Below are 144,179 nucleotides of genomic sequence, written 5' to 3' on the forward strand. Positions count from 1 at the left end.
AGCTTTTCACACTGTTATAGAAAATGCTGACTGATTGAAGATGCTTCTTCAAATGAGAAATGATACAATCTCCTCTGGTAACCTGGCTGCTTGTTGTTTGTGTGATAAATGTTTGGAATGGTGGGGAAGCACTCAAATTTTGAAAAGATTAAAGGTTCAAGATTAATTTGTTTGTCATTCCACCACACTGGGTTGCACAACGACACCCAATTGTAGTCCCTTTTCATACTAGGAAAAACAAAACTATTTTATACGGTGGAGGGGGGGAGGATGAGTTGAGGAGTCTCAGCGCCTGAGGAAAGAAGCTGCTCTGGAATCTGGTGGTTCGGCAGCAGGGTGAACAGGCTGTGGCCTAATGGGTTGATGATACCATGGTGACGTCAACTCGGACTGCGAGGAATCTGGGTGTGACCCTGGATGACCAACTGTCGTTCTCAGCAAACATCTCATCGGTTACACGCTCCTGCAGATTCCTGCTCTCCAACATCAGGAGGGTTCACCCCTTCCTCACTGACGAGACGGCGCAGGTGCTCATCCAGGCTCTGGTCATCTCCCGCCTGGACTACTGCAACGCTCTACTTGCCAGAGCCCCGGCGTCGGCCATCAGACCTCTGGAGCTTGTCCAGAAAGCTGCAGCTAGTCTGGTGTTCAATCGCCCCAAGTTCTCCCACACAACTTCCCTTCTCCGTTCTCTACACTGGCTCCCTGTCAGAGCTCGCATCCAGTTTAAAACCTCTTGCGAAGAGTACACACATGTAGTACAAATCACTTCTGAGAACGAATGAAATGATATTTTAAAATATTTTAAAAACCTACATGACGAAGAGATTCTGATAAAATGGACCATGTAACCTATTTTAATCACTCAAAAACATATATATAGTCAAAGTACTTAAAGGTACTACAAGTACTACCACAATTTCACCTATTTCTCACCAGGAGAAGGCGAGCAATGTTCACCGTTATCGATCCCAGCCGCGATCTACGGCACTTTCACACACACACTTCATATCCAGGAGGACGAGCAGAACATACTGCATCGAACTATAGCCTCCAAATTATTCTACTTTAAACCATTAGAAAGTTACTATTGATCTGCCACAGATATCAACTCAGCCCATCATCATAAACATTGAAACGCTCCGTACCTTTTAGATGTTTCCTGGATGAAAATTGGCAAAAAATAATAATTAATCCGTGCAACCAATTTGTAGCAGTCTCTCTCCTTGTGCTGTGAAAAAAACTGTGTCTCTAACCAGCTTCTATGACGAATGAGTAATAATTTCAGTTTTGGCCAATGGGGGTGGATCACAGTTTTTGATTATTTTATTGGCTTAAAATTCTGTAAACAACTCAAAGACCCTATCATTACACTGCCCAGACTCTTCCGGGTTCAGATCTGTGAGAAATGCGCAAATCGGCCAATCACAGGCTGTGTGAGGTTCAATTGCATCACGTAAAACTGAAACTCTGACGAAGATGAGCCATGTTTTACAGGTTATTATGGGGCCCAGGCTCTCAAAATAAAGCCAAACTGCTGTATTAGATAGATTGAACACTATTAGTGATAAAAGAAGTGAAATATATAGTTATATATATAGTATATAAAAGTACAATAAGTCAGCGATATGTGCTCCTTCCAAAATCAGAATTGAAGTTGGCTGACCTCAGCTGACCTGTACACCGGCCTTGATTTCTCAGGCATACTTCACTCTATCAAAGCCAATTTTTTTTTTAAAGGACTGCTGACATGTTGTGATATGATTTGGGAGAGTTTAGGCCTGCGTGTGCATCATTTCAAATCAATAAAAGTGCTTTTTAGGCACAAAAAAAAAAGGTGAACCTGAACATTTTCAATTTGAGCTGTGTGTAACATTCGTTTCAGCATTTACCAGTAACATATACAATAATATGTACACATATTAATAAAGCTCACATTTATTTGTGTTATTTTGCCATTTAAATTATTCAAATAGACCTTGTAGTTAGAGATTTACACTCTCTAGAGTTTGGGTATGACATTTTCGAAGAAGGAGAGGTCTCAAAATAGGTCCCAAAATAGGCCTAGGGTTTAAGATGTTAAGACTCTGGTGCTAGCCCAGTGAAAGGAACAGCTCCTTCCTATCTCCAGGCCATGATCAAGCCTTACACCCCCGCCCGACGACTTCGCTCTGCTGCCTCGTGGGCGATTGGTTGCCCCGTCACTCAGAGGTCCCTGCGGCCGATCGACCCGGTCACGGCTGTTTTCTGTCCCCGCAATGGTGGAATGAAGTCCCCACTGATGTCAGGACAGCAGAGTCACATCTTTCATCAGGCTGAAAACTCACCTCTTCAAGAAATACTACCCTGAGCCTTCCACTTACCACTTGTTGTATTCGTATTCGTTTGTTTCTGCACTGTATGTTTGCTCTGGTTTTATGCTCTTAGATGCTTGTTTAAAAAAGGAGATGCACTTATGACTTCTGGTGACTAGTAGTTCTCTTGAATACCGATGTTGAATACACTTATTGTAAGTCGCTTTGGATAAAAGCGTCTGCTAAATGACTGTAATGTAATGGGTTTTGTCCTTTGGGCTCTTCGCAGGCACCTCTTATCATCAATATCGCCCATGTTTGGTAGATGGGTAACATTGATGTTCCTTGCGGTTTTTATCGCCCGCTGTAGAGCTCTCCTGTCCTGGGCCGGGCACCATTTCCAGTCAGGACGCTTTGTATTGCTCTTCTTTAAAAGTGAACAAGAGCTTAGTAAAGGAATATTGTTTTTAACATTCCCTTGTGTCCCTAAATTTCCTGTTAGAAATTCAAGAATAACATATCATTTAAAAACATTCCAATCAACCAACCTGACATAAGTCTCCACATACTCAACTTTCCTTTAGGAAATGGAACAATAATCCATATTAGAATGTGGGGGTTCACACTGACACAGAGTTGGAGTAGGTGATCACTAAAAGCTGCTTCGGCACACTGAAGCTGATTGGATGGATGGAGAACACGCGCCCCCCCCCCCCCCTCCCACACACAGAGACACAGACACATACCTGCTGGGTTGCTCTCCCTCTCTAATCGAACGGACATGTCGAGCTGCTCTCTGGGGCCTTCTGAGGCCCGGACTCTCTCTCTATAGAACATCAGACAGACAGACAGACAGACAGACAGACAGACGGTCTTCTGGGAACTCCGAGACACAACAGACACTTTCCTCCCATCTTCACTCGATGTAATTCGCATCCTTTTAAACGAGCCCAAACTAATGTAACAAATGAAAATATCTATCCTTGTAATGGGGATTATTGTCGGTGTTATTGGAGCATTTCGATCATATTATTAATTTTTCCCAGAAATATACAGTTTACCTGAAACATATTGAAAACCGTATTCATCATGCAGTAAATACACATTTACCTTCCCCATCTCCAAAACTGTCCATCTACTGACCTGCTAGTGCTACCCAAAAGGAACAAATAGAGTTAGTACCCAAACTATACATACAGTACATATGTTTTTCTCCAACATCTACATACACACATTCCTACTGTATTTATAGACATACACAGACAAAAACACCCCAAAATGAACTTGTAGTTGCACAAAACACATCCAAAAAAAACCTGTATATCTAAATTCGCAATATCTGCATATATTGTGCATTCCAACCCACAAAACTGTACTTGTACATATGTTTTAACACCACTCGTGTATTTGCACAGCCGAGGGCACTTTTTTCTCTTCATCTGTATTCGGTTCACACTTTTCTAAATGTTCTAATGTGCTTTTCTCTTGCTTCTTTTCTCTACTCAGACCTGCTCTGTTGACTCATGTTAGTCGTGTTTCTCTACAGCAAATGTTTTTTATGTATGCTAATACATTTAACACTGAGTGCTTCAGTCTGCTTTCAGTTACATGCCCTCTCCTTTTGCACCTTTTTCTGAAGTGCACACTGAAAGAGAATCTACTGAACAGTAAAAAGAGGAGACGGGTGATCAAACATGAGTATTTGAGCGGGAATGATGTATTTTAGTCACGTTATAATAAACAATCTGTAAATCTACGATGGTCAGAACCGGATTAAACGTTTGCATCTTAACAACATCAGATGTGTTCCATTCAAATCATTTGGATTAAAAAGTAATCTCGGATGTGTGCCGTCTCCTGAATTCAACAACTTTCCCCCATCTCAAGTCAAGAAAACAATATTCCTTTGTGCTGCAAGTGCTGTGTAATGAACCCAAATGCGTTTTCTAGTGGCTGAACCTACTGAGAGGAAAGAGATGAATAAAAGATGAAGCTGCAAAATACAAACCGCAGCGAATAAGAAGCGGTAAGAAAAGAAAAAGAACTTTGAATACACCAAAAGTTTGCATGAAAGAGTCTTGCATTAAAAAGACATGAAAACTCCTGTTGTTTGCTTGAAGAAAATGGGCTTCTCTTTTTTTTGATCGCAGCTTTGATCAGAGTGACACGAACGGATCCAGAGAGAGAGACAGAAAAACAACAACAACAAGAAAAAAAGAAACTGATTGACAGCTTTAATTAACAAAAGCAGCGCGGGCTCTGTGCATTTCCTCTTGTGGCCTCTGGGGGCCCGAGCAGCGGTAACGGGGAAAACAATACCTGACTTTTAAAACACATTATCTATTCTCCGAGCGGTTGCATTTGTGTATGTTTATGTCGGATTTTTTTTTAATGAGGACTTTAAATTTGCTGAGTTAAATCAAACTGGAATCCATGCTGCTTGATAGTGTGGAGACCGTACCTAAAACACTGTATTCTCTTAAGGAAATTAGTGAGATACCATATGTTTCTCTCACAGTTTCACCGTGATATCTGTATAGAGAATGTTCACCGTCAATACACGTGTGATATGATAGCAACAAGTTGACAATTATTTCTCTCATTCGGAGGGGTGAATGTGTCAGCAGCTCCATTTGAATCATTTCATTCTACAAATAAGGGATGTGTGAGTAAGAGACCATTATACATTACAATCTAGTGGTGTGATTACAGAATCTGTTATTCTCCTCCCCGGCTTTGAAACAGACCTTCATGCCGAGGAATGAAATGAACAGATAATCACCCTTCAATTGAATAAATACAAAATATTTAGGCTCTTTCTTTGTGGTGTCTGGCTGTACTCCACCGATTTTACACAGGTCCATCTGTTTATTTGTTACATTTGTCAGATAAAAAGAAAAGGCTTTTACATACTGGAGATGAATAGTTTAAAAGACATGCATTTACCAGGCAAGAAGGGAAAGATGCAGGAAAGATGCAACTGAATAGCATTATGGGATATGTAGGATCCATTATTTTTGGAATAAAGGGAAGATATCTCAGCCTACGCTCCTTTAATCTGTTTCTTAGGGTTCTACGGCCTTTGTATAAGAGCAGAACAAAATTGCTCAAGTTCCCTTTTTAATATTTGTCATTTGTCCAACTTTCTGCCTAATATGGACATGAAATCGTGAGCATTTCACAAGGAGCTTTCATTCAACATAAAGCTTTTCATTTTCATGAGCCTTTCTACAAGAGAATATTTTTTTAAATCAGAGAATTTGATGGTCTGCCGCTTATTTTGAGGCATAACATGACATCTTCATATTAACTGATGCCAACGGATCGGATTGTATATTTTTGGGATTCTAAAACATTTGTTCTCATTTGAAGGTTAAATAGCTTATAAAACAGTCGTGTGTTTCATTTAAAACACATCACATTCATCATGAACAGGACTGTTTGTAACTTTAGAGTATTACCTGTGAGGAGCGGGGTTGGTCAGCGTTCTCATTGCTGCAGACATTTCTCTGAACGGTAACCTTTAAACAGCAGGGAGTCATCACAAGAAACAAGACTAGAGAGGACCAGCAAGTGTCCTTACACAAGCGGCAAAGAGTGGCACAAGTACCAGGCACCAGCACGATGGAAACACGGTGACAATGGACTCCTGTATGTACTTTCAGTGCAGCATTCCCTCCATCCAGATCATTACGTGCAGCTCTGGGGGGGGGTCGGGGGAACAGTCACTGATTATGGTGTAAGGGAGCGGAAATGGCAAGCAGGCATTAGCCCACAGCGACATTAGGGTCGTCCCAGACAGCCTGTTAGCTGAAGTGGGTTTTAATTAGCTATTTTCCAGTTAGTAAATGGTGGAATTATCAGTGGCCCCAAAAACAAGATTGAAAAGTGGGTTTGCAGCCAACACACGCAGCACAAAAACACACAGTCACTCACATGCGTTCACCTACTTGCATGTGCACGCATGAGCCCAGTCACACACACACTACCTGACGCACACACACACACACGTATACAAAGGCTGCGGAGTACAAAGGCAAACACTCCAAGTAAATGACAGATACAGGCGTATCATATTAGCATAATGCGTGGCTCACAAATGGAAAAACCTATTATCTAGTTTTAGGGACAAAACATTTTCACCTGCCTCCAAACAAATCAGAGACAATTCTATGCTTACTGTAAGTGTTTATAAATGCAAGATTGCTTTCAATTTCAGCCCATTCAGCCGGTGAACGGCAGGCACTCCTGGGTTTCTTCTCCTCCTTTATGGACCTGCTCCGAGACGTCATGGCCGAGGCCGTCGCATCAGGATGATAACAGAATGCGGAGGTTATTAGCCAGCTTTTTAATTAGATTCTGCTCTTCCAACCCAGTCTTGTCCCCTCTTTCTTTTTATATGTGGGCGCACCGTGGCGGCATTATTAATATTTAGATGAGAAGCCCCTGCCTCTTGCCTCGGAGCGGGCTGTCTCTAGAAGCATGCAGCCTCCCCCCAATAGCGTCGGATGGATGGATGGTTGGATGGAAGGAGGGATGAATTCCCCTGATGGCCCTTCATCTCTGCTGCTGCCACGGCCGTGCAGCTTCTCTAATAGGGGAGACGTGGATTCGGGCTGTTTGTAGTGCAGCTATACCATGTGGTGCCGTGCAGGAATTCTACTACAATACTGTTAAAATGAACTCTGTATTTATGGGATTACTATGCTGTGTGGGTGGATGTTTTTGTGGTTTTTTATTCCTCTGGATCACCGGCCCACATGACATCACACCATGTTGAGATATTTTTAACACTGCTAATGTTTGATGGCAGACAAATTACATGGATTTTTGAACAATCACAAATATTTGCATGAAAAAAAAGTCATATATATTATATAATCCGTTATAATTTGAGTGTTTTCTTTTATATTAATGATATATTATTGTCTTATTATGATTTCCACCAGAAGATTGTGTTTTTGGATGTTTGTGTGTGTGCATCTCTGTGTCTGTCTGTCTGTCCACGGCTAATCTCGCATACACTCAGAAAAATGAATCATGGCATAGTTTATCATTAAGTATTTGCAACCATTTCATTTTATTTAAATACTTCTATTTTTTAAATATAACTATTCAAATTCCTTAAAATCAGCATAAATCATTTAATTGTGAAAACAATTAAATTGAAACAGTTAAAACGTATGTATATGGTTTGAATATGCTTTGCTGGGAAACAAGCAAGTTCAAATGTATGAGATTGGTTTATGTATACATTTCGGGAAATGGAATGATTCAGAAGCGGAAGTGACTCAGGACTTCTGTCGGCCATCTTACCTCAGAGCAACCTGCAGCCTGGATTGTAACAGGTAAATTACATCTGCTCTCATCTGATACAATCTGCCCGTTATCAGTGTATGTACATGTTTTATGAGTGCAGTTGATATTGTGTCACACCATTATTGATACATTGACTGTCAAATCCATTAATTCTAAGGTTGCAAACATTTTAGTCCCGTCAGCTAGCTAGCTTATTTGCACGTGTTGTAATAAATATCAACTAACTTTAGCTAATTAGCATTTTTTTCCGACTTATTACTAATTAAAACGAGTCCGTAATTAAAATTAGGTGACGGACTTTTGCGCAAACGGGGCTATAACGTTAAAAGGCACTTTATTAAAACGGACACTTAACGTTAAATGTTAACGGCTAACTGTTAGGTTAACACCAATTACAGCCCACAGTTACTCTGAAATGGAGACAAAGAAATACTTTGTGTGTCGCCGAAATTGGTAACGGAGCTAACTTGTAGACTGATATTAGAGTGATAACGTGTTTTATGTCTCCTGCTGTACATCTTGTCTGACTTTCGCTCAGGTTGAGGTTTTTAGTGTTTAATAACGGTCAGTTGGTGACAGGTTTTAACGTGTGTAACGTAAGGGTAAGTAATAACTGTAACGTTATATTACTCTTTCTGACGGGACGTAACTTCTAGATTTTGCTTTTAGTTACCATCATTACAAATATTTTTAGCCCATTTTATTGCAGTGTCACCTAATATAAAGTGCTTGCGGGTTCATTAGTTGCAATTTGATGAACACACGATGGCGTTAACCGTCTTATTCTAGTAAGTACGCACACGCACAGTAGAGCAGAGCTGAGCTGCTTTTTAGCGGAGGAGAGGAGGCAGAGCCAGGAGGACAGATTGCAAACTGTTAATAGGGTTGTGAAGGAGGTAAAATGCTGTGTCCTGTACTTTACCCAGATTAAGGGAACTGGTTGCAGCGTACCTTCTTGTACAGACAAGAAGTTATTCAGGAGCCAATGGTTACAGAGGTCCGAAACAGATGGCCAGCACTGTTTGAAGTTGGTGAAGTAAGTGTAGTAACCCATTTGTTTCAAATGTAGATGCAAATCTTGCTCAGGATATACTTTTGACAAGATGTTTGATACTGTCTTTTCTCCTCTCTTTCAGGTCAACTTGGAGTTCATGTGTATAACAACTGTTCCTCTGATGTCAAAATTCATTGGACAACTGGACAGATACACCGATGACCTGTTGAAGGTTTTCCGTGCCAAAGGTGGATCTGCAGGAAAGAAAATCCGCACTATAATAGCACTGACATCTCAAGTAAGTGTGTATTTGTTGTTGTTTTCTTTCCTTTTTTGGGGGGGGGGGGGTGTTGCGGAAAGTACAGCCCTGGCTGCTGTAGTCTTTAAATACTACTTAATACAGTATATTAAAAGGTAAAATTAAGCATTACTTACACTGTAAAAACAATACACTGGCTAATGTAATTTATTGTGGGGGGATCTTGTTGGTATGCTTGTTTCAGAATGAAGACATCAACGTCAAGCGCGACTGTATCCTGAGGAGCCTAAGTGTCTACCTCACTGAAGACATGGAGACACTCGTCAAAGAATACGTGGTAAGTGTATGTCAACCTAGTGTTACATTATAAATTGGTTGTGAATATACATTGATAGTTAACGTTAATTGTCTCAGACATCGCCATCTAGCTCTGACCACGTGTGTGTAGTCTGCACTCTTAAGGTTAAACTATGCGGCTATCAGTGTGGAGTATGATTTAATTTTATGAGCCAAATAAGAAACTTGCCAGCTGTAAATTACCCTGGTAAAGTATGAAATGGTAAGCAGTACAAAGTATGGAAATTATGGAACATAATCATGAAACACTCCACACCATTATGCTGATCTCATATTCGGTGTAGACAGGGAAGTAATGAGTTACTTCTGACAAATTAAAACCGTAACACCTACAGTACACTTAAACATTATGAAGTGAAAGTTTGGATTCTTGTCCATATAGTTACATTTACTGCTCCATGTGAGTGTAATAGATCCTCCCAAGTTCGACCAGTCAGCTCATGATTGTAAACGATTATGTGGGAGTGTGTTTCTCCAAAATGAATGAAGTGGATCTGGACCGGCAAACAATTTTCAGTTGCAACTCAAAGCAAATGAAAATATTTTTAAGAATGCACAACAAAACTCTTTCCAAGCCCTCTTGCTTCCAAAATGGCGGGACTACTTTCTTTCCTAAAACTGCCACTGTGTAACCATGCAGCTGAAATGAGTACTGTAGATTTGGTAATACACCTGTTAGATGAATGAATATGACACCATAGTGTCGCTGCATGGTGATACAGTGGCAGTTCTAGAACAAAAGTACTTCCACCATTTTTGGAAGGGAGCTGTAAAGGACGTCTAATGATTCAGTGACAGTGTGTCGAGAATCCTTCAAAACATTCTTCCAGCACTTAATTCATTTCGGATGAGAGCAATCCCGGTGAAGTTGTTGTGATAGGCAAGAGGTTGACGGGCCACATTGGTGGATTTATTACACTCATACCATGGATAAGAACCCCAACAACCACTTTAATTACTTTACTGCAGCAATATGAAAGAAACATTCTACAGCAAAAGACAACTGAGAAACACTTGTAACTTGATGTGCACAAATTTCACTCAAATATTGAAATTTCCAGCAGTTCATTCACTTAGATATCAGGTATCAGGCCAGTTAATCACAACCACTCGAACATAACTTTCAGTGCTTGCACCTTATTTAAAGCATGTTTGTGTCCTATTATAGCTGGATTTTCTTCTTTACCTTTGCTAGTTTTGAGTTCAAAATCAGTCAAACCTATTTAAATTCAATTGGACTTATTTTTAATTATGATTATAGTGAAAGTAATTAACAGTTGACTGTGGAGGAGTATTTGTAACTCTTGAAGGATTACAATCCATGTAGATTGGTTTGATGGCTTGCAGGTTTACAAAAGTAGCCTACTAAAGAGGCAAACTTACTAGGCATCGATGATCAGTTGAGGTCATTTTATGAAAACTGTCCCACCTATGCATAAGGGCTGGCTGGTCATTTTTCTAAACTGATGAGTGATTTATTTATTTTATTTTTTTCAAAACTGGTTGGTTAGACAGAAATGGATGGTCAGTTTTCTGGTCTTCCTGTTCATTTATTTTTTTGGAAAGTTTAAAAAAACCAATCTATTATTTTACATGTACCAACATTGTTCTCTTTGTTTATCCTCCAGGATGGCGAACCTACAGAGGCTGTGTCGAGGATTTTACAAACAACAATGGGAATATACGTCATTCGGAGGAAGGGTGCCGGTCCTGAAGAAGAGCCTGCAGATGTTGGGGTTGTACTAGAAGGCGTGCAACTTCTGGAAAACCTGCCTTGTGTCACCCTTGGCTGTGTGATGCTGTTCGGACTGATATATGCGCTTAACCTAAGCTACCCAAAGGACCTCAAGTGCACTTTCGAAGTGTTCCAGAAAATCCTGATGGAACTGGACTCCAACAAACTCTCACCGAAAGTGCAAGGACTGAAAATTAGGATGCTCCAGTAAACTGATATTTCCCTCAGGAAACTGTTTTTCAGTTTGGACTGTTTTGTTGCAAAGTACTCCTTTTCGATTGTTAGGTTGGTCAACATTTATAAAATGTACGCATTAGTACACTAACATTTTACCATGGCTGTTCAGCAAAGTTCTGAAAGGAGTCTGTTTTTGCTGCTAGGACTGTTTACAAATCTTTACAATTTTAAAATTACAAGTTATTGAAGTTTTTGCAATGCCCACACTTGGCACACACAAATACAGTTGTGTTTAAAATAATAGCAGTGTGTTTAAAAAAGAGAGTAAAGCCCAAAATTCTTATAATAGCTTTTATTCCCATGGGAACACTGCACAGTCTATTCCAAATCAAAACGTGAAGAAACATTGTGCCAGAAGTTGGTTGACTCCATGCAACAGACACTGCTATTTTTTTGGAACAGCCTAATATTCTTTTTTCTTCACTTTCTGTGAAGTAATACATTTCAGAAATGTTTCTTCATGTTTTGATTTGGAATAGAATGCAGCTATTATAAGGATTTGGGGCTTTACTCTCTTTTTTTAAACACTGCTATTATTTTAAACACAACTGTACATAGTAACATGTTTTTTTTTATTTTTATGTATTAGATATTGTGAGTGGGGAGAATGGAAACACATTTGAAATGTTTAGATACAAATTTGAAAAAATAAACCTGATATAATATCAAGCAAATTGGATTTATCTATGGTAAAGTAATTAACTTATTTATTGTATATTCAAAACACATTGCGTTTATTAGTATTACATACATTTTACGTGTTTCATTTATCTTTGACTAGCAAATATACATCACATTAAGTTTATTAGTTTATTTATGTTAAAACTATGTAATCCAAATGGATGGAAATTTTATATGCAATTAAAATACATAAATCTTAATTATTAGGCCTAAATATTTATTGTATATTCAAAACACATTGCGTTTATTAGTATTATTACATACATTTTACGTGTTTCATTTATCTTTGACTAGCAAATATACATCACATTAAGTTTATTAGTTTATTTATGTTAAAACTATGTAATCCAAATGGATGGAAATTTTATATGCAATTAAAATACATAAATCTTAATTATTAGGCCTAAATATTTCTGTGAGTGTACTGGACCCATCAGCCCAATCATTTCTGTGCTCATTTATGACGGAATGCTCACGGACCGAGGTGATTCACATTTAAAAAAAAAATATTTTATTGACTGTTTAATACTGTCATTGATTCCTGACTCCTCACTACTCTTATCCGGCCGATAGGGGCTGTTGATCAACAACTGCTTCCCTTGATTTGCACGATAACTATCGCTCAGCAAATGAAACAACTGAACCGAGCGCTGACTACAAAGGAGCACGTCTTCTTGTCTTGGTTGTAAATAGCACTTGCACTATTACTTACAGATTTCTTAATTTTTTTCAGTATTCAATAATTGACGCAAAATACTTTACAAAATAAATTAAAAAATCTGTGTAAACACTGTAAAATCAGTAGCTGTAAAATAATGCAGTCTCGAAAAATACAATATTTCCCTCTGAAAAGGAAACAAAGAGGAAGTAGAATAATATGGAAGTACAAATACATCAAAATTGCAGTACCTTATTTGGGTAAATATAGTTGTAAGTCACTTTCCAGCACTGCTTAGGGCTGGGCAATATAACTGAAATCAATATCAGATTGTAAATAGAAAAGAATAGAATATGTTCAAATGTTGACATATATCTCATGACATTGAGGATCAGTTGTGTTTTTGTAATGCAGACAAAGTAACACCTAAAGCAACAACTTTGATAATGCCTTTTGTTGGTTTTCATGTACAATATTATGATTCTGTGCTCACATGTAAAAACAGCTGCATGTATTAATAAAGAGAAGAGGTCTAAATATTCATAAATACTCATAACATTCATAAATGCGTCAGCCCGACAACCCAAGGACATTTCGATCACATTAACACTGAAGTGTGCTAATCGTGCAAACAAACACTGTGTGTGAGTTCAAAGGGAAAAAGTTTGCAACAGACAGCAGAAAGTCCCGAGGCTTTGTTTAACTGTTGAGCAGACTTATTGGAGTGAAAGTAGTTTTAGGGAACCGAAGCTGAACAAACATCTGAAGCCTTTTCAAAATGAATAACAATTAGGTGATTCAAAAAGAAAAAGTGTCCCAGTCCAAATGGTGTGTAGGAGAGACATCTGTTTCTGCAGGTTAGCTGAGGTGAATCCAGCGGGATGGAGACAAACTCCCTGTTGTTCCAATGGAGCTGTCGACTTTCTTGTTCCACGACTTTCCCAGAGCCCGGCTGCGTGCATCAGGTTGCTTTTACACTTATTCCAGTTTTAAAAGTGATAACAGTATAACAATAAACAGACACTCGGGTGATCAGTGATGCCCAATGGCTGCCAGATGTTTGATTCCTTTTCAATAACTGAACTTTGTAGACAAATATCCAATAAACAAAAAAAACGATGTCATGTTCTGCAGTTTAATAACATACAGCGTGTCAATGTACAGCAGGTCAAGGCTCACCGCTGGAGGGTGGGGATAAATGAATAAGCGCAGTCTGCAACACCGTCGCTACGGTTACCAATAGACGCCTTGCTCGCCAAGCTTTTTCCATAGTGAAATGATAGCAATTCGACTAGGTTTGGACCCAAACAGGATGTAGTATCCAGACGTTAAAACGTCAAAGTTACAGCACACTGAATGAATAAACTCACCTCTTCAAGAAGTACCCTGAGCCTTCCACTCAGCACTTACTGTATTCATACTAGTGTGTTTCTGTAGGTTTGCTCTGGTTTATGCTCTTAGATGCTTGTTTAACACCGGAGATGCACTTATGACTTCTGGTGACTAGTAGTTCTCTTGAATACTATGTTGAATACACTTACTTTTGTCGCTTTGGATAAAAGTGTCTGCTAAATGACTGTAATGTAATGTAACTATGAAAACAAATGTTTTGGTCTCAAAGTGGTTGGGGCATTAATGTATAAAGAGAACAGGATGCAGTGTCTGAGGCCCTTTTCATTTCTGTGAATGTTGCTCAGTGGCGCATGAAACAAAAGAAAAGTTTGACTTCCGAGTGTAGAATTCATATAAAAGTACCCGGATCTTCCACATTATGGGGCCCATAGAACAAGAGCACTTTCTTTAACCCGCCTCCCAGCCCTCGGTCCTGCCTCGTTTTCGGACTCATTCACATGAACGGAGGAAGGGAAATAACTCTGGATTCGGCTATTAGTGCATCTCTTTCCCTTTTCCTATGGGGCCCCTTGGCATCACACAACGGACCAGGAAATTGTAATTCTAAAGATGCGTTAGCAAAATATTATTGAAAAGTTGCTATCCTCGATGAGCAATGGATCAAATAACGTGTAATGTGAAAAGAGTGTTTTCAGTTGGGACTGAAAAATTGGAGCATAGACCGTATAAAACCTGGACGTAAGTGTCCATGTTCAGAAAGTGGTTTCTGAAGAGCTGCAAAAAACCAAGATGGCGATCGCCAAAATGAAAATGTTGAGGCTTCAAAAAGGCAGTCCGCAAACCGATTGGGTGACGTCACAGGACTGACTCACTTTTGGAGCCCACATCAAGTGTAACAACATTGGAAAAAAACTAAATCTGATCTGCCCTTTAATCTTAATGTGTCACTCACAATGTTTAGTGGCCTATAAGATAGCTCTCTGGTCTGAAAAACAAATCACTAAAGTAAAATAAATCCTGAGCTACAGTTTATAGAAGTTTGAAAGCTCTGATCCTTTGAATCAAACAGTAACTTGCTGCATAAATTAGACCTTCTCCCTCGTGAGCAGCAACCATGTAAACATTCCCCCGTCTTTCCCAAGTCGCAGCAGTCTTGAAAAAGTCATGTGGCGGAGTCACGGTGAATTCTCATCGACTGTGACATCTCTGTGATTTAAATGGAAGACCTGTGTACCTCCGAAGTTTACCACCATCAAATATAAAACAAAACAAAACCTCCCCATTCCAGCGAGACCGCTTCGCTGCTAAATATTTCAAAAAGCTTCCCCCTTTTTCCTCTTGCCGGCAATCAGGAAACAATCTTTCCTTGTCTCTCTCCGGCATCTTCGGGGACTCTGGGTACAGAGTGTGAGGGAAGACGTCTGAATGCGAGATGACTGCTCCAGATCCGATGGCGGATGGGTGTAGCCGGTTGGAGGGAACTTTAATTGGAGATGCGGCTGGCTCCTGCTCCAGCGGAGGGAGAACAGGAGCACGAGTGGCTCCCAGTGGCTCGGCACATCGCATAACCAGTGACCTAGAAAAAGCAACGCCGATCACTCCCCGGAGTTGACTGGGAAGGAGCCGCACCTCTAACGAATGCACGAGTCTGATCAGGGCAAACAGAAGCATTGTGGGTATGCGGGACAGGCAGCGGCGAACGTGTGACCCCAAAGTGCTGAGGAGGAAGAGATGCAGTGAGTTACTGTGGACTGCTTTGTTCAGATAAAGGATGCTTTTTACTTTACTTTGTACTTTTATTTAGCAACGATACAAACACTTTATAGAACATTATAATTTAGTTGTAAGCAGTTATAAGCATTCAGTAATGTACAGTCTCAATGATTATAACTTCCCTATAGGGATAAGGATTTTATTTGATTACAGTAATTACTCTATTGTCATTCAATATATATTCATGATTTACATCAGCTTACAACTATCTAATAGTGGGCTATGCACCATTTATTGAACGTCTGCCTATAATTGATCAATGGAGGGTTGAAGTGCTCTTGTCTCATCATCCCTGGGTTCTCCATTCAACTGCACTTTTTACTTCCTGCCACAACAGTACACTATAATACCTCCATGGTCCCAGACTTTCAGTCTCCTTTACCGTTTCATTATCTAAACAAAGTTTAATGTTATCTAATCAATTCATTTGACACAGCACAATGACTAAACCAGACTGCTGAAATGAACATTTGAAAAAGTAAAGGCCATTTACATTTGTTTTGATGATTTAGCATTTTGACCACTTAAAGCTTGGATTAGTAATCTTGAGAAACTAGCAAAAGTATGCTAGATATTCAGTGAAATATATAATGACATCGGCATTCATGCTGTTCTAGTCACCGATCCCTCATACTGTTACAATGCAAACAAGCAATCTGTGTTTAAATGACAGGAGAAGAGCTAGTAACGTTAGCAGCATGCTAACTGCTACCAAACGGAGGTTACACTCAGTTACATTATGATGCGTTCGAGCTCTGTTCATTAGAAATGAGGATTGGGTGAAAGTAAATTATTATAAATTATTAGATGATAATATTATATATTAAGCAGCTTATATAATACCTCATTAAAACTACAAATGACCAGATTTAGATCTATAGATGACTATAACAAAGTGAAAGGATAACATTTAGAATGTTTGATGGTTTACTCTGACAAAGAAGCCTGGAGCCTTGTAGACCAGCTGCTATGATCAAACAACAATAGGGATTTGTATCTGCCAATTTGGATCATCAATGATCGGTAATTAATATTGCGTGATCAGGGATCTCTAAAAGTGATATGATCTGTGATCTGATCCGTGACTCTGATCCGTGATACGATCCAAACCATAAGTTTTATGATCCTCGACACCACTACTTAAAACCCGGCCCAGTGTTGCCAACTCTTTTTCTATGAATGCCAAGTGGGCAACTCTGACAGCCCCTCCCTCCTCCCCCAAAATGTTATCATGACGAACGTAAATGAGGAACATGGCGATTGTTACTCACAGTTGTCAAGCTAGCAGCTTGTGGAAGACCCCGTGAGGCACAATGAGTGCACATGCAGAGTGTGTATTAGTAGACAGGCAGGTAGCCGTCCAATCACTTTATTCAGGGACAAATTAAATGATTGGACAGGCTTATTAGCTCTTATTTATTTATTAGATTTATTGATTGCTGTGACGGGGCGTAATGAGAATTTCAACAAATACAAGATAAAAATCTTTATGAGGAAGATTACCCAGTTTAAGCTTAAAATGCAGCAGAATACTCCCCGTCTCTCGACATGTCAGGTCACGTTGGACTGTACTACGTTGGGGAAGGGCCGTGCATTTACTCCCCTACTGCAGACTGGCCTGCAGCGTAAGCAGTGTGTTTGAATATGGAGAAAGACTGGAAATGCGAGCACACTGCATAGTCAGCTCAGTCCACAGAATGGTACCAGCCCAATGGAGGTGTTTCTTAGACCTACCAATTGCCACCCAGCCACTGGGATATAATGCTACAACATGGGGCTGAGCAGTTATCAGTGCATATGTCATTTACAAATGACCAACGTGACAATATCTACTATATAAAGAAATGTCTCAAAAGGCTGCATCTCGAGCTTACGTTTCCCCATCTAAAAGCGAATAGTTTAGGTACCGTGTGTGAACATTTCCTTTATAATGAGGTGAATCTGACAGAGAAAGAGAGAGAGACTCCCATTAGTGGTGGGGTTGGGGGGGGGGGGGGGGGGGGGGGGGACTCCTGCGTTTTCTTCCATCAATTAGCACTGCAGCCAAACCAGAGCAGCAGCGCCGCTGATCGCTGAAGGAGCTGCAGCCAGCCAGCAAGACCTGCAGCTTGGTTACTGGATGACTTCTGATTCAGAGGGCCCAGATGGGGCAATGACAATCCCAGGTTGGAAATCACTCACACGCCTAACCATGAGGTTAGCTCCCAACGCAGCCAGCTAGTCCGTTAGCCATGCCATCAGCCAGACTGGAGATGGTCAGCCAGTCCTGTGACGCAGATCCTAACGCCGATATTCAGCCTCTCCCCACACACTCTGGATGTTTCTGTGCTGTATAGTGAACGTATATATGAATAAATCAGACAACAACAAAAAGCAATATGTCGTGATTGGGTTTCCTGGTTTGCAGGATGCTGTTAGCTGCAAAGTACATCATGCAGTTTGGAAGAGAGGTTCCCAATTTGAATCTCCTAGTGGTCACAAGAAGAAGAAAAAAGAGAGTATTCATAAGATGAATAAAAGGAAAGAAAATAATATTGCACAAAATCAATGTCTATTTTATGTGCCTGTAGTCTTTTATTATTCTACATTTTCAGGCCTCTAAGGATTATACAGATAACTTAAGGGGCTAAATATGACCTGGACGTAACACATCTGTAACCCATGACAAAGGGCCACAGGTAGCCTGTTCTGTCAGGGTCACAAGCCCACAAAGGTCGGGATAACATAGGCGACCGCGTTATTCACCGCCATTTGTCCAGATTTGAAAAGCAAATGTTGGACCGCGTCCTCGTTTCCCTCCTCAAAGAAAAAAGCTCTCCCCTTCCTTTCATTTGTCTCCCCGTCGACGTGCATCACAGCCTTCACATTAATCACCAGTCTGTCGCTCCGCTCTCTCCTCCTCCTGGTCTCAATTTATTCACATTCCTCTCTTTTCCCCTTCCTTTACCGTGAATCACGCCTAATTAGGCGCTCTCTAGATCTGATTTTCATAAAAGGCCTGGGGGGAGGGGGAGTGGGGGTGTTTGGGGGGGCGAGATTTGGTTATGACAATTATTTTTCATATGTGGAACGGGGACAAAGGATAAATGGTTATTAGTATTCCGCACCTAACGAAAATCACAGAAAGATCCCGCTCTTGATTCTGCAATTACAAAGGGACACTGCTGTTTTTTTTGTTTTTTTTATATGCGAGGAGATGAGACGTGCAGATAACGGTCAGTAACGATCACGAAATTAAACATTAGATTCGATAAGAAAACAATCACGTTATAATACAAATATAAATACAAATTCTTGTAGAATTTCAACAGTAAGGGACTCGCTAAATATCCGCCAAGCCACATTGGACGGAGTGTTTTTCCATGTAGAGCTGATTGAGTCTGCGTCTGGCTCTCCTCAACACTGGTCTCCTGCAGTCGGCTTCTTTTTGTCCCAATTAGTGGCTACCATGGTTGCAAGTGCAGCCCTCTTCAGCGGATCCGTAACAAGATGTAGAAACAGAAGGCAGCAGAGAAAGTGACCGACTTAAAGGGTGAAATGATGCCATGATGTGCATATTCCACACACACACACACACACACATTGTCCAGTTTTTCTTATGCATCGAATAAGTGAGTCTCTACATTATTCAGAATGTATTAAGAGCAGCAGCACCTAACAGCCTCGGGGCAGATGCAGGGGGTGAGAAAACATTGGTTTAGGTGGGGAAGATCCGGTGACGTCCCCTGTTATATTAACAACACACACACACACACACACACACACACACACACACACACACACACACACACACACACACATATATTTATGTACACTGATGATGCCATATTGAGTGGGCTCTATTGTTTACGGCCCCCTGGACAGGGTCTCCAGATGGCAGGGTGCCTATTACTGCGGCCCCTACTGTGAGGGCCCCACTGTGTGTGTGTGTGTGTGTGTGTGGTTGCATGTGTTCTATAAATGTGTGTAGATACAAATACAGAGAGATGTTCACCTCAATATTTGTGTGCATTTCTGTCTATATGTCTGCAGGGCAGGTCGTGTGTGTGCGTGTGTGTGTGTGTGCGGGGTGAGGGTGAGGGTGAGCCAGAGGCGACATACAGTGAGGAACCGGTGTGACATTCCTTCAAAGGCCTCATCAGAGCTTTTTCGCCCACAAAGGAGAGCGCAGCGCATGTTCCTCCGGGGGGATTAGCTCGGGCATCGGTCATTAAGGCCTCAGCCAAATGGCTCAGAGGAGACGCTGATCTATAGCATGAAACACACACACACACACACACTCAGGGCCGTATGGTGGGCCCAGCTCATGAATATCATTTCATAGTAATGGAGGATGCAGGGATAAAGCCCGGTGTGCATCACACCATGTTTCACTGTGCAGTTGGGACTCAAGACATACAGTAAGTGTGGACATTAAATTAAAAGTCTGTATTTTCTTTTCTTTTTTAAGATTCTTGTCTTTTTGATTTGGGTGAAATGCATGGAGAAAGTTTATGATGTGATGTTTGAAATTGAACATAAGTATGTTACGTCCTCTTCTGGTGGGAAACTGAAGAAGAAGAAAAGAAGAGAAAACATGTCAACTCAAGATGGGGGGGGTTCGTCTCCATCAGCTCTCATTGACGTCTATCATCCACCTCTGACCTTTTATCGCCGATCGACAATACAACACATTGATCAGCAGAGAAGAGCCGTGGCGTCAATTTCTCAATCAATCTCTAAAGGTCACTGAGGTTGGCCAGAAACAGATTGCATGTGATAGGATTATGACAAATTGGATTAAAATAGATTGGGGCTTTGTTAGCGTTACTGAAATGAAGGAGGTTCAATGGTTCTAGTAATGGAAACGGTGAGATTATGCACAAGGTACGGTCATTTTATTGCACTTGTGTACTTGATAATATTTGAATCTTGAGTACGTCAGAAGGAAATTAAAGTTATGGTTTGGTTTAGAGCTGAAAATTATATAGCAACAGTTGAGGTGCAATTTAATTTTTTATGTAAAAATGGCAAAATGAATCATCAGTTCCACGTTCCCCTCCTATATTTGCTTGTTTTTTATGGTCTTCTAGTCAATACTAGCATTTGATAATTGGGTTTGGACTGGTCCAATAAAACATTTATTTTATTTTTTCTGACATTTTAAGAAATTTAAAGAATGATCAATACATCTGGAAAATAATGAGCAGATGATTCAATTAAGAGAATAATCAGTAGTAACTAGTCTTTTTTAAAGTTTCTATCGTAATCGGTTGTTGAGTTGTTTCTAGATTCTTTCTATATCTGCATGTTTTTTTATTTATTTATACCAAGTTTAATTTGTCCATGTCTCTCTTTCACTATGTAATGTACAGACCACCATGGCATCATCAAAAATGGTACATTTCCTGCCTGGACCACACCCTGACGGTCACTTTTGACTTTTTGAGTAAGGACATCTGAGATCTAGCAAGTCGGTCAGATTGTTATTTGGTTTGTATGTAATATAAAAATTAAAATAAAGCCCCCCCCCCCAAGTAAAATGTAAAAATATCTGTCAACAAGTGACATAAGAGGACAGACTGACAGGAGAACATAAACATCTAGAGAAGCTCCATGGATCAGTATTAATATATATCTCCTGCCACCCCAGTGACATATCTGAACTGTAGACAATTCATTACCTGCGAGGAAAGCTGACAGGACGTGATGCGATGCTTCCTTTTGTATAAGGCACAGAGACACGCTGACATTTCAACATAATGGTGCCAATAATGCATTCATCTGTTCACCGTTTACGGACCAGCAGTCAGGAGTGATGTGATGTCATGATATGTACCTCAAGCTGCTGCCGCATCTTTTAGATTGGGGAGCGTTTGACTTTTACCATTTGGATAAACAGTGAATCGAAGAAGGTAAATGGAGACAATGTGGGTTTTATAGTTTAGAGTTCTGTTATTGGAGACTGTATTAGTGTTCATGACACATTTTCATCACCAATAATAATCTTCCTATCCTGGCCGTCTACTCTCTTCCGTCTCCATCATCGGCATTCTTTGCACAGCATTGCTGTTCCCCCTTTTTTCAGTGGGTGATTAATTATTTACACAGTGGTATAGATCTACGAGCTCTCAGTGCGTTGCGGTTGCTGAGCCACATGGCCCAGGGGCGGAGGAAAGGGGTTGGTTGAGACGGGTGGCCCGGTGCATTTTTTTTTACGAAAGAGCGAGCAAGCGAAGCGAAAATGCAGCGCTCTACGAAAGGTCATCGCCACCCACCGGGTCTGCTGTGATATTTTCATTATTGAGGTGAAAGAAAAAAAAAAGGCCCGCTCTGCCACACTCAGCTCTCTGTGTATGTGCACCACCTTCAGGCCTGCCGCAGTAATCCCCAGTGGGCCACACTACGCGATGGAAGGGAAAGGATGAGGGATGTTTGGTTGGTGTGTGTGCGTTCATTTGTGTGTGTGTGCGTGTGTGTGTGAGTGTGTGTGTGTGTGTGTGAGAGCGTGTGTGCATGCGTGTGGAGAGAAAAAGTAAAGGAGAAAATGCAAGCAGAGGAGAAAGGAAAGGAAACAATTTGGAAACGGAAGAAGAGGAAGGAAAGCAATTGAGAGAAAAAGGAGTAAGAGACCAAAAAGGAACAGAAAAAGGACAGAGAGAGAAAAACAGAAAGAAAAAATAAGTAAGGAAAGGAGGGAGAAAGATGGAGGTGTGAGGAGATAAAGGAAGGAAGAGAGACTTCATTACATAGACGTCTCTCCGGCTAAAGCTGGGAATCAGATAGGCTCTGATTGTTTTTCTCAGATACACTGTAATCTGGCTGATCTCCAAACAGTGCTGTAATTGGATTCTTCTGGGATGATCAGAAAAAAAATGTCCTATTAACTGTCTCCAAACAACAGGACCCAGAGAAGTAACGACGATGACCTCAATGATGGTTAAAGGTTTGGATTTTGGATTTTTTGATAATTAGATTATTTTGTAATAATTAGGCTTTGAGATGTTTGATACAGCGTCACATGTTTCAATGCTGAAATATATATTTATTACGATATTATAATTACTGTCAGACATACTGTATGTGATCAGGTACGTATCAGGAGATCTGCTGATATTTTTAAACATATATGCTTCCTTAAGAAGTAGGACGTGCCCGTACTGATGATATTAAATGTTCAAACACAGCGCTGGTGGGTCTCTCCATTAAATACGAAGCTAGAGCAGGCCCCCAGTTAGCTTAGCTTAGCACACTTAGCAGCACCGCCTAATTAACAAGTTATATCTTGTTTGTTTAATACGTTCAAAAACAAAAAGGAAAAACCACAATAACTTTGTGATAGGTTATCTTGTCGTTTTCACGCTTGCTAAGTGTTTCCTCCGGTTCCCAGTGTTTGAGCTAAGCTATGCTAATTCCGATGTCGTCGCATAATTAGAGGTTCTTAATGCGAAATTGAGAACATACCAATTGCCTCTCAACGACTTTCAACATGGCGATGGCTGAGCCGGCGGCTCGCAGCTAACCATGCTAACAGCGGCAACAGCTGAAAGAGCTAACAGAGTTAACCTGAGGAAGAAACGTCTGCCGAAACGGTATTATCAGCTGTAACCGTCATATAAAAGCAGTGCAGAGCGGCACCCGTGAGCAAACCAGTGGGGCACACTCACAGGCACTAACATGCACTAAATCAACCCTATCTCTGAAAAAAATCTGTTCCCATACAAGTAAACTGCACTTTCAATTACGTTTTGAGGGAAACATGTTCTCCACAGGAGCTAACCGTCGCAGTTTAAAACTATTTGAAACACGTGGTTATGAATTGAAACAAAAATAGAACAATGTGACAACAATCAAGTTTGTTCCAATTCAGTTAGAATTACTTGCAAGAACCGACCCGTGCAAACGCCTTCAGTGTATTTTATATTTTAGGATCTCTTACAGTAAATCATAAATGACTGTATGTTATCTATGTGCATGTTTAAAGAAAACGACAAGATGAATAAAAAAGGGATGGGACCTCTGTAGCAGAGGTCAGTGCTTTTTCCACCACACACACACACACACATACACACAAATAAATACATGGAACAACATCTGCCACAAATACTGTTTGCATACAAGAATACAAAAATACAACTCCTTTATTAATTATGACGAGATATTGTTCTTTGAACATTTCTCGTATAACCCCGAAGCAATTACTGTCACTGAAGGTGTGTGAAATTGGTGTAAAAACGCCGAAGCTGACTGTTAATTAAATCGTCCTTTGAAATGGCATTAAAACTCCCCTGAAAATATAAAGACCTAATTGCCGTAGTAAACTCTTCCAGGGATGCTGAGGAGGATATAAACCGGGCCAAAGCAAAACAACTTTGCCGTAACAGGTTCATTTGAAAGCTTTCTTCCATTAAGGTTGTTTTTTTCTGATTTCTTCCTCTCTGCCACGGGGTGGGGAAGAAGGCGGAAACACTTTTAAATTTCCCTTTCCTCAACAATCCCAGCTTTTTAAAATTCTTCCTTTCTCTTAACTCTACTGCTCCTTTCCTCTCCATCTATTTCTGTCCCGTCTCTCTCTTTCCCCCATCGGCCCCTCCTTTATTCTGGAGCCAAATCCTTTTAAGGGTTCCATTACAGGTTCAAATCAACTGATGCTCCTCTGATGCCAGCGCCTGTTGGAACTTATTTTGAGGGCATCTATTGATCTTCTGGGCTTGACCCTCACCTTGATGTACTTGATGCTGTCTCAGTCTCTGTCCCTCCAAATATTTCATATACTGCTTTTCCTGCTTTTCTCTTCTATTTCCTTTTCTTTCATCCTATTCGTCTTTTCCTCCTCTCCCTTTCTTTCTTTATTCCTCTTTCACAGTCTCAATCGCTCCCCTCTGCTGCTTCACAGCTTTCTCTCCCCCTCCTGATCTCTCTCTCCGCTTTCTTTTGATTGACCACCGTTTTCAATAGCGGCGGCCAAGGTTATTTGGCAGCCGCCACAGAGCACATTTGTTTGTCCCTCTCTGCGACTGAAGAAGACACTCTGCTATTCTAATGGACTCCAGAAGAGAGAGTCCTTTTGAATTGGTTCAAAAAGAAAGGCCAGCAGAGTCCCTCTTTCCCTCTCTCCTTCTCTGCCTTTGTGGACGCTGACAAAGGAGTCTCTCTGTGCTTGCCATGGGACCAGATGCACCCAGGCAGTAGACAGGATGCTAACCCCGAGAAGTCCTTATGGTCCTCCTGTTATAGGACATTAAAGCTACACGGGGCAGCTTTGCATATTGGCAGCTCCGAAAAGCAATGTGAGGTGGCGAGAGACCTGATCCTCAGTGAGCATTGAGGACGTAAGGTGACCAAATTGCGCCTCACTTCAGTTTCCGACAACCAAAAGGCACCGTTATAAATCGCTGTTGGTGTATCGATCCGTTGCGTGATGGGACAACGTTGTGTAAGAGGTCTGGTTAGTTTAAGGCACAAAAAAGCTGCTTGGTTAGGTTGAAGGAAACATCGTGGTTTGGGGGGAAATGATGACTTCCTGAAGGAAAGAGGAGCTCCGTCGCCATGGCTAAACTAATAAACACGTGGTCATGGTTAGGGAACAATAGTGGTCGTGTTTCAAAGGAGAAAAGAAGTTGACTGTAAACAATGAAACACAGCATATCCTGTGTTTAACCAAGCGTCTCACTCTAAAAAAGTACATCAAATGGACAAAAGTGATACATTTAAATAATTTTCCCCAACTTCAGTGCTGATCATAACTTCCAAATATTTATTAATTTTCAGAATTGTAACCCTGTTTTAACCTTTTGCCAGTTTCTTTACGTAACGCCACTGTTGTTATGAATAAAAAGAAAGAAAAAGAAAAATTGAGTATGTTTTGTTTTTTTCACAATCTGACGTTGATTTTGACTTTTTTTTTTCTTTCTTTTTTTTAAACAAAGGAGAAACTCACACTTGTTACATTAGAGGACAAAGATGTTGTCTCCCTAAAACTGCTACAAAATATGATATATTAATATCATTTTCCATTTTCATTTAGATTCAGATTTTGTAACCAACACAAGTCCTGATCATAACTTCCAAATATTCATTTATTTTTTCTAATTCAAACCTTAGAGTCTGTTTCCATAACACCACCAGAAAAAGATTTATTTTCGGTATACATAATGCTATGGGGATTCTTTTTCTATCAATGATTAGCAACAATGCTGATTTTGATGCATTGCATAAAACACATAATGCAGCAGCAATGCTCCTCGTGGTGACCAGTAAAATATCTCGTATTTGCCCCTTTGGGCAAACATGAGAAAATGACTCAATGTGGTGGAAAATGGTAAAAAGCATTTTGAAGGCAGGGCTCTGGATTGAATGATATGATAGAATGCATGATTTTATGCTGGAATAGCCTTGGGATCAAAACTTGAGGTTTTAATGGGGACATATTCTCCTTAACGGGTCTGATTGTCTGTATTTCTCCGACACAGTTTATTATGAACTTACTATCACACCCTTGCTTCTATTTATGCCGTATGCAATTACACGGGCAAAATAATGGAAAAATTCAAAAGCCAAAATGTCTCTAGTGATGCACAAGGGTTAAATATGATGTTTTGTTGACCCTCCATTCACCCTGACCCCTTCCCTTTGTTGCTCATGACTTCCTCCTTTGCTCCCATTATAGTTACTACGGCCGCTACAGGTTTTATGCTTAAACAGATGTTTTTCACTTGCTGAAACCACACCCAAATGTAAATGGACTGAACCTCAATTACTGAAACGTATGGGTGATGAGATCGAGCTTCTCGGTTTGGTTCCTCTGCTGTTCCTGTGCTTTCTATCTCCAGACCTGATTGAGTTTAATCGGCAGCATGGGACACACATGGCACGCTCTGAAAAAGCCTGAGCAGCAGCAGCAGTGCCGGGTTAGCAGAGCGCCTCACACTCCATATCTCTGTGTCACCACTTTGTGTTACCTTTTCTACCTTTTACAACACAACATCCATGCTGCCCATTCTTACGCATCCACTACAAGCACTCCGGAATCTATACAGATTGGTTTGACTTATGTTTTGGTTGTTAAATCATTTTATTTTGTTAAGCAAACCTGCGTCACTGCTGTTTTTGTCACAGTTTCAGAGCTGGTTAATGTAAAAGTCTTAATTGTGAAAACCTAAGTTGTGATTTAGAAGCATCGGTTGTAGCTGACCGCTGAGTTTGTGCTTGAAACCAGAGACATTAGAAAAAGAACTCATGTCCACTATTTGAGGTATCAGACACATTTATTGCAGGGCTCTGTCACAGTGTCAGGAATACACGGTCTAATTAACACCCTCACACGTTTCCTTCTTCCATAATTCTACATTGTTTTAAAAAAATTAAACTATTCATATAACCTGCAAAAAAAAGCACATAATCAGCGGTAATTGCCAAATTCAGTGAGGGGGAGATAAAAGACATGGAATAATCCCACAAAATGTGTTCCACCATAGAATCACTTCCCTCCTCACTTGTCGCACGCAGCATATTCCAGCTCAGTGTTAAAGGCCTGACAGTGCAGCCCAATATCCCCGCTGCTCGAGGCACACGATGCAACACAACCCGGAGCTGGATTGAAGTCGTGCAGGGGTCAGCAGCTCCCTCGTGAGAGGAGTGGGGATGTGTTTTTTCTCTGGCCTACGAGGGGGAGGGGGGGGGGAGCAGAACCCGATGACGGGTTTTTATTTGATAAAGATACGATAGCAGCACAGAGAACTTCAGCTTTTCTCTGAGCGACAATCACATGCAATGGTGGTTTTGTTTGTGAGTGATGTTCTTTTAGGTCCATATAAATCGAGGTAATCAAACGACTGCACACCGAGGGGTCATTTTCACATCACCTATTTCTCTATGAAGCATTCCCCTTATTTCACTGATCTGTGTAGTTTGATGTCTGTCCTTTGGGTATGCATTACGAATTTATTTAGTTAGTATTTAATTGCTCTATTTAGGATTTTTTTCATTAAATGACGCTTCTTTGGCTTCTTGTTTGCTTTGATTTCTAATATGTTGACAATCTGGACCGTACCAAGTGGTACGGTTGGAGGGGGGGGAAGCAATGGGTGGACATTTAAAACTAAATTTATTGACAACTTCAATCGATTCTTTTATGTCACCCTTGCTGTTAGCCATTAGCTAGGCGGTTTGACCAGGGAGATTTTAAAACTGTTTCTTTCAGTAGATATTTTACGTATGGACCAGGAAATCTTCTCTTTATTTGTTTTTTGTTCACGTGATTATGGCTTAGCTGTAGTCAGAATGAAGATCAGTTAGAAACATCAAAATATTAGTGGCCCTCTCAAGAGCCAGTGTCTGGTTTGTCCACTCTGGGCTACTGTAGAAACATGGATGTGCAACCATACACTGTAAGTGGACATAGCCATCGTCACGTCACCCATTGTTTTGTGGACTGCTGTTTTAAAGCCACGAGTTTGGTGATTTCGCCGTCGCCATGTTTGTTTTTTTACCATATTTGGAATGCGAAGGAGTGGCGTAGCGGCGCCGTATATGGCTCTGGTAGCGGCAGTGACCTGTCACTTACAGTAAGCCCTAAAGACTACCATACTTTATTTACTCTATTCAAATCTAAATCATGCTGTATTGAAGAAGACTTGAAACTAGAGATTGAGACCATAAACTCATGTTTACAATGTTTACTGAGGTAATAAATCAAGAGAGAAGTAGAGTCATCTTCTCATAGACTTCTATATAATAACATTTATTTTTGGGGCGACTGTTGCTCAGAAGGTAGAGCGGGTCAATCAGAGGATCAGCAGTTCCCCGGCTCCTCCAGTCCATGTCAGTTTGTGTTGGCAAGACACTTAACCCCAAATTGCTCCCAAAGTTTTAAACACTTCCACATTGGCTACACTCTGGGTGCAACATTGTGGACTCCGTAAAGAGGACCCACTTGGCTCCCTATGCAGAAATGAAGGGCTCGTTCTAAGCTAACGAAAACGTAGCTTAATGTAAAGGTGATTATACACTAATGATAATTATGAATATTATATTACATTTTCGTTAATAGATTCCCTGAAATATTACACTTTTAAGGGTTCCCGGCTAAATAACATTACTGGCTTTTAAATCCATAACCAACAGACAAACAGACACTTTTCCCACCTAGATGTCCTTCCGGTCCAGGGATTGAACGTGCAACCTTTTGGTCACAAGCCTTCTTCGAGTTCTTTGCTTGGATATATCAGCTTTTTTAAAAGATGAATACATTGAATTCCATTTGAATCTAAATAAACCAGTCAGCCTGTGGGAAGATCATGTGTTCGGACGTGTGTGTGTGTGTGTGTGTGTGTGTGTATGTGTGTGTGCCTGCATGCATCAGTCTGTCTGTCCACGGCTTATCTCTCAGTTTCTGGGCTCATTTATGACTGTATGCTCAAGGAGCTCTCGAAGTTGCAGTGATACTCCATCTTGACTGTAAAGAAAGCCGGGAGGGACAATTAAGTGAGATTCAACTTTTCTTTGACGGGCAATTCTTGTTCCACAAAAATAAAGTTTTCCTCAGTGACAATAAAGTCAGTTTATCAAATGATTTTGAACCATTGTGTGGGGCTGCCCTCCATTATTCTCTAAAATGAAAGAGTTTGAATATGAAACGTATAGCAAACGTTGTCCTTTGTACACTCATGTCCCACAGTTGCAGGACATCACACCACTGCCGCTTCGTTCATCAAGTTGACATCAACGCTGAGGGGAGGATGGGGAGGCGGGTCAAGGACGCCGTTGCCGTATTCTCTCGCATCGAACAACAAGCTCATTAAACTGCAATGCAAACTGACATTTCACCCTAACTTCTCTCTCTCTCTCTCTCTCTCTCTCTCTCTCTCTCTCTCTCTCTCTCTCTCTCTCTCTCTCTCTCTCTGTTGTTTCACATCATTACATGTCGATGCCGGGCTCAAAGGTAGCCGGGCAAACTCTTTGAGGAAAAGCAACATTTTTGATGAGCTTGTCTCTCCCTCACCCCAAACACGCCTCATTAGCAGTTCAGTCGAAACACCTATCTGCACCCCCCCCCCCCCACCCCCATCCTCCCATCACACACACACAAACAGTTTCTGTCTCTCGCTCCGTCTCCCATCTCCCTCTCTGCCCCCCCTCCTGTTTTTCGCAGCACTAATTAGCTGGCTTCTCCCTCTTCTGTGCTTCCCCCAGTCACAATCTCAAAGGGAGACGGATATGATTTTTCTTTAACCCAAAGGCCAACTTAATCAGCTGAATTAATGACTTTATTACCCGTTAGGCTCCGGGCCATGCAACACATTTCCCCTCCAATGCCCGACGCTGTCTCCCTCTGCCGCCCGCCCCCCACCCCCCCCCCCCCCCCCCCACAGGAATTTTTTACATTTCAAAAAAAGAATTAGACGAGAGAAAGAGCGTGAGCGTGACGAGGAGGTGGGTGGCGGGAAGATATATATATACACTGTAACAAATTTCCCCGTTAAATTACAGTAAAGAGCTGGCAGCTACAGGCTCCAGCTTCTAACTGTAATTCTACAGCATACCTACTGTAATGTACAACAACGGTTTCATACTGTAAAAAAGTATGACAGTACAGTGCTGTATAGAAAATGCATGAACAGTTCATTACCGTAGAATGTATTTACAGTATGACACTGCTAGAAGCTAATGATTTAAAATGTTACATTTCAAAATAAAACCCCTGAAAATTGCGAGCATAGAAACGACTCAAACAAGAGATGGCCTTACATTAAAAAGCTTTTATTAAAGCCAATGCAGTGTCAAACACATTCAATAACTGACAATTTTACAGTGATCACATTTTTGCAAAATACAAATATTAAAAGCACCATATAAAATTGTATTCATTAAAGTAAATTAGAACAAAAAACATTGTCAGTAATTACGTTATTGTACAATACAATCAGACCAGAACACTGCATCATGTTAAACAGATTCGCAACAATCTATATACAACTCTTATAGTTTACTAAATGTACCCCGCCTTCAGTATCACTTTTTTATTTAGTTATGGTCATTAGTGTAATAGAAAGCAAGTAAAAGAACAAATCTGGAACTGCACGTTTGAGACAACTCGATAGAACTGAACAGAATGCAATTTTGAAACGTGTTACCTTAAAAGGAAAAAAGAACACCAGCAGTGTGGGCTACCTCTCCTTCCTCCTATGTGGAGATGTGCTGTGGACTACATGAAGCCACACTCAAAGTCCAGGAGGTTTTTTATGAGGGTGGCCACATGGGGATTGACAGCTCCTGCCTTCTTCTGGACCAGCTTCCCTGTCTTTCTGGACACCACCTTCCCCTGGTTGGCCTTTGTCCCTCTTTCCAGGTTGAGACCAATGAAGCGCCTAAATAACAGAGAAAGCATATATATATATTAGGTGTGGTATGTAAAGAGTATTCACACTTAATACTGAACCCCATTGGAATAAACAAATACAAATTACAAGTATTCTGACCTCTGTGTCTACTAACAATGTGAGAATAATCTTATTTTCATCTAACATATGTGTGAATATTTCATATAAGCAAAAAATGTGAACATACAAGGTCTGATTTTTGTTCTACACGTTCTCACATCAAGGCTACAAGCTCAATCATGTTGCAACATATTAACCTTCAGAAAAATATCCAAATAATATTTAAGACTGCAGAAGATTTACCTTTGAACAAACTCCAGTGTCCTTGCAGCTTCCTCTTGGTATTGCAAGTTGAACACATCGTAGCTGGAGAAAACCGCAGCAGCAACGTGATGAAGCTTGGCTGGATGCCTTCACAGACGACGTGGCTTCAATGCTTATCAAGCAGCGTCACCAGCAACTAATGCAGACAACAATTATAGTTAATGTTCAGAAACCATATCAAATATATATATATTAACTCAGCTTGTTGATTCAATTGCTGAGAAATTCAATCAGGTATCTATGAAAATGAAATAACTCTCGCTGGTAACGCGGTACAACAAAAAAAAATAACGATATGTTGTCAATCAAGAGCAGGGGTGCCCAATACGTCGATCGCGATCGACCGGCAGTGCCGGTAGATCGCATGCCATTCTTTTCTAACACACGGGTCACCACGTATGCACAGTGAACCGCGTGAGCTACTGCAGCAGTCGCTGTCCTGCAAGCACCGCTCGTTAGCATGTTAGCATGCAACAAGTCACGTTATCGGCAAAAAATCAGTACAATACAATGTAGATTCAACACAAAATGACTGAACACGGTCATGCTAACTTTGATAACATCTAAATTACCTTGTTCAGTGAGCCACAGGGGCAGGATGGACGGTGTCCGCTGCGTGTTTGTAGGCGAGCTGAAGCAGCAGGTGGTGCTCGGTCTGCTTCGGTGCTTCGGTCACAGTCCGTTGAAAATCGTCTTCTCAAATTCCCTCTTATTATTATTCTTCCATCCTGAATAAAATCACCGGTCTATGATATCTAAAGCTTTCTGTTCATTTTCTTTAGGTTGACTATGTGCTAACTAAGCAGTAGATACTTGATGCCGTGTGCTGTTGAAGAGTAAGGGGCGGGCTTAGTCAACTGAAAAAGGAAAAAATACTGTAGTATACTGCAAGATTGGACAGTAGCTGCTGTTAATTTTTTTTTTCTTCCAAGGCCTCAACTTTTGCTGGATTTAACTGTATTCAACTGTATTTACGAAGAACAGTACCTTGCTGTTGAGAATTTCTTGTATTTTTACAGCAATTTGTTACAGTGTATATACAGTATATATATATAGTAATTGAACGGATATGGAGACACAGGTACACCCTAATGACTACTTGAGCAATTAGCTTTGAGTCAGTTATGAGCAGTGTGCGTGAGGGTGTCATCATCACCATATCTGGAGGTAAAACAAGGAATATTTGCTCCTAACCAATTTTTGTCACATGCATTCTGTTATTTAAATATGTTTAATTAATTACCACCTGTGTCTGTCAAAGATGGCAACACACACACACACACACACTGTAACCACAATGAAAATCCCATTTTTTTTGTAATGGCTAAAATGCTGTAATTAGTTGATACATCAGCGTCTGTCAGTAGACGTATTACCACAATTGAAAAACACAACTGATAAGGAGATGCGCCATTAGTCTTCTCATTTACTTGACAAACTAACGGAGCCCAGAGGCCTACACATTGTGTGGGGTTCACGCGGTGACAACGGAATAATGAGGTGGTTTTGCAAACTAAGAGGGCCGGGCCTTGAGGAAACCAGCTACCAGAGATGAGCGCCGTGAGCCGGGGACTCATGGATCTGTAGTGGGTATGTGGATAATGAGTTATGAGCTGTTTATTACCCCCCCCCCCCAAGAAAAAGATGCTGTATGTCTGTCATATGGATTGAATGTGTCATAACTCTGTTATGTTGTTCATTCTACATGACATCTATTCTGATAGAGGGTCCTCTGCTGCTCTCCATAAGGTCTCTTCCTGTTTTACTCCCTGTTAAAGGTTTTTTGGGGGGAGTTCTTCCTTTTCCCATGTTAGGGTTCCGGGACAGAGGATGTTGTATTTGTACAGATTGTAAAGCCCTCTGAGGTAAATTTGTGATTTTGGGCTGTAAAAAACAAATTGAATTGAATATGCTTTAGTGTGCACACACCTCAGCAGAGTTCAGCCCCTCTTTTCTCAACAGGCTGAACATTTGCCGTGTGTGTCCGTGGCCTTATCATCTTACAGTAATGCTTTAAAGCTGGAAAAGTTCAGATCATGTATGTATTTACGGTATATTCCTGTGAAAACGGATGGACACCACATATGCAAAACTGATCATAATTTAGGTTCAGAATGGTGAGCATGAGGCAGAACACATTTGATTTTCAAAAGGTTGCTTTTTTAAATGAATTGTTGTAAAAACAGAAACCAAACCAGCGTCCTCCATTTGGGACCTCAAAAAACTAAAATGGTTCTTACTCTCCACACACATGTTCAGTAAAAACAGAAATGATTTCTCAATGAAATTCCGTCTTTGACCGCAAGGCATAATAAAACGCGGCACAGTAATACGCCATGCGATACATATTTGTCCCAATCAACACCATCAATAGAGACTGATGTTGCAGTTATTGGCATACTTGTGAGCTGTCTGCGGATGGAAAACACTCATTAGCAGCTGATGCCACCTCAGAATAGGAAGACGGTTTTACAGTATGTGTGAAAGCCAACGTGTGCTCACGATAATTAAAATGGAAACGGAATCAGAATTTCCACCTGCAACTTCATTCTGTCTATAACCACTTCATCACTAATTCCCAAAACACAAAGTCGTTTACACTGTGAAGCTGATAATTCATTCATTCAATACGTTGTCATTCCTCTTCTACGTGAGACTGTAACACACACACACACACACACACACACACCCCAACAGTTTATACAGAAATATTTAATAGGGTAAATATTTTAACGAATAGATATCACCATGAAACTTCCCCAGTTGATTACTTACATCAAGTTGTTTTTTGAATCACAAGTTTTCTGAAATGATTATTATTTAAATAATGTAGGGCATAATCTACTAAATATAATCTGTAAAGCCCAAATGTATGTTTTATTTTGTTATATTAGAGTCAAAGGTTTTTACAGAGGATATTTTGGATTTCTCTTTGTATCATTCCATAAATCAGAAAGTACTGTCAACAGACATCAAAAACAATCTATTTCCACCATGTTTTTAGTAATAAATGTTGTGTAAATCAGGCTGTGGATGATAATATGTGAACAAGCCCCTCAGTCCTAACCTTCAGATAGAGAGTAATTAAACTGTAACGTTTGGTGCATGTACGAGCTGCTGAAGTGGAGATTTCTGGATCAGAGTCTGAGAAATAACTCATTCAGTGAAAATGGCATTTAAAGATATGAATATGATGCAACAGGTGAGTAGGGTACACAATTAAACTATAGATATTACCATGACACTTCCTCAGTTGATTACTGACATTATGACAATTATGTGTTTGTATGAGAAGATATCTGAAATGAAAATGAGGCGTTATCTAACAGACGCAAATACACAACGGAGTAAAATACACAACTAAAGGTGAATGGTGGATGTTTTCTTTCCACTAGTCTGAAAGAAGGCGTGGTATAGAAGCTCAACAGCCCAAATCTCTCAATTGACCAGCGCTTGAAAAACAATGTTTTTCGTCCTGTGTTCCCCTCCATGTAAAACTGTCGCCTGAAAGCAAACACTGCGTTAGCAGCAGCGGTGTTGAGATGCGAGGTGTGAGTGATGGTTTTGTTACACTACAGAAACCCAGCATCCCCTCTCTCCTCTCTTCCGGTTTCATACATCCCACATGGCCTATTAGTCAATTACACCTGAGTGCTGCTGTTTAATATGGGCTGAACACATACCTGAGTTCCCAGCATCAAACACTTCCTCTGCTGCACGGTCTTCCTGTGGTATACAGTAATGAGTGAAACGGAAGTATGTATGTGTGTGTGTGTGTGAGTGACATTCAGTAAAAAAAAAGGAGGAATTATTCATTAGCTCTCCATTTCGCTCTTTCAGCCTCCCTCCTGATCTCCATGTTCAACAACTCTGGGGCAAATGCAGAATTGCAAATTAGCTCCCGGAAAAAGAAAAAGAAATGAATTAATTGGCCATCCTCACAGGCTTCTTGTCAAAAAGTTTGGGGTTGATGTGTCAACGATTCCCCCAGAACCTCCAAACAGCACGGAGGAATATGGCGGGGAGCGTTTGAAAAAAACAAAAAACAAAGCACACTCCACAGAAACAAAACTCGCCTCTGCATGTCAATTAATAGAGCACTTCAATCAGGGCAGAACTTTCCGAGTTGACTTCCCCGAACCGCACAATAACTCACTGAACCAGGCTGCTGTCACTTCGCCCTCTGCAGCAATTTCACAGTCGGCCTTGAATTAGGCATCGACGCCGGCCTGTGGGGTTTCAGTGGCTCTCCAGCCAGAACAATGTCTTTACTGTGGCTCGTGAAAAGCCAAACATAAAACATATCTTCAAACGTAAAATAAAAATCAATTTAAATCCGTTAATTCTCCCTGCAGTGGGGGGGGGGGGGGGGGGGGGTTCTGCATCTGTATTGATTTGATCTCTCTCCACCAGGCAGCGAGTGCTGGAGTGGACCCGTGACGTGACCACGTGGTCATGTTAACATGTTAACCTGTGTAAAGACGCTCTGAAGAGGGGCTGCTGGCTCACAGGGACGCTGTGTTTGCATCCAGCAGCTCAGGATGCAACAGAAGGCCGCGGCTACATCCGCCGAGCCAACGGCTGTATTAACACCCCATCTAGTGCCGAGTTCATGTATTACAAAACACGGATATACCCACAGAGGATCCCCTTTGGCTCAGTTTTCACTCTTTTATGCAAAAAAAAAATCTAAATTCTTACCTGCAATCTACAATAAAAAAAGAAATAAAGATAGATATAATGGAATGTCAACCTGTGCAGAGAATGACTTTGCTTACTGTAATATATGTGAGCACAACCCACTTTCCACCATTACAGCATTATTGTTGCTTGCTGTATTTTACATGAGTAATCCTCAGAATGCTGGCATCTCATTAGCTGTGTGTGTTTTTTTTATTAGAAGCTATTGAACAGTCCAAGGTTTGATGTCTTGAAAAGCAACACACTCTGTGTTGGATACAGAGCAGGTCTTCTGCATTCTTTTCATTTGATATGGATGTTTTTACTTTGAGTGCTACAGGAGATTTTTAGGACAAGACGTTAGGAATTGAGCATTTTAATGAAACGGTCTCTGGCTGTCGGTCCATCCTGCTGCACCTCGTGTCTCTCCCCTTTGCGTTGGTGTTGCGTGAGTCCTTGCTTTGCTTTTCTGCACCCACGTCTTCTACTCATGCACTGAACACAGCCAGTAGAGACCCTACATCTAAACCTCCTACTTTAATGACATCATTTGACCCTTTCGTTTGGTCTACGGTGCTTTCATTTGTTAAATGTTCTCATAGTCTGTCTCCTTTGTTACGGCCACCTCGACCAGCTCAAAACAATCCAATGATTTGATGAAAACTGAATTATCGAGATGTTCCCATTCTATGTACTATTCTCTATTATGTTGGTTATTCTGTACACATGACGTGTGTTGCCCGTCTGTCCGTTCTGGCTGAAAGATCCTTCTCAGTTGCTCTTTCTTAAGTTTCTTTTATTTCTTCTCTGCCAAAGGTTTTTCTTTGTTTAGGCTTTTCTTTATCTAAAGTGAGGGTTGAAAGGACAGAGAATGACTATAAGACAATAAGCTCTAAAAAGTACACAGATATTTTAAAAAGTTCCATTTATTTACAAAAATAGATATCTAAATACAGTTATGTGTAAATGTCTGTACAAGTCTATAAAGGCCCGAGGATCACAGCAGCATGTCTGAGCACATGTCCCCGAGTCTCATCGTGGGTCCAGGTCTTCTGATGGACCAGTACCAGGCCTGTGGTTTCCCGTCTGTCCGACGGTCAGAGCACAGAGCGGTATTTACATGCAAACATGATCCACACTGCACACGCGTTCTCCGGGTAGGCAAACACACGGACGCGGACCGCGAGCCTCACATGGTCGCCACGGCAACATACTATCTCCTCACAGAACACAGACCTGCACAGGAAGTGACAACAGACACATGGAATATGATGCACTGCAAGGTTTTACATACATTTCACTGAAAAGCAATACTAGATATACTGGAGTGATATTTCAGTTAACCAGCAGGTTTGTGCTGCTTCCATTCATTCTGTATTGTAAACCCAATTTCCCCTATTCGTTAAAGGACCAGTGTGTAGGATTCATCTGTTGGTTGAGTTGCAGATTGCAACAAACTAAACATCCCTCCACTCATTCCTCCCTCTCCAAGCATGTCAGAGAACTACAGCGGTCTTTAGGGAACGCAAGGACCTCACAGGGGATTCTGGATGGAACCGTTCACAGATTGTTCTCGGTAGACCCTTTACATGCTTCTAGGTAGAACCCTCTTGAAGGGTTCCAGGTGGAACCTTTATGAAGTTCTCCCTTTCCTAAGAACCCTACATGGTTCTAGTTAGTACCTTGTTATTTCTAAGAGGGACTGTGTGACTTTTAAGCCAGATTTCAATCTTTGTAGCCAGGAGCTCAGGACACAGCGGAGCACTGTGTGTTCAACGCTGGCAGGATTTGTAAGAGAGACGTGGAATGTTGTTCCTACGGGGAGATTTTCTTCTCTCTCTACAGGGAGCTCTTAGTTCAGGATCTGCTACAATCCGCTGCAGCTGGTGGGGATTTGCTGCCCTAAGCCTGAGGTATAGTGCAAACAAAATCGTCTCATGGGGAAAAATGGCGGGCTTTTTGCAGTGCTGCCTCGGGCTTCGATCACTGCAGTGCTACTTCCCAGAATTTGTGGAAATGGTCCGACAGCCCCCTCTCTGAAAGGGGTTGAATGATCAGATTGAGGGATTCTTCTCACCACGCGTTCACCGTACACCCACCCACTAGCTCACCTGAGGCAGGTGGCAAATGCTCTGCGAGCATTGCGGTGCAAGAAGTGGATGGGGAAGCCTTTGAAGGTGTGCCCGTCCGGCACCGCCCTCCTCACCGCATCCTGGAACTCCTCGTTGCCGCACGAGACGCCGGTGCAGCGCTCCAGCTCGTAGGCCGACAGCGCCGAGGACAGCAGGTAGGACAGGTGGTCGTCCCACACGGTCGCCACTTCCAGGTCCTGGAGTACAGACACAGTAAATCTCACACTTAAAAGTGTCCTGAATCCAGTTCAAATAAAGCAGTGGCATTTCTCAGTGACTCATACATGACCTAAAACTCCCAGACTCTAGGTGTCCTCATCTCGTCCAGCACTGTGTCTTACCTTCCTGTGCTCGGAAACCAGGAAGCGCATCTCCAGCTCCAGCTGGTTGCTGGCAGCAGCTGGATCCAGAGACGGGGCACAGAGTGGAGGCAGAGGGGGCAGAGAGGCGGTGGAGCCCGGGGCGCAAACGGACCTCAGAGCCTCTTCGCTCATCGCCTTCCACCGAGACTGATTCTGGAGGAAAAGAAGGAGGGAAGAAAAAAGCTGATGCGCTTATCTTTATTTTGTGATAAAAAGAACACAAAAAGCTACAGTGTAGCCGCTGGGGCTTCTCTGCCAGCCTTTAGGGTAACACGACAGGACGGCGAGCTGCTGATGAATGGAACTGTTGCCGATTTCATTTCCCTGGCACCCACCCACTGCCCTCTGCTCCAGGCTGTCTGACTCCCACATTTCACTAGATTTTCTCTGGCAGATTCAATATGCGGTGTAAATATATTGACACTCATTTCACCAAAACCCTGTCCCTGACTGTTAACACAACAATACAACAATGGACATATGAGTAACAGAACACCGTTCTGTTACCTGGAAGTCAAAGATGCAAAGCTCCACAGCAGCGGAGGGCTGGCAGCTGGCCAGGAAGGTCTGGTGGTTGAAGACGCAGCCCACAGTGCGGTAGGGGGAGGAGGGTTTGGGCTGGGGGGCCAGGGGCGGGGCGTCCGGGTCTATGGCCCGGTGCAGGTATCTGAGCATATATATGGGAGGTCGAGGCTAATTACTGTCATGACAAACACATTAACAACATTTGAAGAGAAATCATTATCATCAAATCCATGAGGCCATGTTGTTTTGAGGGCGTGGCTTAAATAACTTTCAACCTGGACCCTGCTTCGCCATGATTTTATGTCGAAGCGACTACTCGGGACAACAATCTTTTTAATTGGTCCAGTATCGAGGGAGAACGCTGTAACCGGCAAACCGCGAAATAAGCTGCGAGGGCAAAGGAGCAGCGTCAATGTGACGTGACGGGCTCAGAGTGTTATTATATATTAAATGTCTGAAAACATCCCACAGAGAAAAGCACATTCTCTCTTTACCTTTCGCTTCCTGTCTGTTTATTATTGGGTCCAGGTCCCGCTCAAGGGGAAGGCTCGTTCTGAACATCCGTATACTCTGGCTCAAATGGATTCTTAGATTTATTTACCAGGCACAGTGCACATTAATCAACATTTCAGTTTCCACCTAAAGTAAATGGCTAGAAGTAGCTATAGAGCAAATCTTTGTCCCATCTTTGTCCCAGAAGAGATGACAAACACACAGACTGGCTCATAAGCTAACTGATGCAAAGCGAAAGTAGTTCAAATGATTCCTCAGTGTTTGGTTACAAAAAAACCCAGAAATGTGCGCATACGTCTTTTGTATCCTACACATACATATTAAAAGGGGAGCAGGAAGTAAAAGCAGCTGTGTTACAACTTATCGGCCGTCTGAAGAACAACAACAAAAGAAAGACGGACCTGTGTGCCGTCAGACTCTCCCAGAAGGTGACGCTCCCATCAGTGCCGCGGGTCAGGACCCAGGTGTGCGGCGTTGCCTTGGCTTTGGTGCCCACGCACACGTACGCATCCAGGCCAAAGCCCAGCAAGAGGCTGCACAATAGGGCGGCGTGGTCCTCGCAGTCTCCCTGGGGAGCACAGACGGGGATGAGCTCAGGTCCTTTGGTGAGTTTGAAATGTGGAAACTACATTATCAACAGTGTGTTTAGTGTTCAGAGCTCTCTTAAAGTCAGTTCTTCAAGAGCAACAGGACTTCTTCCACTGTAGAGCTGCACAGGTATGACGGCTTCTTTTAACCCTAGTGAGAGAAACAATGAGGCTCCAGTGAGCTCCACTCAGAGGCTCCACATCCCAGTAGGTAGACCTATGAACTTCGATTATTCAGGTACATATCATAAATCCATATTCTTAAAGTCTAAGAATTCATTTCTCAAATAAGCCTCCATCTTTCTTTGAGGGTGGCTACACGGCAAAATGTGCGACAGCGTATTTGAGCATTAACATCTTAAAATATTACAACTATATATCCATGAATAATTCAGATTTTATATTGCAAATAATATTGTGACTTTATATGCCTATAACTACAACTCTATTCTTGAAATATAACTATTCTCGAAATGTTCCAACTTTATTCTAAAAATTAACCAATTTTCTTCTTGAAAATATATACTTCTATTTTGTAGAAGTATTGACGTATTCCAAGTCCCAATATTTAGAAAGATTTGAAGATGTTTACGACCGTCCTCATACCATCTGCTTGACTAATTCAACATGTCACTGCATGATGAATTAGACCAGTCTGTTTAAACAGAAATACAATATTCGGTTTTCTCTGCACTGTTAGTCTTTCTCAAGTGTTGAACACAGACAAGAACAGTCTGCTGGAGATTGCCCGTGGCAGTAAGCAAGTCTTATTTCACTCGTACACATTTTCCGGTAGAGAGGCCTGGGTTTGTGCTGCGGACTTGTGCTGCTGTTGTATGCTGTGTGCTGTATGCTGTGTGCTGTATGGTGTATGCTGTATGGTGTATGCTGTATGGTGTGTGCTGTATGGTGTATGCTGTGTGCTGTATGCTGTGTGCTGCTGCTGCTGCATGCTGTGTGCTGTATGCTGTGTGCTGTATGGTGTATGCTGTGTGCTGTATGCTGTGTGCTGTATGCTGTATGCTGTGTGCTGTATGCTGTGTGCTGTATGCTGCTGCATGCTGTATGGTGTATGCTGTGTGCTGTATGCTGCTGCATGCTGTATGGTGTATGCTGTGTGCTGTATGGTGTATGCTGTGTGCTGTATGCTGTGTGCTGTATGCTGTATGCTGTGTGCTGTATGCTGTGTGCTGTATGCTGTATGGTGTGTGCTGTGTGCTGTATGGTGTGTGCTGTATGCTGTATGGTGTATGCTGTGTGGTGCATGCTGTATTCTGCGTGCTGTATGCCGTATGCTGTGTGGTGTATGCTGTGTGCTGTATGCTGTATGGTGTGTGCTGTGTGGTGTGTGGTGTGTGCTGTATGCTGTATGGTGTGTGCTGTATGCTGTGTGCTGTATGCTGTATGGTATATGCTGTATGCTGTATGGTGTGTGCTGTATGCTGTATGGTGTGTGCTGTATGCTGTATGGTGTGTGCTGTGTGCTGTATGGTGTGTGCTGTGTGCTGTATGGTGTGTGCTGTATGCTGTATGGTGTGTGCTGTGTGCTGTATGGTGTGTGCTGTATGGTGTATGGTGTGTGCTGTATGCTGTATGGTGTGTGCTGTATGGTGTATGCTGTATGCTGTATGGTGTATGCTGTGTGCTGTATGCTGTGTGCTGTATGGTGTATGCTGTGTGCTGTATGGTGTATGCTGTGTGCTGTATGCTGTGTGCTGTATGGTGTATGCTGTATGGTGTATGCTGTATGGTGTGTGCTGTATGGTGTATGCTGTGTGCTGTATGCTGTGTGCTGCTGCTGCTGCATGCTGTGTGCTGTATGCTGTGTGCTGTATGGTGTATGCTGTGTGCTGTATGCTGTGTGCTGTATGCTGTATGCTGTGTGCTGTATGCTGTGTGCTGTATGCTGCTGCATGCTGTATGGTGTATGCTGTGTGCTGTATGCTGCTGCATGCTGTATGGTGTATGCTGTGTGCTGTATGGTGTATGCTGTGTGCTGTATGCTGTGTGCTGTATGCTGTATGCTGTGTGCTGTATGCTGTGTGCTGTATGGTGTGTGCTGTGTGCTGTATGGTGTGTGCTGTATGCTGTATGGTGTATGCTGTGTGGTGCATGCTGTATTCTGCGTGCTGTATGCCGTATGCTGTGTGGTGTATGCTGTGTGCTGTATGCTGTATGGTGTGTGCTGTGTGGTGTGTGGTGTGTGCTGTATGCTGTATGGTGTGTGCTGTATGCTGTATGGTATATGCTGTATGGTGTGTGCTGTGTGGTGTGTGGTGTGTGCTGTATGCTGTATGGTGTGTGCTGTATGCTGTATGGTGTGTGCTGTATGCTGTATGGTGTGTGCTGTGTGCTGTATGGTGTGTGCTGTGTGCTGTATGGTGTGTGCTGTATGCTGTATGGTGTGTGCTGTGTGCTGTATGGTGTGTGCTGTATGGTGTATGGTGTGTGCTGTATGCTGTATGGTGTGTGCTGTATGCTGTATGGTATATGCTGTATGGTGTGTGCTGTATGCTGTGTGCTGTATGCTGTATGGTATATGCTGTATGGTGTGTGCTGTGTGGTGTGTGGTGTGTGCTGTATGCTGTATGGTGTGTGCTGTATGCTGTATGGTGTGTGCTGTATGCTGTATGGTGTGTGCTGTGTGCTGTATGGTGTGTGCTGTGTGCTGTATGGTGTGTGCTGTATGCTGTATGGTGTGTGCTGTGTGCTGTATGGTGTGTGCTGTATGGTGTATGGTGTGTGCTGTATGCTGTATGGTGTGTGCTGTATGGTGTGTGCTGTATGCTGTATGGTGTGTGCTGTATGGTGTATGGTGTGTGCTGTATGCTGTATGGTGTGTGCTGTATGCTGTATGGTGTGTGCTGTGTGCTGTATGGTGTGTGCTGTATGCTGTATGGTGTGTGCTGTATGCTGTATGGTGTGTGCTGTATGCTGTATGGTGTGTGCTGTATGCTGTATGGTGTGTGCTGTGTGCTGTATGCTGTATGGTGTGTGCTGTATGGTGTGTGCTGTATGCTGTATGGTGTGTGCTGTATGGTGTGTGCTGTGTGCTGTATGGTGTGTGCTGTGTGCTGTATGGTGTGTGCTGTATGCTGTATGGTGTGTGCTGTATGCTGTATGGTGTGTGCTGTATGCTGTATGGTGTGTGCTGTGTGCTGTATGGTGTGTGCTGTATGGTGTATGGTGTGTGCTGTATGGTGTATGGTGTGTGCTGTGTGCTGTATGGTGTGTGCTGTATGCTGTATGGTGTGTGCTGTATGCTGTATGGTGTGTGCTGTGTGCTGTATGGTGTGTGCTGTATGGTGTGTGCTGTATGCTGTATGGTGTGTGCTGTATGCTGTATGGTGTGTGCTGTGTGCTGTATGGTGTGTGCTGTATGGTGTATGGTGTGTGCTGTATGGTGTGTGCTGTATGGTGTATGGTGTGTGCTGTGTGCTGTATGCTGTGTGCTGTATGCTGTGTGCTGTGTGCTGTATGCTGTGTGCTGTATGCTGTGTGCTGTGTGCTGCATGCTGTGTGCTGTATGCTGTGTGCTGTATGCTGTATGCTGCGTGCTGTATGGTGTATGCTGTGTGCTGTATGCTGTGTGCTGTGTGCTGCATGCTGTGTGCTGTATGCTGTGTGCTGTATGCTGTATGCTGTGTGCTGTGTGCTGTGTGCTGCGTGCTGTATGGTGTGTGCTGTGTGCTGTATGCTGTGTGCTGTGTGCTGTATGGTGTGTGCTGCGTGCTGTATGGTGTGTGCTGCGTGCTGTATGGTGTGTGCTGTGTGCTGTATGGTGTGTGCTGCGTGCTGTATGCTGTGTGCTGCGTGCTGTATGGTGTGTGCTGTGTGCTGTATGCTGTGTGCTGCGTGCTGTATGGTGTGTGCTGTGTGCTGTATGCTGTGTGCTGCGTGCTGTATGGTGTGTGCTGCGTGCTGTATGCTGTGTGCTGTGTGCTGTATGCTGCGTGCTGTATGGTGTATGCTGTGTGCTGTATGCTGTGTGCTGTGTGCTGTATGCTGTGTGCTGTGTGCTGCATGCTGTGTGCTGTATGGTGTATGCTGTATGCTGTGTGCTGCGTGCTGCATGCTGCGTGCTGTATGCCGTATGCTGTGTGCTGTGTGCTGTGTACTGTGTGCTGTATATGCTGGCTCGGGTTACTGGCAAGTCAGAATGATAGATGTTCCCCAGAAGTGCAAATATGGACGGCAGCATCGGAACAGGCTGGGGACTGATGAGGCTAAATTAATTTTCCCTGGAATGAAACCCATAAATCACAGCTGACAAGGGCCACTTTGCGAGAGTTGCGTTGTGTCTGTCCTGCCAGCCGCTCACAGAGGAGAGGCAGGGAACATTTATCCTGTGGTGGGTCTGGGAAATTCGCCGCTATCTAGCAGTGATGAAAACGCATCAGTCAGTCGACTCTGCGCAAATCCCTCTTTCTCAGAAATGACACAATCGGCTATGCTCAGAAATGGAGTGAATGTAAACGCAGCTGGGCTGAGTTTATGTGACGCCTTCTGACTCTGGGAACAAATCGTTTTAGGACACCATTGATATTAGTTAGCGGGGGCAGACTGAGGTTATATGGGGATACGGTCAACTACACCTTTTCTCCATTGATTTGAATGCATTCGGCAGATCACGTATCATGCATTCACTTAATTTGTAATGATTATGATTCTTTTCACACTGTTCCTTTCATCTTATCGGTCTCTTCTTTTACCACACATCCTCATCAATAGAATGAATTACAGATGATTTTAAAACTTGAATGTTTCATCGTGCTGGCCGATTCAAAAACTGTAACTCTGAATCTGTTCAGAGACGCCTGTGATTTTCTCTGATGCTGTATGTGCTGGTGTTGAATGTTGCTAATAGTTAAGCCTTCTACTAAAGGCTGCAGCTAAGATTCTAGCTACAGTTCGCAGAAGGCTAAACTATTCAAGAGATAGAGAGAAAATGTTGCTAATAGTTTAGCTTTCTGCTAAACTTTGGGCGACACTACTGCTTAATCACTAGCACCTAAGCCTTTGGCTACAGGTAGTAGAAGGCTTAACTGGCAGAGAGATGGAGACAAAATGTTGCGAATAGTTTAGCCTTTTGCCAACAGCAGCCGAGAGCCAAGGAAGCGAAAAAGAGTGTCAAGACAAGCACAGTAAAAATCTGGTCTGCACTTGTTGATATGCTCAACAGCTAGCGCTGTTTTTTTTGCCAAGGGACAAAAATAAAACCTGCCTACCCCAACTTTACCAGGAACCTTGGTGTGCATAAATCTGCCATTGTCTCTGTCTTTGACAGTTCCGATCTAGCAGCACAGTAAGTGCATTGTCTTCTGAAACATGAGCCCATCTCTGTTGTTGCTGCCAAGACGCCGGCCGGTTCCTCACCTTCCCTCTACACAGGAAAGCCATTAATGAGCACCACTGCTCCTGCTTGCCTCCTCCTCCTCCCACCACTGGGGCCTTCTCGTGGGCCAGCAGGCTGACAAAGCGGGCCGCCTGTCGGGGGCTCTCCAGCAGACGGCCCGCCCGCAGGACACGCACGTAAGAACACGTCGGCCGGTTGACGCCGTTCTCGTCCTGCAGAGACAGACAGACAGACACAAAATGGGACAGGTTGGAGCAGATATGAATTTGAGGAGTTCAGGATTCAATATTCCCTAAACTGGTTAGGAATATGAGAAGTCTTCTGCCCAAACCACTAACACACTAAACCAGGGAAACAAATGAATTAGGTTGTTCCGAGGAACTCCCTCAGCAGTGTCTGCTTATACAGTATATGCAACACATCTATTCAGTCCTCTGGTCTAAAAAAAAAAAAAACGTGTCAAGATTAAGAAACGAATGTCCTTCAAAGTACGAAAAACCGTGTCATATAAGGGTTTAATTTAGACGAACCTGGGCAAAGATCTTGACCATTTTGGATTGGTTTGATGGACGTATCTCCAGGAACTCCCTCCACCACTGTTTGGCATAAACCAAGAAGAGCCTCTCCTTCTCTGCCGTCCTCTGCCTCTCCAGTGATTGCTGAATGAGAAGCACACAGTGACATCAGTTACTACATATAGCTACAATGCTGCCTCTAGATCGGCTCCGAGGAAGATCGATTCTCAACAGCATCGATGATTCACTGTTATCTCACGGGCCTGTTTTATTCATGAATACTGAAGCCGGCGAATAATGAAACATAGACGAAGAGACTCCAGCGTGCTGACCTGTGTGCTGATGACGGCGGCGCTCAGAATCTCTGTGAGAGGAGGGTAGAGCTCCAGGCTGACGGTCAGAACACCAGCCGGGACTTTGCATTCACTTCCTGGAGACACACAGACATGTTACTGGAAGCTTGTTGCTGCAACACTTACCAACGAACCGCAGACGTTTTTTGAAAAACATATATTTCTAGCATACACTGACTAATTTACTGGTGGTAAACCGACAGAACTGTTAGCATTGTACAGCATTGGTTTCCAGCCTGGGGGCTCCAACCCCTCCATGGATTCACAAGATATTCAACAGGACAATAAATATGCTTTGTGTTATTTTACTTTCTCTTACCTTTATTGTAAATTACTACAGGAGTCTACATGTTATGGCCTCTTCACAGTATTACTGTACATGTTTTTCAAAAGGGTTGGAGGCAGTTTTTAATGGTTTAAGGGCTCACCAGCCAGAGAGGCCGGGAACGATGTGTTCTATGTGTTCTACGTGATGTTTCTTTGTAAAAAGACAAAAACAAACATGTTGACTGCAAAAAACATAAAAGTTTTCATTGTGTAGCCGGGATGATCAGAATTCTAACAGGAACAGGATTTATAGTAGATACATGCAATTTATAGTTTACTTCAGAATAGTTTCTAAAAAGGTCACTTACTTGATGGATGTGTAAATAAACCTATTCGTAAACAAAATCGTATAAATTACAATATTTTTTAAATATATCTATTCTTTATTTATGCAAGGGGATCTTATGATTTATGATTACCTTATTTAACATTGCTTGTTTATTGTTCAACATCAACAGTGACCTATCTGTGATGCAGATTATTATGATGCCATTTGAAGAGAATTTAAGCAAATTTTGACAATTATCGGGATAATATATATATCACAATCATTTGTAGATCATCCTATAGTTGGTATATACTACTACACTAATGTAGATTATAATGTAAAAAAATAATGAAACCAAAACATCCGTGTGTGCACTATTGCATTTAGGTTCATAGGATTTTAGTGAGACTTACTGTTATTGCTTATTGTATGATCATTTAAAGACTTTTAAAAAACTAAATACATTGTCTTCCGATTGGATGATTACGGAAATTTTAGGAAAGAATATGTTTGTGACTTTCATTTGATAACTAAAGGTTAGTCTGGGAGAGGAGGTATTCTTTGTTTGGAATGCAATTGTTTGACCACTGCAACAGTCTGAGCAGGGCACCTGTATATGCAATAACAATAAACTCCTCTACTCTACCAATGAACTGCATTCATCATTCTTCACTCCTCGCCATAGAGATGTAACCTTTTTTTTTAAATAAGCACATTCATAATTCAGTATCACACTGTCACTCCTGCATTCAGCTCAGCAGAATCACCGATTCCTCACCAACTCCCATCAGCTCCACGGCAAAGCAGGTCTTCCCGCTGGGCGAGCCGAGGACCGCCCTCCAGTCCAGGAAGTAGGACGAGACCAGCGCCGTCTCACCGGAGGTGTCCGTCCTGATCAGCACCAAGTGAACCGGGTCACACAGAGACAGCATGGTGGTCTCGTCCGCCATTTTACTGCCCTCACCTACGGTACCACAATTTTAAAAAAATCACAAACTAAGTATAGATAACTAATTAAGCAGCACCATAACAACCTGCCTGTCCCGACTGACTGACGTACCTGTGCCGTCTCTGTGGATCTCTAGGAGGAAACCCTCCTTCAGGTCAGGTTCGCAGGCGCAGGGCACCGGCTTCGAGCGGAACCTCTGGTTGCGGAAGTGCAGGTAGAGCGTCAACGTAGAGCACACCTGACCGGGTAAAGGCTCTGGCTCCTGGAGGTGCTCCAGAAAGGCCTTACCGCCAAGCACTTGGACATACAAGTGCCGCCTGGATGGGTCAATATTGGCTGAGAGCATGAAAAGAATGTCTTCACTTAACCGTTCCAACATTGAGAAGGACGACTTGAGGGAAAGGAAATAGGCCGTGCTGTTATGTTGGTGTATTTGGACTTGTACGGGACATTACTTACTTTTTTTTAGCGGAGTAATATTCTTGTCAACAAAGTGAGTAGCAGGCTTTGGAGGGGACCCTGTTTCAGCATCTGTTGTGTCTTCCTACCAAAGCAGACCAACATGACACCAAATACCAAAACAGTCAGCTGGTCATTTAAATCATACCAATTTGTACAATTTAGGAATTGATATCTGCATCTGGGTTCAAAATTGTATGAAATTATTTTTCAAAGTTCGTTATTTACATTCAGTTATGAATCAAATTAATCTACATGAACTGCTTAATCGTCAAGCATGCAAATCTGAGCGATTGCCCGTTGAGTGTCGGCCGACCTGGGTAAAGTGTAGGTCCTTCATCACATCCTCTATGATGCCCCTGCGCTGCAGAGCGTGGAGGAGATCCGTCTCAGACAGCGGTCGATGTGCCGGGCCTTGCACATCCCTCATGGTCTCGGCCAGCACCTCTCGGATCCTCCCGTGGATGTCCATCTGGTGACCAAAAGAGACCGGGTGAACACACCACTCCCACACACTTCTTCCTCAACAAGAGTCACAAGCAGATGCCGCTGGGCTCACACGAATATCTTGTTAAGACAGACTCTTTTTCCCCACCCTCACAACAAATTCACCATTGATCAAATTGGACTACCGCTGACGTCACACACTGACAAACTTCATCCCTCTTTGCTGTATTGTGTTGTGTTGTGTTGGGAGGGTGGTGGGCAAAATGCAGCAGTGCTCAAAGTCTTCACAGGAAGAAGTAACCTATCAGGTTTATGATCAGTAGACCTGTCAGAAAGTACAGGTCTCAGATTGTCATTAGAATCCTGCTGTAACAAAATAGAGATTGTGTCTTTATGAGATTCATGTCTTTTCAGACATGAATAGCTTGATGCTAACAGAGAAATTGTGGTTCCGTAGAGAACCAGTTGCTAGGATTAATCATACAGGACCAATACCCTATTACATTAACTCTAGCAGCTGTCTTAATGTATCGGTGCAGCTCTACTCATCTGACCTACTTCTGTACTTCAGAGGGCAGCCTGCTTACAGACCTCTGTAGGCTAGACAGGCTAATAGCAGTTAGCGTAAAGTAAACTAGCTTGAAAATACCAACCAAATGTTAAATAATGTCATCATATACGTATTTGGTAGAGCCGAACTTAATAAAAGATTACGTTGAGTTGTGCCAGATCTTAAAAAATGATTTATAATGTGTACACTTTTCTTCAATGAGGACGTAGACTTTAATTTGCTATAGTTTGAATGGCGTTTGGCGTACCAGCCTCCCTTCAAGAAAACATGTGTAACTATTAAACCATGTGTCGCTAGAATTACGGCACACAACAGGACCTTGTTTAATAACATACACGTACACAAATAGAAGTGAAGTAGTTCGCTCACCTTGAGCAGATGGTTGTGAATGATTTGCTTCAGTTCGGAAGCTTTCTCTGGAGACAGAGACATCACAGTAACAGTTGATGAGCTCGAGCTGTGTTTTCAGGCAAAAAACAGCTAGCTACGTTAGTGATAGGGTACTATCAGGAACGTTACACTTGTGTTTGAGCAAAACTCGATACTTGTAAACATTGTGTCGTCTGTAACATAATCCAATTTGTGTGACAGCCAGTGGATGAGAAGCACCCATAACCAGCACAACTGCCAGTTTGAACTGTGGCGGAAAAGCAAGCGGGAATACGGCCCTACTGATGCCTGACAGCGTCCTGCGCTCAATGTTGTTGTATTTGACAAATCTGTCCTGGAAATAAGTAATATAGGTCGAGTGCACTGTCACTGGATACCCCCTTTATTTTAGGGAACGTTCAATTTAATTTCGTTTGAAGAAATATGACATTTTATTCAGGGATTGCATCGGTTGGCCTATTATCGCATGCGCTACGACAACCCTTAAAGGACCCCTTTGTAGTCCAAATTGCAACAGCCCAGTTACATCTTTTTACCAGTTATTGTTTCATGTTAAATCAACTAGTTTTATATTATAAAAAACTATTCTGAGTTGTTTTGCTCTCTAATAAATAGCATTTATGTGATTATTGTGTTTATAGTACTCAAAAGGAAACACCAGTGGACAGCTAATACAACAAATACAGTACTTCCTTCTCCACATACGCCAATTCCATCCCACAGACAAGAGAAAATTAAATTACTACGGCAGTCGATATGAGTAAGGCCTCTTCTTGAAATATTGAATCAATTCCTGGAATCCATGGTGGGAGGCCTCTCGTCTGGCTGCATTGATTTAGCTCATGGTCGGAATGAAATTACAACTGTGGCACAGCAGTGCAGCGCAGGGGAAGCAGAGCTGTGGGTGGACACTGTTAAGATGCTTTTTACTGACACAAGAGATTAAAGAAATAACACAAGCAGACAAGAAGGGTTTGGTAAAAAAGAAAAGAAAAGATGAATGTTTTATTTTAGGAAGTATTTCATGTTTTGTTTGCTCTTTTTTTCCTCTTTCAAAAACACCATCCGTCATGTTCTCACTGCAGCTTTTAGCAGTGTACAAAAACTCCCCTGAAACCTTAAATGAGGAAAAACAACAATGAATGGAATGTTACGGTCAAATGCGTCTCTTCTGGGCTAAACGAGTCAAAGCCATGTCCAACAGCGACAACTGGCAAATCAGCCACACACCCATTTCATCTCAAGGGGTCAGTACATGCTTATGACACATTTGGTGTACAATCAACTCCCGATACCACTCCCTGTACCACACCTCAAGTTGCTACAAACCGGTGAATGCAGCGCTAATGTGTTACTCATGTTACGTGGGAAACAGCAGCTCTCATGAACCTTTATCTGATCATGCTAGGGAACCTTGGAGCACACCCATTTTAGTTTTCTTTCTTTTAATTAAATTCACTTCAAGGCACATTTAAAGCTATCTCCACCAGCGATCAAACACCTAACGATCTCCTGACTACAGTCCCACGGTGCTCTGCTCCAACTTCTCAATTGCACTATTATAGCTTTAGATTGGTCCCAGTCAATTCACAACCAATTTGTCGCCGCTTCAATGTGTTTAAATTAAGAAGTCGCGCGTAATATTTGTGTCAGTTATGTTCAAGAGATTCCAATGGAAAAAATACATTCCAGGACAAGATTTCATTCATTGAACAGCTTGCCTGGCTGTTACAGACACCTTTGCTTTGGTTTTCCTAAAAAAAAACTAACAAAAAACCCTGAAAGTACACACATAAACCCATCCAGTGGGTAAATACATGCACTAAACAGTGACGAACTTTTACGATGAACGCGACAACCAAACCTTATGAAAAAAGGTGCTCATAGAACAGAAAAAAAGAGGTTTGAAACATCAGCAGGGCAGCTCTCCATGAAGTATCCAGTCACACAAAAATATATATCTGGCCGTATCGGGATGCCCTGCTAAATGTGAGTGGAAGAACGAGTGGTGCTCTGGAACAACCTATGAAAAAACTATTTGGCTCTAGACTCTGGGGTCTCATGGTGGGGCGGACAGTCAACGCAACAAGTCATTTGAAATGTTAAAGGTGTCCACGGACGATCGACACGCACCTGACCGTTACAAGTAAGGAAAGAACTAAACGCGTCAGAGTTATTATTATTCTCTTGCTTCGCACTGCACCTTACGTAAGTTTGCTCTCAAAGCGGTTCGCTATGATACAGTACATTCATCGAGTGGCAAGAAGGAAAATGAAATCGTCGTGCTGGCACCAAGATCCTGAGATGTTACTAATTTTTTGTTTGTTTGTTAAGATCTTAACATGAAAAATATACACACACACACACACAATCGTATTTTTGATCTAGCGCTCCCGCAATTTTTGACCGTAAGAAATAAATATCCTAAGTTATGCTCGTGTTACCGTCTACGTCTACCTAGGGGAGTACCTAATCCCAGGTACTGGTGCAAAATAGGAGTCCATTTCTTTTCTTGTTTTCTTTCCAAAGTGTGTTCACTGGGAGTATATCCAGCACACCAGCAGGCCGACGGCCACGGCCGCCCCGGCGCCGACGTTGAGCAGGATGGGTCTCCAGTACAGCCACTTGTCTCGTTTCCTCTCCGAGTGGCTCAGTCTCTGTTTCATCTGCTGGACCTTCTGCGCGGTGCAGGCGATCCTCTCCTCGCGGTGCCGCTTTCTGACGCTGAAATAAGAGGCGGTTAATGGGTGAGTGGTCGGCAAGCGGTGGCGTGGGAATCCCATCAACACTGAGCTCAGTTATTACAGAAGAATAAGAAATGGAACTGAAGGGAGGGGGTCAGGGATCAGTTTCTCTGGGGTCCGAAGAAGGTGACATGCATAGATGACCTGACAGTGAGCTTGCTACTTACTGCCCCGAGTCCTCTGCCACGCTGTGGCCGTCCGGCACCCCTGCCGACAGGTGGTCTCCCGAGGCGGCCTGGAGCTCCAGACGGGGTCCTGGCTGACCGTTGGGCATACTGTCGTTGAGGTGAGGCCGGGGTGGAGTTGGTGGTGGTGGTGGTGGTGGTGGGGGTGGGGGTGACGCAGGGGGCAGATCTGGCTCCTCCAAGTCGTCTCTGGACATCCCTCTCTGCTTGTTCTGCTGCGAACAGGAACGCAAAGTTACGACGGAGAGGACGGACGGACTTTGGCGAGCTGAGAGAATTTGTTTGGACTGTAGAAGACCAAATTCACCTTTGTGTTTATACTATTTCAATTTACAGACTGAAAGCTTCAGAATAGCTACTCTAAACTTACAGAAATGATACGTTTGTTGTTGCTTGATGGGGGCCGTCTCAAAGGAAGACCGTTGGTGGCAAATCCATTGCTACAACATTTAAATAATAAATATTTTAACAGATTTTAGCCCCCCCAAAAAGACAGGGGCAATGTTGCAGTTTTAATATATCCATTTTGCTTTCATGCTATTATCAGGAGCAGGTAGAGGAAACAATGTAAATATCAGGTGTGCTGGCTGATTGCATCATGATAAAGATGCTGACAATGGTTTTAAAGTAAAAACAGAAGAGTGATACTGCAACAACGCCTGTTTTTTTAGGCGCGGTTGCAGCCACGAGGATTCATTTGGATTTATTTATTTATTACTTTTAACCAGAGTTTCACAAGACTCAGGTTTTAAATGAAGCAGAGCTCTGTGGCACAATTCAATTGAATCTCTGTTTTTATCAATATGAAGCTTGCTTGACCAAATTACAATGAGCGTGCCGTCATGTCCCATTAAGTAGGCTATACAAGAGGAGGGGGGCTGTTAACTTTAGGCTGCTTTGTAGTCCTTAATAAAACGGCACATTGTTTGTTAGCTCGATAAAAAGTCAGCTAGTTAGCCCGGCGTTACTCGTGTCGACTCGGCAGAAAAGAAAGAAAGAAATGATTGGCCCAATAATTGGATCAACATGGCCAAATATTATTGGATAAAAAAACACAGTAAGGAAAGAAAAGAGACCACCAGTTGGCCCAATCTTCCCGTTTCAGCTCCAGAACAGTTTCCTTACTGAACCGGTATCTAGAGAGACATTCAGCAGCAGCATCATGAAGCTCGGCTGGTTGAGTCCGTCCCTTAGAGGAACTTGGGATGATTTTACTCAATCCATCTCAAAAAAGGGCAGATATTTATAAAGTTAAACTGCCTCAAGTGTAAGTTTATAGTTAATACTGGATCACGTATTGGATCAAAGTTTGAGTTTTGGTGCAAAAGAATTCAATCTAACCAAATTTAGAGTGAAAAACTAAACTGATGTTTAAATAGAGGCTTGAATGGACTCTTCCTTAACTAGTTTTAAAAGTTCAGTGCTACGTGATTGAAATTTAAATCGGGTTTAAAAAGCTACCTGGGCTGCTGAGTTTACCGCTGGGATGAGCTTGGCTCCCTCGATGACCGCCATGTAGGAGAAGCGGAGCTGGTCGGGGGTCTGGATCAGGCCCATGCGGTATTCCCTCATGTCCAGCAGCACCTTCTGTATGTCCACCGACAACGGGTTCTTCCTCCTGTCCATCTGCCAAAAAAGAAAAGGTTTCCACTGAAATCCACTTCTTTGATGTGATGAATTAAAAAACTACAATCCCAACAAGCAACAATTTCTCCCTCTAGAACTATCACAGAGTACATTCATAATCCCCCTCCCCCCCTCTCCTCCTCTCCGTCCTCACCAGCACCAGGCAGGTGTCCACTAGGGCGAGGGTCCCCGAGCGTCCGATCCCGGCGCTGCAGTGCACCACCGAGGGCCCGTGCTCCGGTCCCAGCGAGCCGGACTCCCGGACCTTGAAGAGGAAGTTGAGGAAGGAGGCCGGGGATTCCGGGACACCGAAGTCAGGCCACGTGGTGTAGTGAAAGTGGTAGATCTCCCTCGACTCCCCCGTCTGCAGCGGAATGTGATGTCAGGCCGTGTTTAGCAGCATTGTGGAGACAAGAGTTCTGCATGACTCAGGGCTGATTTGTCACTTGGAAAAACATCACCCCCCACCCGTCAAGCAGAGCACCGATCATCTCCATACGTTTTAAGACTAAAGCTGTGGCTGCACTCGTCTTTTCAAATCAGCCAGAACACATGCAGAGGTGGGCCCGGCTCGCATCGAGATAGGATTTCAGTGAGCATCCGCACAATTTATAAAACTTCCACATTGTCTTCCCTCCACACTGGAGTTCTTCTCCCGAGGAGAGCAAAGGGGAGACCCGAGCTGTGTTCCAAATCACTAACTTTTTCTTGTTTACTTCCAGTACGTACATACAAAGTATGTACTGCTGCATGCAGTGTGCATTCAATAGGGACATACTACTTCGTCATAACATTGCATCTTGACCCTCCTGCTCATGTATCCGCTGTGCCGAGGATTGTGGGTGAAAATCACCAGAACAGCGTGCTGACTTGCACAGTGCAACATGTGACCGGATGCAGTAGGACATCCTGGTATTTGTTGGCATGCTGCATTTGACATACTATGTTATGAACACATTTTTCTGGCATACTAAGTAGTGTGCAGAATGGGTACTGGAGTATATTGTGGAGAATTGTGAGGAATATGTGCTTATCGCCAAATAACATGAGCTTCGTTAACAAGCTATAACAAGTCCACCAATACTGCAGGGAGGAAGTAAGCAGAAAAAAAGACTTGACAGGAACAGAAACCTGTTAATCCACCATTACAGCCGCTCCTATGGCTGAAACATTGTATCCAATCTGTATCCGATCAGGCAGTTCGCATTTTAGCGTCACGTGTGGAAACACACACGTGCCCCCAACTTAACGCAAGCTAGATCCGGTCTCGGATCAGCTAACTATCAGAACTGGTGCGCGAACTCGGAGCGTGTCCTGGCTCCTGGGAAGATCGGATGACAAAAGTTGCATTGAAAAGACAAGTACAACCACGGGCTGAGATGCTTCACAACAGCTACGACCACACGGGATAACGCCAGCTGAGACAGGTTAAGTAAAAGGTCAGAGCCAGTAGCTGTCCGGAAAAATGTAATCTGGATGAAGTGACAGAAGCAAAGCAAGGGGGAGAATTCTTTATACAGTTAACACCCTCAGTTTTCCAGAACGAGACACAAAGTGTCTTCCCCCACCGACAAAATATCAACTCTAAAGATCAAACTACTCTGCATTAAAAAAAAAAGTTTCTGTCTCATAGTTTGCCTCTCGTGCTCACCACTGTGTTCTGCAGCTCCAGCACTCGGATCGTGTAGTAGGACCGGTCCTCCTCTGAAAGCAGCCTGACAACGAACCCCGTGTCCGTGAAAGACATCTGCAGCTCCTCTGTGGTGGGCCAGTACTGTGCACACTTCTCCTGTTGAGACAAAAAAAAGGAATTAAGTTAGTCTCGGATAAGAAAGCCACTCGCTCTCCCCCCAGGCCTCTGAAGGATGAGCTGCGGAGTGGAGTCTTGCGGGATGAAAGCACTTTGATTGAGGATCCATGGCGGACTTCATTCCTAAGAAGATTGCATGAATTCAGGGAATCCATCTTCTCTACCAATGTAAAGGAATGCACTGTGTACAAATAACACTTTGGATCACATTACTTTCCCTCAGGGTCACTACAGTCAATAGTGCTGAGATACTACACTCGATAGGACTCGGCAGCTTGTTTACCACAAGTCATAAATAAGCAGTTCCCACAAAGCATTGCAACCCTGATGAGACCCAGTATGAACGTTTTGGGTGAACTTTTAATTCCCGTGTTGTTGGCAGGAACGACGAGAAGAGACGTAGAAGTGGGAGTTTGCAACCAGCGGGAAGTGTTTTAATGTACACAAGGTAACACTCAAGTCAGCCCCTTATGTCACTCTCCACCAATCAAATCCATCGATTGAACCACAAATACAGCACATCTGGTCTCCTCATTACGTCATGCTCTCATGTCCTCGTCTGGGTCAAGAGAACACTTTGGCAGAACAAATGATACACGTACGGGAAACGTTTGGAATCAATTGGAATGATATATTCCTATTTGTCTGGCGCGCCTTTATCACTTTCTAGGAATGTTCTTATGAAACTAAGTGTGCTAAGTTCAACATATTTTATAGTTCTATGAGGATTTTCTTCAACACCTGTGTCCCTGAACCTTATTGTTCCTTTTCAAGAGACATTGATTGTGAGTTTCCCAAATGTACTGGTTTTGCACTTTGAGCACCAGAACCCGAGTGCCATATAGTCCCATTATATTCAAGAGAGGAAAAATATGTAGTTTTGAGGTGAACTGTTCCTTTAAATCTTAGTTAGTTTGGAAGCCATCAGTACAATGTGGAAAGTTTAAAACCTCCAGTGAACGCACTTTAAAAGTGAAGTCGGAGGCATCTCGTGTCCAGCAGTTAAACTTTTGAGATGAAAAGATAGTATCGTATATATTTGCATTTTCATAGATTCTGATGTTTTCATCGGGGGAGAAGGAGGAGATGGGACTTTTAGCGAGGTTCTTCCATCTTTTCTTAGTGGAAAAAAATGATAGCGGACACAAATCACTATTCAAAGCAGAGGAAGGGATCATTTGGGGCTTAACAGAATCTTGAGAAATAGCTATAGAGGACTGATGAAGCGTAATGATGAAGTGTTCTTCAATAGATGACCAGAAGAGGCAGACTTCTTCTAAAGCTGGAAGGTACAGTGTGTTCTTGAATGCATTCATTTGAGTGAAACCAGTAGCTCATATATTTCCAGCCTTTCAGGCCCACTTGGCAGGTTAATTTACAGCAAAAAAGTTTAAATAGAGAAAGGTTTTGTCGTAGTAGACTTAAGAATGACTGATGAAGTAGACAACCGTAGACAATGTATGCAAAGTGCTCTGTGTGTAGCAGGAACATCTACAGCTAACACGATCAAGATCTGACGCCTGGAAACAAGAAGATCTACTCACAGATCCCTTTTCAATGACTCTGTTGAGCATTATGACAGCTTTGGAACACTGCTCCCAAATCATCAGCCAGAAATGACCACAGGTGTTCCTCAAAGGCCCCTGTGGAAGCAAAAGAAAGAAACATACAAAGAGAGAAAAAGTCCTGTCATTATCAAAAGCTCACGTAAACATCAGAGGGAAATCCTGCACATTCTTCTTCTCTTTTATAAACGTATACTTATGCAGCCACTGCTTGTGCCGAAGCCGTACCTGAGAGAGAATGTAAGCTCGCTGGGCTTCCTCCACCATGACTAAACTGGCGTTGATGTAGTCATTTTCAGAGTTTTCGAGTTTCACCCGACTGTGGTCGTCTGAAACCAGGTGGAGACAAATACGGAACCATTACAAATCACACAGACGTCGCTCACTTCGCAGGAACACACATTGTATATTAAGAACCTCGTCCGTCTCATGACTCACATGGGCTAACGTCTCTGTAGCGGTTCAGATTCCGATTGGCTGGAAGCTTCGCCACTTTGTAGGGATATTCACTGGCCTGGTTACGGATCTCCTGCCAGAGACCAGAACCAAAAGATACAAGTGGGAAGTTAGGAGTGTCCCATTACGTTGATGAGGAACACACGCTGTGAAACAAACCGGTGCACAGTATAACAAACACCTGCTGTCTGGTTGAAGTGGAAGCCAGTAACACAGCCAACACTAATGTGCACACCACACAATGAGGAAAAGGTCTTTAGCAGAATATGCATGCTGTTCTAGATTCAGAGGAACTGTGGTTGTAAGATGTTCACGGTATGATGACCTTCACAGAAAATATCAGTTTGCAGTATTACACTGTTATAAATATTACGATCCTTATCATCAGTTATAATGACCTTAAAAGGAATGAGAACGGTATTATAAAAAAGTATAAAGTATAAAGTATAGCATGGAATCGTAATGTTATATAGCAAGTTTACATGCATTTTGATTATTATTACCAGTTAACATAAACTGTAGATGCTTTCACTGAAACGCACACTCACTTGTGTCAATATTACCATCTATTTAGTTACCGGGTCTGATAGTTAGTCAAACATGAGAAAAGCAATTCCCCTTCTCGTGATATACTTATTACACTCTGCACAGTTTTAGACCTTTGACTTCATTAGTACTCTATCAAAATAGATTTATATACAAGCCCGGGACAGTTTATCCAGCTTTAGCCATCTACTATATTCATAATCGTTTTTAATCTATAAAGTGATTGTTTACGTGTGTTTCTCAGTAACATCCAAACAGGGCAGCGTTAACTGTTAAACCTCTCCAAATGCATGTTATCCCCGGGTTAGTAGCTAGCTGATTATTATACGGCCATAGCCAGAGTTCAACAACCGGAACAGAAATATTAGAAATGCTGGGCTCTCTCAGACAGCTGGTGGTGAAACACATGCGCTTTTCTCTGGAAGTCCTGATGAGTTCTCAGAAACTGCAGCTGACGTCTGCGAGCGTCATCCAGCATTAGCTAGCTAACCGAGCTCAACTATGCTGCACGTTTTCTTGCTAACGTTACAAGCTGTCTAGCTGCGGAAGTCAGGGACTACTAGCGCGGGCTGCTAGTTTCTCATTCGTCCTACATACGTGCATAGTACTGTACATAACCTCTACATGACGTGATGAAGTCTATAAGTCACCACCAGTAACCGAGTCGACTAGAGGGCTAAAAGTAACCAAATACTGGGAAAGGAGTCTAACGGGTTAGCTAACCAATTAGCTCGCCAAGTAACGTTAGGTTAGCAACCGATCGTCATAGAAACACGATAGGCCTAGTGTCCCGACTTACATTGAAGAGGTTTTGCCATCTCCCGGACGAATCGATATCTTCAAATTCTTCCTCCATTGTGTCGTTATTCGTGCCCCGAGACACTTGCTGGATGATCACAGAGTATTTGCAGCACCGTTCACTAAGTTACTCCTTTCTGTTAGCCATCTAAACAGCGCTGTGTGTGTAACCCTGGGGATCCCTGCGGGGAGTCTGCTGCTCAACACAATACTGCATGCACGCTGACTGACTGGGTTGCCAGTTATGTGTTTTTGTCAACCTACCAAAAAAAAAGACGTAATCACATATTGCTGTATTAAACATATTGTGGATGTTTTATTATATATATCGACATGTGTAAACACTGACTCTTGCAGTAAACTATCGAATTATGAAAGTTTGTTCAACCCTAATTTTTTTTTCACATTATACACGAGGCATGATTAGAATGACAAATAAAGCACCACACAATACAAAATAAACATTTGACAAACACTTCTGCCATAGACCTCTTTTCTTAAAGTGTTCAATATGAGTGTTAATACAAAATGTAGATAAAGACTCCACCAAACTTGGCAACCCCAGTGAACGGAGAAGGAGGGCAGTTTACTTGGTAGTGGAGCTAAAGTGTAAATTGTTAGAGTAAACTAATTTCTCAGCTCTGCATTTTCAAATTTTTCCAAATGATATTCTGGTTGCTGTTCAATTCGACACGACAAGTGTCAACATAGACTTCATCATAAAGTAACTCAAAACATGATTTACCCACAGGATTACACTAACATTGGTTTGAATGCGCCCCTCTGTGGTCAAGTCGGGTAATGCGCACACACTGCACACTACGAGGACCCGCCAAACACTATACACACACACACACGCGCGCGCACACAAGTTACGTTTAGACACATGACAGGCCTACTAAGCAACCAGCTTAGCTAGTTTTGCTGCTAGCCGGATATAATCATGTTTGTAGCGCGTAGTATTGCAGCAGATCATAAAGATCTAATTCACGATGTGTCGTATGATTTCCACGGCCGGAGAATGGCAACTTGCTCCAGTGACCAAAGTGTCAAGGTAACGTCAGTTACGTATTATTCAGCAGTTTGCTAATGTTAACAAGCTAGCGTTAGCTGCTAGCCTGTTATAAACACCTGTAAATCGTTATTCGATTTGCTGTCTATTTCCCACCACTTGTTGAGAGACGTTACGTTAGTTAATTTGCTAAATCTGTTGCTAATTCTGACTACCGTATGCAACTTCACTTTATTAAATGTAGCTAGTTTGCCTGTAGCATACAAGCTAGGGTAACGTTAGCTGTAGGTAACTTAAGCTGTGTAGCTAATGTAAACACGGCAGAAATACCCCGTCCATGTTTAGTATCGTTAAACCTGTAATTTAGTAAATGTTACCTAACATTAGTTGTAGTTGTAAACCTAAGGAATGTCATTGAAGGTCCCATGTTACCAGCTCCATAGGCGTGCACACAGCAATATTTCCAATCATTGTTTCACATCTTCTTTCTCTCAGGTTTGGGATAAAAGTGAGAATGGAGAGTGGCACTGCACAGCCAGCTGGAAGGTAAGCCTCCTCCTGCTGCTTCATTCATTTTAACCATTAAAAGGCTTTTCTGGTCAAATCTGAGTCTATAAGCCAGCGTGCTTGCATAACAGAATATCTATTTATGTCCTACTCTGTGTCTCTTGTGGTATTACTGATATACATACAGCAGGGGTGGCCAACCCGCGGCTCGCGAGCCGCATGCGGCTCTTTGCCCGGTTTCATGCGGCTCTTACGTTCATATCGAAGTTTGTATTTGTGTTTTTTTAATGTTCGTGTTCGCTTCGCTTGAGTTAAATACGGTATTTTCGTCAAACGCGCATGTGCGGCCACAGATTACGTTCCTCGTCGACCCATTTAACGCCGAGACGTTTAACGTTTGAAAGCCCCGCTTTAAGTAAAAATGTAAAAGTCGGACAATTTACAAATATCCGTTGTATCGCGCAAGGCGGAGCTCCTCCCCGATCCGCACGCGCCGCGCACACCTCCACCAGCGTATGTGACAGCAGCAGCAGCAGACCCCCCCCGCCGACAACCGGCCCTTTGGGGGCAACCATGATGCTGATGTGGCCCCAGAGCGACAATGAGTTTGACACCCCTGGTGTACACAATGTTCATTGTTGAAAATGACTGGCCTGTGGTCTTAGGAGTCAATTTCTGTCATTATCATATTGGTGTGTGACATTTACAATAAATCTGGCTGAGCAAAGGTATGTGTGTGTGTGAGGAAGGGATAGGGTGATGTTCATGTGTGCCCATGTGTATGATGTGGCTCTTTGCGGTAACACAGTAAAAAATGTGGCTCTTGGTCTCTGACTGGTTGGCCACCCCTGACATACAGCTTGAAATGTAAATTAGTGTTATGGTTTATTGGTTTGTCAAAAGGTGTATTCTCTTGTGTGCAGACACACAGTGGATCAGTGTGGAGAGTGACCTGGGCTCATCCAGAATTCGGGCAGGTTCTGGCCTCCTGCTCCTTCGACAGGACAGCTGCTGTGTGGGAAGAGATTGTAGGAGAGTCCAACGACAAGCAGAGAGGACTGAGCCACTGGGTTAGTGCAACGCCAGCATCACGGCTGGTTGTCAGGCTGGAAACCAGGCATCAGCTTCTGGCTATTTTTAGTCACCTAATATACATCAGCCGACTAATGACGCGACTTGTACACATGTTATGTGTGTGATGCGGATGCTTTGCAGTATCATTTTACTTCCAGCACAAAGATGCCACTGATACACATTTCACACATTTCCTTTTTGTTTTTCTGTTCAGGTTCATCGCGATACACAATTTACATCTTCTGAATTGATACTAACAGCACATACTATCTTAAAATTCGTAGAAAATCTGATCAAACTCAGTTTACTACTTACCTAATCTGATTACTCTGTATTGTTGTGCATGCATGTAAACATAGTCAGTGTATAGCTAAACATATTTATTTATTTATTTTCTAAAGTTTACTAGAAACGTTTATGTTCATTTTGCACTTAAATTCTTAATTAAATGAGAAAATACACAGTACACGTCATTTTTCAAGTATTTAATTCACACAGGAGTGTACAAGAACCGGTTACCAAGGTACCATGAGGTCTTTTCATATACATATTTCTTTATTGAACTACCAGAAGCCGTTATTGAGATATGACCTATATCGTGATAGAAGATTCTGGCCATATTACGCAGCTTTATTTCCGGTTCTGACTTTAACAGCAATATTTACTATTTTGCTAATGCAACAAATATATACTATATTATATATGTCGTTTGTTGTCCCTGTTTTTGATAAATTAAAAAGTGCTTCTTACAGTCGTCTGTTCGAACCTGATTGTTTCAAACAGTTTCCACACTGTTTCGTTTTTAGATAAAGAGAACCACGCTAGTGGACAGCAGAACCTCAGTGACCGACGTGAAGTTCGCCCCTAAACACATGGGCCTGATGCTGACCACCTGCTCCGCGGACGGAGTGGTGAGGATCTACGAGGCCCCCGACGTGATGAACCTGAGTCAGTGGTCCCTGCAGCACGAGATCTCCTGCAAGCTCAGCTGCAGCTGCATCTCTTGGAACCCCTCGAGGTTAGACCACACTGTGACTATAGCTTTGTCTTAATAACCATCTGTGTGTATTTCTGGAGTTGGACATTCAATGAAATCATTTGTCTTTACATTAATAAAAGAAAAGAGTTGGTCCAATGAGTGACATTCTGGCAGAGCGGTGGTAAACTCAAGACCTTTTCAAATAGAAGGTTCTCTCTGCTGCCGACCCTTTTTTTAAACCTATGAACTGTGACCTTGTGACACTTGTCTCGTGTGTTTCCTCCCTACCACCCAGCTCTCGTGCCCACCCGCCAATGTTTGCAGTGGGGAGCGACGACAGTAACGTGACGTACGGTGGGAAAGTTCAGATCTATGAGTATAATGAAAACACCAGGAAATATGCCAAAGCAGAGACGCTGATGACGGTCACCGACGCCGTCCATGACATCGCATTCGCCCCAAACCTGGGGAGATCCTTCCACGTGCTTGCCATCGCAACGAAAGACGTCCGAATCTTTAAGCTCGTTCCCATGAGGTGACTGATTCCATATGCATGCAACGTCTTAACGGGACGCGCTTCTGCAGCCGCAACCGATTTTAAAACAATTCTAAATGACAGAAATGACAAGCTACCGCTGTGTAAAAACATTTTCTGATCCATCGGACAGGAAGGAGAGCACCTCCACGGGACCCACCAAGTTGGAGGTGCAGATTGTGGCTCAGTTCGACAACCACAACTCCCAGGTGTGGCGTGTGAGCTGGAACATCACCAGCACCCTGCTGGCCTCCTCCGGTGATGATGGCTGCGTGCGCCTCTGGAAAGGTAAGAGGTTACTGTTGGCTCCGGTCGACGACTGCTCGTCTGTGTTCCTTTTAAGTTTAGTGACGGCTATACTGACAGCAGTTTTTATTTTTTAGTCCAACATGTTTAAAAGGCTAGTTGGAGTGAACTCTCAACCAGCTGTTGAGTGACTTTGGCCTTTGCGTTGTTGCATCAGTCGTCAGATCGGGTCGCTCAGATACAGTTATTCTCAAATCATCTGAGTTGTTATGATGTACGGTACATTCCTGTACAATTGGGCCAGTGCACAAAACATTATATTTGATACTAAGCCAAACATGGGACCTTACCAGTGTGCCGTATTTCACCACTAGGTGTCAGACTTGACTCAGCTGCCGCTCCTTGGTGGAACCTAAAACCCAAACCAAAAGAAAGTTCCAGTCTGGGTCACTGTGGGCCGACTGTCTCAATCTCTCTCACGCATTACGCACATGCACACTTTTACACACACACAGAGGGAGAGAGAGTTGTCTTCCCTCTCGTGGAAGGTTGTGTGTACTGTCTACTGTTGCATCTTTACTCACTGAGCATCCCAGTAGCACCGCCCCCTCTGTTCAGTTCCAGTTCATTCAGGAGTGCAACAAAAAGTCAAGCAGGATTTTAAAAAAAATGTCTCAAACTTGTGGTAATTGTTTACTTATTGTACTTTTCTTTGCTGTTGCTGTCTAATGAGACATGAGGACTAAAATCTAACTTCAAGGGTTTTCCTTTGCATTGAAGGAAAACGGCTACAAAATGTGCAATGATCACATCAAATTACAGCGATGGGACATAAAAACGAATTAGCCCACATGCATGGCTATAAGGTAGTAAATGAATGAATAGTTTGGGGAATTGGGCAGCAAATTAAATATAAGACCTGGCTGTCTATTGACACACACAGCAAACAGTGCAATCTGTATGAGAATAATTCATAATAATGAATGTTTACTGAATGTCATGAGCTTTATTTTGGGGTGATGCAGCTGCATCACGTGGTTGTTGTGCCTCGGCTCCCTCTCATTTCTGTCACATTTTAATTGTCCATGTGTGGAATGTAAAAGAAAGAAAAGTACCAAATGACACACTCCTCAGTGACACGTTTTCCACTTTATGGAGGAAGTGATGAACTCATGGTCACTTGACGATCATGTTGCAGCGTGAACACTCACTTTAACGTTGCGTCCCCCCCCCCGCAGCAAACTACATGGACAACTGGAAGTGCACGGGCATCCTGAAAGGGGACGGCAGCCCGCTCACCGGCTCCTCCGGTCAGCCCACATCCATGAGCACCGTTGTGGGCTCCTCGGTCCAGACCTCCCAGAACGCCCTGAACGGGATGTCTGCAGGAAGGTAGGTGGTGTGGTGCGTCCGCCGCCACTCACCCAGCCAGCCCGACCCGAGCCGGTCAGAACTGACAGCTTATCATGCCTCACACTGACCGGGACTGCAGCCGCTCACTGACACACCTCCTGGGCCCCACACTGACCAAATGATGCACTCGTGCAAAGAGCTTGGCTTCCGAGCCTGCGGAGTTGGATTTGCTGTGGTGTGTTTTTTTGTTTTGTTTGTTTTTTTCCTCTTGACTTGTACAGATGCATGCAAGAGTAGTTTCCACTTTGCATTGTCAGTGTTAGCGCTAACCACACTCTTGGTATAAAAAGTTAAATAAACCGCTTTTATATAAATCCGATATGTGACGATTATTTCAAATTTATATTTTGGGATATGCAGCAGAACCATTTTAGTGTTGGGTATCATCATTATTTCGTAAATATTGAGTAATCTGATTAGCTTGAGGCGCCTACATCTCAATTGCCATTTTGAGATGTAATTCTTCTCATTTCACTTTTCAATTTCAATTCATCCTTGAGCAAGTAATGCCAAACTCTTTGCTGAGCAGAAGGACTTGAAGGAAGCTCATTAACCAACCGTCATAACAATACGAGTATGAATACAGCCGCTGACAGTTAGGACTCTAAAGCGAGACGATGTAACTTGTCAAAGAAGAGACAGCGCTCTTTCTTTTGTAAATGAAATGTTGAATTCATAAGAAATAAAAGTCACGCTTTCTCAATGCAGTGCACTCAGGTTGTTGTTGCTCCAGCCTGTACTTGGTCTGGTGTGACCCGTAGCTTTAAGTGGCTACGTGACTCTTCATCTGCTACAGGTACAGCTCATGTTTTGGATTACAAATGAGTTCATTTTGGATGTTTGTATGAAACGGTTTCAAAAGTGTTTTTGAGCTCATCAGAGTCGGTATGTGGCTGTATTTATGTTCAACTTTAACAACCCTCTTAACTTTACAAAACCTCAGTATTTACCAGCTTTGCAGTTTTCAGCTTTACTCTACAGTCATCTCTAATCTTATTAAACATCTGCGTATGACGTGCTCTGTTGCGCTCTAAAACCCAGATTTGATTTTTGTAAAATAACTTTGCATAAAAGATTGTCTTGCATTCCGTCTGTGAGCGGCGGGCTTGTTGAAGTAATGTGGTATTGTACTGCTTGTTGCATGCAGGATTGACAAGAGAGCTCCCTTTGCCCCTCCCCTACGGCAGCTGACCTCTCCAAAGACAAACCAGCATCCTGCATATTACTAATGTCTCTGCACCAGCTGCCACTTGCCCTTGTGTCATGCGTTTGAATATGTCATGTCCTAGCTGAATACTTGCTGGTGAAGGGCTCCGTGATGGAATATAAACCCTCACGGTTCCGCTTTCACAGCTTCCACTTTGTTTAGATTCCAACCTGTTTGTTAGAGAACAATGCACATCCACCTTTTAGAGAATAAACCCTTATCACTTCTCTGTCTGCCATTCTCCCCTCTCTTTTTTCAGTTTCTAAAGCATACATGCATCCTTTTTAAAATCTCTCATTTCTACTTCCTTTTGATGTTTCCCCCTCCCCTATTCCATCGTCTTCTCCCCGTCCGTGTGTCTGTCGTCTGTGTCCATCCGTTTTTTTGTGTTGCTTCAGGTATTTCTTTCCGCCTCTGGATCCTCCCAGAGCGGGGACCAGGTATGGTCACCTGCTGCCTCCCTCCTCTCTCATTGAGCATTGTGACGCTGAGCCTGCTCAGCCTCAGCAACAGCCTCTTCCCCACAGACTCTACTCTCGAGCACTGCTGCCCTTACCAGAGGCTGAAGGACTGTGATTTTTGGGGTGTTTTAGCTCAAATAAAGGGATGGGGTTGGGGGGAGGGGTGGGCGGGAACAACACAAGTGCCATTCATTTCTAATAAAGATTCTGTTTTCTAAATGTTTTGTTCTTTTTCCTTCATAGAGATTTAGTGAATTTTGCATTACACAGCCAGTGAAGCCATTTGATAACCATTTCTATGTATGTATGTGAACAATCAACTAAACATTCCCCCTATTCAGTTTTGTGTTGGAGTTTTAAGTTTTTGGAATGTGCATTAAAAAGCGCATCTAGTTTGTTTTTTTTCTGGGGTCCTGAGACGACGTCCGAGACAGCCGGTACGTTTTTTCTGAAGGACACCGATGACCCACAACCCTCAGTGCCTGCAGAGGAAGTGTTATCGCTCAGTGGTTTAAAACCGCTCATGGTGGAAGTCAGAATAAACGCCACAAGATATGAAAATAATTGAATAGTTTTCCTTCCACACACACAAACTGACAGCATTCATTGATGAGTGACTGATTACCATGCGGGACAGCTCCTATATAGAAATAGTACATGAGTCATCACAACACATTTCTTTTGTCGGACATTGATCCACTGCATTTTTTAATGCTGAGTTTGGTGAAAAGTCAGTTATTGTTGACACTTTATGAATGATATTCTAAAAGGTGTGAACGGGTATGGTTCTTTGAAGGCCATTGGATGTGGCTTTTTTAAACTGAAAAATGTCTTCTCCCAGCTTCACTCTGAATTAAGGGAAATAAAGGGCATGCCATTTGTTTTGACAGGAAGGATAACATTCATTCATTTCATGGCTCACAAAGTGGAATGCTCGTGATGCAGCTGTCTGCTAACTAAGAATCCTGCAGCTGCTTGGGAGGAACACTTGATCCAACAAACTCTACTCTTAACCTGCAACAAATATAATGTACATATTTTATGTTCCTCTGTATGGTAGGAAAAGAACCTAACTTAAACTCATTAGCTTACTTTTCAACCTAATGCTGGATTTGTACTCTATAATTTTCCACATTTTATTGTATATTGTTGTATTCTATATTGCCATTACATTATGGCTGCAGTCTAAAAATAACTACCCCCCCCCCCCCCTTCTTTCATTCCTCTTGTAAGGACAAACACGATGGATGCAGTGTAGTGCCGATGCCCAAACTGTCCCAAGTGTCTAAAAGTCCAGAGGAATGATGTGAATCCCAGCCTATCGAGATTGACAATTTCTTCCTCCTCAGTTTAGTTGTCCAATCAAAACGGTTTAGATTGGTTAAGTCCCGCCCACGTGACATGGACGCTCACGCGGGCTTCCTGTGGATTCTGGGCGCTGCTTGGGTCCTCCGAACAGTTGTTCGGGTTGTTTGTTGTGCCTCCTTTTAAGAGATAATGACGAACTTAAGTGTTTGGGAAGTTTCTTTTGGAACTTAACGACGCCTCGCGACGTGCCCGCACCAGTTTATAGAGACAAACCTCGAGTTGGACAAGAAGCGAGCTCTCGGCGGTCTTCTGGAGTGTCGGACGTGAGTTGAAGTCCAACTAATGTGAACGTTATGATTTAGCGCTAACGTTAACTCTCTTGCTGAAATGGCTTTGGGGTTAGGGCAGCCCAGTTTTAGTTAACTGATCTGTGTCGTCTGTATCTTGTGTTGCAACACTTGTATCGAACTTAATTATGGAAGATAAGGCCAGTTAGCTCAGATTTGGAGTGTGTTGGTGCTTTTGACAAACCCCTCTTGTTTTTAGCAAGGGGCGCTATACGAGCTAGCGTTGAAAGTAAGCTAACCTAGATGCATCAAGTTCGCTCGTTAGTGTTAATTACTTTCAATTTGTTTTCTGGGGAGCTAGGCCAAACTTTACACCCGTTGAAACAATATGCATGAACATATTTTAAAAAAAGTATTCGCGGTAAACTACCTTTCTTATCTGATTTTCACAGCTGTGAGGTGACATCAACACGCCGACATGCTCTAATGGTCCCATCCCTGCCAGCGCACTGTCAAGTTTGCATGTATTTTACTTGGAGTTCCTATAGTAATACCGACCTGCCCTTTATGTCCCCTAATCCTAGACATTACAGATGGTCTTCACCTGCTGAACTGAGGCCGAGACACATTTGGCTGTCACCCTCTTCCATTCCAAACCATGGCGGAACATTTTTACAAGCTGGAGGATGAAGCCTTCCCCAGTTTCCTCTGCAAGTCCATGGACAGCACCGGCGGCCGCGCCACCCTGGGGAATGTGACACTGGGTTCAGGCCCAGGACTTCCAGTGGCTGCCTCCACAGTGGCTAAAATTAAACCCGGCTCTGATAACAGGTGGGAGCCCGCTGCTGCTGCTTGGGACAGATGTGGCTTTTTGTGGAAATGCTCTCATGCATTAATCTGTGACTCGTGACACAAACTGTCTTTGACTAGTGTGAGAATGGACGCTGACATCTTTTCCCAATTCCTGTTTTGAGAAGTTTGTGTTTTTACTAATTTAAGCATTGAAATGCTACTGGAAAAATGAAGTATTTATATGCTAGAAATAGATAAGATAGGAATACATTATGACAAAACACTGAGACATGATTGCCAAATATAGAACTGCATATGGATACATGTTGCTGCAGCCCTTTGTGGTGTCTTACGTTTCCCACTAAAGTAACAGGATGTTCACAGCGAGTCAGTGCTCTGTTGCTAAATGTCCTTTTGGAGCAGTAACCCTGATGTAGAGCTGTTTAGCGTGAGTCAACCAGTGGTTCTGTACCAGCGGTGCTATGTGCTCTTGCTTTACAGAGGAGATGCTGTTGAGGCTTCATATCTGGAGGCCAACTCGCAGTCATCTGTTCGTGAACAGCCCAAGTTTGCCCTCAGCTTCAAGGATGACTTGTGAGTATATAAATACATGTAGTTCACACTGCTGATTCATTTCTTGTCAAGGAAGAAGAACAAAAGCTGATCTTGTGTTGTAGTTTGTAGATTTGCTTTGTAATAGCAGATTGTTTTTCTAAATGGGTTGTAATTGCTTGTTGACTAACGTCAGCATGATTTAAATCAGTGCAGGAGATTGTCACCTGAAAGCATAAGCCATGCTATGAAATGCTCTGCATCTAAATGTTCATTTATCTTTTAGTGAATCAACCCGTCTAGGTTGAATTATTACTTTTCCAGTTATGTACAGTTGAATTAAATTACAGTGAATCATGCTTAGAGTATGTCAGCCTACTTTTAACTCATAAATATATATGTTGTGTGTGTATAACTACGGAGGGATGGGCATTCTTAACATCTTAACTATAATCATTTATATTCCACCTTCTTTTTCCATGTCGTTTTTGATCCTAATTGTTTACATCCCGCCTGCTTTAAAGGGACAATGCGGATGACTTCATTGCCGCCCACCGTCTCTCAGACATGCTGGTGAAGATTCAATTGGATGAAAGCGCATCTCAAAACCGAGGCTCCATGCTGGGGCTCCCGGCCACGCAGATGGGCTCAGTCCACGGCCGGCACACAGAGCTCGGGACGGGTAAATATCAATGCACTGGTCTGTCTTTATTGGTGTTTTTATTGCCAATCTGTTGCTATGGCAACGGCTTTGGTCCACATTTCCTTCCTGTCAGCTCGTGCACTAACAAACATCATAACAGGAAATACAAAGGAGTCCATTTAGCTTGTGTTATGATGTAAACTGTGAAACGGTCAATAGGTATAACACTGTGGTGATACTGCCTCAGGATCAGTAATTACTGCTTTCTTGATTGGAAAACGTATCAAAGGTGGCTTCACCGAATACTACATGGACGTATATTTGTGCTTTCTGATACATAAAGATGAAGTCATTCTCATTACTAGATGAAGACACGTTTTCTTTGAATGATGCTAATGTACTTTGTGTCTTCTGACAGATCTGTCATCAGGCCTTCTGACGTTTGCTCATTTTGGGCATCCAGACAGCGCGGATGCAACGGTACACATTTTGGTAACTCTTGACCAGCTGACAGTTGTACATTTTATGTGATTGCTCGTTTGCAGTAACTTGTAGACTCAAAACTGGGCCGTATAGATAATAGTTAATGTGCATATCAGAAAGAGGAAGTCATGTAACCCATTTTGAGGCTTAACTCGTATAATTAAAACCCTCTATGTTGCTTAATTTTCAGTTTAATGTCTTTATAATTGGGCATATTTCGTCTTTTTAAATAGTCTCGTTCTACCGAAGTTCCTTACAGGATACAAAGGATTTTCAAAAGTGTGTTCAAATATAGGTTGGTGTTTTGGATTTTAAACAGTGTTTCTAGTGTATAAATGCTGTTTTTACCTCCAACTAATCTACGATCAGGTACCTGCCAATCCGTTCTCTTTTCCTGGCCAGTTAAAACCGGCTCAGCCTTTACCAGCTACAGCCGAGGACGACGACGACGTGCAGAGTGAGGGAGTGGACAGTGACCATTTCAGTGGCAGCAACTCCAGCTTCCTGGTGAACGAGAAGCTCATGTGTGTGGACAGCATGAACAGCGACATCACAGGTTCATACAGCCTTGATTTTATTTTTTTAAACATAGAATACCGACGTTTTGTCAAAGCTCGAGTCCTTTTTGTGAACGTGCGTTTGATTCCCAGATGATGACATTGATTTGAACGACTTGCCTGATGATGAGATCGAGCAGTATTTCAATAATCTGGTGCCTCCTGCCATGCAGAGAGGCAGAGTGGAGGGCCAAGAGATTCCTGCTACAGTAAGTCCTCTTTGAAACACTGTCTCTCACCGTACCAGCATTAGTGAGTCGTTGGACAACTGTTTAAAGTGGGTTTTTATTCAACTGTCATTTACTTGATCTATTTGTCTCAGTGTCTCCATTAATATGTATATGTTTCATAGGGACTCCCCGGTGTTACTGACAACACATCAAACCCAAGTTCTACAGAACCAGACCAGTATAGACACCAGTTCCTGGATGACTACAATCAGGTGAGCACATTGACACCCTTACTGTTTTGTGCCCATGTGCTGCTTCCAGCTTGCATGGAGAAGAGAATGAATATGATCTTTCTGCCTGAAAATACTGTCAAGTTTCATGCATATCACCTGGAAATTTGCGGTTTGGCAAAGGCTGCCCAGCTGGTCTGACTCTCTACCTGCATATCTGTCGTTACTTTTGTGAATCAGATATTGAACTCAAATCAAACAACCATTAAATGTTTTCCCCTTTTATAATTGATTCTCTTTTCTCTTACTTTTCTTCAGGAGGACTTCCAAATGCCGGATGTGCGTCTGGCTGCTACGGGTATGGACTCGTGTCCTGCCAGCGACGAGGACACCGAGGACGAGCTGGAGTGTGTCAGAAGGAGCAGCAGTGCCACCAGGACACGGCTGCTGCCCAGCACCTCCAGACAACTGGTCAGACATAAAAAACAATATTATCAGACTTTAAAAACTCTCAAATATATAATAATCAGTTAAAGCCTAAAAACATCCTACATCCAGTAGCTCCATCATTTCAGATTGAAATGTACTTTCCAACAGAGTATTGCTTTATGTCATTTCTGTTTGCGCCTACGTGTGTGTGTGTGTGTGTACAGGTTGGAGAGAGTAACCGTCCCAGTTTCAGGCCGGGCTTAGAGGGAGGCAGTTCTGATGATGAGGCTTCCAGCGGCCGCGGTGGTCCATCTCTGTCTGGGATCGAACACAGGCGATCTGCTGAGGGACAAGTCATCAACCCTCCAGTCACGGGTACGATATGCAGCTTCAATCACTGTCCTTCACTGCCTTATTATTCCTTTTTGGTTCTCTGGCTGGCTTTCCTGTGTTCTTGATGAATTGCATATGCAAGTGAATGCATGTTATATGTATTCAATAGTAGTTTTGAGGGAATGTTCATTTATTTGAGACCGTTTTTTTGTGTCCTTGCGGAACTCCAGGGGATGGAGGAGGTGGGGATGGGAGCAGTGGGAGTGAGGAAAGCGGAAACGACGGAGGAGTTTCGACCATCCCCCTCCCGACGCCCGTCGTCCAGACCACCTATGATGTCCTGCGCGGGCTGGGGATCGTGGGGAGCAGTGCTGCTGGCGAGGATGAGGACGGCGACCTGAATCTGCCAGGACACGGAAGGAGCGGTCTCTCCAGACACACTGAGGTAAGAATGAGGCTCACTTCTGGCTGCACTCGGGTAGCAGTGAGGTTGCTCACACTTTAAATCCTATTGAAGGCATCTTTTTCTACACCTCACATACTTCCTGTTTGCCCTCATAATGTAGATTTTATTGGCACACTGTTATCTTCTATAGTTTTTTTTTTTACTTTTACACCTAAACCGTTTAATCATTCCACAACGTTTGCAGATGGGTGACCGTGTGGGTCCTGTAGGAATAGGAGAGGTCAGCTCTTTTGGACCATCGAGGGGAACTCAGAGACTTTCTCCCGTCAACTGGAGCATGGTCCTGGACCGACAGGAGGCACTGGTGAGTACAGATGCAGCACAACCTCCAATGTTACTATAACAGCCCCACTGGTGGGTCATTTAATCAGGCATATATTGATTTTATAATATCATATGGTATTTCTTTATTTTTTTTATTACTTCAATTGAATGGTGGTGATACTTGGAGGTCAGTGAAAAATAAAAAGACAAACTGTTGATTTAACAAGAAAACGCGAAGCCCTGCACAATAGAACACCGTATTAAAGTTAAAGCTGCAATGGCTAAAATACTGATAAATATGATTTATGTCTCTGTTTGTCAACGTGGTTCTGATTTGAATGGCAGGATGCGATGGAGAGCACCGAGTCTGGGCCCACTGTGGACCGGCTGCTGGACCCAGCCTACCTGAGGTGTGGAGCTGGACTCAGGAGACCTCAGGACTCTGTAAATCTAACTTTCTCCCACCTTCAAGGCACCCAGGGGAGCTTCCACCTCTCCCAGGTACAACACGCTCAGCATGTAATATTGCACATTTCAACCCGTTTTTAAAGCAAATTGAGAGCTCAGAGACTAGTATCCAAACAAATTGTCATTGTTATGCAGCCTTTATACCTTTTTGTCAAAAAACTCACCCTTAGGTGCTGCTGCCAGAAGATGATGATGATGATGATGATGATGATGATGATGATGATGATGGAGTAGATGAGCATGATGGATCCAGGCCTTCCTTGGGCCTAAGGGGAGGGCCTTGTGGTGAATTGACAGCAGCAGAGGCCTCGGACAGCACCAGTGAGGACGGCAACAATCCCCTTTCCACCTCGCTGGAACCCAAGTACTTCTCCCAGAGCTTCCACCAGGACCAGGAGGATTCAGATGACTGCTGGAACCATTGCCCGGCCAACATGGAGATGGAGTTTCAACAAGGTTGGCTTTATCTGTGACGTTTAGATCTAGGTAATCAAACTTAATACACAATGGGCCTCATGCAGCAACATTCTCTTAAATTCATCTTGTATTTTCTCTTAATAGTTTGTTAAGAGAAAGAATAAGAGTAGTCAACTCCAGGTGCACTAAATGGTCTTAACCATCCAAATATGCTCTTTTTTTTTATGTTTTTTTTTTTTTAAATTATTATGATGTTTTAGGCCTTTATCTGACAGTGATAGTGGAGCGGGAGAGGGAATGTGGGCTAAGAGAGTAGAGGAATGACGTGCAGCAAACGCTCCGTCTAGCTGTGGGTCTTACCTGGGAACCTCTGCTCGGGGTATTCACGGCCTCATCGCTCGGCTATCGGGTTGCTCCTAAATGTGCTCTTACCCAGCTGTGCTGAAGGATGAACCCCACATGATCATCAATTTGAGGCCCGTGGCCATGTTTTTTTATTAAACACTAAATAAGGGCCGTGTGCAAATACTCTTCATCCAAATGAATCTTCACCATCGTGTCTGAAAGTCAATGGGCTGCGATGCTGGCGGTAATTGAGATAATACTTGTTAATTAACATGGAGAAAAACGGTAGAATATAAGTTATTATAGTTACGACTTTACTCTGCCACCAAAAGAAAATGAGGAAGAAGAACTTCAGCATTAGTGAAATCGATGTACTGTTTAATAAACTGTTTAAATAAACATGTGTCAGTAATGGTGTTCCAGGAAAACCAGAAAGAATCAAAGCTTGTGAGCCATTCAGAAGCTGAACACATGGCATATCGTCCAGGGTTTTTATAGAGTTTAATTGGACCCAATGGACTCCCAGTATTTTCTTAATAATCCGATCGTTATGATTCCTCTAAAACATATGATACATTATATGGTATTCAAGCTGTTTTTTATGTTCCTCTCATTTAAAAATGTTTCCTAGTTGGATTAACGGTTTGTGGACTGTGAATACCAGATGTTTTTTTTCTTATCTTGGTAAGAGGGCTCTCGTAAAATGTTCTCAGAAATCAATTGATACTAACAAAATGGAACCAAATCTTGGATACGAAACAAAAATTAGAGGAAATTTGTTTGTTACGAAAAATTCGCTCGAGCCGTTGTAACAATCATTAAACGGGACATTTATTCTTTGCAAAGAAGGAGACAGAGTTGATTCACATACAGTATACGTGGATCAAGGCTGCTCGGAGATCTGTCTCCGAGCCTCTGATATTTATACTAAGTAAACAACAGTGTCGCAGGCAATACGTCACGAAAGCATAACACACACGAGTTGCCTTCATACAGCATATTCTAAGTATCGAGACACTTTAACAATTTGTTCTAGTACAAAGCTCACTTTCATAATCGGAAGACGCCATGAAGTATTGATGCCGTCTACAACTTTATTTACCTTTACAAGCAGTGCTGAGTGTTCAGATAGACTAAACAGCTGTGGCGCTTAATGTCAGAGGAAGTTCACACAACGAGGACACATAAGGACACCAAGCTTTGTAAGCACACATTATAATTAGTCATTTAGATTTTCCCCAACAGTTTATCTATCGTTTCCTCCATAAGATAACCCTTTATTAGTCCCACAGTGGGGGAATTTACAGGATCACGTGAGGCCCATCGTTGCGTGGTGTAAGATGTTAACAGCATTGCTTGTTTCTTCAGGGGCCAATGCCACTAATAGTGTGGTGTACCAGAACGAAGAGGGGCAGTGGGTGACCGACCTGGCATACTACTCCTCCTTTGAGAAAGAGGTTGACGGGAAGACATCGGAGAATGTTGCCCAGTTTCAGACTGAGGACTTTGTTCCTGCCAGTACGTACAAAGGCCACAGCTCTATTGCATTTACTCAAAGATGGCTCTAATTTAGTGTTACTGTTGATACATTGACACTTATTTGTCGTGCTTGCAGGTGATGCTATAGGAAAGATAGTTAAGGATCAAGAGGAATTTGAGAAGGAGCACCAATTCATGCAGGTACACAACGGCCCCATTTTGTCCTTGATGTGTTGGTGCCATATCGTGAGAGAAGACACTAACGGACCGCTAAAACTCTCAGCTACCATGCATTTTCATAAAGCACTGCCTTTTGTAGTTGATTCTAAGTATTGCTGTTTGCGCAGGAGGAGCAGATTGAACCAGCCGGCAGCAACAGCACCTTTCACAGCGACTCCTCTTGGAAGGCCCCCACCAACAGCCACGTCCTGATGAGGGCCTCCCAGGTCTCCTCGGAGTTCAAGCAGGGGGACCACAGCTACCTGCGACTGACTTTGGGGCAGTTTTTTGGACAGCGCTCTGAAGCCCTGGGTTGTCTGGGTAGCCCCGATGATGTGGATTGGGTGAAACGGGTGAATGTTTTTTGTTATTGTTGTTGTTGTTGCCGGGTGACTGCAGAATATTTATGGCAGGGCTGAAGAAGATGTCTGACTTTAACATGTATTAATAGCTCCATCTTTGTTCCTCTAGCCGTCCTTCGGCTACATCATCACCTCTCCAGAGAAGAGGGAACCGTTTCCCCTGATTCACCCCTCAGACTTCTCAGCTAGTGACAGTTCTCCTCACAGTGACACCATGGAGCTCAGCGAAGCAGACAAAACCCTCAACCCAGGTGTGTTCACGGTATCACTCGGGCTGAAGAATCACTTTCTAGGCTCATGTAGTCGTACCAGCTGTTTTTGTGTGTTTTCCAGTAATTCACACTGTGCTGTTACTCATGATCATCTCCTTGCAGAGGACCTGGACAAAACTCTTGAGGCACCAGGTGAAAGGATGTCACCGAAAGGTGTTACTGATCCAGAACCACATGAACAGGAGGTACAGGGACTTTTTGGGATGAGTTGATGTTTCAATATCTCCATGTAGGATTACATGCGTGGCAATATGGCTTTCTGACATGAGATCCCTTCTCCTCTTTAGGACCACGCTGGTAGAGCTGCACTACCTGACAACACTGAGGCCTCTGGCTCTGATTCGAGCCCGGGAAACCAAAGCTGCGTGTCCCCCGACAATAACAGCAGCGACCTGATACTGAGTATCAGCACAATCGCTTCAGCCATTGCCGACGCGTCCATCAGCACCGACCCATCGCAGCTGGCTGCCATGATCGTGGAGCTGACCAAGAGGGGCAGGGCGAGGAATCGACCTGAGTCGGCAGGACTTGTTGGACCTGCTGTCAACTGCACAGAGGAACCACGCTCTGCTGAACATGTAAGGCTTTGTTTTTCTTCTTCAAATATTACTCTTGTATTTAATAGTATGTACCTTGATTTGGTCATTACCATATGCTGCAAAAGTGCCTCAATCAGAGTTAACATTGTTTGTTTTCTGGTGTAAGAACAGAAAACGTAATCAAGAAGATTAGTGCTCCAATTCCATATTATGAAATATATTAATCTCTCTTAATATATTATGTCTCACTAGGACAAACTGAAAAACATACATTCCCTTGAAAGTAATCCTCTTTAGAACTACACAAAGAAAAAATATATATTTTTACGTTTTGTTCAAGTTAAATACTTAATTACTATGTGCATTTGTGCTGCAGGGATCGGCAACATTGAAAGTGCGATCTCCTATCTTCCCATTTTCGAAGTGTAAATTACATTTTTTTTTTTTTTTTTTTTCCCCTCTACATAGATCCTCCCTGAGCCAAAGCAGAGTAGCCTGCTGGACGCACTGCAGAGGACCTGTGCCGGAGAGCTGAGCGCCTTCGACATGGAGAAATACCTGAAAAAGGCCGACGTGTCGGGCAGCAGCGATGTCTCTGTGGGGAACACTATCTTTGACCTGACCGGATGGGCCAACAACCTCAGCAGCTCTCACAGGAACCCTGAGGCAGGACGTCCTGAGGAACAGGGGAGCTCAGCTCAGCGAGTGGATAGCAAGACTCTACAGAAGCCCACGAGAACAGAAACCGAGGACAAAGACGGAGCAAGAGAGACGACAGTAAACACTAGCTCCTCGTTATCTCCTGGTCATAAGGGCCACTCAAAAAGAAGCTCTATTCCTCGTCCTCGTACATCTTTCAGCTCTTCCAGAAGGTCTGTGGGCTCAGGGCAGGCCTCCACTGTCTCGCCTCCTGCAGACAAATTGACAGCATGCGAGAAGACATGTGCTTCCTCAAGCAGGACCCTCACAGAAAATGGTGTAAAGCCAGGGGAACTGAACCCACAAGCATCCAGCAATACTAGGTCTTCCTTCGAAACATCACAAAAGAGTGACGAAGCCTCTGCCGCCTCACCTGGCTTGCCAAGTACCCCACCAGGCCTGAGGAAAGGTCAGTCAAGCCTGCCTTGTTTTAAAGGTTCCTCTCCTCCGCCACAGAGGGCGAGGACTGCAGGCCAGCAGCAGCAGGACAGACCGAGTCATTCTCCAGAGAAGAAACCACCACCATGCAGGAATATCTCAGCTGCTCCGCTACCTCGCAGCTCTCTGGAGAAACATGTTGGCTTCTCTTGCCAAAACACTCCACCGGACTCTGTGTCCGGTGAGTGAAAAGAGAGACTTCATTCGATACCTCAGTTTTAACAGTTTTCTGAATACGATGGAGAAAAATAAGTAATAACATGAATGTAATTTACTATATCAAAAGTCTCTGTACCCCTGCACTCATGTATCGAGTGCTTATTTTACAAATGCATATTGAAATGCCAAACATGTATCCATCAGGACGCCTTGCCTGAAAATCTAAATTTCCTGAAAAATGATTGTAGTGGCAGATCAGTGTTAAGTATCTTTAGTATGTAGAATCATGACGTGTATAATATGGCCAGAGTCAGCCCTGATGACATCATGAGTGTGAATGTTAACAATGACCTTGTTCCTCAGAACTGCCGAAGGGTTTCTCTGAGCCCGGTGTGGAGGAGACTCAGTGTAACTTCAGACCGTCCACCTCCCCGCTCACTCACTCCTCTCCAAGTCAGACCTCCGTTCCCATGGCTGATGGGTACTGTATCACACATGGTCCTAATATATCAAAAGAATTGAATATTAGTACTTTTTGTTAAGTGGTAACTTTTTATGGCTTCGGTTTTAACTTTACCCAAATGGATAAATTGATAACTTGACAAGAGAGTAACTGAGTAACCATTAATCTTCAACATTTAGTCTCTTGTCTGGTGTAATTTAAGTTTCTACTACTGACAGACACCGGACGTTTGTGCTTTGAGTTCTTATTTATTACTTTGTTCCCACTTTGTCTTGTCTCACCAGTATGGTGTCACCCACGTTGTCCAGCGGCGGTCTGGCAGACAACAGTCCAGGTGTCGACCTCTCTCCTCAGTCTCCCTGCTCCAGCCCGAGTCTCAGCAGGCTCACGTACATCTCAATGAACAATAGCACTGTCATACCTACACCTGACAGGCAAAAGGTACGGTAGGACAAGGTCTAGCGTGTCCTTATGGCCCTGACTGTAATACCCATCCTTATGCGTGAGACATGAAGGGCAGTTCGCAGTTCTCTTTTGAAATGAATGTTGCAAAGCCAGGTCACTGTCAATGTTGTTGAAATCTAGAGATGTGCTCTCTACAAAATACATTTCAAACGCTGCAGTTTGACCGTACTGTTGTTAATGTTGCAGAAATGAGATGTTAAACATGTATTTTTAAAAGAGTACATACGCATTCTGACCTAAAAGGATGAAATAGTGAATTATGTTTTCTGCGTCAGTTGTGTTTATTGGAGAAATGTTTTTAGTTCTTTATTAATCATGAGTGTGGTATTAAGTGTCGCGGGTTGTTCTTCTTGTTGCCGTCCACAGAACAACTGCACCATGGCACTGAGCACCACCATCATCCGATTCAGTCCGACTCCCCCCATGGAACCAGATGCACAGTCCGACCTCGATATTCTCGGCCGGCCCAAAAGCCTGGACCAGGTGCAACCTCAGCATTCTAAAAGTCTGGACCCGCTTCCAGCACAGCAGTGTAAAAGCCCGGAGCCCTGCCGCAGTGCTTCCGGTCTGAGCTGCACGCGCAGCCAGAGTGAATGTAACTACCACTACCATGCGGACAGAACTGGAGAGCTCTCAGCAGCTTGCAGGAACCACAAGCAACTCTCCGAGTCCAACGCGAGACAGCTCACTAAACAAGTGGACTCTGGCTACTGCAGCAACGTGAACATCCAACAGAGCAGCAGCGCCGCAGCGCCCCAGAGCTCGCAGCAGTGGGGCGCCGCTAGCTCGGTGTATGCTGGTGGGCTCGGCATGCCTCCGTCCTACTCGTCAGACGGACTTCACTATGTGCCCATCCCCAGCTTTAAGCCCCAATGTGCTGGCTTGATTGACCTTCCCCACCAAGCAGATATGCAGTCCCTCCTCGCTGGACGCTCTCTCTTCAAGCCCCAGCTGGCTCAGCAGTATTTGGGACCCGAAGCTCCATTACATCCTGGTGGCTACCATGTGGGAGCAACAGGAAATGGTCTCTTCAGCGTGTCCTCCACAGGCATGTGTTTTCTGTCAGCGTTCACAAATAATGATGCCGAGTTATTTGTGGCAAAACCGTAAAATATCGATAATGGAGCAACTGCCTCATCTTCTGTTTTTTTCCCCCTCAGGCATACCCAACAGTGATCTCACAGTGAGACACGTCCATCCCGCATCAGGTCATCTGGGGATTTCTGGGTCTGCTGGGTCCCATCACCTCCCCAGACCCCATCAGGGCCAGCAGGACTTACCCTACAGTCAATATGGTTCAGAGCCACTGGTGGCAGGTGGTCTTGAGGAGCTGAGAGGTAGCAGTGGATTTGGTGTTTATATGAGAGTTAACTTCCTTAACCATTTGAATTCCCTGTGTTGTCGTCTTGTTAATATTCTTTGTCATATCATAACTAATTATATATGTGGTCAGTTTGTTAAATGTAGGGGAGATAATCATTTTCTTGTGCAAATCAGAAAATTGCCACAAACAGTTTAACTCTTAATTTGTAAATCCTGCGATAAATGATAGTGCTCAAGTCTTTGCATCTCTTACAATCACTGACAGTAAAGCATTACTTAGCACTTCTTCTCCACAGAGGGGCAGCGTTTCCCCACATCAGCTATCCCTGTTCCTCTGTCGTCCTCAGGCCATGTGGTGGTGCCAGAAGAACTGCGGTTCCCTCACGCCTGCTGCGTTGGCATCGCCTCACAGACCTCCCTCAGCCTCTTCAACCCCTCCGAGAGATGGCAGCAGGTGTCGATCGCTGTCACCAGCCTGGCCATTGATGGAGAGAAGGTGAGCAGGAAGCACAGAGTGGTGACAGATGCAAAGGATACGCTAAAAGTCTCTTCAGAATTGTTTTAAAATATTCGGCTAAACCAGCTCTATTAATCATCACTTTTTCTTCCGTCCCTGATGCCAACCCCTACAGGTGGACAGCTTGCCGTACCAGTGGCTTATAGTGAAGAACAAGACGATCATTGCCCCCAAGAGTACAGAGGAGCAGAAGGTGTTGTTCATCCCTCCACAGGCTGGCGTGTACCAGTGTGTCTTCAGCGTTTGCTCCTGGCCCGCATCAGCGGAGACGGAGGTCGCTGCCAGGGCCAACATCTTTGCTAGAAGGGTGGTGCTGTTTGCCATAGCAAAGAATCCTGCAGTAGAGGTGGGGGCCGCTACTGAAGGACCCATGAATTAAATTGAAATATGTTGCATAGCACGTGGGACAGGATCTCAACTTCATTTTGATTCTCAGGTTGAAGTAAGCAAGTCTGGCTGTCTGGATTTTGGAGACCTTCCTGGAGGCAGCGCCAAATCGCTTCCTCTCAAACTGCTCAACAGGACTCATGCCACAGTGCCCATCAGGCTGGTCATCAGCGCTGTGAGTCAACAGTGCTTTTCTGCCGGAGATGCACCAATTGCCTTTTTATTAGCCAAAGTCTGACCCGACGATTCCAATTTTCTGTCTAAGAACTAATATTTAGTCGCTTTTTTCACCACCGTCCCACTCTATTTTATACTGCTGTGAAAACCTCTCCTTCACTCTATGTATTCTAGTTTATCGCGATAAGCCTGAGCAGCATGACGGGAATGAATTACAATATATTATGTCTGATTTAATTACATTTTTCCAAAATTATCACGTTTTATTTTGCAGTTGTGAAACATTGCAGAATCGCATAAATATATTCATCCGCTGCCGATCGATAGGTGCATCTGTCATTTCTACATATTCTGAACCATAATCTAATTCTAATCTAGGTTATCTAAACACTGGATTCAATTGGTCCTACATCCGGCATAAATCTGGTCTTAACTCTGGTTTTATAACAACTTGCTTTGCAGCAAAAACACAGCAGTGAGCTTAATGAATGGTATCTGAATGGTTCACATTTGACCTCATTTCTCTCCAGAATGCTACAGCTTGGCGATGCTTCACCTTTTCCACGCAGCCTGTCTCCGCTACGTCTGAGGCGGCGCAGCAGGCTGGACACATGACGCCGGCGTCGTCCTCCTCGGTGATGAATCACGTGATGCATGCCAGCTACGGAGAGGTTAGAAATGCCAGAAATCCTTTTATTTATAATTATTTTAAGCTGCATGTAAAGCTTGCTGAGGTGATTGTGGTATTTCACTACAATGAATCAGTGTTTTTGTTTGGTTTCTGAAAGAGAGGCAGAACATTAAGATATGGGTAACACTCACCTATTAAGCTGTGAAACTGGCTTCATCAGTCTCATGATAAGTTGTATTTATTTTGTTCAGAATCCACAGGGCTTCATGGTCTGGGTTCACTTCAAGGCCCCTCAGAAGTACTCTGTCTCCTCAGGTAACCAACCTTACATCGACACTTAATGTTTAGGCTAAAGTCAGTGGGGTGTGTTAACTATTTAATGTCACTATAAAGTACAGTGTATGCTGTTTGGGCAATTTCCAGGGGGAAATAAGTATTACTATTTAAAAAAATACAGTTTAAAAAGGAATATAGTACAGAAAAACAAGCAGTCATTAATTTGTTTGTATTTCTTTATTTTATTATTATTTATGCAGTAGCATAGACGCGGGTAGAGGGGGTGCTGACGAGGTTGCAGCACCTCCTAAAACCAGGTATTATAAAAAACATCAAAGTTAATGTTAGTGTAGTACACAAGTATTTGTGGTGGGAATGAGTGTTTGGTTTGTCTTTTATCCCCTGAAGAGTTCAATCCATTTAGCACAAAAGGTAACTATGATGAAATGCTGTAGAGGCTATTTGCCTACAGATGTCTCATTCCCTCTTCTCTTTGTTGCATCCAGTAACTCTAAAGACAATCACCAAACAAATCCTACTCATTTGCTGCTAACACTAACTGGTTGTGCTTGTCAGGAGAGCTTGGTCCGGCTGATGAGTACAGTGCTCGGGTGGACATTGAAGTGGACTCTCCTGGTCCTAGTCATGTGATCAGGAGTATTCCCCTCAGGGCCAGGTCTGGAACGGCACGGGTCCATGCTCCTAAAGACCTGCAGGTACTCAATCTGCCCGATGGTTCTTCGTTTTTTCAGACTGATAGTGTAGCTCTGCACACAAATACATGACAAAGACATTATTTATGCCATGTGACGAGTAAGTCTTTGTAGTAGTGAGATGGAGCAGCTGGTTTTCCATTGGCCAATCAAATGTGACAATTACTGTACCAGCACAATGTATATCAGTAGTGGTGCAACGGCCCGTAGTTGATCCGTGATGTGGTTGAAATCAGGTCAAACATCAACAAAAGCGATCTGTCTAGGCAGCAAAAGAACATCACCAGGGCAGCTCTGACGGTATTATTCGTCCTCCTGTTTTATCTGCTGATCCGATCTGTGACTCGATCGATCGTAGTTTACTTCACAGCAGGCAGATGAAGAACGAGTCTTGAATTTGCAGACCGCTTTAACCCTCGGCCATTTTTAAAGTTCATGTAAGCCCACAGAGCCCAACTGTGAAATGTGGATTCTTTTTTTGTAAAAGTTAACCTGATGGGATGCAGAACCGTTTGAGGTAAATCATCGTGTTTCATTCTTGTTCAACTTTCCTTGTCCTCTGAAGAGTTTTTGTGCTACTTCTGTCTAGACTGTCAGCTTGTCTGCTCCAGCGGGTAAATCCAGCCAACAGACGCTGCCATTAAAGAACGCAGGAAACATTGACGTGCAGCTGAAGCTCAAGGTAATTCTGACCTTTACGTTTCCCATTAGATGTGGGTAAGCCTCTGTGACATTCTGGGCTCAGACTGTGGCTCATACAGCGGGGATTCCATGATATTTCTTTGCTGTTTTTCTTGTTTTCTCCATTTAGTGCTGGACGATGTCACAAAATCTAATCTCAGATTTTTCAACATCACACCACGGTTCTTCTTAAAAACAAACTAGGCCGACAAAGGAATTATTGACTTTCATCAAACTTCACTTTAAAAAGAAAAATAAGGATGCATTCTATCCCTGAAGAAAAACACTTTTTTAAACACGTTCGCATGTTGGATGCCATTCCATTCACATCCCCTTAACCATGGTGGTTATGTAATTACCCGAGTTAAAGAGTCTTAAACCATTCAAATGAATTGATCAAATCGATTTATGCCCAGCTCTGTTCATGTAACGTCTTTTCCTCCTTGTTGCCTCCCAACGTTTGTTTGCCGTCTTGTCCAGAGGTTTGCCCTCTTCTTCTCATTGTCTCTCATTCATTCCTGTTTAAAGGGCAGTGATGCTGAGGACAGTTTCTCCGTGACACCGGATGAACTGTCTCTGCGAATGGGAGAGGAGCAAAGCATCGTGGTGTCCTTCAAAGCACAGGCCAGCAGGAAATGTCGAGAAAGGTATCCAAACATTTATTGCTATTGAAGTAACCGACAGCGCACAAGTCCCGTCAATGAGACCTTCAGGATGAACCGAGTCGATGTTGGTAGTAAAAGGTCAAGGTGTCGTCACGGAGACTCGGCCCGCTTCTTATGTACCGTCTATGGCCATAACTCATGAATTCATGTGCTAATTATGACAACTTCACACAATATCTTCACGGATAAAATGATGGAGTGGTGAGTGAAATGTGCACAATGGTGTCTAAGATGTGTATGACATGTACTTGAGACTGGTGAAAAGAAACACAAAACTTAAAATGTGTAACTATTTTTGTTAAGAGAGTTTAACATGAATGCATACTGAATGAAAAACGCTCAACTCACTAGTTGTTATGGACTCTGTTGTGTTGCAGCCTTCTCACCATCCTGGTGCTGCCATCGGGTCCTCAGTATGAGGTAACCCTGAGAGGAGAAGTTGTCCCAGAGGACTCTGGGAAACCTGCCATTCCCTCTGCTGCCGTCTTTGGTCCCGGCGTCGCCGATGACGTTCCTCCAATTCTCTCCAACAAGCAGTTCGTAGCCTGGGGAGGGGTCACTCTGGGACGAGCTGTGTAAGCAACTTTTCATTTCCTCATTCATTTCATCTTTACTTGGTTGCAGAAAAAAAAAAATGATTTTTTTTAGTTATCAATTATTCATTGGAAAGTAATCAATAAAAAAAAGTCAAGGCCCAGTGGGCCTTCTTATTCTATTACGGCTGGTATAATGTTATTCATGAGAAGGGACAGAGGGTCTCTACAGGGAGTGTTATTTCTCAGAAGCTATTTCAACATAATGCCCAATTTATTTATACTCATTGAAGGGAGGTAAAGTACAGACAGCAGTAAGAAGGCTAAATCCCCCACAGAATGGATGCATTCTTGAAAGGTTTAACTGGATGCAGGGTTGACTTAAAGTAGGACATTGAGATAATGACTCAGTCTCAAGTCAAAGTTTGTCAAAGGCATCAAGTTTGACACAGAACTCCGGCACACTAACTTTTGTCACATAACCAACGGTCGCCATTGTTTTCCAGCCAGCAGAAGCTGGTTCTCAGGAACAACTCGAGCCACTCCACACAGCAGCTGCGGCTGCTTATTCGTGGTCAAGACCAGGACTGTTTTCAGGTAGGTTGTAATATTTGCACTTGATAACATCTCATCTCAATTCTTCCTTGTTCAGAGCGTTCTCGCATGGTGTTTAGTGTGTTTCGACTCCCTGCTAGGAATCCAATGCAGAGTTTCATTCCCACAGTGCCTTGTTTGTTATTCAGCGATCCACTGCAAGCGTTTGTGACCAAAGCTGGTTTTATTTTATCAGGATTTTCTTTGTTCAACCGACTGGACAGCACAGATACATGTAGCTCAAACCAGATAGGAAAGAGGGCCGAGGTGAATACATTCATGTGGCATTAAAGGAGTACTGCACCGAATAGCATTGCAGTCCTATAACATTGTTGGACTCGTGATGGACTATTTTAAGTAATCGTTTTAGCCGAACCAGAGACGTTGTCTTTTTTTTATTCTGTGCATTCTTCTTCCTTGAGCCGCGATCACAGATGAGCAGTGGCCTACATAGGTCTGCCTCACTTCTATTTATTTCATATTCAAACTTGTAGTCTTCAACACCACCCAAAGCCAACACAAGTGCTGGTGGCAACCTCTGTGGAAACTTGCATTCTCTCTAGTGTCCACCAGGGGGCGACTCCTCTGGTTGTATAGAAGTCTATGAGAAGATGACTCTACTTCTCTTGATTTATTACCTCAGTAAACATTGTAAACATGAGTTTATGGTCTCAATCTCTAGTTTCAAGTCTTCTTCAATACAGCATGATGTTCATTTAGTAAACGATGGTCCATTTAGAGTCAAACAGACCATAAAGCAGGGGATGCTTTAGGGCAGGGCTTACTGTGATTGACAGGTCGCTCCCGCTACCTGAGCCATATCTGGCTACTCTACATCACTCCGCCGCATTCCAAATATGGTCAATTCTGTTCATGGGCAGCAAATAAAACAACATGGTGACGGTCGTAATCCAAGATGGCGATGGCAAAATCACAGATCTCTGCGCTTCAAAACGGCAGTCCACAAACAATGTGTGACGTCACAATGACTAAGTCCACTTCTTATCGACAGTCTATGCTCAAGTGACATCATATGAGACAATTTATCAGACTCCACACAGCTCCCTCCGGAGCCACAAAAGGCTTGTTTTCAGAAAAGAGTTCCCCTTTTAAGGGTCCCATTTTTTTTAAAACTCTTTCTCCTAACCCATCTAATAAAACAGAAACACGATAAAACCATGATGAAGATATGAAGTATATACACTTTTATTTTCTTTCTGCCTCAGCTCCAGAGCATGTTCAGTCTTGAAGAGCGTCTGACCCGACACGGGGAGCTGTCCATCCGTCCCAGAGAGGACGTGACCGTCCACCTGCTCTTCGCTCCCACCAGGGTGGCGTGCATGTTGGCCAAGCTGGAGATCAAACAGTCTGGAGTCCGGCCCTCTCAGCCCGGGGTCAAATTCACTGTGAGGATGTCACCGTTTGGTCCCGCCTTGCTCTCTGGCGTCTTTCTCTGTAGTCTGCGATCTCTTTGCATTTTCTCACTTCTGACTTTTAAGATTATTTCTATAGAAAGAAATGGGCTTAAGTTTAAGTGGGCTCCTATATTTCCCCATCCTCAGATTCCTCTGTCGGGCTACGGTGGGACGAGCAACATCATCCTGGAGGACCAGAGGAAGCAGGCAGACGGCTACGTGGCAATGCTGAGCGGCATCGCCGTCAGCCGCGTCAGCAAAGTGTGCCTGTGCGTGAGGAACACCGGCTCCAGAGCAGCGTACATCAAAGCCGTGGCCTTCGCCGATGTGCAGACACGATCGGTCATGGAGCCCTCTGTCATCAGCCTGGCCCCGTCACAGTTTGTACTGAAGGAAAGGACGCAAGAGGTAGGAGAATTATTATGATAACAAATATAGCAATACATACAGACTTTCCCTTCATTTAGTCTTAAAGCTATAGTTGGTACTTTTCTTTAGAAATCTCTGATTCTTATGCGTCTTGTCCTTGCTACAAATACTGTTTGTTTCCAGGTCATCACTGTGCTAATGAAGTCCACCCAGAGAGAACAGGCCCTGTGTCAGTCGGTCAATGCACTGCTGGCTACTGTCTGTCTGTTTTGTGGAGATGAGGTCTCCAGGCAGCAGTATAGGAGGTGAGACCTTCCAACGCAGTTTGCTTTTATGCTATTAAAGTTGTAATGCAGGGAGTTAGCAGTCAATTATAGCTGATAATTAAATCTGAAACGTCCTAATCAAAGGTTAATTACAAAGCTCTGATGTAACCAAAATGTCCTTTTGCATTGTATCAGTCATTTTGTTCCGTTCACCACGACAGCACTGTTCTGTGTGTAGTGGAGACACTCCAGGTATTAACGTTGTTTTTGATATGCTGGTCAATTTTAAGACGTCAGGGCTGTTTAGTGTCCATAACATCTTTCAGACTAGTGGAAAAGAAAACATTCAGGTGTTTATTTTACTACTTTGAATGAAGCCATTTTTTTTACCCAAACCACATGCAGTATTTTCAGAATGCTTTAAAGGCAGTTCTCTGATCCCTAGAAAACATGGTGGAAGTGAATTTTTGTATGGCTGTTGTATTTTTACTGATTTATGGAGGGATACAAAGAGATATTCAAAAGTCCGTCTGTTAAACCGTTGACTGTAATATGTCTCCAAAATGAAACAAGAATTTTTATCCTGGCTTTATCCAATGTTTAGATGTATGCAAATGTACACACATGTGGTAAGACAATAGCTCATTTACATATTTAAACATAGATTTTCAGAAAACTTATAATACAAAACAAGATAATTGTTTTAATGATAGTAATCCACTTTGGACATTTCATGCTGAATTATTAGTTTTTTCATTTTTCCTCTATTCACCTTTATTGCCTTAAAGAAAACATGTGCACCTCTAACCTGATTTTACCAATGCAGTAAGAACAATGCAGTAAGAACAATGCAGTAAGAACAGAAACAGCTGACGTTAATCAACAATTCTTTTATTGTCTAATTTCCACAATAAGATCAGAAACAAGTATTGTCTATGGTCAGCTTTGTAATGCACAAAGCTGTATTTGTGTGATGCACCTGCCAACAGATGACTTGTATGCTGATATGTATAATAATAGAAATCTTTAAAAGTGCTGTTTTTATAAATCCGATTCCAGATAGCTGTGCCTTTGTCTTCTCAGATTGCTTCAGAGCAAACCTGAGGCTGTGCGGAGGGCTCTGTCTGAAAACAGTCTGCTGAAAAACATCAACTTCAATGAAAAGTTCCTGGGAGAGGATGTCGTCACAGAGAGTAAGATGTCTAAAGATATGTTTAGTCTCCTCTTACATAAAATAAAGCCAAGTCGGAAAACCTGTTCAATATGACCGCTCAGCTAACACTAAAAGGTAATAATGTGCAAAGTCTTCACATGCTGATTAATTACTGAAAAGTGATTTGTACCCTGCAGTCAGTTCTTTAAAGCTTCTATATCTGATGCTCTATACGCTGAGGTTGTCTAACCAGTTGCTATACATGTACTGCAAATAGCAGATTCAGTTTAAAAAGGGTTGTTGGAGTACATGTCTCAGATATTGGTGTGTCTCTGTAATTCTCCACCTGTTCTGCAGCCTACGACCTGCCCCAACGGCCCAACGAGGCTCACATTTTCTACGGAAACATGAGCAAGGTAGTGGTGTCGTTGCTGGGAGGCACGAAGAGCACGGACGGTGAGCAGAGTGACCACACTGAGCTGCTGCTGCCCTCCTCCAGACACCGTCCAGAGACACACGGGTACTGTACTCCGACACAACGCATCCATTCATCACCAACATCCATTAGTCTCTAATCAGTATTGTAATGCATTTCAGTAACGTGAATCTCTATTTGACAAAAGCATGTGGAAATGCGTTCTACTTTAAAGGAATGCATAACAGATTGTGTGTGTCAATGACTCGCCCCCCGTGTTGCCTCGAACCCTTGGAGAAAACGTTGTTGTCTTCACGTGAACAGAGAATCAAACTGAGAAATGTCTTGATGAATCAATGGGGGCTGCGTATAACAACTGAGAGTTAGTAAAACTGTATCAAAACCCACATTTACACTCTCACGTGCAGTATAAGCCAAGTCTCATATATCCAGTCGTATGCTCGCTCCTTTCTATATATAACACTCCAGCATAAACAATGCTGTGCTCTTCACCAACACGAGGTAAAGCAAAGAGGGTAATTGATGAAGTGTTCCTTTTTAATGCGCAAACTGATTATGTATAAAGCAATACTGTAGGTCTGTACATTGTTTTTAAAGTGAGCACATTAAATGAAATGCATCATATTAGACGTAATGTACCTTTTAATGTTGTTGTGTAATACCCAGCAGCTTGGCCAACGGCAATGTGTCTCTGGATGTGCTGCCGGTGAAAGGTCCCCAAGGTCCAGCACTGAGAGTGTCAGAGCCCTCCTTAAAGGTACCAGAAGCCCCTCTGTACTGGACTGTAATGGTTTCATTGTGTTCAGTAATGAGATGAAAACATTTCTTACACTGCATTTGACATAAACAATGAAAATACTTCTCAATGCAGAATGCCTCTTTTCCCTTCAGGCTTCAGAGCCGTTACACAGGCAGTCTGAGTCCTGGACCATCCACCCAGAACAACTTGTGCTTGCAGCTCCCACCATCAGTGAGTGGAATCTAGATTTCAAAAGCCCATTATGTGCCATTAGATCACCTTAGCTTTCAATGCACTACAGATTTTGAGTATGGTTGAATAACCCCTGACCCTTCGGTGAGTGACACGGCGACTGTGGCGAAGTGGATAGCAGGGCCGTCATTCAATCAGAAGATCGATCCCCGGTTCAGGCTCCACTAGTCGCATGTCGACGTGTCCTTGAGCAAGACCCTTAACCCCAAAATTGCTCCTGTAGCTGTGCCTACTAGAATTGTGATATAATCTGAATTGTAAGTCCCTTTGGATAACAGCGTCTGCTAAATGACTGTAATGTAATGATGAGGAGCCAGCAGCATGACTTTCTTTTGTTGCTGTTTTCAGACGGCACAGCCACCACCAGTCAGGTTCAGATCCGGAACAACACATCCAGAGAGCTGAGCTTTGATTTGTCCTGGCCCGCTCACTGCCTCACCATCACCCCTCAGCATGGAGTTATCGAGCCCCAGTAAGAACACACGTGCTTGTGCTTTTATTTGCATTGTCCACACTGTATAGGTGATACCATGTGTGTGTAACCGGGGCAGTGCAGCCCTTCACAGCTATCGTCAGCACAGCTACACTAAATGAACAATTACAGGAAGTAGGTCCAGTCTTAATGTGATCCTAATCTTATGTGACTGTGTGTATATATGATTTTTATTAATCCACTTGTGTCCTGTTTCTTTATTAATGTTAAACAAGGTGCCACCTGCAGATTTTGATCAGCCCCAACCCTTCACTAGCAACGAAATCTACCCTACTGCCGTGGAGCGGACAGATTTATGTCCAGTGTGACGGTCAACAGAAGGTATGGGACACTTGAGACATTCAGCTTTTCAAACCTCAAGTCAGTCATCTTGTCATGTGCCGCGAGAGCTTAAAGGGTTGTATGAAGAACCAGTCTGTGTATTAGCTCCAGTAGTTGACACACAGGAGCAAAGAAATGTGCTGCTGTGGACGGTTTAGGTCAGGGGTCGGCAAGCCGCAAGCGGCTCTTCAGCCCCTCTGTTGCGGCTCCCTGATAACGTCGCTGGACACGCCGCCAAAAATAAAAAATGTTTTAATAGTTTGTCAACTAAAATGTGCTCCACATCCTATTACGTCCCCGTCCACATGGTACTTCCGGCTGTTTCTCCAATCTGGGGACCTGCCGACCGACATCTACTGTAACTAATACACTGACTATGGAAAAGAACCTCATACAGCCACTCCCTTTTAACGAGAGCTAAACGTGTTGTGCATTGTGACCACTGGTTCAGTTTATTAAGGTCCAGATTCGCGGGGACCTGGCTCTGGATGTGTCCGCGACCCCAGCAGACACCACCCTGTCAGCCCTGCCTCCTCAGGCTGCCACCCCGGTGCTGCCTGTGGCCAGACTCGCTGCCAGGCCCTCGCTACCTCCGCACACCCCACAGGCCCCTCAAGCCCTGGTGGAGATCAGCAACAAGACCATCGTGTTCCCCACCTCCCCCTCAGGGGAAACATCAGGTAAGCAGGTCACTGACCAGAGGACAGAGGTGTCTCTGTTCATACACATTTTGATCTAGAAGCCTACAATCTTCAGACTGATGTGGTTTTAAGTCTCACTTAATACACTTCATTCTCCACCTTTTGTAACTTAAGGCTCACCTTCTCAAATAAATGAAAACATAACATGACAAAGAATCTAAACTGTGCTTTAAATCTGTGTTACACCACTGTCCGCTGTAGGGACCAAAATATATTATGAATCCTAATTGTATGTATTGGTGCAGCGTTGTCTCCCACAAAACGATCCATGTTGTGTCACCTTATCCGACAGAATGTTAGCCAGCGAACCTGAAGTGCTGTGATATTTAAACCTCACTTTTAATTGAAATGGGGCATTTTGTTAACTCTATATTTAGACATAAAAATAACTAGCTTTGTAAATTGGCAAACATTGTGATTTTTAATTTAATCAAACCATTTAGCAGTAACTCCTCTGCCGTGTGTGCGTGTGCGTGTGCGTGTGCGTGTGCGTGTGCGTGTGCGTGTGCGTGTGCGTGTGCGTGTGCGTGTGCGTGTGCGTGTGCGCGTGCGTGTGTGTGTGTGTGTGTGTGTGTGTGTGTGTGTGTGTGTGTGTGAGAGACTAAGACTCTGCTCCTCTCCTTCAGAGGCTCAGCTGGAGGTGCAGAATGGGGACGGTGAAGTGAGGTGGTACCTGTCATCATTTGCTCCTACATATGTCAAGGTGCTTTTCTTTTTCTATTATCTCTTTCTTCTGTCACCTCCGTCATTCTGTTTACTGTTCTTCTCTTTATTATCCTTACTCGGGAATGAAAAGATTTTCTTTGTTTGGAAGTTTAGTTCCAATCTCACTATGTGAGTGTAGCTGAACTCTTTGTCTTGCGACTCACTTTAGTAATGGGTTCATTTTGTTGAGTGGCGGCAGTGACTCGGCTCAAGCTGTGGCCTCTTCTCTCTCCTCAGGGCGTTGACAACACTGGAGACGTCTACCGGGCCACTTACACTGCTTTCAGATGCTCCAGGATCTCAGGCACTCTGGGAGCTGATGAGAAGATGCAGGTAGGCACCAGGGAACAGCTGCCCATGCTCCATGAAGTTAAGTTTAGATGAACAGATCAAAATAGTCTGCCTATCGGGTCCACATATAAACACACATTTTCAGGGCTTCCAGGTTAAGAAAAATGAGTTTTTTTATAGATTAACATCACTAATGGCTAGAACACAGTCATAACTACACACATACCAGTATTCACTTTATTAACCCTGTTGATATTCTTTCATGGAGTTTGTTTTTTTGCAGGGGTTGGTTCAGCTTCTGTTATAATTCATTGTTTGTTATAGTTTATAGCCAAATAAAACAAACATTTATTTTCAATGGCTACTTTTATAGTTAAGGACACTTTACATGTAACACACTTCAGTGCTCTTGCAATTAAAATCAAGGCTTTTATATACTATTGACCTTTTTTTTAATCATTTTCTCAGAGAATATTTGAGTTTCTCTTAATTTACCACTTTAATCTCAGAATAAACACTTTTTTTTTTCTTGTAAATTTGAGTTTCTCTGAATATTTCCACCTCTAATATGCGGCCGTGAAACAGTCCTTTCTACCACCTGTTTACCTGAATGGCTCTGCTCCATTTAGGTGTGGCAGTTGGCGTGCTAGAGAGACTGTACACAACACCAAGGCCTTGGAAGTGGTACATCTAAATAGAATGCAGCCATTATTTTAACTGAGGAGTCTAAACACTGAGGAGGGCCTGTAGAATAGAACCGCTGGTGTTAGTTGTTTCCCCGCGGCAACAGCACTTCACTAAATCCCATCTGGTTTGCAGCACCTTGTCAAACCAGTGCCTCAAAAAGCTCAAGCAAAACCGTGTTCTGTTGTGAAAACTGCTATGAAACTTTACATGAATCCTCCAGTCTTTCTCTGAGCTAGTCTATGCATTTAGAAGGATATAATTATAAGCCATAGTTGCTGTATATTCCACCTGAAAAGCTTGCAGCAGTGAAACTATGTAGAGTTATGAGGCAGTTGGTGAGTTAGATTTTCCTCGAGGTCAGCCTCTGAAAACGTAAACGAGTACAACACTCATTTATACGCAGAAATCAAGTGTGACTGTTTCCTCTGATGGTTCTCTTGCTCTCCCAGGTGCCGATTACTTTCCTGCCCAGGGACAGAGGGGACTATGCCCAGTTTTGGGACTTGGAGTGCCACCCTGTGTCTGAGCCCCAGCAGAAAACCAGAATCCGCTTCCAGCTCTGTGGCACTGTGAGGACTCCAACACTGTACTACATAGTCTTTCAGAGTTTTAGTTTTACTAGAATCACTGTTTTCTTATTTTCTCTCCTTAAAGGGTTAGATAGGATTTTCTGAAGTGTGGTTGTTTGAGGTTCTTATCCACAGTCGGTGTATTAGCTACAGTCAATGACGGCCAGCCTCAAGTAAAGCAATGTACTGCTGTGAAAACATCTGTTTCAGTTCAGTGTATGATATACTATAAATATCTTCTCCCATTTATCTTGCTGAAGACATCCTGACGAGGAAACTCTTAGCCGTTAGCAACGCTTTCTTCAACTAGCCAGTAAATTGACCTCACAGAGCATGGCCGTTGTTGGTCTAAATATGCCTCGATCGGTTAGTTTGTTTGTGTTATTGTGTGACTTTGATGTTTTTAAAGGGCACGTTCGGATTCAACGAAGTCGCACAATAACTCAAACAAACTAGCCAATCAAGGCAGCGGAAGTACCAGCATCCCCTGTGTTCTTGGGAGGTAAAATGACTGTTTTGGGCAATAGTTTGTTGGGTTCTGAAGCTTGAGTTCCCCGTCGGGTACCCTTAAACCGACATTAATAATAAAGAACCTCATAGAACCCCACTACAAAAACGTCACACTTTAGCCATGCTTTATCTAACCCTTACTGAGGTACATCCTTCCTTTACAATGTGAAGCAGATCTACGTTTATCTACCATATTCATCAGACCTTCTGCTGAACTAATCATGCCATTTATTCACTATTTCACGTGTTTCAGTGTTTTACAGCAGCACATGTGGTAGTGTAGTACCTTCACTGTGGCTTTGTAGTGTTACAGAATTAACAAATGAGAGAAGTGGGTTGTGGGATGGTAAGGAGCGCACACGCAGCGCACACGCAAAGCCTGGAGCCCCCCCCCCCCCCCGCTGAGACGGGGCCCCAGGCTTTGCGTGTGCGCTGCTTTAATGTGAAGTGTTATGACAGACCCAGTTAACTTAAGAGCATACATACACAGCTTGTGGGATGTCTGATAGATGGCTCCACATAAAGCAGGTTAAGTGGCTGCGATGGTGGTACTTTTGTTGTCTCTGTATTTCTTAGATGCAGCGTTTAGAAAAAAATAATAATCCTGCAGTGGTGTTAAATGCTTATCTGAGACTCTGGTTTTGCGAGGCTTTGATTTAGATTTGCGGCCGTCAGTCTGATGTGGAACTGAAATGGGTGTGATGTGTTTCCCATTTAGTTTTTAATCATGTCTGCAGTAGATGTAGCAGTGCATGATCTACTTGAAAGATGTTTGCGCTGTATGTTCCTTCACGGTTGTATTTTACCAACCAGCTAGTTTTGCAGTGGAATGTAGATTTTTCTTTTTCTTTTTTACTTACTAGCCGTGATCTTAAAGATGTATCTGTGTCTAAAGGGAGTGAAGTCTGGACCAGTGGAAGGACCACAGGAAGGAGACTGCTCTCTGGTGAAGACCGAGGCCACGGTCAAGACCCGGAAGAGGGCTGATGCCTCGGCAGGCAAGACCAGGTGAGACCCCCCTTCTCTCTAATATCTATTTATGTTGCTGTGAAAACATCTCAAACAACTGGATTTATTCAAGTTTCTCCCCAACACTGCATTTTACGAGATCACATGTGATCACAGCATCACGTTCTAATTGACCTTTGCATCCAGTACTCAATAATTCAAAGTCATTTTTTATTTTTTTCCTTAAAGTCGACGTTCTTTAAAAGAGTTGTGTGTACCGTAGGTTGTGTTTTCTAGCAGGTGTCTCACCTTCAGGTGCTGGTTGTGCTCTCTGTTAAAACACATTCTCTGCCTTTCAGTCAGGAGGAGGCGGTGAGGAGGGGTGTGTACTCCCCACAGGACCTCTACACCTTCCCGCACACGCGGACGGGAGAATCCAGCACCCTGAAGGTCAACATCCGCAACAACTCGTCCGACACGCATGAGGTGAGGCCCTCCTTATTCTCAGGAAGACACGGGGAGGACAAACCTTTGCTTCCTCACTTTAGTCCAATATATACAGATGAAGCACTTTCTTTTCCAGAACAAGATGAGCTGAGTTAAAGCAAGGTTTTAAAAGAAATCCTTTTAAGTTTCTGGACGTTTTTATCTCTGGGTCAGTGTACAAAGAAGACGTTGGCTCACATTGTTTCGTTTCATTCAATATTGCCAATACAAATTGCACGACTGTCTTGTCTTTTGTTACTAAATGATGAATGTAATAACTCCTAACGATTGCCATTGGGCTTTGCATGGATTTGGTATTTGATGTGTGGCTTCTCTAATTGACTTGCAGCTGAAATTTGTAAACCCTACGGAGCCCTTCCACATCAAGCATTCCAAATATTCCCTGAGGTGAGTCCAATGGTCCTTATCCCAGACACTCGTTCTACACTCTTGATGGTAGCTGGGTGACACATTGGGAAGATAACTCGTGCCAACTTCTGTTTTTCTTTGTTGCTGCGCTTCAGTTTTAGTGTTTTTTTTTGTTGTGTGCTCTACACAGATATCTCTCATGGGTCTAAGTAGCTAGGTAATAATGTTTAGTCGGATATAGGACACACGACTCAAGTGGTGCGCTGTGCTGTAACGTAGGGTGTGTCGTTGGCCCATTGGGGCCGCTCACTGCGGGAGACGCTGGGACCCGGAGGACGTTCCTGTATGCGGGGAGCACTCGAGGCCTCGGAGAGCACTGGTGCTCCCTGACTGAGGCCTGTGGGAGGGGGGGTTGCCTGGCCACCAGTCGTGCTCTGCCGATGAGGGACTGTGTTCAGAATGAGCACAGCGTGTGTTTTCATGTTGTTAAAATCGGAATAACAATGTGGTGTGAAAAAATAATATACATCGAACTTCATTCACTTCCTCGACAAAAATGAATCGTCGTTGGACATACCGTTTGTGTGTCATGACTTTTTGTGTCTCCACTGTTTGCCACAACCTGAGCCTGAGCCAGCCCTACAGCAGGTGTGTTGTGAGGCCCCCCCCCCCCCCCCCCCCCCCCCCCCAGCATGTTGTGGCTCTTGTCATGTACTCTCATTACCTCGGACCCCCCACCGCCCCGCTCATTTGTTATGCTGTAACATTCTTTTTCTCTCTGTATTAAGGCTATTTTTTTGTTGTCCAGACATTTTTACATTTCTTATTAATCAGTGTGCCACATCGACATCAAGGTGAACATTGAACTTTAATATGACACCACATCAGAATCAGATTTGGCATTTCTTTCTCCAAACCGTATTAGCCACGTACAAAGCAACATTTTAAAAGCCTTTTTCTCAAATAATCAGGACATTTTCATTATTATACATTAGTCTTCTTGTATAAAGCTCTGACATCTTTCTGAAAACATCCTCATCTGAGTTGAAATCATTAACCCTACCGACCTTCCACCAGCAATAAGCTTAACAAGAATCAACTCCAGTCCTGTAAATAATGACGGGGCAATTCAACATTTCTAAAAATCCTGTCTTGCACGCGTATTGCTCGACTGCCACAGATTGAAGCTGCATGCTGTAGGTCGCCTACCGCTGGTCCAGCATGTCATGATTCATAAAGTGCAATCCCAAGTACTTTATTGTAGTTTTATGTGAAAATGCATGCGTTTATGTTGTGTAATCATGCTCAACATTTCAATTTGAAATCCTGACCGTCGTTCTTCTTTGCCACCCGTTAGGTCGCAGCACTATCTGAAGCTGCCCGTCCAGTTCAAGCCCAGCACTGCAGGCAGACACGCTGGCTTGCTGCTCATCCAGTTGGAGACAAGTGGAAGTCTTGTTATTCAGCTGACCGGTGAGGCACTGCCTTGAGTCTAACAGCCTACTCCTCCTCCTCATGCTGGCTGGCTCTGGGTGGAAGAGAGGAAAACTGCAAACAGCTGTGGATCAAATAAAAGCCCTGAATCCGTCCTATATCTGCAGTTCTACAGCTCTGGAGATGTACTTAGTGGCTGATTGACTGGAGATGACTTGAGACTCCACTGCCAACATGGCCCTGTCTGCCTCTGGATGTGGCACAGGTGTCCTCAGCTGGCTCGCGAAAAGAAAAGAAAAAAAGATTGCGTCCCGTTTTGGAGCCCGAAGCCGAATGATTAGGTCTGACTGGCTCACAATTAGTCTGCACCGCTCTGACATGTCACAGAGCTAATGATTTCTGTCACTTTACTCCGGATCTGGTGTTGGCCTCTTCCCCGAGTCGCGTCACAAGGCAGCGTTGTTGTCTCCACGGCCGCTGACGGACGGTGCCAGTCGGGATGCGTTGCTTTGAGTTGGTCACACAGGAAGGCCTCTTGCTCTGGGATTTTTGTTTTTGTCTCGACCCCCTACATGAGATTTAAAGATTTGAGATTTGTTGTTTTTTTTTGTCTACATTTCATAACATTTCCCCAATCTTCAGTGCCGGTGTGGAGTCTATGGAAATGGTTCCTCCTCTCTCGGAGGCCACCTGCACAGTGGCCTTTGTCGGTGGAGCCGCGTGTTTACTTCCCGGCAACCTCCAAGGCTCTCTTCCAAGCGGTCCAGATGTACTTGATTTAGTCTGGATTGCTGCGGCTGCATTAGGATGGCTAATGATTGTTATTACGCGCTAACAGAGTCTCCCTCTTGTGGGGTTTTTGTTCGGCAGCTCGCCAGGCCCGCTTAGTATGGTTACCATGGCAAAACGGTGTTAATCACCGTTCCAGTCACAGAAAATTACCTCCCCGCTTCCTCTTTTGGCTCTGGGGCAAATGGCCAAAATTGCTTGGGGGGTGGAGGTTATTGGATTCACATCCATAATTGTTTTTGGAGCTGGAATATCATGGGGAAACGCACATAAACTTCATCAAGGATGTGTTGTTAACCTGTTCGGTACCGCACGCTGGGGCAACACTAGTGGAGCATTGTAGAGCTCCTAGTAGAGCAAGCTCTAATATGAAGGCAGTGTGTTGTCACAGGCTGCTCTCAACTATCCTGACATACTTAGATACACAATTTGCACATGATTTAAATAGTATATAATGTAATATATTGTATGTACACATTTTAAATAAAGTATTGTGATAAATAGCTCGGCTGGCTTTAATCGTGGGAAAGTTATTGGAAGAAATGTTTGACAGGTAGCTTTCTATTAATAGCGTCGGGCTGTTTGCTTTATTGGGGAGGTCCTGTGTGCAGAGGTGTAAACATTGAGACTGTAAATAAGAGATGAGGATGAAATGGGATTAAACCAGCATTACATTTTGATGGCATGCACGCATGGTGATGATGATGAACTTTATTTATAGAGCACTTTCCTTAACATTGCAAAGTAGTTCTCTAACAAGAAGGGGGAAAAAACCCAATAAAACAGTGATAATGAAATACAATAACGCTCCCATCAATTGCAATGAAATAATAATTCGCAGAGGAAATCTCTTTTTAGAGGAAGAATCTTTTTAGAGGAAGAATCTTTTTAAGAAGAGATTTAAAAGTAGTGGTGGGTTAAGCAGACCTGACCTCAGCAGTTTGGGGGCCTGGACTGCAAAAATGTGATAGCCCTTAGTCAGCAGTCGCGCTCCGGGAAACCGCTCGGAAGGCCACTATCGGCTGATGGAAGAGGGCGCACACAGGCTCTAAAGGGGTTAGTGGGTCTTTCATGACTCGCAGTATATAGTTGCTGGCAGTGTGACAGAAGAAGTGAGACTGACGTTGCTCCTGCACCGTCTGTCATGAAGTCCATCCCAACATCAAAGCACAGACTGATGAATTCAATTTAAGGTTCTATTAAATTACTTTAAATTCCTGTGGTCTGGCTCTGCTTTACATTTAAAATCTGTCGACTCCTTATTCTGCACCAAAATACTGGAACAATCTCCCCTCTCAGTATGTATAGACTGGACTAAAACATTAGAATATAGTTCTAATAACAATGGTTTTAAGCTCTATTTATATTTAGTTTTATTTCTGTTTGGCATCTCCTTGAAATTCTTGCATTTGTATGTTCCTGTATTTGATGTGCCTTTGAATCAATGAGATGAACCACCTATTTGAACAATATTTGCTGAACTGCTTCCAACACCGGGGCTGCTGTGAGCGCGTCCCTGAGCCCTGAGACGGAGACGAGGTGTCACGCTGTTAACCCGGGCGGCTGCTATATGGAACGAGACCTGCAGGTGTCGCCAAAGCGTCATCCTCAGCACGCGCCGTACAGTAGAGTAGGGCAGCTGGGCTTTTATTTTGCTTCCCCAGACTGGAATCCACTGTAGTGCAGTTGGACTTGACGTCTAGCGACACAACATCACAGACTTTAAAGCAAGCAGACGCGGCGGCTTAGCGCGTCAGTGACTGCGTTTACAGGTAGGGACTGCCTGCGACATGCTCTCCCCCCAGTTATTTCTGTACATGTGTGTATTTTTTAAATGCATAATGCTGTAGTCGTGGGCGGCTGAGGGAACGTTGTGCTAGCTGGTGTGGCTAAACGCAAGTCTGGGCTGACCGGTGTCCGGGGCGGGGGGGGGGGGGTCTGACTTTGGGCCAGGCGGTTGAAGTTGCTATTAAGGAGTTGGGGCTGCTTTCCAAGCTGCGCCAGGAAAGCAGAGCTAAGCTAACGTGGGGCTAAGTTAGCAGCAAGCAGGCTAGCCCTGGCTACCATCAATTTGCAGGGGCCACAGCACCCAGTCCACTATGTCCGTCCCCCCCGCCCCCCCGGTACCGCTCCCTCCACCCCCCACTGACCGTGACCTCCGTGTTAACTGTACCGTTTATGCCCCCACCCCTCCCGTGTAGAAACAGACGCGAGTGTGTCGTCAGCTGCCCCCGTTTTGAGTTGATGAACAAGCTAGCTGGGAGGATAGATGAGACACCGAATATCCCGAGCTGTCTGTCACTCGTGTCTTAAGGCTAGCGGCAGTCCACCCGGCGTTCCTATGCAAATAAGGCACGCGGTGCTTATGATGACGCTGTGTCACCAAGTGGCTTCACCTGCGCGAGTTGGTGCAGAGCTGTGTGGACCACAGTGATAACATCCATCCTCTCTCATCATGCTCATTTAAAAAAGAGTTACCCATAAAACACCACTACACTACACATGTCCCTCTCCTACAGGAAACCTGTAGAGAGAGAGAGAGATCATCTCATCATCTGTTAAGGTGAAGAAGAGGAGGAGGAGGAGGGTAACACTGTCCCCATCGTTTATGTGGATGCAAATTTTTTTTTTTAAATGGACACTTTTCACATTGTCAAGATGAATTGGATTTAGCATCCACTCCATCTTACCGTCACAGACCCGTGACCCAAAGTTCAAACATGACCGTAACATGAATCTACATGTGACACCATACTGTGGCAAAGCACTGGTCCCACTGATCGGGTTTACATCAATTTGATTACTGACTCTTGAAAAGGAGAATTGTAGTGCATGCATAAGGGTGTGTTTGGTTTATTTGCCCTGCTGCTTGGCTGTACATTAGTGCCTGGTCTCTGTGTTTACCTGCCCTGTTCTCGCCCATTTCCTCTGCTGCAGCGATCTGAGCCGTGCAGGTGAAGGCTTGTTAAGTTGGGTGCAATGAGAGGGCACCTATGGATAATGATGTTAATGCGTGTGTGTTGAAGCATGTGGCAGGGGAATTAACGTATTAAGACATGGGACCGATGTTTGCTTTAAGTGCCAGTCCTCTCTATGTAGAACCTTTTCTGTACACTAGTTCTGCTCGTGTTTGGTCTGGCGGTAGAGTCGACTCCACTCATTGGCATTTATCATTTTGCAGTTAAAAAAATGTGGCTTTGGAGTTCATCTGCGATTGATTATTCGTTATAGCAAAAAAGTGTTTCTATTATAACTGATCATAGAATCTTTTCTAATAATTTCATTTAGGTGAGTTTCTTACTTGCAAAATAATTGCAAAATCCCTAAAAATGAATACATTAGAATAGTTGCAATTAGCTCTGGAGACCATAACTTCTTCTTTCTGGACTTTTCTAAACTTAAAGGTACCCTGTGGAGCTTTTCAACACAACTAACCTCGCTTTTGCGATACTCGTTCCCGCTGTCCGTTTTCACGCCATTCCACCGATGGCAGTAAAGCGCCCTTTAATACTTAGCAAGAAGTTGAGTCGTGGTTGTTTTATCTTCACGGATGAGAGATTTGCATCGAAGCATGCACAAACATTACCATACAGACTTCATCGTCACAATATTGGTGCATTGTATGGTAAATGTAAGCAGAAAGATCACATGTGAAATAAACAAACGTATTACACTGTCATTACAACTTCTTCAACTTGACCGTATCACTTGGTCTTCATCAGCCAATGTGTGTTCAGTTGCCTTGGAGCTCTCCCATATTGCGAGCACCTTGGGGACCCCTTATCTGTGGCAACATTGGACTTGAAATGACCCTGAATCTTGAGCCACCTTTGTTGAGAGTTCCACCTGCCCGGTACTAAAGCGTAAGCAAGCATTTCAATTATCGAGGAAATGGGTTTAGATGGGTGGCGGTTGGAGGATGAGGTCAAAACTCCAGGTGAAAAATGTGTATTTAGTAGTGTTGTTAATTTATTTGGTTCCAAATATTGACGTTTTAGTGCAAATGATATACATTTGCATGCCCTCTACTGGTTGGAACACAGTTATTGCAATTTAATTTTACTAAGCTTATCTAGAGCCAGGTAACGTATATGCAGGCAGCTTTCATCCCCAACTAACCCCCATAGAATTCAAGCGCTGTGATTGGCCAGGCCTCCATGCTCGCTGAGGTAACCCAGTTTGTTCAGGTCCTATTCCCCGGCCAGGCGGCAACCTCCGGTTCTGTCAAGTGAAGCCAATGCGGACGTGTCTTAAAACCTGCATTCTCTCTACTGAACAGCAGGGGGCGACTCCTCTGGTTGTATAGAAGTCTATGAGAAAATGACTCTACTTCTCTCTTGATTTATTCCCTCAGTAAACATTGTAAACATGAGTTTATGGTCTCAATCTCTAGTTTCAAGTCTTCTTCAATACAGCATGATGTTCATTTAGTACATGATGGTCCATTTAGAATCAAACAGACCATAAAGCAGGGGACGCTTTAGGGCGGGCTGTGATTGACAGGTTGCTGCCGCTACCACTCCTTTGCCTTCCAAATATGGTAACTTCTATTCATTGGTTGCAAAAAAAACATATCGACGGCCGTAATCCAAGATGGCGACGTGCTTATCACATTTGCTAATTCCTTGTGCTAATGCTAATCTCTAGCATGCACACATCCTAGCCTTGCATGTAAGCAATGCTACACCCGTTGTCTGTCACGTGCGTACGTGGTGTCCTGGGGTCCAAAACTACTTTTTCCCCATAGATTTACAGTGAGAAGGAGAAACCGTAACTCATGTCATCTAAAAGTTTCAAAGTGGTCTAATAACCCAGTTATTATCATTCCTCCATTGGACCGAGGGCTGGGAGGCGGGGTTACAGGTCCATGGGCCTGGATGCAGAAGATTGCTGGAAGATTCGGGTTATTTTATACTTTAAGTTCAACTTTTTTTTGCTTCATGCGCCTCTGGGCCGCTTTCACAGGAATGGATGGGGCAAACCACGTTTGTTGATCGATCTATCAATAGAGTAAATAATCGTTTAATGTATATTCCATGGGATAATGAAACTAGCATTACCTGACAGCCATATCAGCAGCGTCTCAGGTTCCTCTCATCTGTTTCTTCACCTCTTATTTGAACAAATATCATTGGCAGACTTCAGTCAGGTGATGCTGAAAGACTTTCTGATGGATTCATGGTATCGGACCCGTTTCCTGACCCGCCTATTAAACACGAGGTTCATCAAACGCTGATCGACTTGAGGCTGCCAACAAACGGACACATGTTCAGAAAATGGATATTTATTTAGTGTGAAAAACCTCACCATCACTGAGGATCGACTATTTTAAAAACAAAAGCCGCCTACAGGGGCAAGTAAAAGTTCACTTTGGTCAAGCAGATACTTGACCCTGTAGCATAACCGGGCATGCAAACCCTGCATATGTCGCAATTATGCAGGACAACTTGATTATCAAATGCAAGATAAATGTAAAGAAGATACAGAAACTAGTAAATAGAAGACTATTGCAATTTGTGCATAAACCTTAAAAATAATCATATGCAGATTTGATGTGCAATTCAATGGCTGCGCTCTCGTTTAATTCAACCTTTATTGAAACCCAAGAGCGCGCACAGGGCAAGCTTCTCCCGCTTTTTAAGGTCAGCTCTGATGTGCGGCGGTGGACTCTATTAATACACGAGCGAATAACAGGCCCCGCGTCACTAAATAATAACTGAGCGGGAAAGTTGAGGAGAAAGTGAGCGAGCACACCGCATGTATTGTTAGCCGCGGCGGCGTGTCGCCCGTCTATCGGAGGAGCCAGACGTCCGCATCCATCTGTCCGTTAGTGTTCCTGTTTCTGCTCTCCAAGTGTGTGCGTGCGTACCGTGCAAGTGTATGCACTTGTGTTCCTGTTTCTGCCTCGCCTTCGTGTGTGTGTGTGTGTGTGTGTGTGTGTGTGTGTGTGTGTGTGTGTGTGTGTGTGTGTGTGTGTGTGTGTGTGTGTGTGTGTGTGTGTGTGTTTCACCCTTTGCCAATTAGCAGCTTCTCACCTCCCGAGGCGAGGGGCCGAGTGTGTGTTAGACAGGGGGAGGACTTGACTGGGCTTGTCTGCCGCTGACGGCTCACCCTCAACCTGAACTCTCTCACACACACACACACACACACACACACACACACACACACACACACACACACACTTCAGTCTGGCTGAACACTCAACTCTAGCTCACACACACACACACACACAAGCTCCAGCCAGTTGTTGATAATAGCCTCGTCTGTCTCCGAGCTCATGTGATGCGCCAAAAATCGCAACGGTATTGTGTCGGTGGAGTGATGGCGCAAGACGGGCAAAGGTGTGTGTGTGTGTGTGTGAACAATACACTGTCTGGTATCGTGTACATGACTTCAGTGAACATGATGTAAAAGCGGTAGCCGCATCAGAAGAAACCCAAAACGTCTCATTCAGAGTTGGTTCCACTGTTGTTTCTCCTCTGAGCTGTTTCCTTCATGTAATCATCTGAAATTGATTGTATAATTAATCATGAAAACGTTCATTATGTTTACGCTACCAGCTCAGGTTTCTCCTTCTAATCTTCTCTGCATCAACATGAGAAGGGTTTTTCTTGGAGAAACCGCTTGATACCACAATTTTCTTTTTAAGTTATTTGGCAATCCATTAAAAGAACAAGAAGAAGAAAATAATCCATATCCTTTGAGAAGCAGACTCTGGCCAGAGAAAAGAAAACATTCTTAACATTTCCAATTTCACCTTTTACCATTTCTTCTCGGGCAGCTCGCTGAGTTCCGACTGAATGCATCCGGAAAAATGTTGTGCTACTCAACGGCAGATCAAAGTGCTTGCGCGGGAACCCTCGGAGGAATGCCGCGGTTTATTTTTAAACCCCAGTTGGCACACCATGATAAGTTGATCAAAGAAGTTATTTGCCAAAACATGATGTGTTGTTCTGTGCTGCAGAAGTCCTGTGTGAGAGTTAATCTCACTCAGTCACTGAACACAGAACAGCTCGTTCAGAGATGTAGCCGCTCAGGTTTTCAGGACGGCAGCAATCCCGTTCATCTCCATCGGGGGATTCGTGGCTTGTGCAAATTGTTTTGTGAGATTTAGGCACTGTCATACAGCTTCGATGATTTTGTTGTTCTTCTTTTCTTTGGAGAAATCTCTCAGGGCGTATCAGCCATACTGCTTACATTTTCAGTAGAAATAGTCGGCCTGTAAAAATATGAGAATTAATGCCAGATACCAATGCAAAAACAATGCTCTTTATTGCCTTACTTAAAGAAATGTGCAAGTTATTTTCTGAAAAGTAACCTCTGTTACGGATTCTCAGACTTGTCCACAATGTAGCGGTACTGGGGAGGAAGTAGGGTGAGCTTACTGCGTCCTTTCAGATTTCAGACGCCGTTAGCCCCGAGCGTCCCGACCCCCCTTTGACATACATTGGTATTGGCTTGCACGGCCCTACCTCCAATTGAGGACACTGGGGTCTTGTCCTTGGTAATGCTTTGAGGAATTTGGGGGTGACATGATATTAAAGGGGAGAACCACCTATCTATTCAATACTTTCTCTAAAGTCCTGACTATGGCCCTGTACTCAGAGCTCTGCTGCCCTGACTGTGTTCATCTCTAGAGATAATGTATCTTGAATCTGTAGATCATATTTAGATGAAATCTGGAGGCATTGATACATTTGATCATCTTTAGTAATACGCCGTCTGGCCCACAGGGGGAGCTACATTATTTGTTTTGACACGTACCACATGCAGCAGCTCAGATCCCAATAACTGGGATTTCTTTACAAAGAGCTGTGTAAATGATGTATCTCATCTCGGTTTTGTACACTGACTGAGGCACATGCTGCAGTCATAGGTGGAGAGGAAGTGGGACGTGTGGGGGTGGGGCTACATCATTCATGAAGGGAGACATGTTTGCTGTCTTCGTGATGGTTATCATGAATAAAACACAGCTCTCTTTCCACCAGGACTCGCTCCACTCCCCTCATTCTTCTTGCTTCTTTGGGATAGCCCACTCACCAGATCTCACAGCATTGGAGCTCTGCAGAAGACAAAGTCCCCACATTTGGCTGACGGCTGCACGGTTCCCACACTGATTAGGAGCCGTCCACAAACTGCAGCATGGAGCCGTTGATTAAGTAGTTAAGAAGCCCTTGAAACGACCGGAAAAAAAGCTGCTGGAGATGGCGATATCGTTTTTACTCTTTAAGCCAGTTTCATGGAGGACATTTAAGCAGTTTTTGTCGGGCAGCATTCACTGACTGCTTGAATGTTTTTTATAAAGTTCACCCTTGTTTGCGTAGCTTCATTCAAGCACAAAGCCTAAGTAGTGATTTAATAATTCAGTTTAGAAAAGACTGGAGAGAGAGAGGGACACCCCTTTTCACAGTGATGCTGTTACCCTGAACACCTTTTTCATTTGACTCAAATTAAACATTTACTATGAATCTCATTTAAGACTATACAAGATATATAGTTTCCACAGTTACATCGTGGACGCCGTCCTGTGTGTGTGTGTGTGTGTGTGTGTGTGTGTGTGTGTGTGTGTGTGTGTGTGTGTGTGGTAGGTACATAGCACGCTCTGCTCTTGTGTGTGTGTGTGTGTGTGTGTGTGTGTGTGTGTGGTAGGTACATAGCACGCTCTGCTCTTGTGTTGTGATTGACGCTTCGCTAAGTCCCGCCTCTTGAACGCAGACTTGCTAGTCATAGCATCAGCCAGCTGTGACCAGGGTCCAACAACCACGGATATTAAACAGTAGAGGTGTTCTAATGAATGAATCATAGACTGTGTATAAGAAGTGGACGCAGTCGGCGTGACGTCACCCGTTGGTTTGTGGAACGATGTTATGAAGCCTCACGTTCGGCAGTTTGACCAGTGAACGGAAGTGCCCATATTAGGACTGTGGGCAGGTGACATAAAGACGCTGCATACAGCTCTGGTGGTGGTAGCGACCTGTCGACGGGGGAGGGGCTTAAGGGTCAATTCAGTAGACTATTAGGCTACAGAGGCTGCTCACATGGAAAACAATCACACTCCTGATTTGTGTCTGCATGTGTGTGTACATGCTGAACACTCATCCATTCATCTGTGTGTATGCACGACGGGGTGTTATACAGCTGCAGAGTGTGTGTGTGTCTCCTAAAATAGCCCCGGCCTTAGCGCTCTTGTTCTCATGGTGCCGGTCCGAGACGTCTTCAGTCTGCCTTTGTTGTCTGTGTTGTCGGGCAGACCTCTTGCTAAAGGCTGAGATGTTAGCAGGCTGGTCTCTGCATTATTGATGCAGACGGTGACCGGGCTCTGCGGAGCCATAAGGTAACAACTTTTAAAATAAATCTGAAGGTGGAGTGAACTCCGGTTGAACTCGCAGGGAATCCAGCAGCAGACGGGGCCTCTCCGGCTCGCAGTCTAGCGCAGAGGTTTGTTAAAACCAGGAGCTGAGAGACGACCTGATTCTGGTGACACAACGAGTTTGACCGGTGCATTCTAATGAGCCCGGGGTCCCGGGGTGAGACTCGGGGGGGGTTAAATCTGGCTCATGGTCCGGAGAAGTTTAACACATTCAGCCTTAGAGGGGGGCTGAACTGGATACAAGGACTGTATGATCAGATGTTTCATTAATGAATTCTGTAATGTGATATAATACATATGATTAATTCACTCATTATCATTTACATGCTCTTTTACAGACGATGAATCTCTTTGAAAACTACTCGGTTCAGAAGTGTAAATGTGACCTTTACCACAGACTGTATATAACGAGTGGACGTAGGTCAAGTTCAGCGATTTCGTCATCTTGGATTACGGCTGTCGACATGTCGTTTTTTTTGCAACCAAGGAAAATAAGTGCCCATATTTAGAATGAGGAGGAGCGACGTAGAGACGCCGTATACGTCTCTGGCAGCAGCAGCCACCTGTCAATCACTGTGTAGCCCCGCCCTAAAGCATCCCCTACTTCATGGTCTGTTTGACTCTAAATGGACCATCATTTACTAAATGAACATCATGCTGTATTGAAGAAGACTTGAAACTAGAGATTGAGACCATAAACTCATGTTTGAAGGCTCAGTGATGAAGATCGTGACTGTGAGCAGGTGAAGTAATCATGTTTACATTCTCACATTTAATCTGTGGCGTGAGAGATCGGGCTGAGGACAAAGGTTTGCACAGCAAATGTCTTTGCTAGATTTCAAGATACACATCATATTTTAGCAGGATGTTTGCCTCTTTTAGATAGTGACTGATCTGTAATCTGGTAATGGGGGGGGGGGGTGGATCCCTGACTTGGACCCTGAGCCACCGACACCCCCCAGATATGAGTTTGTCAAAATGAGCTCAAATGAGCTCAAAATGAGCTGGCTGACGTCATACTTCATCGTAGTGAGCAGGCAGAAAATGTGAAGAAACACCGTTTTACCGTAAAGAGAGAGATTTGATATCTTTGCAAACAGTGAGCTGCGACTGTCCAAGGACAGGACAGGATAAGACGGCCTAGACGCTTCTGCAAGACCCTGTTTTTGCACCAGTTCAAGAAAATGTGTAACTCTCTCACTCTGTCTGTCTGTCTGTCTCTCTCTCTCACACACACACACACACACACACTCTTGCCGAGGCTTCTCCTCTGTCCTTTGCTCATTTTGCGCCTGTCTTTCATCGTTCGACTGTACCGTGAGTCCGGCTGCAGGCGCTTGAATTAAACTCACAGAAAGACAAAAGTTGACTTTGCGCATTATTCAACAGAAACTGCCTCAACAAGGACGTTTCTGAGCTTTTCATTCACCTGCTCCGCGTTGTCTTCTCCATCGGCACCTGAAAGAGGTGGACAAATGAAATGCTACTTTTGTTTAGGTCCGTTTGGGGCGATTCTCGTGCACAGATTCCTTTTTGTTCCTCACAGCTGCGCCTCGTATTGTGACTACGTGCTGTGAGCCCAACCGTGACGGCGGTGAGAGGAGAGAATAAGTAGAGCTGCTTCGGTGTCAAGGACTTTCAGTTTCAGAGGTGCAGAATATCGTCGTTGTGCTCGTTTGGTGACTTACTGATGTTTTGTTCTTTTAAGGTTGTATGTTGACCATGACACAATTTAACATTACATCCTCAAGAAGGGACGAATAAAAAGATACTCGGCACGTCTGTCTTCATCTAACGTCATTGAACTCTACGGGTTTTCCTTCTCTTAGAATCGTCGGCTTTGTGCGACTTATTCAAGGAGGAAAGCTTTTCTTTTTGCCAGAACTTCAACTTTTTCTTTCACAACCAAAACTGTGGCAGAACTCGCTTGCCTTTGAAGGAAAGTGAAAGAGGTGATTTGGCCGGTTGTGAGTGATTGCCGGCCATTACCAAACCTATTCTAACGTATAATCCAACCTTGTTTCCAACTGTGTCGCAACTCCGGCCACAAAATATCCCCAAATCAGTCGGCGGGCCTTGTGTGTTTACTCTGTGCCTCTGGCTGCACTTTATACGAGACCATTGGATGATTTATGTATTCAGACATTTATTATTTATATATGTAAGCACTTGCATAGTGTTTAATGCAGGCTCTGAGTTCTCAAATGCGAGGCTTAGAAATGTGACATCGTCTCGGTACACAGAGTTTTCATACAAATCATGCAAATCTGATATGGAGACATGTTTTTGTAATTGGAATTATATTTATTTAATTCTCGCTGGCATTAGAAAGTTCTTTGACTTGAAGAAACTTGCAGACACTCTGAAATTGGGACTGCTGATGCCACATAAATGCAAATTAGCCGATGACGTCCCCTTAGCCCTCAGGACAGGAGCAACATTTTTAAATCAGGAAAAAAGAAATCCGCTAGCTGGCATTCTGTAACGAACCCACACAGCCCTGTTCTTAATAAAGGATGTAAAATTAGAAAATGGCTGTTCAGTGTTGCTCGTACCGAACTCCGTGGCTTAAGAAGCCGAGCGCTTCAACACCATCACAAACTGCTTCCTTGAGTCTGCTGCAGGCCGTTTGACTTTTCCTCATGTCAAACTCCTTCTGTTCCCTCACAAAGCCCTCCACACACACACACACACACACACACACACACACACACACACACACACACACACACACACACACACACACACACACCCCCTCTCCACTGCTGGGCTCCTTCTCCCAGCCTCCACGCTATGACACCCAGCTCTTGTCCACCATCCAGGCTCGAGCACCGGACCGGCGGTGACCTTTCCATGACCACCCGTCCCTCTGGACCACACTCCCCTGAAAACATCCAGCCTCGCTATGTCTCCTAAAGCTCACCTATTCAGAGCTGCTTTACTGTAAGTGTTTCATTCCATGTCCGTGTCGACACTATCGGCGCGTTTATTGTGTTCTGGTTTATTGATTTATCTACCGGATTACGCTTTGAAGCCTTGAGTTGTGTCACTTCTGACACAACCAGAAGTGACATGAGAGGGTGGAGCTAAGTACAAATGAACGCTGAATAAGACACTTTTAGACCTAAATGTTACAATGAACTTTTATGAAGTGAAAACACGCTGTGAAAGGGTTCAAGTTCGAAGACGAAAACATGGACAACTCCCAGACCGGACAACGCCGTGGTAGAGACCTGTCAATCAGTAGGTAGCCCCGCCCTAAAGCATCCCCTGCTTTATGGTCTGTTTGACTCTAAATGGACCATCATTTACTAAATGAACATCATGCTGTATTGAAGAAGACTTGAAACTAGAGATTGAGACCATAAACTCATGTTTACAATGTTTACTGAGGGAATAAACTGAGTGCACGTTTCTATTTTTGTGATGTTATTTTAACAACTTAATTATTTCTAGTATATGGAGTCTGACATTACAGCTAACCATCATAGCTAAGCTCATACCAAACCTGAGCAGAGGTCTATCGAGCCATAACTGAAACCACCTCTATGGTTGTGCTGCTCTCTTTGTGCTTCTTGCTCCGATGTTGCAGTGTCGGCCGTACATGCTACCGCTTAATAAAATCCAAGTTACCATAACGAGCGTCTACATTACAGTTCAACTGATTGGTTACACTATATTTCCATCAGCTCATTTACATTTTTTTATAAGGCCTGCGAAATTAAATGAACACCAACAATAGTGTGAAGATTAGCAGCGCTAGCTGTTCTGACTCTATTTCCCACAGACTTCATGTTGCTCCAGAGGCAGAAATACCCGACGTGTTACTAGGCAGATGTGCTAAATGAAGTCTGCGTGTTTGTGGGCTCGCGGTGTGTAAATGATCAGTGGGTGTGGGTTAGTGCAGGTCGACGGAGGCTCAGGTAGGAAGGTGTGTGTTCATGTGAGATAACACGGAGGTCAGCCGGGGTTATGGGTTGGTGTGTGTGTGTGTGTGTCGGTGTGGAGGAGGCACAGCCTCCCAGTCACTGCCAAGACCTTCAATGAAGTTTCCCTGGCTCTGAATCCACAGCTTTAATTGCCGAGAGCCAAGGGACGGCAACTAACTCACCCCCTTTCTTCTAGTCCCTCACCCTGTCTTTTACTCTCCTTCTCTTCATGTCCCTTTTTTCCTTTCTTGCCCTATCAAAGAGTCCGGGGCGTGTTTTCATCCTTAACTTGGGGGTGGTGGTGGGGGTGCAGCGCTCTGAAGTCATTACGACGGCGTATTGGAAGAGATTCACATTTCCAGGCAGCCTTTTATGTAGTTGGCTGAATTGTTCTTTTGCCTCGTCATCAGCCAGTCCACTCATCTAAGTCCTTAAAGTGGTAGACTTCCTGAGTTTGAAGTTGCTGAGTCACTTCTGTACAGTTTGTGTGGACACAATTTCACTGTGCTTTTTTTGGGTTGCAGCCGTTTAAGCAGAGAAACTACAAAAACAATTATAATGTCCTTGTTAACTTAAAGCAGGAAATGATGGGACAGACGATAATGTGTAATGTGAACAGGGTCACTAGTGACGATTCCACAGAGAGTTATCACCAGACTGCAGTTTCCAGCTCTACGGGCTGTTTCAGCATCTTTTTGCTCATCTTGTTTTTACAGACCACAACAGTGACGTCTCCAGCATCAGCCGGTAGCTGTTTCCTTTAAAAACGTTCTATAGTCCCACTGTGTGCTACCTGTGACCCGAACTGCAGACAGACACAGTCAGCTGTTCAACACAGTGGAACATTTAGTAGATAAAGATCCAGATGTTTTTCTCAGGAGGTGCTGGAGCGATGAGAAGATCAAAATCAATCTCGTCCGTGCGTTAAGTACAGAGCTCACTCTGAGGTGTTTAGCTATAGCTTAGCATATAGATTTAGGGTAGGAGGACAGTTTGGTTCCATTCAAATTTTAATTTTGATACCTGTGTCTGCTGCGGAGGCATCTGTCCCGGGAATGAATGTCTGAGGAGCGTTTTAACCTCCTCGGTTTGTAGGCAGCACAGCCTTGAGTCATTAAAAGCTGCTCAGTTCCTCTGTCAGACACTCGGAGGCTTCCCGCCTGCATGCAGAAGAGTGCTGTTTTTACAACTTGGTGTGGACGTAGCGGTTAGCGTGTCCTCATCTCCTCGTGTACGGGAGGGAAGACGTTCCTCAATGTCACATTGGAGGGCTCTTCCCCCTGAACGGGTGGCTCTGCTGGATCTTTTGGGAGAATGCTACGACCCAAGTAACCTCGATGTGACACTAGATGTCCGTCACTTTTTCACCAAGAATCAGTTACACCACGTTACTTCCTCTAAAAACTACAAATTGTTGTTTCTACATTTCTATTTGACCACAAGCTAAACACTTTAGATTTGATTCGGTTTTATCAATGAGATTTAGAGTTGTTGGTACGTATTCTTTTTTTCCACTTTGGATAACCATGACTCTTAACTCTGTATCTAACGCATAGACATACGATTGACATCAATCTTCTCATCTCACTCTGGGAAAGAACAGAAATAAATGAAGCATTTAAAGTATTCCTGTAATGTGCTCACGCGTACGTATTCATTCTTGTTCATATGTGGAGGTTTGAATGAAAGCTCTCTCCCTCCAGCAGTGACTCACTCACTGAAAATAATGGTGCAAACCTTCTACAGTGCTGGAGAGCCATCTATTCTTTAACAAGAATCTCATCACCTCTGCAGAGTGTGTGTGTGTGTGTGTGTGTGTGAGAGAGAGAGGCCACTGGTTTGTGCAGAGCACTGCAGTCTTGTATTGCCAACTGTTCTGAGGTTGGCACCTGGCCAACTGTGACAGGACTTTCTGGGGCGTCAAGTTGAACACACACACACACACACACACACACACTTTCAGACACATGAGGTGATGGAAATGCCATGAATCTGTCAGAGAGGCTGAAATGAGCTTAGTGCCACCAGAGGGGTGTGTGCTCTTCAGCACCGTGTGCACTATAAAATCCCATGGACTATAAAAGCCGATCTGTCGCGCGGAACCGTGTGTGTACGTCTCTGTCTGCACATGCAACAAGCTCTGGAAATATCCCACACACACACACCATCTGACTTTCTGTTTGTTTCTGCAGTCTCTCTTTTCTGTCTTATCTGTCTGTTTAGCTCTCTGTGTCTCTGTCGCCGAGTATTATTATGTAAATCATGATATATCAAATTGTTACAGCTGATAGTTTTTTGCTGATAAAGGAATCCTTGATAGAGCAGCACTGCACACTTGTTATCAAGTAAAAGACGATTGTCTTTTCAGAGCAGATCTCAACCGGTGTGTTAAAATGTTTCTGTGCTTTACGGCATTCCATGAACGTCGGACGTTGACGAGGCGGTGACCTGCTGCTAGTTGGTGCATGTTGTTCAGCCACTTCATCCCAGCAGACGGAAGTTAATTCACATTCCCCCTCCGCGGTGCCGGGATTAGGACCCACTTGTCCGTCCATCTGTCACACATCGCAGTGCTTGTCGCACATGATTTAGGATTTGGACTAAGTTCGTGCCAAGGGCATATCATTATTCACTCGACAATCATGTTGGGTAACATGCAGCCTTAATGTAATGTAAAGCTTTGTTAATCACACGCCTGCAGCAGTTTATTTTAACCCTCTGAGACCCGCCGACGGTACTGTCTTTAAGAGGCTGTGGCGTGCTCAGTCTTAAAGCTGGAGAGAAGATCATATGACAGACATGCCCGCTTTATGATAATCAGATGCAGTTTTGGGCAAAAACCAGGTAAACACAATCGAGAGACCTTCTTAGCAGTCAGAGGATGAGTGGCTCTCCCAGCTATAGTGACAAATTCTGAGCAGTTTCCACAACAGAAGCGCCATCCAATCAACAAACATTGCAATTCTTGCAGAAATCTCCAAATGTAAAAAAAAAACCTGTCTTAATGTGGTATTTTTGAGGGTTTTTGGGCCTTGTTATCATTCTTGAACGGTCAAAAATCATAAAATGTTTGCACCAAATCTGTGTCTCAAATAGTATCAACCAGGCATCAACCTCCGGTTAGCTGAAGTGTCTTAAAGCTGCATTCTCTCTAGTGTGCATCAGGGGGCGACTCCTCTGGTTGTATAGAAGTCTATGAGAAAATGACTCTACTTCTCTCTTGATTTATTACCTCAGTAAACATTGTAAACATGAGTTTATGGTCTCAATCTCTAGTTTCAAGTCTTCTTCAATACAGCATGATGTTCATTTAGTAAATGATGGTCCCTACTTCCATCATCATGTTCTAAGCCTTTGTACATTATCACAATCCATCTCTATTAATGAATTATTTGTTATCTCTATTTATATTATTCCCTAGAACAACTTGACACACACTGCTGAGCTGCATGTCATATTACTCATCACACTCCCAGCTTTCAGATGGTGTACACCACGTCTATGTGGCATTCTACTGTTGACCAGCTCTCTCCCCCTAAAAAGTAGTTGCTCCAGCCACGGCAGCAAGCACTGCACAGATTTTCCTTCTTCTGATTAAAACCTTAGCAGTCATCTCCTCTGTGGCGGTTTCTACCCTGCGAATCAGCCCACACCAGAATAGGTCAGCTCACTTTGGTACACACTAAAAGACCATACCGCCTCACGCCATTCTCAGCCAGGCCCAGTTCGTGCGTGTGTACGCGCTCCAGCAGCATATGGCGGTAACATGCTGTCAGGGGAGCTTGTCTCCTGGCCCGGCCTCCCCCGGCCCTGGGACAGATGGCGGCTCGGTGGGCAACTGTGCTGCTCAAGATACTGGGTCCCTCTCCATCCTCTTACCTCGGCTCCTCCTGTCTGCCCGGTGGCCTCTTTTCCCTGGAGCGCCTCCTCGCATGCCAAGGCTCGTCTGTATGCCGGTGGACTCTGATTTAACTGGGTTACCATCCAAGCTGAATGGGAGAGGAAACTCGATAAACAAAATGCACCCTGTTGTCACGGTTTGATCGCTCAACTTGCGACAACAAACAACATGTGAAAGTAAGTGCATTGTACTGCTCTGGAGGGTTTCGTTACGCTGCAGAGCACTGACACACATTTAATTTAGCAAATTATGAAAACATTTTATCTATCATTGAAAGAAATCTTGATAAGTTCGTGATGTGAATTTCAGCCATATGGTCCAGCCCGGCAGTTAAATTGGTATGATATGACACCACAGTAAACATGTTATTTCTGAGCCTTTGTGTTGTTGTTTACGATCCCTGGTTGTCCTGGTAATGGGCCAATGAACCTACCGCTGTGATCACACCCTCAGTATCTTCAGATGTGGCTCACATACTGTATTTCAATCTGTGCTGTAAGACCACGCATGATTTCTGAGAGACGGCGTCCAACTGCGTAGTTGGTTGGGGTTCAACTCCCTGAAAAGGATAAATGATCACGGTGGCAGTGGTTTCTACTTCAGCTGGAGCTGTGCATCTCATGTGAGTTCTACAATTACAATGACCACTATACTACCATAGGATGTAGTACAAGGTGTGTATATACCAGGCGGCAACCTCCGGTTCCGAAACGTGTCTTGAACCTGCATTCTCTCTGGTGTCCATCAGGGGGCGACTCCTCTGGTTGTCACTGAGTGTCTAACAGTCACAACAAGTTTCACACAGATATTGGCTGCCCCCCCCCCATGGCTTCAGAGAGAGGCTGAGTAATAGCAGGCTTCTCATGTCTAGTGGTTTTGTAGTTGTATATCTCTGACTGTCGTATTGATTTTGCAATATAATCTTTTACTGCCTATGAATACATTTGAATATCGATCTACTTCATTATGGAGGCTGTAAACGCAGCTTCCCTTCTAGTCCAAAATGCAGTTTGGTTGTAGGATCCAGGCTTATTGAAGCGTGGTTTAAGTGTTCTCATGTCTTCTGGACACACACGGAAAGCACGTCCCATACCACTTTTGGTGTCGTCCACAGCCAGCAGAAATCTTTTGAGCAGCCGTGGTGCAGCGTACAGATGAGCTCCAGTTCAAGGACTCGGCTGTAAGAAGACCTGAGCGAATTGTCGGCGCTGTCAAATCACCGCCGGCCCCTCGAACACTTTTGTCTTTCTCACTCGACACAGGAACAGAATCAATCTGAGGGTTTCAACGCCGTCTGCTCACACTCTCAAACACAAACACATTTCACACACACACACACACTTTTCCAGCCATTGAACTCGCTCCCATTACAGAGATTCAAAGGTGTCTTTTCACACCTGCAGCAGAACTGATCCGTTTGAGTCATGTGTGATCGCCCCCCCACTCTCTGTCTTCACCTCCTGCCCCGCTATAAAGAAAAGGAATGTTTTCTCTCCCTTACTTCTTTCCTTTTTTCGTTTCCTACCCTCTTTCTCTCGTGCAGCTTTATGACTCCTTCCTTGCTCTCTCTTGGATGAATGAGCGTATCGATGGCTCTGTACGCTGTTTCAATCCAGTCAGAAGGACGAGGAGAATTCCTGAATCTTCTTCTTTTTTTTTTTCTCGAGAATATTTCTGAACGTATGAGTGGAATCTTAATGCGTTTATTTGGAAGAGCGAATTGAAATTCAGACAGACCCCAGTCAGCTCGGTTAGCCGTCAACGAGACACACACACACACACACACACACACAGGGCTCCCTGCTCATTACCCTATCTCCATTGCTACCCATCAGCAGCGCCACCTCTAGCAGCATACATACATCACTGGCATACAGCACACTCTGTCATGTGTGAAATGGGCTGTGGTTGATCCCTGCCCTGGGAGAGGAGAGGAGAGTGTTTCAGCAGACGAGATGAGAGCGGCTCTCTGAAGAGGAGAGGAGGATGGGGGGGTAAAGAAAAGAAAAGGAGTTGCAGAAGGTGACGTGAGGGTTAAAAAGGGAGGAACGAGGCAAGAGTTTTAAGAATGAGGATTTTTTTTTAGCAGAATAAATGTGGAGAGGACTGAGCGAGAGAATAGCGGAGGAGAGACGAGAGGAAAGTAATGTGGGAAGGAGAGGAGATGAGCTTTGAGGGATGATGGGATACTGGAGCGAGAGTCCAACAAAAAGAGTAGAAAAGGGGAAAATGACGTGGAGGAGAGGGCAGAAAGACTTCTGAACCGCTGCCCACATCTCTGACTTGTATCAGTGATTTAAACGAGTCGATTAATCGATCAACATCGATCTTTTGATAATTAATTAATCTAGCAAAAATGCCAAATGTGAGGATTTGCTGCTTTCCTTTGTTTTATATCATTGCGACATGTTGCATTTGGGTTTAGCGCTGTTTGTTGGGAAAAAAACCAAGACAATTTCTCTGCCAGGAGATTATGTGTACCGTCGTGTGTGCAGGCATCTCATTGTCTGTCCACGGCTTACCTCGCATACTACTGGACCCATCAGCCTAACATTGTCTGTGTTCGTTTATGGCTGTGTGCTCAAGGACTTTCACACTTTTAAAAAACTTCTTTTATTGACTTTTAAAACATCTATCGCTGAGCAAACGGCAAACTGAGCCGACCGCGTCTTCTCATGTCGGTAGGTGGAGAGCTAGTTAGCCGTTAGCGGCCGACGGGCAGCAGAGTCCTGCAGTGTGTGTGGCTAAAGGCTAACGGAGCTAAACACACAGCTTGAGCGTTAAACAGGACAGGGACGTGGATTAAAATGAGAGCTATCCTGACACACCTGGCGGAGATCTTTTCTGGTTGAATTTTAAACGTTATGTCTTTTTATAGACTAAATGAACAAACTGTCGATCAAAAATAGAATGGAGAGAGGAATCGGTAATGAGTATAATCATCAGTTGCAGCCCTAAATACAAAGCCTGTTTCGTGATGTAACAACAACCAGGCTAATCAGAGGAATGGGACAGCACCTTGAGTTTTCTTCATTCTGTTGCAACTGTGAGTAATGTCCGTCGGTTTGGCACGGCAGATGGATCTAAATACTAACGCATCCGTGTACCCAGGCCGCTGCTATACATTGCATTACAGTCATTTAGCTGACGCTTTTATCCAAAGCGACTTACATTTCAGATGCCATCATACATACAGCTACGGGAGCAATTTTCGGGGTCAAGTGTCTTGCTCAAGGACACATCGACTTGCAACTAGTGGTGCCGGTTGAAAGACGGCCCTGCTCTCCACTCAGCCTGTCGCCCCTATAGAGAACAAACCAATTAGAAGCACGGATCTGAACTGTGATTGCAGTTTGCGAACACAACACAGCCCCATCAAACGGTTGCAGAAGAACAGGACACATGTAATTAAAAGAGCGCCAGTCAGACCTCTGACATTTCTCTTTGTTTCATGTATTCATTTGAGGAAGGTTACAGTCTCCTCCAAGCCTTGGAAGTGGTCCAGCTATTAATCAGCCAAAATCTAAATGAAACTTTTATGTCTGGAACCAGGCGCACCCAAAATAGCTCCTCCCACCTTGCACCTTAATGCGAAAGCCTGAACAAAATAAACAAATAAATAAACTGGCAATTCAGGCTGATTATGAGGCTACAAAAAAGAGACGGACAGCTAAATATAAGTAGGAACGGAGGAGTGGATGAGGGTGGATGAGACGGGGAGATGAGGAGTTTGGACAGGAACTGGGAAGATGACAAAGACAGAATAGCAAAAAGGAGGAAAAAAAAATCTTAGACGAGATGAAAGTAGATCTCAGGAGGAGAGGAGGTGCAAATGTTGGAAAGGGAGAAGAGGAGCATGTTGGGGAGATGAGAGGAGCCGAAGATGGGATGGGAAACCAAAAGGATATGAATATGGAGGAGCGAAGGACGGGAGGTTTTTGTTTTGTTAGAGGGTACGAGGGGATGAAAAAAGTTGGACGGAGAGGACGGACGGCTAAAGAGGAGGGACGGATGGTGAGGAGAGGAACGAGAGAGCGAAGAATTGTGTGCGAGAGAGAGAGAGAGAGAGAGAGAGAGACAGACAGACAGACAGTGTGTGGCACTGCACCACTCTGCAGCAGCACCGCTGACTGACAGCCATAGGCACACTACAGACTGTCTGTCTGTCTGTGCTGACTGGCTGGCTGGCTGGATGGATGCAGCAGTGTCCACACAGCTTTGCCCTTCTCTCCACCTCCCTCCCTTCCTCCCCCCCCTCCCTCTGTCAGCCTCCCTCCCTCTCCGTCTCTCAGCAATGCAGCATTAAGTTGCTCTGGATTAGAGAGAATACTTATGATTTGAGTTTTTTAAAAAGAAGGACGAAAAAAGAAGGAAGAAGTTGCTAACGATGCTGTTTTTCAGGCCTTGTGGTAGTAAACAACAATCTCCCTTCTGAATGTCTGACCGGTGCAGCATATGAATAAAGAAAGGGATCAGTGGTTGCCCAAATTCCAGCTGGAGACGTCCAGTATTGTGTCGTCTCAGTGTCTCCTCTAGAATACTACAGACGGTCTTTTCTTGTCTAACCTTGGGTCTTTTTTTTTTATTTCCAGCAGTTTGTAAACTTTGTTTGTGGAAGAGACGACCAAAGTGATCATAATCACCTCCAACACTCAAAAGAGCGGAGGGGGGGGGAGATAAATGACATTGAGATACGGCGTACTTTGGGGCCGATAACGAGGTCCGTAGTATGTGTGACACCAAGCGTGCTTCTTCCTCCACCGGGTCACACATGATCTTCAGAGAGGGGGGGGGGGGGCTTTAGATAACTCTCAGATCAGGATCGCCACGGCAAACAGAACCGAGGCTCAACAAAGTAGCAACATCGGTCGGCTCTGCTGCTGCAATGCAGCACCACGCTGTCCTCTCTGCTCCTCGGCTCTCTCCCTCCCTCACTCTGTCTCTCACCCTTATCTCCCTGCCATAACACACCACTACCGCTTCACTCTTCCTTGCTCCGGGGGACTCTCAACAGGAACCACATCCGGAACCTGTTGTGATGTTTCATGTAAATAGTGTAAATAGAGTGTAATGTTAACGTGTGTCTGTGTGTGTGTGTGTAAACCTGCAGAGATAAGTCGGGTTAAATTGTGCGTACAAGCAATAAGCTAGCTTTCGTCTGGGAATAAAATGCACTTTTCTCCCCCTCTTTAGGCGTCTATCATGCAGCATTGTCATGTTAAATCAATGGACTTCCATCTCCAGTGCAACTTTTTTTTTTTTTTTATCTGGGAGGCTTATCAACTACAGTGTAGTTAAGCATCGAAAGCAATCGGAAAGACAAGTGCAGGTAACGATGCCTCTGCTTAATGGTTTTAGATGCCATGGTTACACAGCTCTTTGGTGAGGGCGAGGCTGACACATCCACAGCTACTGAACGTCAAAATCTGCCTCTCCACGTCTCTCACTGTCTCACTGTCAGGCAGAACTGTGTTTGGCTCATTCTCCGTCTGATTGTCCGTCTCGTCTGTCCATCGGTCAGGAGGCAGCCTCCACGGCTGAGTGGTCACGTAAGCAGCAGTTTCTCAATGGCTGTTCATAAAACCTCAGATGTTATTGAATTATAATCCAAGAGTCCTTGCTTATTTCCTTAAAAAATAAAAAAAAACATTTATTTCCCTTAAAACTACTATGAGGAACTTTTATTTTGTGTTGACTCTGGCGGTTCCTGAGGACAAAAGCAATATTGTTTCCGAGCACCAGAGTCCAGGCGGCGACCTCCAGTTCTGCCGAGTGACATGCATTCTCTCTACTGACCAGCAGGGGACGACTCCTCCGCTTTCAAAAAGAAGTCCGATTGTATAGAAGTCTATGAGAAAATGACTCTACTTCTCACTTGATTTATTACCTCAGTAAACTATATATATATATATACTGTGTGTTGTGTGTATATATATATATATATATATATATATATATATATATATATATATATATATACTGTATATAACCTAGTAAATTATGATCCAGTTAGAGTCAAATAGACCATAAAGCAGGGTATGCTTTGGGTGCTTACTGTGATTGACAGGTCGCTGCTGCTACCAGAGACGTATACGGTATCTCTACATCACTCTGCTGGATGGTAACTTCTGTTCATCGGTTGCAAAAAAAACAAGATGGCGATGGCGAAATCACGGAACTCAAGGCTTATAAACTGCAGCCCACAAACCAATGGGTGACGTCACGATCACTACGTCCGCTTCTTATACACAGTCTGTTCCAGAGTCTCTCTTGTTTTACTGCAGCAGAGGTCTGGCAGTTTGCTCCGCTCAGTCCTGGTTCTGGTTCCCCCTCTGGCCTTCCCTTCCTCCAGCGGGCCCAGCAGTACGGCCTGGGCAGACTGGTTGCTGAAGGAGTTTCTGGTGAACCTGCATTATTTCGTCTTGATTTTGCCTGGTGGAACCTATTCTAAGCATTAGGAACAACTATCCAGACATAGACCTTCTTCTTGTGGAAGGTCTTGTTTACTTGTGTAGGTCATAGTGTAGTCACTGAACTAGACATAATGATTATGAAATGTGTGTCTCGCTCGTCCCTCCACACTTCGACCCAAACATCCCAGCCTTTGTCCAAATTAGATTTTCTCCTTCCAGATTGTGACAAAGAGGGTGCTGAGTGGTCATCTCAACAGAAAGCTAAAATCACTGTTGCTAAGTGATTTGTTTTTCTACAGCAAAGGAGAAACTAGAGAGACGAATGTGAGGAGGTTGCTAGACACAAAGCAGTGGCTAATAATACCTCGTTGGACATCTTTTCTGAAAGCTGTTATTGCATAGCCAATACTTTCTGCCTACAATCCCATAATGCAGTGTGACAACATTTTATAGATAAGGAAATTAGGGATGCACAGATCCGACCTTGTCAGTCCCAACACCGCTACCTGGGCTTTGGGTACCAGCCGAAGCCCAGCACTGATCTGATACAGTGTTTAGTTCATAATCTATACATCTTCCTGTGTCGCTTGACTTAAACATTGATTTCCTAAAGTTGTACAACAAAATCTAACAAATGAATACATAGATTTATGTGTACTGCTGAATTGTTATTTATTAGCGTTCAACCTCATGTAGAACGCTGTCGTCTTCAAAGATGCAGTCAAGCCAGCCACCGCCTCAAATTTTGATGCACTCCTATTCGTGCCGTTACGGTACAGGTACTTTGAGTGGCCAAAAGGGAACAAAAGAAAGACTTGCTTTTCAACAAGCATTTATATTATATTAACAATTTTCTATACCAAATAATGCAATTGGCAAAGAAGTCCCAATTTGATTTAAACAGTTTCCATTCATAGGTTCATTGTAATCCTTTTTCAGGATAAGCGGGACTACGAGCATTTGACTATCTCACTCCAAACTAAACTGAAGAGACAGCAGCCCCACGTGACTTAAAATGTTACATTACTTTACTACAAATAAAACGCCATTTAAAATGTTGGGTGTTGGATTTCTTCCTGTCTGACTCGTCCGTGGCATTAGAGCAGAGAATGAAAGACAAACACACCAAATGGTGCAGCGAAAACAATCCAGGGCACGTAACTTTCGCTCAGAAAATGAAGTCGTTTGAGCCCTGAATATGGACTAGTGTTATGTTGTCTCGATATAAATTGGGTTCGCATTATCGAAAGCATCCTTTTCAACCTGTAGGCTTAAGAGAGTTTGACGTGTTTAAGAAGTTTTGGTGTCATCAAGTAAAGTCTCAAACTAAAGTTCTGTGACACGAGTACACACACACACAGGGTGTTTCGTATGTTAGCGGTATAGGTCACACAGGCTGCAGAGCTCACTTGCTACCCTGCTGTCTGTCCATTCCCACCCACCTCTATCCGCTCATTCCTCCCCGCCTCCCGCTCTGTTTGCCACTGTCTCGCTCCCCTTTTTTTAACTTCTCATTATCTCTCGCTCCATCTCGCTCCCCCCCCTCCCCTCTGTTTCTCACTCTGTCACTTTTCCCTTTGCCTGCCTCTGTCATTATTCTGCCCACATGTCTAGACTGAAGAGAAAACTTTTTTTCCGTATATGTGTGTGGAGTCGGCGTGCGTCTGACTCTCGCCGCGTGCGCTTTGTTCGCTGCTTGGCGTCTCAAGTTCAAGCTCGGGGTCGAGATTCAGTCTGAGTGGAGTTTAGAGACCAAACCCGGCGAATGTAAAGACTCTGTATGAAGCATCCTCATGATCTATAGCGGCTAAATGGCCATCAGGGCTGTTTCTAGAGATAAATGATGGCACGCCACTTAGCTGTAGCCGTACATGATCAACAGCGCTTAAAGAGCCGTTCTCACGAGCTGGTTGTCATTTGGAGCGATGATCTGGTTCTTAAGTGAGTGATAACGCAGCATGAGATGTCATTAAAATTACAGATGCAATAGAAAAATTGTGTCCTTGATATAACCTTATACAGACTGATTAAACTGGGACTTTGTTTGAGTTTTAAGAGGCCGTTTGCCAGCCAATCAGAAGCAGAGTATTGTCTGTGGCGACAGTCTGAAAGCCTTTGATTGAGCCCGGTTGGACATGTACGGTCCCCACTCCAAGTGATAACGCTCAAATGGAAACGATGTGCTGTTCCATCATGATTCAGCGTGCGCCCCGGTGAGCTGTCAGGTGAGCGATGTCTGGTGAAACCAGATGGGAGGGGGCCACTGTTTTCTTTGTGTCTGCAATTTATTCTATTGTGTTTTTACAGCCGCATGAAGGCAGCTGGAATTGTAGAGAAACTCAGAAACTGCAACATCCTCTGTTAAAGCTGGTTAATGTTGGCAGCACCGGAGGATCCATTGAGTTACATCGTGCTCTAATCAGTAAAAATGTGCAAAGGTAAATTATAACGTTATCATGTTGTGTTCAAATGCTGTAAAAATGTAGCTATTGGTGAGATATTTGAATGTTTTCCCAGCAAAATAAAATGGATGTTAGAATGGGAATTATGACCTGTTTAACTCCCTAACATTATAATGCTCTAAGCAGCTTTTAATACATCATTAAAACTATACTAATGCCAAGATTGTTTTATTAATTCAAATACAATGTTTTATTTCGCTATTTGAACTATGTGTTTTATGTAAATAACCTCTATATATGACTATAACAAAATAAAAAGATAACATTTAGAGCTTTTGACGGGTATAAACTGACTTCGGGGCAGTTGGAACTATTTTCGTGAGGGTGGTGGGAAAAAGAGAATATTCGAGACTTGTATACCAGCTGCTATAACATAACAAAACACCAACAAAACACAGTCGGTGTCGGCCATTATGTCTCATCAGCAATCAGCATCTGTGGCAAAAAAAATAATTCAGGGCAATCTCTAAACATTTTAATTATACCGATCCGATCCGTGATTCCAAACCGTGAGACGATCCAAACTGTTCTGTGATACGTTGCATCTCTACCTGAAACCAATGTCAAGACTCACACTATATCAGCCGATATTCTTTCCTTTACGTAGATTAAACACACATCTATGATGAAAACATGTCTTACTGCAGATGTTTTTAAGTCAAGGATAAAACTAGAGCTAGTTAGATAAAATGGTCACGTTCCATATTTTACTAATGTTTTACATTAGACTGACACAGCTGCAGTACCAGCTAACTGTATGAGCATGTTGACTGTCATAAATACAACTCATACAATGGAGCTGCACTGACAAAACAATGGGAGACCGTTACCAGTGCGGTAATACAGCAGGTGATTCATTGCTTTTGCTCTCAGGGAGCATTTTGAGGTAATGGATTGCTGTTGGTAAATTACACATCCCTGTCCTCTGGAGGGAGACCTGTATTTTCCTCCAGCATCACAAAGCCCTGAACTCTGTGACCTGACGTGTGACTGTGACATCGGCTTAGCAGGATGAAGCCCTGCTGTAACGTCAGGGACCTCTAGTATCTTTATTCAAAGCATTCCGTGTAGAGTGTAGTATTCAAGCCGTCCTCACCGAAAAAACTGCCGTAAAGGGAGGCGAAGTCCCGCCCCCTCCGATGTCCCCCATGGGACATTATGTCTGAAAATATATACACAGCAGTCCATGGCGAGAAACGAATACGTTTCTGATCTCGTTTTAACCGCGTCGTGACTAACACATATGACGTCAATGCACGTGGCAGTTTGTCGTAGAATTGCCGTAATATCATCTCGTTTTGTGTGAAACCGCTCAGTGAACTACATCTCTTGTCTCGCACAATGTGCGTCTCCAACACTTCTGTTACCTTGGCTTGCTAGCTAGCTAGGTAGCTTAGCTACATGCACAAATATAACATTGTCTTATCCGATCAACCGGGAGGCACTGGCATCGTGGCGAGAGACACTTACGTGACTTTTAGGTGAGTAGTCTTTCTACTTACGTAAAGTCCTGCATGGCAACATTTTTACGACGAAATGCGACTTTCTTGACGTACAAAATGATTTCTTTGAGCTACAGATCGTCTGTGCGAGCAGCTTATTACGACCCGATTTACACTTGTTATGTGACGACCTCTAGCGCTGGTAGCAATTATGATGGGAGCAAATGAGAGAGGCAGGTGACTTAGTATAAAGACCAGCCATCCTTAAAGGGACAGTTCTCTTTCAACCATAGTTTTTAAATGAAACTGCTTGCAACAAGGTCCGTGGATTATCTTGAGTAACCGTGTCATGATTTCTGAGTAGAGACATTGTTGTTCAGTTTTATCTTTTGGCGATTTGAACACCACAAGCCGAATGCCATATAGTCCCATTTTTTGAGAAAAGGGCAAACATCTCTACTGCTGATATCCACAAAACTAGGCAACTCACATGAAAACAATCTAGATTGATAATTAGCACTACAAGGTGAAGAACCATAGGCTGTATAGAAGAAGTGGACGTAGTCATTGGGACGTCACCCATCGGTTTGTGGACTGCCGCTTTCAAGCCTCGAGTTCGACAATTTCGCCGGCGCCATCTTGCCTTTTTGCAAACGCTGAACGGAAGTTACCATATTTGGAATGAGGTGGAGCGACGTAGAGACGCCGTATACGGCTCTGGCAGCGGCAGCAACCTGTCAATCACAGTAAGCCTGCCCTAAAGCATACTCTGCTTTATGGTCTGTTTGACTCTAAATGGACCATCATTTACTAAATGAACATCATGCTGTATTGAAGAAGACTTGAAACTAGAGATTGAGACCATAAACTCATGTTTACAATGTTTACTGAGGTAATAAATCAAGAGAGAAGTAGAGTCATCTTCTCATAGACTTCTATACAACCAGAGGAGTCGCCCCCTGGTGGACATTAGAGAGAATGCAGGTTTAAGGCACTTAAACATTGGCTTTCAAGAACGGAAGTTGCCTCCTGAGTTTGACCAAATACCATCTGGTAGTGGTAGGTCTCTGGGCACTTCATTGTATAGCAAGATTTCCTGACCAGTTTACAGTCCTTGCAGCGTGATTCCAATAAACAGAATAAATAATAAGTATCAAAAAAGAGGCGATCCCGTGCTCTTCTGTGACTTGGAATGTTTCTGTTCAAGCAGAAGTATTGCCTTAACACAGGTCACCTACACTCAATGCTGTGCCTGAACACATCCTAGTGTCATTTTCTCATAGACTTCTATACAATCAGAGAAGTCGTCCCCTGTTGGTCAGTAGAGAGAATGGAAGTTTTAACACACTTCCACATTGGCTTCACTCGGTAGAATCGGAGGTTGCTGCCTGGGAAGAATATGTGTTTTTGATTTTGAGGTGAACTTGAGGTGTCCCTTTAAATACACCTCTGAAAATACATGTATTTCACTGCTCTGTCCACTCTGTTTCTCAAGCTTTACCGTGGTTGATGTTTGGGTCATGAGGCACTTCACAGTATGAAATCTCACCTGCTTGTCCTCTTCGAGGCAGTGACGGGCAGCTGCTCAGCATTTTTGGATGATTTTTAAGCCTCTGCGACATATTTTTAGAATGATTTTCTAACAACATGTTCGTGAGGTGTTCATATATATTTAGCGTGTGTTCAGTCATGTTTTCGTCCTATCAGTGTAATGTTTTAAATGTTGTTTCCTGCTCATAGCCGGTTTTCCCTTCAGTGACATTGGAGAGCTCTGTCCCTCCAGCTGTACAGACGGGACAGTGTGTGTCCACACTGTGCGGTCACTGTGGTCTACACACTCAGACAGGACACTGATGAGAAACCTGACCTTCACTACATTAGAGGTGGTGTGTGTGTGTGTGTGTGTGTGTGTGTGTGTGTGTGTTGTAGGTGTGTCTTTGGCAAGATGACAGCACAGTGTGTTATAGTACTTACTTGTCAGCTATAGGGTGAGGGTGGGAGTGGACTTATAATAAGTCTGCACAGAGGGAGGATGAGTGTGTGTGTGTGTGTGTGTGTTTGCCTGCACGTCTGTTATCTGGTCATCATACAGACAGATAGCTCATTTGAAAACAGGCCGTTTGACAAATGTATTATGAGCCTGCTATGTGGTGCACATTTCCTTAGTCAACTATTAAATTGCCTCATTCAATTACAGTTATGGCGTGTAAAACGATGTTAGTCTGTGACAAATAACTTCAGCATTAAGTTGAAATAAAAAGATATTGCTGCTTCACTATACCCTCTGACAAGACAAGTGGTGCTCTCTATTTTCAACCAAGACAAAAACAGCCAAGTAAAATACTGTAGATAGCATGGGAGCAATGTAATCAGTTATTATAGATTAATAAAGCGTTTGAATGACCGATGAATAAACGAGTGTCTAATGAAAGTCTAAATTATGTTCAAAATACCTCAAGCTGCACCATCATGTACGGAATCTCAATATTTTCAATAGGAAGTTAACAAAAACAAATGATTCAATAAAATAACAATGTTTATAAATTGTGTCAAATATATAAATGTACCAAATTGTGAAATAATTGAAGACATTCAAACTCAACTCATTATTATGAAATGTTTTCTGTCAAAATGCTTTTTCAGTTTTTATTTCATAGTGGCATTTTTTCCTAATAACGCTCTGATTTCACGTCTCTCACGATGGCAGTTTTCATAGCAACACATTTTATTTCGTAATGTCACTTTTCATCACTGTGGGGTTGTCACCGCCCTCTCTCACCTTTCAGCCAATCACATGCGCCCTGCCTCTTAAAGTGGCAAGCTTAACAATCGCTAACAAATTTAGCCGATTAGCAAGTTTTAGCTAGAGCAATAACGGTATCTACGTAATTAAAAATCAACCCACTAGCATGCAGCTGTAAAATCAACAACACAGAACACAGTAACTAAACCTCTTTAGCTTTTAAGCATTAGTTCACGGCTGCTCTTGCTACCTACCTAGCCGGCTAGCTAGCCAGGAGAGCTCGTGAGCTCGGGCTACTTAAGGATCAAAGTGAAGCAGCAGCGTTAGCAGTGGTAGCTTGCGCCTGTTGGCCTGAGCGACCACATGGAGAGACGGTCTGTCTTTTTAGACTGAAACTTGTGGCGAGGTAGCTAGAATCAACCGGCTAACGTTAGCAGCTGCTGTTAACACTGTTTACTCACTTTGATGCAGAGCAGCAAAATAAACTCACAACCCGGTCTAGCTAGCTAGCCAGCTAGGTAAGTAGCATGAGGGGCCTTGTTAAGCTAACTAAATAATAATTAAAAAAAAGTTAAGAGGGTGATTACACCACTATCATTAAATTGGACATGAAATACATTAACAACTATTATGAAATAAAAACATTCATTTATTTGATACTGTACTTTTTGTTGTTGTTTAAATAGAATTACATTTGCATGTCCGCCTGTAACACTCAACTATTCTGTTCTTAGCTGAACTATTATACTAATATCCAGAGCTGCACACCTAGCTCCACTCCTCCTCACTCATAGGGACGTTTTCAAGATAAATCCATATCGTCCCCTCCTGTGCACGACTAGATTACCTGCTACCACATTTCCTTCAAAATGCAAGACCCGCTGCGGCAGCACAAAGCAATGCCAGTTCATTTTCACAGGTACACTGATAAGATTTCATTTAACTTGATAAGCCCGATCGACATGACCCGCCAGCAAATGTATTGTATTCTGAGGCTGATAATTCATGAGTGTGTGTGTGTGTGTGTCGCTGCTGACACAAGGCATTCACGAATAGAATACTTTTACTTTTAGTTGACTGCTTTTGTTTTTCAAAACTTTTGTCGAAATGAACTTAAAACGAGACCTTTTTGAAGAAAGATTAGATAATGTAGAATGTAAATGAAATATCTGTGTTTTGCTGTGAATTTTCTCTGGACCATTTGTGTTTATTCGCTTCACCTGCACAAGACGCGCCGGAGAGGAGCCAGAAAAGCACATCTAGTCTCAAAACAAAACAAATAGTAATAAGGAAAATGTATTTATTAACAGTCAAAATTCACAAATTTGTGTTTTAGCTGAAACTAGACCACTCAACATCTGATAGGTTGAGACAGAACCCCTCTGCTTTCCTCAATCAGCAGGTGTTAAACCAGCACTCTTATGACACTTCATTATTATAGGAACATGGGTGACAGATACTGTCAATCCTGGAGTGTTAGAATAAACACACACTCCATTACATTATAAGCATCATAATTTACTGTAAGTCACTGTGATCCATTGTTTTGCCTTGTGTTTACGTCTCACAGCTTTGTGACTCCGGGCTCGTTAAACCAAGAGACTTTAAAAAGAGATGTAACAGCATCTTGTGTTAACTGAGCGAGTGTCTGCAGTCTCTTTGTTGTGCAGCAGATGAGAGAAAGCGTAATACATTCAGAGACATCTGGACGTGCATTGATCTGGTTCTGATTCTTTTCATGTTGTCTGAAGTAGAAAAGAAGCAGAAAAGCAATCACCACCTGTATTTTCAGCAGATATAAGATACCAGAAACCATAAGTTGTACCATAAAAGGAGTAATGATGAGATTTAAAAAAAAAATGTTTTAATAGCAGAGGCATGATAAATAGCGCATTAGGTACTCTATTCTCTGTCTTGTTATGTTGAAGTTGAATAGTATTTTCTACTGCACTGGATGGGTTAGCATTACTGGTGTAACGGTACGTTGTCGATCCTTTACCCGTACAGACCCCCCCCCCCCCCCCCCCCCCCCCCCCACCCCACCCCACCCCCCCCCACCTCACGGTTCAGTGAGCATGTGAACAGCGGATTAATTACACAGTTTAAAGTTAACCACTGCAGTGTGAAATACAGTTTTACTGACAGTCGCTATCCACCAATATTCAGTCAAATATGTGATCAGGACATGATTTATGTTTTCCTAGTCGCTGATCTCTGATAATGTTACATTGTAAACAACCAATCCATGTTGGAATCATCAGCAGGACGGCTCCATTCAGTTCCATTGTGATGCGTTCAGGCTCTGTTCAGTGAAGGTAAATTATAACGTTATCATGGTGTGTTCACGTGTAATCTCGTAAAATGGAGTGTTAGTGAGAAACTTTTGAATTGTATTTGAATTGTGTGTTTTTATGAAGAAACAAAACCGCACTATAAATTACTAAAACAAAGTAAAAAGATAACATTTACTGACTTCAGAGAGGTTTAAATGATTTTTGGGACGGTAGAAAAATAAATAGTCCGAAGCCTTGTAGACTAGCTGCTATAATCAAAGAACAATATGGATCATCAATGATCGGTATTTAGTTTTAATATATTCTCTCTTTACATTTAGAGTACATTGCACCACTCGCATGACCACAACGCTCATGCTCACAGGCAAGTTAGTACACACGACTTGTTGGTTGCTCTTCGATTCTGTTTGTTTCTTTCACGTTTGTCGGTAGAGAGCTGCCTTGAAACACCAACATTTTTTTTTAATATGTATTTATGTTAGTAAACCTACAGAAAGGTGCTCGATGAGGTCAGACAGAAGACATTACTACACCAGCTGTAAACAACCAGAAATACCTGACATAAAAGGATGGAGACTTGTAGAACGTAGATCAAATTTGAGAACTGTGAAAGTCTTTGTTATTTTTTTATCTCTTTTTTTCCCTCATCAACCTGCCACACACACACACACACACACACACACACTTCTTCCTCCTGTTGTCTGCTGACAGTTGACAGGAGTCACTATCAGTCTGTAATCAAACCCTCAGAACGGTTCCTTTTCTCACACACACACACACACACTCGTATGCACTCTAACATAGCTGTGAAATATGTCCCACAATGGGTTTATTGTGGTAGTGGGTTTGACGGTGTCGTCAGGTGTGCTTGGTAAGCAAAACCCAACGGGATCACACCCACTAAGGGCTCAGTATCTTACACTGTGATTTAGTTTGGTGGGTTTGTGCAAAGTTAAGTCTCCAGGTTTGCCGTCTGATGAAATCTGTCAATCAGCTCTTCTTAGTCCATTTTCTCTTCTTTATAATAACCAGACGACTCGCCAGCAGAGAGAATGCCGGTTTAAGACTCTTCAGCATTGGCGTCACTTTTCAGACCCGGAGGTCCTCACACCTTTCTCTGTCTGGCCTCGAACACAGAGAGAGAAAAGCTTTGTAGAGGAAGGGAAGAAGGAAGGCATGAAGGAGCCACGCAGGGAGATAAATCCTATTAGAAATAGAGGGAGAGAAAAGAGAACGATGAACAGAGTCAGAGAGAAAGACACAGAGATGAGGAGGTGGGTGTGGAGACCAACAGATGGTTGGTGTTCTTGGTGCAGGCAGCTCCTCTCTGTCTCCACACACATAGACGGCACTCCGCCTGTACCACTGGGTTTCCATCCAGCAATCTTCTAATAAATCATTATTAAATAATAAGTGTCTCATTTGAAAAGATGAATGAAAATAGTTCATTGGGATAACTACATTTTTTCTTTTAAATCGATGGAGATTTGTAAGGAATTGATAACACATTATAATCTATGAAGTTCCTTTCATAAATATACATTCAGAATGCTGATAACCAAATCTATTGATTCAAAACTACACTTAGTTGAGTTACGCTGAGATTTTTTTGTCCTGAAACACCTTTTATTGTTCACCTAATTATGGAAATGATGTGAAAATTGCTAAGATTAAATTATGAAATACAACATCTTTTAAAATGTCATGTACTGCCTGATAGTGGATTCTGGTTACATTTGTAAGTCACACCTCCACATCTCCTTTCAAACCAGCTATATGTTCACTTGTAAGTAGCCTGACTGTAACATCAGGCTCCGAGCTGATCACATCGGCTGATCGGCATCATTTCTCTATCTATTTTAATATTGGCCAGTCTCACCATGTCCACTGGTAAATAACCTGCCGCTGGCTGTATATTTCACGCGGCATTCTCCTCCCCTTCCGCTATCTATTTTGCATGCTTCCTGTGCTGAGCGCCGCTGATTGTGATTGGTTTCAAGATATTCCAAACAAGCTTGTGCCTTTTCATCCCCCTATAGCAGATTGATAATGGGTGCAGCCAGACTGTTCTTTAGTGCTGACGCAGCCCTGTGGAGATAAGTCTGGCAATGCAAAACTCTTCATTGGCTGACAAACACTGATACCAACATTCAATACGTCCTTTGGTTCAGGCAGTGCAGTGTTGGCTGAACATGTGATGGAGAATGCACCGTGCATGCAGAGGGTTGTAGTTGACTCTTGGCTAAGTCCCGCCCTCGAACACAGACAATCATAGCGTAGCATTGAAAAATGATTCTTCAGGGAATGCAGTTAGTGACAGTGTGGGCTCCATGGTAACGTAGCTCTGACAGCTTGAGTTGCAGCGGGGGCGGGGCTTAGCGATGGCTCAATTTGACTGAATTCCTATTTAATGGGATGATGGGAACTTATCTGTGAGTGTGCTGCTGACTGCAGTGCATGGTTACAATTCAATTAAATGGACATGCTTTTAACCAAAATGTACAATAAAAGCTACTATTGCTTTGTTAAATAGTTTCACTATTAAAAGGTATGGTTTTTGTATTAACATTGTACAAAAATAAAATCCTCCAGGGGCAACACAATTCAGACGACTGCTTAACCAGGATTTTGCACTCAACGATTTTTCCCTGTTTTGTCTCATAAATGGATGACTTCACAATCTCGCAAATTTGTGACTTTGTTCTCGTAAACTTCCCACTTTAATCTCAGAGAATACCTGAGTTTTTTTCCCATGAATTTGCAACTTTCATCTTCAAAATGTTCCCTGAATATCACCCCCTTCTCCAGCTCTGTAACTATGATTATTTTGACCTACAATGGCCCTTATAAGCCGTCGTAGATCTGCCCACTGTACTGTTTTATCACCATGTAACACTGAGATTAAACTCTGCAGATTCATTCCTTTCAACATGATCATATTCAAAGATTTGGTTTGGACTAGCCAAGGTTGTTTGAATAGCATGCGTGAACTGTGGTTTGTTTTTATCGTTCTCTCACATTCTTGTGTTTTCCCCTTTTTGCTCATCAGGGACATTTCGTTAAATAGGCCATTCATCAGCTCTTCTCATGCTGTTAAACACACAAAGGCTTGAAACTGTTCGTTGAGCTCTTGAGAACCGCAGAAATGAAATAGCTCCTCTATCCCAAACCGACGTAGTTTATCAGTTTCATTCTCTGAAAGGCAAGATCTCCTTCAGGCGCCGTCCCATGTCTTCTTCTCGCTCCGATGAACCTTTTTGTCAGAGCTCACCCGGGACTGTGCGCATGTGGAAAACGTCCATGTCAACCATGTATACTAGACAACGGCTGCTCTGTAGGGAGGGCAACTGAACCGATATGATATGTCGTAGGATCATATCAATAACAGGATCACTATAGGCCTTCCAGCATGAATCCCTCCTTTGTGGCGAGCTCTTTTTTTCAATGAATCATGGGACCAACTGAAAACAAATTGCTAGACGGAGGTTTGGAGGCATAAAAATACTCCAGGGATATGTAGTGTGGCATGTAGATGAGAGAGGAAATAAATTATGAATAATATCCACTGGGAGATTGCACCGTCTGCAGAAAGCAGCTGAATGGAAATCAAGAATCAACAGATGTACAGTAGACTAGGCACACACGGAGACAGTAAAAAAAAAAGAGACGAATATGTTAAAATATAGATTATTAATATTAAAATAAAGTTCAGGATCAGTTGTGTCCTCAACTGGAAACCAAGTCTTTAGAAGTCTAAAGTTACCAGGATCACTGTCCATATTTAAATTGAGACAGAAGAAAAAGTCCTTTAGATTTTGACAATAGACTGTATATAAGAAGTGGACTGGTATTTTGGCCGTCGCCATTTTGGTTTTTGTAACTAGGCAAGAGAGGGTGGAGCTAAATACAACCGAATGCTGATAAGACTTTTTTTAGGCCAGCAAAATGTTACAATTAACTTCCATGAAGTGAAAACACACTGTGAAAGGGTTAAAGTTCTAAGTCAAAAACAGACCAGACCAGACAACTCCGTGGTAGCGACTTGTCAGTCACAAGGTAGCCCCGCCCTAAAGCATACTCTGCTTTATGGTCTATTTGACTCTAAATGGACCATCATTTACTAAATGAACATCATGCTGTATTGAAGAAGACTTGAAACTAGAGATTGAGACCATAAACTCATGTTTACAATATTTACTGAGGTAATAAATCAAGAGAGAAGTAGAGTCATTTTCTCATAGACTTCTATACAATCAGAGGAGTCGCCCCCTGATGGACACTAGAGAGAATGCAGGTTTAAGGCACTTAAACATTGGCTTTCAAGAACGGAAGTTTCTGTTCAAGCAGAAGTATTGCCTTAACGCAGGTCACCTACACTCAATGCTGTGCCTGAACACATCCTGTGTAGATGGAGGGCTGAAGCTGCTGCTTTTCGCTGTGTGCTTTATATTAGCATGCTTTTCTGTTTGTCATTTCTGATGCTACCTCTTGGAGTCGCTATTGTTGTTGTGAGCATTTGCACCTTTTGCACGTCCTGGTTACATACGGGATTTGGGAGTTTCAACCCCACCGGCGTCCCCTGCACAAAAAATTGTGCTCATTGTGCTCCTAAAACAGCAGATAAAGGGCAAGCACAATCTGTTTTGTACGGCGCAACATTTGAAGCAGAACAGCCCTTCAACTCTCAAACCTTCCAAACTCTTTTGTAAGAGTTCTTCATTGTGTCTTAGGAGCACACGCACACACACTCGTCCTGACGGTGTGGCTGTTTCCCAACCCAAGCCACGTTCTCCCGTGCAGCAGATCTGCCTGCCCGACAACTCTGATAACGCCGGGGCTGCAAAAACCTGAAGCGGCACAAATCATTTCACTGCTCCTTCCAAACACACATGCAGGATTTCTGTATGCGGCCCCGTCTCCGCTCATGATGACATTGATTGGCGAAAGCGCCTCTCCGCGCTCTGGCCGCCCCGCCCGGCCCTATCAGATCTACACTTGAACCTGTCGAACGCGCACACGACTCCGGGAGAAGGAACCCAAACGTCTGATAGCGAGCCTTCTCCCCTCTCATGCCGCGCGGTTATCTTTCATAAATATGATGCATTTCTGCGTGACGGGGGAAACATATCGGCTCCTCTGCGGAGATGGCAGACAGCTCTGAAGCATTCCTCCGCCCTAATCATTTTTTTTTGTTGGTAAAGGTGATTTATTCAGTCTGAGCGCCGCCTTGGCAGAGCCAGGGGTTGAGCTGAGCTGCTCTTTACTGCAGCAGAGCAGGACGTCCAGGGGGTTTTGGCTGCAGATGTGAGGCACGTCCCGTCCTGGACTCCTTGGTAGAGGAGAGGACGGAGACCGAAAGGTTGGAGAGGAAAAGAGAAGCTGCTGATTGTTAAAAAAACAGTAGTAGACAATGAACGCAGACAGAAAAGGGATTTAAGGGAATCAAGGGATTCAAGGATCAGTTATTGTCATCATGCAACACAGGGATGTGCAACGAAAGGACATTTTCAACACAAGAAAAACATGACAAACAAAAACAGTAGTACATTCCTGTAGTGCAATTTTTTCATTTTAATCCGGAGGAATATAAACAGCAGCAACACAAACAATTCTCTGGGCCGATCATATGGCTGAGCTGTAAAGACGTGAGCTCAACAGTCACTGACCCCTCAAGTCTTATTTTCCTGCAGCCGAACATCAGACAACCAGGAGCATGCTGGGTAGTGGAGTAGCCGGAGGTCCTAGCTGGGTTAGCCTAGCTCTCCTCCCTCCTCCCAGGTCTGACTGGGTGTTCGTCCGTGGGCGGTGATCGTCTCAAAGTCCGCTGCACCTTTCCAGATGTTGAGTGTACTCTGTTATATGCCATAAGTGACAAAAAATGTAACGAAATTCATGGGAGCTACCGGCCGCAGCATGTACACGTACATTTTGGAGGACAAACACACTCAATAGAGTCTCACACACACACACACACACTAGCTGCTCAAAGTGTCTAGTGAAACACAGAGGCCCCTTTAACGAGACTTAATTGAAGTTTTTAGATCAGAGATGAAACATAAAGGGGGATAGAAAAACTGAGGTAGAGAAGTAGACAGCGAGGTTTGAATGAGGTGAAAAAGGTCAGTGAGCGTTGTTTGAATCAAAGCAGGAGGTGTTCTCTCTTCAAAGGGGAGTAAAGCAGGACGAGGCTAGGGGAGGAGGAGGAGAGCAGGAAGAGAGGACTGCAGAGGTAGTAATGCGGCTGAGCACTGGAGAAGTGAGGAGGCAGAAAATAAGGAGCTAAGAAAGGATCTCAGGCCCTCAGGAGTGAAGAAATACATTTAAAGAAACACAGGAGAATAAAGTGAGGAGGAGAAAGGTTGCGATTCAAGTTCGTCTTTATTCGGACATCTTTCCCCTCCGTCCTCCCTTCCTCTCCAAATCAAAGATAGAGGCTGTAATAACGTACTACAACAGAATGAGTGCACAATGGTAAAGTTACTGCCTTTTGTATATCTTCAGCTTGACCTGCAGGAAATATGGATGGGAGCTCATGCAAGCAAACATTTCGGCGATTGAAAATGAATTTCACCAATCGGCCAAATTAATTTATATTAAATGTATTAACGATAGAATTGAATGTGTGTTTGACAAATGTGTGAGTAGTTATTTAATTAACAATGTGAATGATAATGAAATGACCGGTGATTACTTCACTGTGCTAACTCAGCCCTTAAGCTACATAACGCAAAAGATGAGTGGTGCAATGGTGGTTAGCCTAACATCACAACTAGAACTACAGCCACTCTAAATAGCCAGCTGGATGGAATACATTATAATCACTGGTACCAGTTCGGGATGTTCCTAATGACTAATTTCACTGCCGTACAAACGGAAGTTTAAACTCAGACTACTCGAATAATTTAAAAGTAAGGAAACACGCAGAAAATAGTCTACACTGAGCACAATTTAGTCTATAAGGTTAAACATTGTCTGAATAACTATGTTGCGTTATATTATAAGAGCCATTTTAGATCGTCAATCACACGTTTCAATAACCAAATCATATTTGAAATGCCACAGAAATCAACATGTTATGTTTTCACCTAGTGTCCGCTCTGGTCATGTCGTTTGGAATGCCCCTCACCAACCCAGTTTGTGGGGTAATATTTGACGAAAGGCCACGAGGACTGTGGTCAAAGAGGAGTCAGGGTTTGGCACCGCTCATATGATACGTTTCTTAGCCCACAAGTTTGATTTACTGAGCTAGCTGGCGTGAAACTGCTTGTTTAATAGGATGCTAGGTTTCTTGCATATGTGCTAGCCGGCTAGCTAGCTAGTAAGCTAGTTTCATTAGGCTGCTGGCCAATCCAGTCCATCAGAAGAGCTGAACCCAGGCGCTATTTGGGAGATGAGGTGGGGGCAGGAGGGGGCCGGGAGATCTCCAACACTGGTTAGCACCGTTACCCAACTAACTAAAATTCCTCCATGATTTATCTGTTATTATGCTAGAAGTGGTCGACATTTGTCTTTGTCTTCTTCTTGACTGAAGTCTTTACGTCCAGCAACCACTCAATGACAACAAGGAGCCAGAGTTTATGTTCATTAAAAAAAAAAAGCAGTCATCAATGCAAATCTAAACCATGTAGGTTTCACTCAAATTCCATTTAGGCACTGTTTTAGTTTTTTTCAAGGTAGGGTTGGAAATCTTCAAAAACATTTTTGATATTTTTATTGATATTCTCATTCCATCCTGACAGCGATGAATAAAATGAAAAAAACAACAACAAAAAGTGGTATATGTGGCTGTTGCAGGACTGTAATAAGCCTGTCCAATCATTTCATTGGGCACGAATGTAATGATTGGACGAACTACCTGGCCGTCTAGCTTTGTGTATTCTGCCCATGCACTCGTTGCTCTTCCACAAGCTAGCTTAACAGCTGCGAGTACAAACAAGCCATGTTCCTTATTTACGTTCAGAAAGATTTTGGGGGAGTGGCTTTGGAGGGAGGCCTGAAGGGACGGGATGTCAGTGTTGCCGACTAGCACTTTTGGAGCTTGTGCTGCTAGCAATTTATTCGAAAAGAGTTGGCAACACTGGGCTGTTGTTTTTTTTAGGTCGGATCATTTTTACAATCTTGCGTACCTTAATGATTACCAACCCTAGCTTTAATTAAGTTGTTTGCCATTGTGGTAAAAGATGTTGTCGACAGATATATTCAGCCCTGTAATGTGGTAAAAATCACATATGTTTCACATTACCTGGAGATGATGATGACTATGTGGCTTCTGGGAAAGGCTGGGCACCTGTGTCACCAGTAGTACTGGCTCCACCCTACAGCGGTAAGTCCTGACTGTGAGAAAGGGGTGGGACGTCTTTTCACAGCGACCACAAACTGCCATTCGGCTCGCTTAATGCTTTTAAAATGTGTCCAAAAAAACAGGGAAAAGACAGGGAAGGGCACGCCAGCCGGGTAAAGAGAGGAAGACAGGTGATCGGGACCCCCTCAGGTAATCACCGCTTAAATGCCAGATCTCAGATTGCAAGCGTGGTCATGAATGTTCAATCCAACTCTCGGGGTTAATTGAAATCGCCACCAGAGGCTGGGCGTTTCTCCTTGGTCACGCTTTTGTAGGTTTTGCTCAAGGAATCTTTGATCTGCTGTTAAAATCAAGAGAGTTCTGCTGTCCTGGCTGATCAATAGCCATTAACAAGCAGGGGGAGGGGACTAGTCAATGTGACTTTCAGTTCACTTAGACAGCGTTCACACACACACTGCTCTCCTGAATAAACCGAAGCCAGTCGGATGTACTCACGGTCAAAGTCATTTCTCATGCGGCCCCACCGGGGACCAAACCATCTCTGATCTGAAGACGTGCTGCATGTGCGTTTTGTCGGCCTGGCAGACGACAGTGTGTCAGGTGACAGGATTCAATATCGGACACCTGTTGGAAGGGGCGCCGCGCACATGCACACACACACACACACACACACACACTTGTACACTGATGACAGGGTCATCGGCGGGGCGAGACCACAGCGAAGGTGTGAAAGAGGTCCTCAGTTGCTCCATTACACCCCCACTGCACTCCTCTTTTCTTTTCCTCCCTCTTCTGCTCCCATTCTCCCCCCCCCCACCCCCTCATTATTTGTCTCTACCCCTCCTCCTTCCACCAGGTGCTGTATCTCGCCACAGCCTGCGTTGGGGCTGATAAAAGAACGGTCGGGGTTATAGGGAGAGTCGGCGGGGCAGAAACAAAACGCCGCTGCTGGGATTTTAAATCGGAGCGATGTCCCCTCCCCACACACACACACACACACACATTGCTGCTCTGGGATATGTTGGCTGGCTGGCTGGCTGGCTGGCGGGGGGGGGGTCGTCTGTCAGGGTGACTGGAAGGCACGCCGAACCGGTGTCTCGCCGGCTGGGCGGGTGAATAGCTAGCCAGCGTCGAGCTGACAGGGAAGAGCTCTGCCTCAAGTGCTTCATCACGTGTGAAATATCTTCTGGAAGAAAATTATAAAAATAATAAAATGTCGCAACATACATACCCATACCCGATATGTTATTGAAAAGTCAACCTCTTTGTGTGGCACGAACTTCATTTTTTTTACGGCGTGCCAAGTCTCCTGCTCAGTTTCCATGGACACAACATATTTTTAAGATTTTGACTGAACGTGCAAGGCAGCGCACCTCCAAAGGAGGTTATTGATCGATTTATTGTTTTTATGCCTTTGGGCATCGTGTTTTCGGTTCGGTCCATCTCTCCGTTCCGTTCTTGTGATATCTCAGAAACAACTTGAGCGAAACTCTTCAAACTTGGCACCGACGTCCAGCTGGACTCTATGATGAACTGATTAGAATTTGGAGGTCAAAGGTCACTGTGACCTCATGTCCGTCCCATTATCCTGAACGAGATATTGGAGGAACGCCTAAAGGACTGATTAGAATTCGGTGGTCAAAGGTCACTGCTACCTCACAAAACATGTTTTTTTGGCCATACCTCAAGAATACATATGCTAATTATGCTAATTTCACCCATTCCTAAAGAAGTAGAATAGCATGATGCAGTGATGACATTTTGGACAGACATGGATATAAACTTGGTGGTGTCACAGAACCGAAAAGTCGGTAATTTGTGTTACTTTTATGAGACACTTCATCTAAAACAAAAAAAATAGATTTCCCACAGCCCATAGTGACGTCTATGTACGCCGTCTTTCATTTTAGTTTTTATTTGAATGTCAGAAATGTATTCTTAAAACGGCCAATCACAAGCTATCAAACCCGACCGCATGTAGACGTCTCGTTTGGTCTGTCGATGGACGAATCAATCAATCAGCTGATTGTTTCAGAACTTACTTTTTAGTTTCAATATGCTTTCAATATAACTACAGACCACGATGTCTTCACCCTCAGCAGTCAACACGTCGACCGGCCGATCCCCCGGTGTCACCTCCAGCACATGTCGCCAGGAAGACAAGCACATGTAGACGCCCCCGGTCTACTGGTAGACCGCTCTAACAGGACGGGGTTCGTCCTGAGACGTGCTTCTCTTTTTGTCTGGGAGGGAAATGAGGGGGAGAAGAGGAAAAGAAAGAGAAGTAGCAGACGTGAATACATCGCCGCGAGAAGGACGCCCTGTCGTAGCCAGACAGAAAACGTCAGAGGAACTCAGACTACCTTCCCCTGTTTCCCCTCACCCCGCCCTCCCCCACCTCGTCTCGCTCTGCGTGTCCTCCCCTCCCTCATAAACGATAACTCGCTAAAGAAAACACAGACAAGTGCTCAACCAGACAGTGTGTGTGTGTGTTTGGCCTTATGCTTCCACACACAAACAGGAGCCAGACAGTGTGTACGGAGTGCAGCTTCACTGAGTCCATCAAGTGTAATAATTGCAATAAATTCCCTCCTGGCTGCTTCTCTCAGCATCCTCTCCTCTCCTCGCCTCGCCCTGCATCCCTACCATCGCACTCTCCCTCCTTCCCGACATCAAACACTCCCTCCCTCCCTCTCATCCCGACCTCCCATCCATCAGGCTCTGCTTCTCCTGCATCATCAAACCCCTCCCTCCTTCCATCCCTCCTTTTCCTGTCTCCTTATTCTGGGTTTCTGCGTGATGTCTGGTGTGTCTGGCCTTTGCTTCTCCTTGCTTTCTTTTCTTTCTTCTTCTTCCCTTTCCTTGTCTTTTGCTTTCCTTTCCTCTCCTCTCCTCTCTTTTACTTTTCATTACTCTCCTCTCCTCCCCGGTTATCTCATCTCCTTTCTCCTTTCCACCCCCTTCTTCCTGTCTGTCATTTCCTCTCATTTCCCTTTTTCTTTCCTTTACTTATCCTTCCACGTCCTTACCCTTTTTCTTTACTCTCCTCTCTTTACTCTTTCCTTTTCCTATCATTTTTTCCGTATTTTCCTTTCCCTTCCCTTCCTCTCCTCTCCTCTCATCTCCTTTCCTTCTACTATTTTGACATCCTCTTGTCCTGGAACCCTCACATCGGAACAGGAAAAACTCCCCCAAAAAAAACCTTTAACGAGGAAAAAAGACTAAGAGTCCTGTGGGAGAGTAACAGAGGAGGGATCCCTCTCCCAGGATGGACAGAAGTGCAATAGATGTCATGGTTAGAACAGGATAACAGAATTACAACACATTCAATGTATGACAGAACCACAGCAGGAGGAAAGACCAGGTCCAGGTATAACCCGGATCAACAGGAACCTGTGAGGCGAGAAAGCACAGATACTCTGATGAAGAAGCAGATCAATAATGTACATTAATGGTATCGGTAATATGAAATAGTAATGTGAGTAATAATAAAAGTGATATTAGCAGTTGGAGTCAGCAGGGTCATGGTGGGAGAAAGGACCAGGGTCCAGATGAAACCACGATCCATGAACCTGTGAGGAGAGAAAGCACAAAGACTCCGGGGAAGAAACATAGGCAGTAATGTGCATTAATGGTATTGGTAATAGGGTTAATAATGTTAATAATAAAAAATAGTAGTAGGTGTCAGCAGGGCCATGGCGGGTGGAAGGACCAGGGTCCAGATAAAACTGTGATCCAGGAACCTCTGAGGCGAGAAAGCACAAAGACTCCAGGGAAGAAGTAAAGTTAGTCATGAGCATTAATGGGACATCAATTCATACAGAAGGAGATGAAGAAGAGGAGAGAGGAGCTCAGTGTATCCTAGGATGTCCCCCGGTAGTCTAAGCCTATAGCAGCTTATCTAGGGACTGGTCCAAGGCAAACCTGAGCCAGCCCTAACTATAAGCCTGAGCCAGCCCTAACTATAAACCTGAGCCAGCCCTAACTATAAACCTGAGCCAGCCTAACTATAAACCTGAGCCAGCCCTAACTATAAACCTGAGCCAGCCTAACTATAAACCTGAGCCAGCCCTAAACCTGAGTCAGCCCTAACTATAAACCTGAGCCAGCCCT

The 144,179-nt window shown here is 43.6% G+C and overlaps 4 protein-coding genes across 7 annotated transcripts; 2 read left to right on the forward strand and 2 right to left on the reverse strand.

Moving 5' to 3' along the window:
- Window positions 1-37,001: 37,001 nt before the first annotated feature.
- On the reverse strand, window positions 37,002-49,946 carry cep76 (centrosomal protein 76). The gene is made up of 13 exons (XM_079164366.1): window positions 49,757-49,946; window positions 48,686-48,841; window positions 48,370-48,454; window positions 48,022-48,246; window positions 47,740-47,925; window positions 46,346-46,443; window positions 46,029-46,157; window positions 45,519-45,710; window positions 39,957-40,123; window positions 39,025-39,184; window positions 38,497-38,670; window positions 38,135-38,352; window positions 37,002-37,259 (listed from the first exon to the last, which is right to left on the reverse strand). Exons 1-13 carry the CDS (start codon window positions 49,817-49,819, stop codon window positions 37,121-37,123), a joined length of 1,992 nt encoding a protein of 663 aa, XP_079020492.1. The 5' UTR covers window positions 49,820-49,946; the 3' UTR covers window positions 37,002-37,120.
- Window positions 49,947-50,756: 810 nt separating this feature from the next.
- ptpn2a (protein tyrosine phosphatase non-receptor type 2a) lies at window positions 50,757-59,708 on the reverse strand. 2 transcript variants are annotated; one of them, XM_079165119.1, is made up of 9 exons: window positions 59,509-59,708; window positions 58,146-58,236; window positions 57,936-58,036; window positions 57,687-57,785; window positions 55,984-56,121; window positions 54,487-54,696; window positions 54,168-54,332; window positions 52,689-52,918; window positions 50,757-52,501 (listed from the first exon to the last, which is right to left on the reverse strand). In XM_079165119.1, the coding sequence occupies exons 1-9, from the start codon at window positions 59,563-59,565 to the stop codon at window positions 52,312-52,314; spliced, it is 1,281 nt and encodes a 426-aa protein (XP_079021245.1). In that variant the 5' UTR covers window positions 59,566-59,708; the 3' UTR covers window positions 50,757-52,311. The 2 variants fall into 2 exon arrangements, with proteins under 2 accessions (XP_079021245.1, XP_079021244.1); XM_079165118.1 differs by having other exon boundaries at window positions 52,689-52,921.
- Window positions 59,709-60,372: 664 nt separating this feature from the next.
- seh1l (SEH1-like) lies at window positions 60,373-67,061 on the forward strand. The gene is made up of 8 exons (XM_079165351.1): window positions 60,373-60,561; window positions 61,015-61,065; window positions 61,950-62,096; window positions 62,907-63,118; window positions 63,375-63,614; window positions 63,748-63,902; window positions 65,099-65,252; window positions 66,879-67,061. Exons 1-8 carry the CDS (start codon window positions 60,451-60,453, stop codon window positions 67,054-67,056), a joined length of 1,248 nt encoding a protein of 415 aa, XP_079021477.1. The 5' UTR covers window positions 60,373-60,450; the 3' UTR covers window positions 67,057-67,061.
- A 1,343-nt stretch (window positions 67,062-68,404) lies between these two features.
- Window positions 68,405-99,713, forward strand: cep192 (centrosomal protein 192). 3 transcript variants are annotated; one of them, XM_079164280.1, is made up of 52 exons: window positions 68,405-68,572; window positions 69,121-69,367; window positions 69,830-69,922; window positions 70,405-70,562; window positions 70,942-71,003; window positions 71,376-71,562; window positions 71,657-71,772; window positions 71,916-72,005; window positions 72,282-72,434; window positions 72,617-72,767; window positions 72,956-73,170; window positions 73,376-73,495; window positions 73,801-73,956; window positions 74,094-74,379; window positions 76,054-76,203; window positions 76,301-76,365; window positions 76,512-76,736; window positions 76,855-76,996; window positions 77,120-77,202; window positions 77,305-77,595; window positions 78,025-78,874; window positions 79,216-79,333; window positions 79,600-79,756; window positions 80,147-80,828; window positions 80,941-81,117; window positions 81,451-81,599; window positions 81,736-81,966; window positions 82,057-82,182; window positions 82,715-82,855; window positions 83,067-83,130; window positions 83,668-83,807; window positions 84,394-84,486; window positions 85,014-85,132; window positions 85,528-85,725; window positions 86,190-86,280; window positions 87,504-87,683; window positions 87,840-88,100; window positions 88,245-88,366; window positions 89,411-89,520; window positions 89,838-90,000; window positions 90,583-90,673; window positions 90,808-90,886; window positions 91,256-91,379; window positions 91,616-91,721; window positions 92,173-92,401; window positions 93,049-93,125; window positions 93,365-93,460; window positions 94,555-94,674; window positions 96,080-96,192; window positions 96,492-96,618; window positions 96,968-97,026; window positions 98,345-99,713. In XM_079164280.1, exons 2-52 carry the CDS (start codon window positions 69,195-69,197, stop codon window positions 98,475-98,477), a joined length of 8,442 nt encoding a protein of 2,813 aa, XP_079020406.1. In that variant the 5' UTR covers window positions 68,405-68,572; window positions 69,121-69,194; the 3' UTR covers window positions 98,478-99,713. The 3 variants fall into 3 exon arrangements, with proteins under 3 accessions (XP_079020406.1, XP_079020407.1, XP_079020408.1); XM_079164281.1 differs by having other exon boundaries at window positions 90,586-90,673; XM_079164282.1 differs by lacking the exon at window positions 96,968-97,026.
- Window positions 99,714-144,179: the final 44,466 nt, after the last annotated feature.

This window comes from Pholis gunnellus, assembly GCF_910591455.1.
Source record: "Pholis gunnellus genome assembly, chromosome: 8".
Lineage (NCBI taxonomy): Eukaryota > Metazoa > Chordata > Actinopteri > Perciformes > Pholidae > Pholis > Pholis gunnellus.

What these genes read in the sequence shown, in the direction of transcription:
- ptpn2a (XM_079165118.1), bottom strand. Translation starts at nt 59,565, where the DNA reads ATGGAGGAAGAATTTGAAGATATCGATTCGTCCGGGAGATGGCAAAAC. An exon ending in GAGCTTACATTCTCTCTCAG is followed by an intron (nt 57,786 to 57,935) that starts GTACGGCTTCGG and finishes TTGCTTCCACAG; the next exon opens with GGGCCTTTGAGGAACACCTG. An exon ending in TGGAGCTGCAGAACACAGTG is followed by an intron (nt 54,697 to 55,983) that starts GTGAGCACGAGA and finishes ATTCCGCTGCAG; the next exon opens with ACGGGGGAGTCGAGGGAGAT.
- cep76 (XM_079164366.1), bottom strand. Translation starts at nt 49,819, where the DNA reads ATGTCTCTGTCTCCAGAGAAAGCTTCCGAACTGAAGCAAATCATTCAC. An exon ending in TATTACTCCGCTAAAAAAAA is followed by an intron (nt 48,247 to 48,369) that starts GTAAGTAATGTC and finishes TCATGCTCTCAG; the next exon opens with CCAATATTGACCCATCCAGG. An exon ending in GAGAGTCTGACGGCACACAG is followed by an intron (nt 39,185 to 39,956) that starts GTCCGTCTTTCT and finishes ATATATGCTCAG; the next exon opens with ATACCTGCACCGGGCCATAG.
- cep192 (XM_079164280.1), top strand. Translation starts at nt 69,195, where the DNA reads ATGGCGGAACATTTTTACAAGCTGGAGGATGAAGCCTTCCCCAGTTTC. An exon ending in CAGACAGCGCGGATGCAACG is followed by an intron (nt 71,004 to 71,375) that starts GTACACATTTTG and finishes ATCTACGATCAG; the next exon opens with GTACCTGCCAATCCGTTCTC. An exon ending in AAGACCAGGACTGTTTTCAG is followed by an intron (nt 86,281 to 87,503) that starts GTAGGTTGTAAT and finishes TTTCTGCCTCAG; the next exon opens with CTCCAGAGCATGTTCAGTCT.
- seh1l (XM_079165351.1), top strand. Translation starts at nt 60,451, where the DNA reads ATGTTTGTAGCGCGTAGTATTGCAGCAGATCATAAAGATCTAATTCAC. An exon ending in ACTGCACAGCCAGCTGGAAG is followed by an intron (nt 61,066 to 61,949) that starts GTAAGCCTCCTC and finishes TCTTGTGTGCAG; the next exon opens with ACACACAGTGGATCAGTGTG. An exon ending in AACGGGATGTCTGCAGGAAG is followed by an intron (nt 65,253 to 66,878) that starts GTAGGTGGTGTG and finishes GTGTTGCTTCAG; the next exon opens with GTATTTCTTTCCGCCTCTGG.